Source organism: Danio rerio, chromosome 25 (genome assembly GCF_049306965.1).
Source record: "Danio rerio strain Tuebingen ecotype United States chromosome 25, GRCz12tu, whole genome shotgun sequence".
Classification (NCBI taxonomy): Eukaryota; Metazoa; Chordata; class Actinopteri; order Cypriniformes; family Danionidae; genus Danio; species Danio rerio.
The window spans coordinates 27,002,112-27,146,290 of NC_133200.1; the positions used below are offsets into that span (position 1 = coordinate 27,002,112).

The window sequence follows — 144,179 nt, forward strand, 5'->3', positions numbered from 1 at the left end:
ATTCACACGTTTGCGTAACAAAGCAGGAGAGAGACAGATAGCACAGGTGAGCAGTATCTTCATATTTAGTCTGTCTAGACAGCCCTTACAAGTAAAGGCATTATCTACACACAATATGAATTCCCAATTAGAAAAACACTACAACTATAAAATACTATTCATAAAATTATACAAATAACAGGCTAATCCAAACGCCCAACACAAGCGAGCTGCGCACAAGACCAGCTAAGGTTGATGACGTATAATGCCTCCGCCACCGCCTGAAGTCCCATTTAGCAACTTGATAGCAACTGTCTTTTTAAAGAAGCATAACCAATTTAAAAACTCCAGAGTCTGATGTAACTGATGTGTTTAATGCTGTAGAACAAAACGTGAAAGTATCTTTTGAGTTTGTGTTTTCCACAAACCTTGTTTTTAGCGATTTTACTGAAACCCCATTCCAAAAAACCTATTGACTTTTATGACATGGGAACTGGAATTGCTAAAATGGTAACTAGCTTCTGGGTTTTTGCATGCAAATTGACGTCATAGTTCCTCCACTCTATGGCTGCTCAGTTGTTCAAATATGCATTTGCTGACAGACTATTTGACCTGCTTATCGGAATTATGGGAGATGTCGGCCCCACTCTATTTAATTGGATGAACATTTTTTAGTTTTATGCCTTACCCAAATTATTAAAATACCTATAAATACATTTAGATTGTTAACTTTAATCATTACTATTGGAATGTGAAAAGACTTTCAATCAGCACAACAACAAATGTTTCTGAAGACAATCACCTACTGCATCTTTAAGACCCCAAAAAAAAAATAAAATCAAATAAAATTTTACACAGAAATGAGTTCTAGTTTGGTTCCCAGGCCTGACAGGAATTGAGAACCAGGAAATGAAACCACACTTTTCATCTTTAATACCCAGCAGAGTTTCTGTTGGGCAAGGCACCTAACTCCTAATTCATCCATGGTCTCACTTTTCGCTTGTGTGCGCGAAACTTGAATGTTTCAAAAGCAGAGGACAAGTTTTGAGAATGGGTAGCCATACTTGACAATTCTCGCTTCAACTAAGCACAGGTATACCCTTGTCCTTAAATCGGGTATTGGTACTTTTGATAGTGTGGGCGGGTTTCAAGTCCTGCTGGAAAACCAAACCACATCTCCCTCACAATGCTGGTCAGCAACCTGGGCTTCCATATTACTTCAGCAGTGCCACAAACTGATCACCTCCTTGCCATGTCACATTGCTGAAGTAATTTATGCAAAATGAGCTCCAACCAAGTATTGAGGGCTGTACATGTTATTAACCTTCAGTATTCCAACATTTTTCTGTTAAATATGAGAGAGGAGAGTGTAGTAAGTGTAAATGAGTGTAATGAATCTATAAAAAATAAGATATGAGTTTTAAATTGAATTACTGAAAACTACTTTTTAATGATATTCTATTTATTGAGATGAAAAACACATCTTTGTGAAATATGTAGAAAACAAACAGACATTTACATTATAAATATATGTAATAATTTTGACCATGGGAGCCACCATGATTTTCGACAATGTACTCTGGTTGCTTCCCTTCTGCCACTCACTCTTTGGCACTACTGTGCAACTTTTGCTTAAAATTTTGAGTAAAAGAGAAGTTGTTTTTCATTACTTCTTATCCATCCCAAGTTGGTTTGTTTATTGATGTCTTTAGCCCTGGATAGTTCATAACTGGAGAAAACAGGACACTTTCTGTCTGTGGCTTATTCCTGTTAAACATGAAATTCACTGTACATTTGTTTTTATTTTCCTGTTGGTTTCCTGTTAACCTACAATTCTGGCTACACTTTTTAACCTCTGACCCCAACAATTTAAACTTCTATTTATTTAATTTTTTTAAACCAAAAACTTGTGTATAGAAATTTAAGCCATGCTTGATTTCTTAAATAGCCCAAGAAATAACTAAGGTGATACTATACACACACACACACACACACACACACACACACACACACACACACACACACACACACACACACACACACTACCGGTCAAAATTCTTCAATGATTCTTGATCTTCAAAATCCAGTCAATGATTCTTGTATGTTTTGAAATAAGCTTCTACTGACCAAGGCTCCATTTATTTAATCAAAAATACAGAACACATTGTAAAATTGTGAAATGTTATTGCACTGTAAAATAACTGTTTAAAAGTAGTTTATCATTTAATTTAATCATTTACTCCAGTGATTTTAATGATGAATTTTTAGCTACATTACTCCAGTCTTCAGAGTCACATGATCCTTCAGAAATCATTCTAATATTAATTATTATAATAATTATAAAAATAATAATAATTATTATTATTATTATTATAAATTGTAATAGTAATAAAAGCAGTATTGACTGGAATGATTTTTACAATTTTACAGTTTTTACAATTTTAATAAATATTAAACAATTTAAGATTTTAAAAAAATCTAAATGCTAACTTGATGAACAAAATCATTTTCTTTAAAAAAACATGAAAAAAAAAAACTGACCCCAAACATTTGACCGGTAGTCTATATGAATATACAGTGTTGAGTAAGTTACTTTAAAAACGTAATAGATTACAATAGTAAAAAGTAAATAGATTAGTAATGGATTACTTCATGTAAAAAGAAATCAGATTACTATAATTACTTTACTTTGAAATTACTTCTAAAACATATCAAATATATTTATAAAAATACAGAATAAACTGCAGCTCTTTCAGTAATTTAATATTCAATAAAAACATTACAGTGTTGATCACAGCAGCTTGACATATTCAAAACATAAAGAGTTCACCCAAAACTTAAAATTCTCATCTCTTCTACCAAACCTGTTTGTCTTTTTTTTTATTTTATTTTTTAACACAAAAGAAGAAAACTGGATACCTGTAATCATTGACATCCATAGTATGAAAAAGCTGCAGTGTTTGATTGTCCTGATTTTGTCTGAGGTAATTAGTCTACAGAAATATATATTCTATACAAAGCCTGAAGTTGATCCGTCAATTCTTGCCGCGTAACTCGTGGTTTTCAACTGGTTGAACTTGGGAAATGTGAACGCACACGATATGCGATCCCAATGCGATCCAGCGTGCAAAAGATTAGATATGTGAACAGCATAAGCAGCTACACTTCTCTTCATATTCAGAAGACATCTTAACTCCCGATCCTGCACAAAAGTCAATGTCAAAATGTCCTCCTTGGTGATAAGTATTGTCCAAATTTCACAGAAATATTTATGTTTTATGCTCAATGCGGGGAGTGAGGGGATTCTGTCTGACAGCACCTGCAGTGAAGAAGAATTGAAATAATATTCTCAGCAATGCAACCTGAAGGTACATCTACAAAATTACAGTACAAATCAAAATGCTAAACTGTGTGGTGAATATAAATGCATGTAATCTATTACATTTTTAAACAATTTGCAACAATTTTTTACAAACAATTGCAATAAATTGTTAATGATTATCTCAGTTAACTTTAAAATTTGTTTAAATTTTTCTGCAAATCTAAAGTGTTCCAGTTTTGTGAACATTAACCCAAGCACTGGTTACAAGGTCATTATTGTTGCACAGTGTAGTAGCATACATTGACCTGTATCCGGTGGGGACGCTGTCCTGCGGGATGCTAGGCACTTGTGGCAGGAGACTACCTTGTAATAAAAGCAGTACTAGTTCAGCTCATGATTGTTTTATTATATAGAACACAAACATGGTGTCAGAAGTGCACTAAATCCTGAAAATATCCATGAACAGCATTCCAGCACCCGAGGGCATGCGGATGTCCGGGGATATATCAAAGAATTGGGACATATTCAGAGCGGAATACGAGGACCATGAGCTAGCAAAAGGATTAATTGAGAAACCCAGCGAGGTGAGAGCAGCAGCACTACACAGCCTTTTGGGCAACGAATGTCGGCACTTCTACAATAATAATATCGTGTTGACGGAGGAACAAGCTAAAGATCCGAAGGCCATACTCGATGCTCTGGGGGCCTACTTCAAGCCTGCAAAAAAACGTGATCTACGAGAGATACATGTTTGGGTGCTGCAAACAAGAAGTGGATGAGCCTTGTTACGTTTCACGTATGTTTTGTAGTATTTTTTGTTGTTTTCTGCTTGTTCGCTCTTCTCTCTCTCTCTCTCTCTCTCTCTCTCTCTTGTTGTGGTCCTATCCTGTTTCAGGTGTGCTACCATTGGTCGGGTGAGCTGTCATTCACCTTCGTCACTAAATCGGCGCGCCAATAAGGATCGGGTCCGCGCAGTATAAAACCGGTGCTCTTGCGCTGTTCTTGATGTCTTTGGCCTGCCAATCTCCTCACTTGTGCCGGCCGGACTGTTTGTTTGTTTGTTCCGCTTGATTTGTTTGCGAGTGCTGTTTTCTAGTTTTCTCCCTGTTTATCCTGATTTATCAGTTAAACCTGTGCTGCTCTTGTTAATGTATAGTGAGATTTTGAACGATCTTTATGAGAATTGGATTACCTGAGATCCTGTTTTGCTAATGGCTAACAGTGTGTACTTTACGAGAATTCTAGCATTTCGAGCAGCTTAGTAAAATTTTGTATTAGTTAGTTTTTGGAGTTGTTGCCACATGTGTAATTATGTTTGGGAGTTATGAAGTTTAGTTAAGCTACGTGCTGAAGATTACAGTTTTGTTTCTGCATTTTTCTTTGTTCAGTCAGTTTAGTGGGTTGGGGTTTAGTTAGTTCGTTTTGTTATATTTATTTCTTTGTTTTGGCAACATTCCTATTTTTCTTTATTTAATTAAATTATTTAAAATTACATTTATCTTCCATCTTATATTCATTGTTTGACATTATCCATTAATAAATACTTACTTTTTGTTTCCCTTATCAAGCGTATGCGTCTTCTCCTCATTCACCCAGCATCAATAGACTCACTGATTGTTACGTATCATCCCTTTAATTATTTAACATCATAAACACGTAACAAGCCTATTGACAGTTTTCTCACAAAGCTGCGGGAACGAGCATCAACCTGCGACTAAAAAAAGAGCTCAAAGACAAAATGATTCATGATAGACTTGTCTTGGGCATTACTAATGAGAACACCAGGCGGCGCCTATTGCATAACCGTGAGCTGACCTTGTCACAAAGCGTGGAAATATGCCGATTAGCAGAAGTGACGGAGCAACGTGTTGAAACAATTGACAGCTCAATCACTGACAGTGTGAACGTCGCAGTAGCACAGAGAATGAAACGCAAGGACGGTGAAAATAACGAGCAAGCATTCCGTAATGCATTTTGCAAGTATTGTGGGGTAGGTCACACGAAAGGCAAAGACCTGTGGCCCGTGTATAGGAAGACCTGTCGATCATGCGGCGTATTAAATCACTTCGCCAAAGTGTGTAGGGCACGACAGAGAGCCTACAGTTCAGGCAGAGTCAACGTAGTAACGGATGATGCTCGAGACGAGCAAGCGGCATACCCTGAGGGTCGGCTTTTCATTGCAGAGGAATGCGTTGACACTGTAAAGTGTCCAGGTCCAAAATGGTTTGTGAACTTAACAATTAATAAACAAAAGCAGGCCTGTCAGCTAGATACAGGTGCTACTTGTAACGTTATGAGCAGAATAATCAAAGAGAAACTTGACTATAAATGCCCCTTGTAGCCGAGCATGACAAAACTGAGATTATATCCGGGTGCGACAATGCTTTCTCTGGGACAATTCCACACAGAATGCACGGTAAAAGGCACCAAACACAAGTTGATTTTCGAGATAGTAGAAGCCAATCAGGATCCACTACTTTCGGGTGACACATGCCAGCGGCTAGGGCTCATGAAACTCACCATCCCAGAGGAGCTTCACAAAATTGTTGATTGCCCAGATATACCCCTCACAAAGCAACAGCTGATTTGCAGTTAGAAGGAAGTGTTTAATAACCCAGTCTGTGCCGGGTGAGGTTCGATTCGTGCTGGACAACAGTGTGTCGCCAGTGCAATGCGCGCCACGGAACGTACCGATGGCCTTAAAAGCCAGAGTTAAAGAGCAACTTGACAAGCACATGAGGGAGGGACACATAACATCGGTCACCGAACCCACTCCATGGATCAGCAACATGGTAGTTATAGTGAAGCCTGACAAATTGAGAATTTGCATAGATCCAAAACAGCTGAACCAAGAACTGCAGAGATCTCATTACCACATGCTGACATTCGAGGACATTCTGTACAAATTACCTAAAGCACGTCTGTTTACGCTGGTGGACGTTGGGATGCCTTTTTACACTGCAGACTGGACAATAACAGCAGTTTAACGACAACTTCCTGGACGCCATGGGGGCGTATGAGATGGTGCAAACTGCCTTTCGGCGTCTCGGTGGTGCACGAGATCTATCAACGCAAGCAACATAAACTGCTAATGGGACTCCGAGGCATAGAGCCCATTGCGGATGACATTCTGGTTGTTGGCTGCGGTGACTCGGACGCAGAAGCCGAGTCGGATCATGACAAAAATCTCCGCGCACTAATGGAACCCTGCAGAGCCGTGAAGCTCCGACTGAGCGAGAAAAAACTTCAACTCAAACTGAAAGCAGTGCATTTCCACGGGCACATATTATCAGCCGAAGGCTTACGCATTGACCCGGAAAAAACGAAAGCGGTCCTGGCAATGCCGACGGCTCAGGATGTGAAGGCTGTTCAACGGTTCATTGGCTTTGTAACATATCTGGCCAAATTTCTCCCACGGCTCTCAGATCTGTGTGAGCCTCTGCGCAGACTGCTGGACAAAGGCGTGGCGTGGCACTGGTTACCCAAACATGACGAAGCTGTCCAAGAGATAAAATGTATGGTTTCTGACATTGATAAGCCAGTGACAATCCAAAGCGACGCCTTTTGCCTCGCGGGCACTCACTAGTACAGAGCAGAACTATGCCCAAATCACAAAGGAATGCCTGAGCATAGTATTCACATGTCAAAGGTTTCATCACTACCTTTATGGCAGGGAGTCAATCACGGCTGAGACCGACCATAAGCCCCTCACAACAATTTGTAAAAAATCCCTCCTAAGTGCGCCCAAACGTCTCCAAAGCATGATGTTGCAACTACAAAACTATAACCTGAATGTCGTGTACAAGCCCGGCCCTGAGATGTACATAAGTGACACGCTGAGCAGAGCGGCGCTTCACAAACAGGTGTCCAACGAACCCGGACTAGTGTTACAGACGGTGAATGCCACGGACAGCTACGAGGCCGCGTTTACAATTGTAGAAAGCGCTTCACCTCAACGTGACTGACGCCAGCCTTCATAAAATTGTTAAAGAGACAAAATCGGACGGCACATTGCAGGAGCTGGCAAATATAGTGTTAGCTAGCTGGCCGAAGCGCAAAGAGGATGTGCCGCTCTCAGTGCGCGAGTACTGGGCATTGAGAGATGAACTGAAAATTCAGAATGGCATACTGTTCAGAGGTCAGTGCGTTATTATACCTAAAGCACTGAGAGCCGAAATGTTGACTCGCATTCACGCAACTCATATTGGAGGTGAGGCCTGTTACAGACTGGCGAAGGAAACACTGTTCTGGCCGAATATGAGGAGGGACATAAAGGATTATGTGACAAACTACGCTGCATGTAACGAGTATGCACACAGGCAACAAAATGAAAACAATGATGTCTCACGAGATCCCGGTCCGCCCCTGGCAAATTGTGAGTATGGACCTGTATGCGTACAGTGGTAAAGACTTTCTTATCATTGTGGACCACTACTCGGATTACTGGGAAATCGATCAGTTACCAGACTTGACAGCAGACATGGTCATCACGCGTTGCAAAGTTCAATTTGCACGTCACAGGCAGCCGGATCAAGTAATCACTGATAACGGACCGCAATTTGATTGTGAATCTTTCAGATGTTTTGCGAGACAGTGGGAGTTCGCTCGTGTAACATCCTCACCTCAGCACCCACAGTCTATTGGAAAGGCTGAGTCAGCAGTGAAGATCGTAAAATCCATATGTAAGAGAGCAAAACTCGATGGGTCAGACCCATTGCTTGCAATTCTACACTGGCGAAACACACCGACAGAGGGATTAGACAGCAGTCCCGTGCAACAACTCATGTCCTGTAGACTTAGGACTGGACTTCTGATGGCAAACAGTCTGCTTATTCCAAGCGTGGTGAAGGGAGTTTCAGAGAAACTAAGATGGAAACGGAGCATGTCTAAATTCTAGTACGACTTAAGAGCCGAAGACCTCCCAGAGCTTAATGTTGGCGAATACATCAGAATGAAACACCTACCTGGAGACCACACGGGCCAGTGGCGGAGAGGCCAATGTTTAGGAAAGGTGAATCCACGATCTTATGTAGTTGATGTTAAGGGCACATGGTACAGGCGCAACCGCGTGGATTTGCGAAGAGCCGAGCGTTTTGACCTGTTTATTCATTAAGAGGCAGAATCAAAGGAGAACGGCCAGGGCACTACCGGCGGCAGTGAAATAATAATCACAAGAGGGGAGAACACATCAGATATTATAGACTGTGAACCAGAGCAAGCTCAGGACCAAAGACTGATAGTGACCAACAAACTGTCACCACAGGGAGCTACACTCGCAGCGGCCGTCAGTGACGACCACCACAGAGACTTAATCTGTGAGTTCTACTTGGCTATTAGGCTAGCATCAAAGGAGAGTCAAAAAAAACATTTAAAGTTTTTCGTTAGTTGGTGTTTGATAACCTACTGTTTCTGTCAAGTTTTAGTGTTTGTGGCTCTCTGTGAAGTTAAGCGACTCTCTAAAGTGTAACATAACTGGTAACATATATTGTAACATGCATTCTGGAGATAAACATTCCATTTACCATTCCATGAAAACGGTCTGGGTTCAATCTCCAGGACAATAAAATCACTTGGTGACGAAAAGTCTGGCTTAGAAATCCCTGGTGACATGTTAACAAGTCTGGGAGACTTCACAGAACCACTCTCTGCCGACTTCAAAAGAACATGACAGATAAGATAAGAGAAGAAAAAAAAACATCTTTAGTCAACGTTCTGCTCACAGACAAGACATTCCTCAACAATTAAACAAAGACATTTAGAACCCAAATCTCTTGTTTAATTACATTTATCTTTTGTAATGTGTACAATCCCTGATATAGACTATACACATTAGTACTTTCAGGCCTCTTTAAAAGCATCAATAATGTAAGGATATGGGAATTATGTTGATATACTTTTAATGTTGATGTACTTGTAGAGCGTTTGGTGTCAATAGAATGCCTTGGACATTTTACAACACATGATGCATAGTGCATGATAATAACAGGCACTGCCTGCATTTTTTTAATGCCCTGAATTAAAAACCGTCCTTAGGCTGCGGGAGGACCCAAAATTTGCATATGAACAGCCTAGAGACAAAGAGAGGTTTCGCGCTCAAACTTTGTCCTGAAATCATTGGTCGAGAATGCTGAACGGGTCGTCACGTGACCCGCAGGTATAACTCTTTCTGCCCCCCAACATCTGAGAAGAAGCAGAAAAAAAAACCTCGGGTAAACTTCTCCGCAGAGAACCTTCTTCTGTCCTCGTTTCTTTGTTTTCCGACTTTTAAACTCAGTTTAATCTCGCGCCTCGTGGGACCATTCAACTTGGACCAAGCTGAACAGGACACGCAAACTCCTACTGAATCTCTGATGTCCCCCGCACATCAACCAAAGCTCGCAAGACACGAGAGAGAGAGTAAATGCAAGTATATTTTTCATATGCGTTTTATGCTCTGCCCCTTTTTAAGGTGTTATGATCAACTGGTGATTCTCGTTATGTGTGGTTGAACTGAGCGAAATTGTCATTCTGTATCTAATTTCTGTATTTCCTCGCTTTTCTGTCTCTTTCGGTTTTGTTATATGTTCCATATATCCGTTTATAGCCTATCTAGAATTAGTATACGTTTGTCTGTTATATGTTATGCCCATATATTCCTATACTCAGTTTAAGTTTGTTTGATATGTGTTAGATTAGTCAATAAACCTTATTATAATCGCATTGGATTGTTTTTGTTTGCCTCACAGAAAAAGGTCACTGAAATGATAGATCCTTTGCTACCGGCTGCTATTTAAGTTAATCAAAACTTATGAATGATTAAGCTACCTCACAAGGAGTAGTAAGAATTCCCTTTCTAAATAAATATATCCGTACGGAGTCCGCTCGGACGAGCGGCGAGGTCTGGGTATATTTATTTGGTCAAATTAATAAGTTAATGCAGAATATTAATGATTAACAATAATTCGTTATTGTTGATAATTAGTATTCATAAGAGTCCGCTCGGCCGAGCAGCGGGATCAGATACAATTATCTATTTGTTTAACCCAATTGACCAAAGGTTAAACCTGAATGTTAATATTTAATAATAACTCATTGTTATTGATTATTAATATTTATAAACTGAGCTATATTCGCTACAAAAGAAAGGAAGATGTTACACAGTGTAATAGCATACATTGACCTGTATCCGGTGGGGACGCTGTCCTGCCGGATGCTAGGCACTTGTGACAGGAGACTACCATGTAATAAAAGCAGTTCTAGTTCAGCTCATGTCTGTTTTATTGTATAGAACACAAACAATTATCTTCTGGCTTGCACTTAACCAAATTTTTCAATTTTTAATTTTTCCCATCTTCCTAAACACTTATGTGGCATTGCCTTTGTGTTTCGCATTAGCACTGTTATAGCTGAATGTGTAATAAAGTTCACATAGTTCCAAAACTTTATGAGTTTCTTTCCACAGCTACTCAAAAGAAAGCTGTAAACCTGTAAACAATTACTTACACAGTAGGAAAAACAAATACTACTAAAGTCAGTTGTCACAGGTTTCCTGGTTTCTTCAAAAAACATTATTTTGTGTTCAACAGAAGAAATAAATTAAATAAATAAAGGAAGATTAATTAATGACAACTACATTTTTGTGTGAACTATTCTTTTAACTGTTGAAACGATCAAAACAGAGCTAACATAGGTTAATCTTTGAAAACCAAACTACTGACACATGCAATAATATTATTTTTACATTTATATTTGAGCAGCTTAATAAATTTTAAACTTTTCACTCTAATTTCTTTAGGATCAACACTGTATTTGTGTTTGCTTTAAATCTATTGTATAAATTTGATATAAATTAACTGTGGTCAAAGTGACAATTGCAGAGATTACATCGTGCCATTATCACATCACTATGATTAAATGTTTTCATTTTTGTTGTCCAGTGTGATATTCATCAGAGTAATAGTCTCTTCTTCTTTTTAACTGAACCCAGAAGAGCTGAAAACTGTCTCTGTTACAGCGCCACGCTGGTCAAACTGGGTTATTGAAGTCCGTTGCATTACATTTAATTATATCAAATGACCATTAGACAACAAAAATTAATTAATTCATAAATGTTTGTTATTGAGTTTTGGCTCTATATTGTACAGAGTAGTTATATCTATATTGTTAGTCCATTTTACAATTATAAGACACTTTTTCTATTGGCTTCGTTATCATGTTAGGCCTAATGGGACTGCTTTTATTTTAAATAAATTTATTATAAATATTTCAAACCAAACTGAAACGTGATTTGCTATTCATCTATAATAAATTAACCATATGGTCATTGAAAATTGGCAATAACTTTAATCCTAACATTAATTTAAACAGCAAACTGTTGGAGCGCTAACATTACAAAAACACCCCCTTCAAAGAGGAAAATACAATACAACTCGACGCATTTTTTAATTAAATGGATAACTAATCACTCAATGAGTTCTAACTTTTACATATACTGATTAATATTTAAGTAAATCACTTTAAATGGCAAATTATCACTTACCTGAAGCAAATGACAGGCGGGAAGCATGTTAAGCTCGCAGTGTAGACTTGTCAACTAAAGTGTGGTGTGGCAGATGTTTTCTAACAATACACCTGTGTTCAGTTTCACGTGTTTTCCAAATGCAATCCCAAAGTCAAACAGAAGTTGATGTTTATCGATGTCAGCCATAGCTGAGCCTTCCTAGGCTCTTATGTGTTTTTTGTTAACTGGCCCACATACTGAAAAAGGAGCTGTGAACCAGAAGAAAATTCCCGCCTATTCTGAACGTTTGGCAAAACATACATAGTAATAATCTGGCCCATATCTGTTCAACCATGCCATACCTCAGCCACATGTGCCAGCTATCACCCACATTTTGCCCAAATGTTCTTGCTATCAGGGATGCTAATTCATTATTTAATCAGTGCTAACAACATCCTAATCACTGTTAGAAACATGCTAATAACATGCTAATTCATACTTGTTGCATGTTAATTCATGTTAACAACATGTTAATACTAGAATTAGGATAGCAACATGCTAATCAACATTAGAAGCATGCTAATTCATGCTAGAAACATGCTAACAATTTATGCTAAAACAGGCTAATTCATGCTAGAAACATGTTAACAACATGATAATGTTAGATGCTATAGTTTGTGTTGGAATCATGTTAACAACACGCTAATTCATACTAGAACAGGGCTGCCAACTCTCATGCATTCGGCGTGAGAGTCACGCAATTGACAGTATTATTACGTTCTCACACCACACATCCATTTTCTCACACAGTAAAATCATCACTGTGAAATATTTTTTTCGTTATATAAAGATGTTATTGTGCAACCAAACCAACACTGGTGAAAGCAATATAATTAAAAATAAGCTGACTCATGAACGCAGAAAACATACACCTCTCGCACCGCTTCTGCTTGACGCTAATGCGCTGCTCGCATTCCCACTCCTAGTATAAATCCCGGTTTTAAACATGCATGCTGAAAAAAATATGCGCTGCTCATACGTTGGTGCAACAGGTGTTGTCCCAAGAAATGCACCCCTGTTATAAAATGCACATAGACTTTCATTGGGATTCTCATTCTACATAAAAACGTAAGGCCATGATTGATTAAAACGTAATTTAATTATTATTCTAATGGATAACCAAAAACAAGTTAAACGCATTTCTGTAATCTTCTGTAAGGGATGGATTCACTCTCATTAGTATCATAACAAAAGTTTATTAATATGATTATAATCTTATTTTGACTAAGTATGGCTCCTAATAGATTTTTTTGTATGAAGCAGAAAGGATGGATGAAGGCAAGGAGTTTAGACTTGAACCTAATTCTCAACTATGTGTTCTATACAATTTCATTCTAATGCAATTAATATTCATTCATTCATTTTCCTTCAGCCTAGTCTCGATTTCAGAGGTCGCCACAGTGGAATGAACCACCAACTGTTCCGGCATACGTTTTACACTGCAGAAGCATTTTTATTTTTACTGAAAAAATTCCAGTATGTTTATTAAAAGTCATGTGATTTTGTTATAAGATATTATGTGATGATAAAAATGTGTGTAAATGGACAAACCAGTCGGCTGAGCACATTGTAAAACAACTTAAATATTGTTTTGGTCAATCTAAAATGGTGTAACCATTTCAGCATTAGTGTTATTATACTGTATACCATATTAATAATTACCTCCAGCAATATTAAGAGCATCTGCGCTCTGCGTCTCATGCCTTCAAATGCCAGCAAGTGTTTATAAAGTGTTTATAACAGATGCCCTTCTAGGCACAACCCAGTACTGGGAAACATCCATACACACTCATTTACACTCACACACACACTCGTGCACTAAGGCCAATTTAGTTAATCCCCCTATAGCTCATGTATTTGGACTGTGCGGGAAACTGGGGCACCCAGAGGAAACCCATGCCATCACAGGGAGAACATGCAAACTCCACACAGAAACAACCAGCTGAGACTCAAAACAATGACCTTCTTGCTGTGAGGCGACAGTGCTAACCACTGAGCCACCATGCTGTCCTGAAATTAATATATTTATACAAAAGATTTATTAAATGATCTTAACAAATCTTTCCCAGAGATGGGTTGCGGCTGGAAGGGCATCCGCTGCGTGAAAACTTGCTGGATAAGTTTGCGGTTCATTCCGCTGTGGCGACCCCGGATTAATAAAGGGACTAAACCGACAAGAAAATGAATGAATGAATGGATCTTAACAAATCAATTCAGCTGTGTCTTTACATTGTTTTCCAGTTACATTTAGAGAAGTTTTTCTTTTATTTAGAATAGAATAATTGTATAATAATATTACTATTATTTATAAAAAGTATTTATTAAATTAGTATATTTATGATTTGTATATACACATATAAATTGGGGCGTGGCTTGGTGTGAGGGCGTAGCTTGTGGCATAGGGTGGGGCAAAAAAATCTCACTCCGAGCTAAAACCAAAAGTTAGCAGCCCTGTACTAGAAACATGCCAATCCATTCCATGCTAGAATCATGATACCAAACATGTTAATCAATGTTAGAAACATGCTAACAACATGCTAATTTGTGATAGAATCATGCTAATTCGTGATAGAATCATGCTATTGTATTGTCCAGTAACTTTAATTTTTTTTCAAACAACCTCACTTGAAAAAGGCTTAACCAACAGACACATGAGATCAACTTAGCTTTTTAGTGGCTTGCTTCAGTCTTTAGTAGGCCTTTCTAGTTAAAGAATGGCAGAGTAGAGTAGATTGGATCAGAAAGACATTAAAAATAGAATGGTCAGTATAAAGTAAAGGGAAAAACAGGAGAGGAGAGACCATCTCTCTATGAAAATATTAATGGAAACAATATAATAAAATTGGGACTGGACATGATCTGAAAAAACACAATTGAATGCTGTATAGCTAACAAGGAATTACACTTAATGTGGTTGATTGAAACAGGACACATTTCCAGAATTTGAAAGCAAGGGCATGACATAAAACACCAGAAGATGGCAGTAATGCAACAAAAAGGATGCAAGCTGCCGGTAAAATCCAAAGAAGAAGAAGGGGACAACGCAGATTTCTAGGTAAAATCTGGCAACCCTCGATACTCGTACATACATCGGGTAGCTGATCTGAGTTGGTAGCTGCCGGGTAACACAGGATGGCTAACGCATGGAGGTCAACGGTAAGGACTAACTTAAATTATTTTATAGACTTTAGACTATAGCAGGCTGTGCGGATTCAAGCGTATACTTAACGCTGAAACCCTTAAGTTACGCTGCAAAAAAAGCAAAAAACGGCCTTGTATAGCATGAACTTCACATCAGTCATGTTTTCTTGTGTTTAACGGCTCAAACTTGTGTACATTCAGGTAGTAAAACTGAGGTTGCGATCATTTTTTTTTTTTAAATTCTCTTCAAATTAACGTTATAAATTCTCGATAGAGGCGGGATGCGGAAGAAGCGCATCTCAGCCTTTATTCAGTTAGCTTTTAACTCGTTATCTAAATGTTGCAGTCATTACAAACAGTAAATCTTACTTGGACATTGAAATAGTCCGCATTGAATAGTCTTTTAAGACTCTTTCTTCAACTGCGAAACAGTCTTTAGCTCCAGTTAATTGCCTAACTAACGTTGAACAACCGGGCGGTGTTGAAGGTCACCTCGACATTTTAGCTTTGTGAATGTAGTAACAAACACCGGACTAGTGTCTAGATCAAGACGTTTTGTTTTGTACTTGTCGTTTTTTAAAGTTCTTTTAGGACATGAAATATTGTAAAAGACAATTACATTAACGTTAGATGATGCAAATAAACTTGTACCTTACTTTGGTGTTTTCGATGTAACAGTTAATGCTTTCTGATAGCTTATTTAAATAATAGTGTAAAATAAAGTTGGGGTATAATGTTAATATGAGATGGAAGATCTCCAAGCTAGCAAATCAGAATTCATACTAGACGTTTTCTTATCAAATGTCAGATAATTTGATAACTTTGAAACTCCAAGTTTTATATAAGTCTTTTAAATATCAAAATGTAGTTTTTTAATGACTAATATTGATGTTATGGAATGTATAAACATATATTTCATGTATAAACAGTATTGTTTCATATTAGTAGGGCCAGACAGAATCTGTGGACTTTTTTGCTATTTCTGCACAGAATTTTATTAAAAAAATTGTGGATTTATGCAGAATGATTTTGGCAGTATTATAACAATACATTTTATTTGAAATAAAAAAGAACACCCTTTTTACTTTTATTTAATGTTTACAATGAAAATCCAATGAGATCCACTTATTTGGCAAACAAAGCATGTCATATAATATCTCTACAAGACCGAAAATATTATTTTTCAAATTGTATTTTATATAAATCATATGAACACATTCATTTTCTTGTCGGCTTAGTCCCTTTATTAATCTGCAGTTGCCACAACGGAATGAACTGCCAACTTATCCAGCATGTTTTTACGCAGTGGATGCCCTTCCAACACACACACTCACACACTCACACACACACACACACACACACACACTCACTCACTCACTCACACACTCACACACTCACACACTCACTCACTCACTCACTCACTCACACTCACTCACTCACTCACTCACTCACTCACTCATACACTACGGACAATTTAGCCTACCCAATTCACCTGTACTGCATGTCTTTGGACTGTGGGGGAAACCGGAGCACCCGGAAGAAACCACACGATCGCAGGGAGAACATGCAAACTCCCCACAGTAATGTCAACTGAGCCGAGGTTCGAACCAGCGACCTTCTTGCTGTGAGGCGACAGCACTACCTACTGTGCAACTGCTTCGCCTGAACACATTCATATCAGCCAATAATATAATTAAAAGTTATTTAAAAATGGAATAAATGTAACTTCACACACATTTACACAAGAAAATAAATAAACTCAATGATGGGCTGAAAATCTGCAGAAATCTGCGGATTTCTGCATGTGCAGATTCAACGTGGCCCTATATATTAGCCTTCATAACACATTCCGTAGCATGGGGATTCAAGTTTATACAATTCTCATAAACAAATCTAAATGTATATTAGGAGTCAGATGGTTCACAAAACTGTTGGTTTGGTTTGGACAGTGTCATGGTTTTGTGGTCACAGTTTTTGGTTTGACTAATGAAAAAGAAGAGGAAAAAGTCCCCTATTGTAACATAGAAGGCATCACAGTGACGCAGTGGGTAGCACGGTCGCTGATTCGAGCCTCGGCTGAGTCAGTTGGCATTTCTTTGTGGAGTTTGCATTTTCTCCCCATGTTTACGTGGGTTTCCTCCGGGTGCTCTGGTTTCCCCCACAAGTCCTAAGACATTCGGTAAAGGGGAATTGGGTAAGCTAAATTGTTCGTAGTGTATGTGTGTGAATGAGTGTGTTTGGATGACTCCCAGTGATGGGTTGCAGCTGAAAGGGCATCCATTGAGTAAAACATAAGCTGGATAAGTTGGTGGTTCATTCCGCTGTGGTGACCCCAGATTAATAAAGGGACTAAGCCGAAAAGAAAATGAATGTAACAGAAATACAATTTTGAAACACAATATAGGGCTGCACGATTCTGGCTAAAATGTGAATCATGATTTTTTTTTGCTTAAAATCGAGATCACGATTCTTTCTCACGATTCTTTAGATGTAAAATAAAAGTTAATATGAGTAGGCTATTTTTAATTTTCAAACACATCATCATTTTGGAATTATAAGGTTCTATCTGCGTTCTAAATCATTTTGAGATTTTGAGCTTCAAAGTTTTAGCAATCTATATAGCAAACAGTAAGTGTGCAAAAAAAATTGTAAGTCTTAAAATGTAAACAATAAGTTGTCATTTAATAAGAATATGTCAATAACTAAATTTTGACAAATATCAGATAGAACCTTATAATTCTAAAGTGATGATATTGTAAAACAACACTAATAATATTAGGCCTATGTGTTGCTCTACTGTTGCTTAAAATGCTAAATTTTGTATAGTCATTATGGTGGACTTGAACAGAGTTTCTATATGTCCTGTTTCTTAATTCACAGTAAAATGATGACATCAGAATACAACTATTCATAATTATAAAGTTGAAATATTATGTTTAAGACATGTGCTTGTCATTGTCATTAACAGCATTATTAGACCTAGGCTTGGGCGGTATTACGGTATTATGGTATACCGCGGGATCTAAAAATAGCAACGGTGTCAGTTTCAATACCGTTATACCGTCATAAAATATTAAATATCCTTTATTTAATGCCTACAAAAACGTATGTGTGATTGTCATCACGGGACAGTGTGGAGGAGAGAGGGAGAGGAAGGGGGAGAGGGAGGGAGAGAAGGGGGAGGGGGAGAGGTGACGTGACGAGTCGCGCTTCAAAGTGTCCTGCAGTTTGGGAGTTTCGACTGAACAGAAGGGAGACGTGGTTAATATGAACGAGAGGTCTGCATTAGAGCTAAAGATCTTTGACCGAACCCGGCGAGACCCGAAAAAATCCAAATCCCTGCATTAAAATCCATCCCTGCAAAGGTGAAACAAATGATGACGAAGTAGTAAAAAAAGAGAATTTTGACGGAGGTCAAGTCAGTCACTAGCTCAGAAGGAGCGGTTATTCCAGCCGCAGGTATTTCGCGGTCGCTCATACACTGCGTATTACGGTAGAGCCCTAAACCGCAAGCTGACAGGTAAAAAGAAGAGGCCATTCGCTAAAGTGAAACTGCTGTCATGCAAAATTAAATGCATGTTCCTGACTGGTAGAAGATGAACAAACAATCCTACCAAAAACTTGCAAAATCAGCCGGATCAGAACTCTGCATCTCGACCTGTAGCCGCAGGAAAGGGTGTTCAGTGCTGCTGGACGCAGCATGAGTGAGAGACTGCGCTAAAGCCAGTGGATTTAATAATGTTCCTCCACAAACACACGTAGCCTAATCTTGGTGCGTAAATGGTTTTTGAATTATAAATAAATATTAATTAAACCATATAATCATAATGTAGACAGAGTATACAGGCTAATGGTGGCATTATTCTTTTATTCAGCTTCACCGCCGCCTTAATGCCAGATTGTGAAGAGAAGTGGAGAAACACATCTTGCACAGCCTTTATCTTAATTTCGTTATTGCCAAAATACCCATCATCATTTAGAGTTTATTTAATTTGATTTGTTAAGCAAGATTTATTTTCATTGGTGTGTAGGCTAATTTAAAGGCTAAGTGCATGTACCTAGACCTATAGAGTGCTGAGATGTTACGATGTTACAGCTGTAGGACTTATTTTATTTCTTTGTTCAAACTTTCAAGTGGCCTATAGTCTACGCTTGTTACGAATAAATGATGTTAAAACATATAAATGACTCATTCTTGAAAAAAATGCATTAGAGCTGTGTGCATGAGCACATTTTAATGTAGGCTGTGAACGGGTTTGGGCTGTATAAAGCTGTCAATCAAAATGTACCTGTCGGACTCGGGACCTATCGGGTATAACTGCTGTTCCGCGGGAGCCGGCCAGATTTCTTACGGTGTGGGAGTAAATTTCTGAATAAATCGCGGGAGAGATGTGTGTGTGTGTGTGTAAAAGGGAGAGAGAGAGAGAGAGAGAGAGAGAGAGAGAGAGAGAGAGAGAGAGAGAGAGAGAGAGAGAGAGGGGTGCTGTGCGTCGCTTTGCGCTCTCTCTCTCTCTCTCTCTCTCTCTCTCTCTCTCTCTCTCTCTCTCTCTCTCTCTCTCTCTCTCTCTCTCTCTCTCTCTCTCTCTCTCTCTCTCTCTCTCTCTCTCTCTCTCTCTCTCTCTCTCTCTCTCTCTCTCTCTCTCTCTCTCTCTCTCTCTCTCTCTCTCTCTGACCGCGAGCCTAAGGTCGCATAGAATGTATTCAGTTTCTGAATGGTTTAGGCTTAAGCCAACAGTTTGGTGACGCTGTCTGAGCCTTACGTCATAATTTTTTTTATTACGCCGGTAATACCGGATACCGGGGTAAAATATGGAGGCAGTTTGACGGTATCAAAATTTGGATACCGCCCAAGCCTAATTAGACCATTTGTTTTCACTGGTAAAATCAGACATTTTTGCAATATAATTAACATTATAAGCTAGAGTAGCTATACTGACACCAAAAGACAGGGGTCACCAAACTTGTTCCTGGAGGGCCGGTGTCCTGCAGATTTTAGCTTCAACTAGGGCTGGGTGATTTTTTTTCGATTAATTCGATTTTACGTTTTTAGACGATTTAATTTTGAATCAAATCAAGAAATCGCGATTTTTAAAAAATGTATATCTAATACATTATAATGGCACCAATGTGCTTTGGTTCTCTCTCTGTATGAAGCAGGAAGCACACCAGAAGCGCCTTTCCGCGACACTCAGCACAGCACTACGCAGCGCCATGGATTTTAGAATTCTAAACAGGTTTCTATACACACACCGGCGCCGCCCAGCTACGATTCACAAAGCAGTTCATATTTCTATCAGCCCCGTCAGCCCCGGCCAGAGCTCCATCTTATTAATTTCATGTTAAATATCATGCGAATGTGCGCGTTTGGTGTGTGATAGTTTGAACTGTCATGTGCGCGCTGTGTCGTGACACTTCTGCTGTGCAACCTGCTTGACTGCCTGTTAAAGCGTGAAGTCATGTAGGATTTTACTTGTTTTTTTTTTACACAAGAGGGGCACTGAAAATGTCCTGGCAGATGCTCAATCTAGGGCCTTTGACTCTGGGGTGTAAAAACAACATTTTAAGTATTTACAACCCACTGGTTGTAAATTTGGTGAAGGGGGTGTTGCATATAAATTATGTAAAAGAAAAATATATGTATGCACTTTATATATGTATGTGGTCTCAAATGTGGTACACTGCCACCCTGTGGGGGGGTTTGTTGTTGCTTTTGTTTCTCGCTCTCTCTCTCTCTCTCTCTCTCTCTCTCTCTCTCTCTCTCTCTCTCTCTCTAAGGCCCCGTTTACACTAGTGCGTTTTAGTTTTAAAACGGCGTTGTAGAATGAAAACGATCCGCGGCCACACTCGCGTTTTACCCAGCGTTTCTGAACTGCTCTCCGTCCACACCAAAACGCTGAAAACGCACATCACGTGACCACACACACACTCTCGGGTAAGTGCTCCAGCATTTCTACCCAGATGAGAGCTCTGCTAGTCGGACAGCTCATCAAGCATCTCCCGCTGGATCTAATCTCACTATATTTGCTAAACGTGATATTTCATTCATGTTGTTGTCTTTATCTAACGACATAGGCCAATTCCCTGACTTTGGTCATTGGAATCTATTAAGTTACTTGTTCACGGGTAACATGTTTTGGTTAAGCGCAAAGATAAATTAATGATAATCCAGGTACATTGACTGATCGCTTGCCTTTATTTCCTACAATGTATAACTGTATGTTATACTTTTATAATTATCGATTATTAAAACTGATATTCAGCAAAAGAGAGGGTGCGTTTCGTATTTTCACTGAAATTGAAAGGAGGCAGTTGTTATAGGCTCCGTTTTGTTATAAATATCCACACAGTGAAGATGACGCTCATATATACAGCACGACGCCTCAACATGTCTGCTGTCTGTTAAGTTGCTAATATTAAAAAGAAAATAGGCAGTTCCTTAAATCCCAAGAACCAAATCCCAATTCCTTAAAAACCATAATTCCTTAAAGTTTAAATTTTATTGTTGAGAAAGTGAAACAACGTAGCCAAGGTGATGTGAATGAAGTTATAAAGTACACTGTTCCCTTTGAAGATTTACCCGTGTCCTCTGTATGTTTTCCATATCAAACTGAGAAGGGGGAGACTGCAGCCTTGATCAAACTTGCGAAGTCTTAACTTACAAGAAGAGGATGCGAGACTGAACTGTGTGTGGGCTACTTAATATTGAGGAAAAGCCCCAATCAGATAGGCGAACGTTTGCAGCCCCGCCTCCGTTTTCAGATGTCTCCGTCTTTCCCCATCCACACTGAGACGGAGCAGCAGCGTTTTAGAATGAAAACGGCCTTTCCAGCGTTTTCAAAAAGCTCCGTTTTCGGCACTCGAGAACTCCGGCGTAGTGTGGACGGATGGCGTAACCGTAGCAAAACTTATGCGTTTTCAAACTAAAATGCACTAGTGTAAACGGGGCCTAAGATCCCTCATCCCAGAGCGTGAATCTCGCAATTACCGCTCATGGTCTTTCGTTCGGCTGAGGACTCTGTGCAAGTACCCTGTGTGCGCGTTTAATGCCCCAGCCATAGTATGGAGTTGGAATATCTAGTAGATGAGGTAACATCTCTGCAAAATAAGCCTCCATGTCTTTCCCTGCCTTTCACTGCCCTCAGGTATTCCAATAAGTCTCAGGTTATTCTGCCTGCTTCTGTCTTCCATATCTGTAAGTTTTTTTTTTTCCTGAAGAATCTCTAATTTGGCCTCTCGGGCGGGGTGGTCGTATTGAAACTCTCTCTCGTTAGTCTCCAGGAAATCCACTCTTGTTTCAAAGTTGCTTATTTTTTCCATTAGCGGGGATAGTTTACCTTCCATAGATGTAGTGGCTTTGCAAATCTCCTTTAAGCTTTGCATTTCCTCAGCCATTTGTTTCAATATTTTAAAGAGCCCATATTATACATGAAATAGGGTCATATCTTGGTTGTAAGGGTCTCCAACAACAGTCTAATATGCATGCAAGGTCAAAAATCACTTTCATGGTCTCATAATCTGCATTTATTTTTACCTAATTATCCCAGCAACTCCTGTATGAATAGTCCAGTGATTCATTTGTTCCCAAACCTCTCCTTAACGCGAAGCTAATCTGCCCTGATTGGACCAATGACAGCCTGTTGCGATTGGTTGACTGCCTTCAGTCAGAGAGTAAAATGCACAACAGATAATCAGCAATATAAAAGTAATCACAGTTCATACACGCTCGATAATGTAGGCGTGGATTTTAGCTGCCAGTGGGTCAATGTAAATACAGTTGATGGACTTGAAAATTCAGACGATTAACTATTTTATTGAGCAAAAACTGTCGAGGAGATATCCAAGCTTGTCTCACTCTGCTCTTTTCACAGACACAAACACACACACACACACACATTGCCATCGTCGGCGCACACAAACACAAAAACACACACAGACCTCCGGGCGACAACACGCACACACACAAACACACACACATACCTCCGGACGACAGCGCACGCACACACACACACTACCCTCGTCCACGGAGCTGCGTAAACAAAGCAGCACGCGTCGCGTGACTTTGCACGCGATAAGAGAATATAGCCAGTTAACCTGATACAGTACACACGGTTACAAGTAATAAATCACAACTAAATACATTTGCAAGCTAGAGTTAACGAGGCAACAACTTTAATCGCTTGTACTTACACTTGAGAAATGGAGGAAGAAACCCATCCTGACGTCCATCAGTAAGTTACTCTTTACTGATCCTTCCTTTAACAAACGCCGATGATGTATTCTTTGTAGCATGTAGTTTGCAGAAGTTTCCAGCAGTTTCCAACTGCTTGGTTATTATGCTGAGGTTTCATCTTTGGATAGAGGCTCGATAATATCTATCTGCAGTGTGACTTCAATCGACCGGCATGTTTGTGTGTGTGTGTTTGTGGGTGTGTGTGTGTGTGTGTGTCTGCGTTACTGCGTCAGAGGGCGGGGCCTCAGGTTTGAAATCTCCCGGGTTTGCGCGTGCACGTGAATAACTTGGTTTCATTCGTACGTCATGGCGAAACACCTAATGACTCGGTATCAAGGCGACTCGTTTGAAGCACTATGAGTCGACTCTTTTATAGATGAATCAACCGTTTTAAACACTGTACTCTTACCGATTTAAGCCTTAGCTGGATACTTCACTTCACTTAGAGCTGTGTTACACACTACATGATGAAAGGGAATTTTCAAAAACCCATAATATGGGCTCTTTAAATATACTCGGGATGTCCTCTGCGACATTGCCTTTGGCTGCGGGTTGCGCTGTCATCTCCGGTGCCATTTTGGCCTGTATCGCCACCTCTCAGAGCCTTTTTAATGCTCGATTATACCGATTTTGGTCTACAAGACATTTTTCCTGTACCTTAAACTCTTCCCAACTTCTTAGAGAGTAAAATCTGTCGAGTAAGCCACTGCAGGATTATCATAAAGGATAAATAAATTGTGCTGCTACGAGCGGTGTTAAACTATGCTGCCATCCACTTCAACCGCGTCAAGTGACTCCTGAGTTTTAGATTCTTTTGAACACGTATAGCTGCTGCTTTTTAATCAGACAACAATTCTGTGTTCATTCTTGCTGTCAATCGCGGGGAAAATGTTCAATGAAAAGCTTATGATAAAACGTGAGTTTCACTCAACTGCAGGCACAGATTTGCCCTCGGAGTCAGATTTTGTTTCAACACCTGATCATTGAGTTCAGATGACTTTATGACAAACACAGAGCAGAATATAAAGACAGAATGTGTGGCGAGTTGAGAGCCTGTATGCTGTATTCAGTGACTGGCACACCTAGGCTCTCCCCAGTTTATCTGAGAAGGCTGTCAGATTGATATGCGTGTGTGTGCGCGTGGGGGTGTGTGTGTATGTGATTTTGCGCAGTGACTGTTTTCAGGCACACACGTTATAATCAATATGAATATTCCGATCAAACTAAATACAATCTTACATCAACAACAAATGGCAAGTAACGCGTTGATAATAACAAATAATCATATTAGATTAATTCAGGGGTTTAATTCAGATTCAGGGGGTTTGGTGTGTGTGTGTATATGTTTGTGTGTGTGTGTGTGTGTGTGTGTGTGTGTGTGTGTGTGTGTGTGTGTGTGTGTGTGTGTGTGTGTGTGTGTGTGTGTGTGTGTGTGTGTGTGAAGCAGAGAGGAGAGACAAAAAGGGAGCGTTTTTTGAAGAGACTGTTTTCAGGGATTTTTCCCTCTTTGGTGACTTATTTTAATGTACCACACAGAGATTAATAAATAATTTGCACCAAGTTACATATCCTCGCTTATTCACCGGCTGCAACTAAAAGAGAAGGGAGTTAACCCCGAAGCTAATGTTGTTCGGCCCTGGAGTAAAAAGTGAATCTCCCCTGCTATCTCTAACACAGCAAAGAGACAGAGCAGGAAAGGTTTACACATGTAATATTTTTTTCCTGAGGCGATTTGAAGCAAAATACACAATGAAACTCAATCAAACATATCTACAATGATAAGGAACATGGTTACTTACTAAGGTATTAACACACAGTAATTCCACATGGAGAAAGGACGGACTTTGAAGGAATAAACAGAGTGAAGAGTGCACGGTGTGCACGAGCCGCGAGACAGACAGGTCTGTACAATTATATAATTTATCGGCTTAAAGATTAGGGGTGTAACGATACACAAAAGGCACGGTTCGGTTCGGTTCACGGTTTTGGAGCCATGGTACGGTTCGGTTTCTTTTTGCTGTGGGGTTAGGGTTGATGTCATGTTAACAGCAATGCTAAGGGACAATTCACTTAATAACAAGAACATCTTAACTTTTTCTTTATTAACTTTGTCATCGCATTTTTAGTACAGTCAGGATACCTGAGTAAACAACTAGAATTAAATAAATACCTCCAATATAGACTAGTCAGAAAAAAAAAAACTATTCTCTTTAGTGCAGCCACCTTAACTAAGTAAACTAAAATTAAATAAATAACTGCAGTGTAGATTAGTGAAAGATCTTTTTCAAAAACACCATAATATCCACATTCTTCGTTGAGAGGCTTGATCTCTGTGCAGACACAGGCGCTCATTTTTAATTATATGGTTTCATTTAGATAGATAGGTTTCCGTTTAAATTAATGAACAACATACATATACTGGGTTTGTAAAGTGTTTTTTCATGACATATTCACCAGTAAAATACATTGCTTTTGTGTCTGAAACTAATGTTAGGGTTGTAGCTGGCTGTATGTTTGCCTCCCGATCTCTCACTCTCTCTCCCGCTCCCTCTATGCCGGTCATTTATGTACTGTAGGTCCGCCTTCATGACAGCTGATGCCTGTCATTTATGTAGGTCCGCCTTTTTGACAGCTGATTGGTCAGGAGACCGATCTATCATCATTTGGCGACGCAGCGCGGGAATGTAAAAAGCATGTCAGGAAGAGCGGGAGAGAGAGCGCTTTTCCTTTGATCTCGTTTTTCGTGTATTTTTCTGACATGATTATGATTTTCGTTGTATTTGCTTAACTTTCGTTTGGGTAAAATTATTTTGCATTACTTTTGCCCACTTTAAGAAATTTTGTGAGGTTTGTAAATTTTTATTTCAATTGATTTGTATATTATTTTTTAGCTCCGCTCCTTCCCGACAATATAGCTGCATCTCCTCAAGTTCAGTCTTAGTGTAAGGTGGATAGGGAAAATGTCATACGATTTCCATTTTGCAAACACGTAGAAAATGTATTGTTAAAGACATCAGGTAAGAGGTGAAGGTCATCTTTGTTTATTTTATTCAGTATATGGAAGAATTCGGCACACGGCGCTGAAGACCTTTTTTTTCTTTTCATCAGTTTTAGCAAGGTTAGAATTGTTTTATTATATTTATTTCTTTTGTTTGTCTTCACTATCACCCCCTTGCTCGAGTTTAACTAATTTTTGTTTGATACTTTTGTTTGAATTTGTTACTTTATTATATTATTTTTATTAGTGTAAATATTTCTCTTTTTTTGTATATTTGGGCATTATTCTGGTTTTACTTTTGTACAATAAATCACTTTTGTTGGCAGTTCTGTTGCTTACACCCTCACATTGTGAAATTACCCCACTTTTTAAATGTTTTTCCTTACAAGTAAGTTTCGTGAAACAGTTGAGACAGACAGGCGTGCGCTTTGTCTACGACACGAATTCTATTCCGGTACTCAACTGGAAAACCAAAATGTTTCCACACAGATTACTTAAATGTGTCTGGGGGATCTGCAATCTCAGTACTATGTGAAGCAGCCATCCTGCGTCCAGTAGTAACGAGTGTGATGCTTACTCAAGTCACATGACATAACATGCACTAAAATACTAAATTTAGAATATAATATTTAGAACATTCTCATTACTAAAACAATTTAATCAAATATTATAATAAAGATGTGTTTAAATTGGTTCAATTAGTTAGAGACAAGTGACGTCAACCTCAACAATGGGCAGCAGGGGGCGTGAGAGTACCGCGGTACGCCACGAGAGTTTCGCAATACGTATCGTGGTTGGTGTATCGCGATATTTCGGTTCGGTTTTAATATTGTTACACCCCTATTAAAGATATTGGCCTAATTTAGACATCAGATCGATAACGCTAATCTTAAAAATAGCAATTTTCGGCAGATAATGATATGGCCACCGTTATATCGTGCATCCCTATTTTTTTTTTTCTCAAAAACAAAACTCTACTGAGAAAGAAGTGTCATCACAATTATTCAGCGTTTTAACCCCCTAATACTTAATGTGTCACCTGACAAACATGATGCGTCACCACGGAAACATTAATGGTGAATGTTCTAAAAAACTCCCGGGCAAGATAGAATATTTTAAACTCACCAGTAAAAGGGTAAAAATAAATAAATAATCAACAGTTAAATCGATTATTACAGTAATCGTTAGTTGCAGCTTCGCTTGGGCAGTATCCAAATTTTGAAACTGTCAAACCTCCTCCATATTTTACCCCGGCATCCGGTATCACTGTGCATAATAAACAAAAAAAAAAATATGACGTAAGTCTCAAACAGCGTCACCAAACTGTTCTCTTGTGCCTAAACCATTCAGAAACTGAATACTTTTATGCAACCTTAGGTTCGCGGTCACCTGTTTGTCTTATTTGTATTCTTCTGCTCGGGATACTCCTCTCATTCGCATACAGACACACACACACACACACACACACACACACACACACACACACACACACACAGAGCGAGAGAGAGAGCCATGTGTCGGACAACACCTCTCTCTCTCTCTCTCTCTTCTCTCACTCTCTTCTCTCTCTTCTCTCACTTATTCTCACACACACATAGAGAGAAAGCATTGCTCGCTCACTTTCAAATAACACCAGAGTTACTGACCGCTTCCACGATTTATTCAGAAATTTACTCCCGCACAGCAAGAAATCTGGTCGGCTCCCACGGTACTGCAGCGTGAACGCAGAGAGCTGTAATCGAGCCATAAAAATTACGCCCGATGGGGCCCGAGCCCGACAGGTACATTTTGATTGACAGCTTTTTAAAAGCCGAACCCGTTTACAGGCCGACATTATACAAATGTGCTCATGCACGCAGCTCTTTTACCTTTTTACAAGAATGAGTCATTTATATGTTTTTACATAATTTATTCGTAACAAACATAGACTCTATGACACTTGGAAGTCAAAACAAAGAAATAAAATAAGTCCTCTTTAACATTGTAACATCTCAGCACTCTAAATAGGCCTGGGCACATACACTTAGCCTTTAAATTGGCTACCACACCAATGAAAATAAGTCTTGCTTAACAAATAAAATTAAAATAAATTCTAAATGATGACGGGTATTTTGGCAATAACGAAATTAAGATAAAGGCTGTGCAAAATTTGTTTCGCCCCTTCTCTTCACAATCTGGCCTTAAGGTGACGCTGAAGCTGAATATTAAAAGAATAATGCCACCATTAGCCTGTATACTCTGTCTACATTATGGTTTTATGGTTTAATTAATATTCATTTATAATTTTAAAAACCCTTTACTCACCAAGATTAGGCTATGTGTTTTTGTGGAGGAACATTATTGAATCCACTGGCTTTAGCGCAGTCTTGCGCTCAGAATGACAGCAGTATCAATGTAGAGAGTCACCGTCTTTTTACCTGTCAGCTTGCGGTTAAGCACTCTACCGTAATGCAGGAATAAATTTTAATGCAGGGATTTGGATTTTTTTCGAGACTCGCCGGGTTCAGGCAAAGATCTTCAGCTCTAATTCAGACCTCTAGTTCATATTTACCACATCTCCCTTCTCGTTCAGTCGAAACTGGAAATACTGCCAATATGCAGGTCACTTTGGAGCGCGACTCGTTACCTCACCTCTCTCCCTCTCTCTTTCCCCCTCTCTCTCACATCCACACTGTCCAGTGATGACATACGTTTTTTTAGGCATAAAAAAGGATATTTCATATTTTATGATGGTATAACGGTATTGAAACTGACACGTTGCTATTTTTAGATCTCGCGGTATACCATAATACCGTAATACAGCCCAAGTCTAGTTGCAGCCCTACTCGACACCAACTTGAAGATCTGATTGACCAGGGGCCTTTTTCAGTAAGAAGGTTTTTAAAGAACTCAGAGTTTAAACTTGAACTCAGAGTTTTTAATCTCTTGGTAAAGCAACTCGAGAGTTTTCGGTTTTAGAATAGCTAATCTGAGTTAGGTCAATCAACTTTGAGTAGACCAACTTATAGTTAAGAGTACACACTGTGACTATAAAAAGGCATTACCAATGGAGCGCAGAGACATCTTAAAAAAGAGATCACCATTTCTTTCTCCAGCTGAACTTGATGTTATCATGTTATAACAAATATGTGTATATTTAAAAAGAAGCAACCATCAATGAAACGGAGACAGCCTGGGAAAACAGCTGCTCAAGTTAATGCGTAATTTTACATTTAAGTATAATAAAATAAGTAATGTAATGTGACATATTTAAAAAAAAAATCCAAACTTTTATACGTTTATCAGTTTTAATAGATTTAACAGTGCACCTACGTGTCTGCTTTTTTATTAAACAAGTGATAGAGGTTGATACAACATTTAGAAGGTAAGCAGTACTAAAAACAATTTTTAGAAAGAATAATAATCCCATTAATCTAGTAACAGTAGCTACATGTTGAAGGTCAGTGAATTTAAGCTAATTATTTATTAAAAAAGGAAAAGCCATTCTCGTACAGGACTTTGTTCTGTGTGTGACTAAAATGTTGTCAATATCTATGCTTTCATCCAAATATATTACATAAATTTATGTGCAAAACTGGAATATTGCATAAAAGATGCGAATAAAGCAACGTTTCCATCCTACGAGTCAAAGAGAACAAAATCGTCACTTCCTGATTAACTGGCGCCAAATATCAACAGTAAAAACAGTTTTTTTTCTGTGGTAGAAGAAGCTGAATCAATTATTTCTTTATTTAATAAATGTACTTGCCCCTCAGAAGACAATGCTGACACACAATGAACACGTGGGGGCATTTGAAGCCATGAGACGCGGAGACTCTTGACACGCTCCAGACACTCGGAAGTAGTTATATACACTAATACTGAATCAGTTAAGACATTTTAGAATGACTAAAACAACATTTAAGTTTGACTAACGTTTGACGAGTCTCAATAAGATGACGAAAAGTAAGCAGTTTTACCTTCATATTCGCTACTAAGTGTACAATCACACTATTGCGTATGTATTAAACATAACTGATAGTTTAAATAAAATGTTTTATTTAATTCAAGTAGCCCACTTTCTAGGGTTCAAAATGTATACAGATTTGACATTTTCCCCTCATACTTCTGTCGGAATGGGTACGAAGCTGGCATTGAGTTTAATTTGAAATGGTGTTGAAAAGATATAAAGTTTTAGTTATCATATGCATACCCTATTAATGTGACGATATATATTGCAGCCCTAGTAGGAACTGGTTCATGCAATTTTTTAAATTGTCTCTACAGGTTTCCTGTATAATGGGAGCTATCAAGACTCAGACCCCACAGCCCAGAGTCTTCTCCAGAGGGGTAAGTTAAAATGAATACTCACCAAGATGTTACTGCTTTTTACTTAAACTTGCATACTTCACATAAGTAACTATATGGCTGACACATAAAATGAATCAGTGGTATTAATGTAGTATTTTTAAAGCTAATATAATATTATAAGTTATTTCTGGACTCTTACCTAAGCAACACCCTGTTATTATTTTTACAAATAGCATGGTAATTGTTGTGTATTCTTTCAAGTCAATTAGATTTTTTTACTGTGACAATACAGTTTTTTTTGTAAAGAGTCTAATTTTGCAAATCCCTTATGTTGATAAGCTGAGTCTAACCATTTTTGTCCATTTAGCTGATCTCCAAGTCTGACAGGAAAACTTTTAGCTTAGGTTAGCATGGATCATTGAATCCATCCGTGTGTGTGTGTGTGTGTGTGTGTGTGTGTGTGTGTGTGTGTGTGTGTGTGTGTGTGTGTGTGTGTGTGTGTGTGTGTGTGTGTGTGTGTGTGTGTGTGTGTGTGTGTGTGTGTGTGTGTGTGTGTGTGTGTGTGTGTGTGTGTGTATAAGTATAGGGGTCTAAAAATTGAGAGGGGCTAGTTTAACTGTGTGTATATGAATGTGTATGTATGTATGTATGTGTGTGTGTATATATGTATGTATATATACCATGATCTTTGTGAAAGGTTACACCCCTTATATATATATATATATATATATATATATATATATATATATATATATATATATATATATATATATATATATATATATATAAATATATATATATATATAAATATATATAAATATATATATATATATATATATATATATATATATATATATATATATATATATATATATATATATATATATAAATATATATATATATATATAAATATATATAAATATATATATATATATATATATATATATATATATATATATATATATATATATATATATATATATAAATATATAAATATATATATATATATATATATATATATAAATATATAAATATATAAAATATATATATATATATATATATATATATATATATATATATATATATATAAATATATAAATATATATATATAAATATATATATATAAATATAAATATATATAAATATAAATATATATATATAAATATATATATATATATAAATATATATATATATATATATATATATATATATATATATATATATATATATATATATATATATATATATATATATATATATATATATATATTAGGGGTGTAGCCTTTCACAAAGATCATGGTTCGATTTGATACAACACAGTGGTGTCACGGTTCGGTATGTTTTCGATACAGCAAAAAAAGAAAAAAGCCAGAGGATTTCTCTGATTTAAATTTTTTTATGTATTAGAACTAACATCATTAAAGTATTATCTCGTTTTTTTCTTTTACTTTAAACAGTGATTGAGGTATACTTCTGAGGTTTCTGCTTAGCAGCAAATAAAACAAATCTTTCTTCATACTCAACACCAAAAAGCTTTCTATAAAAAATAAATGTAATATTGTAGTAGTTAAACAAATAAAAAGAAAAAATTTAGTTTATATTTAGAAATCGGTTTCAATCTATTTTTAAGTATTGTTTTTATTTTCAGAAAGATGAGTGTCCTTTTCTTCAGACAGCAAAGACCTGCCTGATTTGACTGTCACCTGCGATTTCAGTGGATCTGACAGTAGAAATTATCAGACTGAAATGGGCTTATGAAGGAATAACATAACGGGGCTCAATTACATTTAATATTTTGTTTAAACCCGAAATTTCCACTACCGATTAAGGTCTCTCATATCCACAGCTATAAATGTACCGATCGCCTCTGTGATTTGTTTTGAACAAAAGCCATTAGAATCAACAGCAAATCAGCCAGCAGAGTATTAATAATGTACTTTTATTGATAATTTTTGTAAATTGTATGACTTATACCTGTTAAGTTTCATGCCATTCCACTATAATGCAGTTAAGTATTAACGTATGTTTGTGTGTGCTTGTGCGTGCGTGTGTGTGGGGGAAACTGTATTTCTAATGGCGGACACGTGAACACTGTAAATTCTAACATGTTCAGTTTACTTAAAAAAAGTTTGGAAACCGATTGCCTTATTTTTGTAATATAAACTTACAAGGAAATCTTAAGTTAAGTTTAATTATTGCCTTGAAGTAAGAAAGCTAAAACTTATAAAGTAAACTAACTGTTAAAAATCAAGTAAGTTTAATAGAAAATTCTAGTTAACATACTTGTCATTATTTAGTAACCTTACTTAGGGTTTTATAGTAAGATTACTTTATTAACTCTATTTAACTAATACTGTTCTACCATGTTCAGTTAACATCTTGAATGCTAGTAGTCTCAACATTGCTTTAATCCAACATTTTAAGTAATGTCAACTAAAGAAACTACGTGCAATCGGTTTCCACATTTTCTTCAATTAAACTGAACATAAAATATGTAGTTCAACTTACAAGTAATGACATTATACAGGTCTTAAATGTAAACATTTTATTTGACAAAAATAGCAGAATTTCACAATACACTTGTGATATTTTAGTATCACAATACACTTGTACACAATACAGTTTTGTAAAAACCTGTTGTAAAGTGCTGTAATATACTGTAAATAGCAATACAGACAAAAAATATAATAAACATGTTCAACCCTAAAACACAAGTTTTCTAAAATGTTTAAAAATCTATCAAAAAAACTTTAAATACTTGACACTTGGAAAAAAGATTATTGTATTTAAACATGAATTTAAACGTGAATTAGTGTAATTAAACATGCCATTGCACCAGCGCTCTAAACATGGCAGCATATAGACACTCACAGAGGAACAGATATTTAGCTTTAAAGCTGATTTGTTAGACTGTGTAGTTTAGATTGTCCTACAGAAAATATCACATTAGTGTGGTCAAAAGTATTGAGTTTGGCATCAATCAATACTGAAATATTAAAAATATCCATTACTCACCAGCATTTGAGTGCTACTGAGCTCGTTCTTAAACACCATTAATTGGCCACTGTTCACATGCTCAACAGAAATGACTTTGATTGGCTGTGACTGTCATAGGTTTACCATTTTTCACTGAGTCCAAACAAAGTTACACAGACACTGAAGCGTTTCAAAGCCATGTCGATCAGCTGATCTGTTTAGAAGCGAACATATGAGCTACCTGCTGATGGATCGACTGATCGACAGTGCTTTAAAATTATCCAGTGTCTTTGTATCTTTGCACTTGGTGAACAGTGGTGAAGAGTGGTAAAAACAATGACCTTCATAACCAATCAGTTATGTCTGCTGAGCATGTGAACACAATGGCCGATCAGTTCTTGCAAAGTTAGTGGGAAATGGATGGACTTTTTTTTTTATTTCAGTACTGATTGGTACCAAACTCAATACTTTTGACAACCCTATAAATCACAATACACTTTTTTGGTAAAAAAAAAAAAAAAAAGTGTTTTAAACACCAAAATGCTGCAGTCCTAAATGTAACACTGCAAACAGCAACATGTTAAAAAGCAACACTTTGTAATTAAACATGCCATTATACCTGAACCTTTAAACATAAAGCACAGCAGTATATAGGCACTCGCAGATAAAAACACATTAAGCTCACCCTCCCAGCAAAAGCAACACACGTTGAACAAATTCAAAAGCATTGCTCAAAGTCTTTGGGTAGTCCGAATTCAGTGTGTAAATCAAAGCAAAAAAAGAGACATACTGCATGTGGCAAAGTCCATAACCACTTTTCCTTCCAGTATAAAGGCCCACATTGCATCCATAATGCGGTTCTTTAGACATCTTCACACATGACAGGCAGCAGGCCTACATCTTCTGCACTGAAGTCCGACTCTACAATTACATCCTATGAATAGAGAAAGAAAAATAAGTAAAGTTTGATATTCTAAATGGCACTAATAAAGCCTGTAGTGGCCAAGAGACCAAAAGCAGAGGTGAAAAAAATTACAATTCCTTGTGCTTAATTTGGTAACACTTCAGTAGGGACCAATTACCCTATTAACTAGTTGCTTATTAGCATGACTATTTGTGTGTTCATACATTTTACATTCAAATGCTTCTTATAAGAAGGCCTTGCTATGGTGCTCCTTCTCCAATGTAGACCAACACGATGGATTTGCCTGTACTGCTTCTACTAGGCTTGTCATGATAGTGGAATTTGGTACCAACCCATATAGAAATTTTAAAAACATCCATTTCCTGCTAACATTTGAGCATTGTTGAGTGTCATTTCTGTTAAGCATGTGAACAGAATGGCAAAACAGTGCTGTTTAAAAATGTGCTCAACAGTGCTTAAAATGTTAGCAGGAAATTTGCTGCTTAAAATTGCAGCAGAGATTGGTACCAAATTCCAGTATCTTGACAACCCTAGCTCCTACTCCTACATATACCAAATGATGTTTGCTCCAACCTTAAAACATAACACTATTCTAAAGGAACAATCAATTTTTGAAATTAAAGAAACACTGTAATGTAATAACAAACTGCAATAAAAGTACTTTTAAAACATTTTCAAGAAATTAAATGCAAATGTGTGAGAGACCATAATCAATATAAATATTTTGTGGGGAAAGCTTAATAAATTGGGAACCAATTCATGAATGCATTTGGTTTTGCTAGATTAAAGCAGTCAGTCAAGTTTGCATTATTTAGCACACTGATTTCCAATTTATTAATAACTATTTATTTTAGACAAAATTGATGTTTTAATATGGCTTTTGGAGCAAGGGTGCAGCCATCTACGATCCCACAGCAGGTGACTTCACAGGGTTGGTTATAATACGGAGCATCTTTTGACTTTGTGGCTTTTAACACTATCTTTTTACATCTTAATCCAGCAGGTTCTTTCAACGGAAATTATATTTCTCTCAACATATTACATAGCTATTACACTTATTAAGAATTTTTTTTTTCAAGCTAATCTTCCTCCTTTTCAAAACAAGTGTGTTTAAAAATTAAAGAAATGCATTCATTACTTCACTGGCCTATGAAGCTAACTGACCCTATGATGGCACAAGCTGCTGTATTAGCAACATGGCAATGCTCTTGCTCCAAAGGCCATAATATAACATCCCTCTTACTTTCAAATACTTACATTAAATGCATTTGTTTTATTTTTATAAAATTAAAAATTTATATTAATAAGTGAAGTAAACTGGAATGACTGCTTCATTTCCAGTCTAAGAAAGCAGAAACAATAATATACTACTTACAAAACACATCCTGAAAATTTCTTTAGACTCATCCCTCTAAAGGACTGAAAGACCCCGTAGAACTGCTGTGCGGACAAGCATTACATCAGATGACTGTGAAAAAGTAAAGACAGGTAGACATGCATTATAGCCCAATGTAAACATCAAATGCAATTTATTGCAATCAAATGCAAATTATGATTCAAAGATGATATCACAAAAATACCTTTGAATAAACATGTTGCAAAATCTCTTCTAGTTTTCTTCTGCAATTTTCTCCTGCTTTTTTTTTTTTTAATTTCAATTAAACGAGCAGTGTGTGTCCAATGCAGCGTAGAACTTGCATCTCACATTTCTTCCTGATATTCGATTGAATTCTGCAAAGATCCAATCAAAAACATTAATAGTCATTATTAACATTCAAAAACACAAATTCACAAAATCACACAAAGTTTTGAAAAGAAAACAAACCTTCTGCAGCACTTGTATCAGCTGGTGTTTCCTCTATGACTTCCTTCTGGATGTCACTGTTGTGCACAAAAACGTAAAGTGTTATTGACATGGCTAAGCGAAATTCTAAAACAAAAAACAGAAATCAGAAACACATGCAATGATACAATGCAATGCCATTGAGCAACAGATGTTACACTTTAACATGACATAATTAAATGCTCTTGAATAATAAAAGCTGCCAAATACTCCTGGCGCCTGTCATCAAAAGCATGAGCTATATTTGTCTCAATTGAAGTCTTTAAAAGGACACTGAACTTTCTGACAAGGATTGCACAGTTTACCAGTACTATGGTAGTATCGTGATACTATGGCTCCAAGATACTGCCGGTCCCACTGTAGTTTGTAAATGGTAATATTGTCATTAACAGTCTGCCTACAATACAAAATGCTGCATGTGAAAAAGTTACTAAAATGCTGACACGATTTAGCAACAATAAATCATTGTATTTTAATAGTCTATGGAGCCTTCTAAGGTTGTAAAACTGTAGAATTTGCGCTTTTTATAGTAGCCTATTGCATATTTTCTGATGGTTCATTTCAAATCGGAATTCATTTTTTTTTGTTCCTGTCAATATGATATAATACGTACAACAACCGTGACAATCTATTAAAAAGAATGACTCATGAAGTGAAATTTTGAATTACTTTGGATTCTTATCCTATAATAAGTGTGAAAAAAGATGAAAAACCCAAAATAGCAACAGGAAACAATTTTGACCACCTCATATAGCCTAGGTTTGTTGGAAAAAATGCTCTTTTCTTTATGTATCTTTATTTTAATGTATTTTTTGCTGGGATGAATACATTTTAGGTGAAGAAATGTGCAAATACTTTTTTCAACAATAAGGGAATTATTTAAATTAGGCCAAGTAGGCATATAATAACATACACAATATAGTATTTCTGACATTTTTCTTTATTTCATGGATTTAAGTTATGAATTACAGTATTGCAATACTACTTGGTATCACCATACTTCAGCTGGTATAGTATTGTAACATAAATTAATGGTATCACAACAACCCTATTTCTAACTAGTACTCAGATGATTATTCAAATGAACAAAATATTCTGACTATTCTTGATCATGCAGTTTTTTGCTGAGAACTTTGTTAAATGTACTTTTAATGCATTAAACGATTTAAAAGTGCCCTGACACTCAGTATGGAGACAAGGTAAGGTTACTGGAACAATTCATGAATATGTTCTATGTCTTGTGCGGTAGTGTTTAAAAAGTTTTTCTTTGATGTGTAAGTGCAAAACTTACATTTCCACTGCATATCAGCTCACAAACTGGTAGTCTGAAATAAAAAATAAATAAAGGGTATAATGATATTACAAACCAAATATGCCACTCACAATACTCTAAGGGTGTGCTACATTTCAAACAACACTGTAATTGTTCAAATTTATTTGCCCTAAATTGTCAAAATTGAAACCTTCTTTAAAAGTGCAAACTAACAGGTTTGGCAAAGCCTGTTTCTTTGCAAAAAGTTTGCTTATAACAAAAGTTTGTTGATGCCTTTGTGTGATATTGAGCAAACAAAGCGATGTATCTGTGCTTGGTTGTACAAGTTATACCACTTTATCACTAACGTAACGTTAACGTTAGTTATCCATCACACATATTCAGTCGCGTCTGGTCAGATTTATTTGTCATTACAGCAATACAAAACACTCAATAACATAACAGCAACACTGGAATAATCCTTCAAAACGGCATAAAGTACAGACAAATAGCATATAAAACAAATAATGAGTTAATTAAATCTCTCTCGCATTTTCATAAGTTTAACCTTAAGTTTCATAGGGATTGTTAGCATAAGCACTCTTTAGCATCATGTGTAAATATGTATCTGCCTCATACAGTGACACAAATCAATCGCATTGAAATCCTAAATTACTTACGACACTCACGGGTCCATTTTGAGCTGAAACTGCTTTATAATGTTCTAAAAGTCCCGGCGGGTTAAAACTGCTGCTGCCCCGGCCATCATGGAGAAAAAAAAAAGACTGGTCTGGTCATGAGCCGCTCGCCGACGCCGGACCGAACCACAGCTGATCTCCTCACCTGCTTCCTGCCGGTTACCTCTTAAAAGTTAATCTTAAAAAAAAAACACGCATATTTTCGTCACAACAAGCGCCACGAAAGTTCAGCGATAACTACTGTATTTGTAATGTGGCCAAATAGGTTTCGTTTTCTTTTTTTAAAATGAAGACCTACAGCTGTGTGTTAACGTTAACTTACATCTATTTGAATGGATCATTGCGCGCGCTCTTGCTCTCTCAGTGCATGATCATTTAAAATGGGGCGGCCCGCTCTTTTAGAGCATAACGCCAACATTACAAATTACTACCAACTTTACAAATTATTAATAGTTATTAAAAAGGACTAACTTAAGCAGCTGAAAATAGCTTATCTAGTAAAGTAGACAGTATTGCAAATAAGTGCAGTTGTCAAAACGTTTAGTCACAAAATCATAGGCTATTAATTCGTTAACAAAACAGCAAACAATTTCACAAAGTGCAGGAAATAAACAGATTACTGATACTATACAAATATAATCAAAGTAGTAATTAAAATGAAAAGTTTACCTTGATTTACAGCAGTACATCTTCTCAATATGAAATCCTGTCCTTCGATGGTGGTGCTGGGTGGCGGTTGGTTGTGACTCAGGATGGGGGATGGGAAATCACCACCCAGTACGCATGCGTAACAGCATGGCTTAGCCATTATAAGCAATTTTACTCAAATTACATTAGTTATGGGAACTTTTTACCTTACTATGTCAGCAACACTAATGCATTTCTAGTGTCTAATGCGAATCGTTTGGATTGTAATGCGTACCGAATCAAAAGTCTAGTACCAAACGGTTCAATACAAATATGTGGATCGTTACCACCTTTATATATATATATATATATATATATATATATATATATATATATATATATATATATATATATATATATATATATATATTAGTGCTGTCAATCGATTAAAAAAATTAATTAATCGCACTTTTAAAAAAAGATTAATCACGATTAATTTAACTCTCATTTAAAAGACTGAAACTTGTCATTTTTTCTATTCAAATCTAAAATAATGTAAACGCAAGACAAATACTATTTAAATTCAAAGTATAATTCATTATTAGAATTTTTGTAACACAGATTTCTTCATGTAAACAACATACACACAATAGACCATCAAGATCCTGGCTTGACAGCCATATTCATTACAGAAATAAAAACACAGGCATGTTAATGCCATTTGAATTTCAAAACGATCAATGGCAATAAAGAAAACATTGATTTCCATGTTGGATTCTAAGTGGACTGCAAAAAAAAAGAGCCAAAATACAGGTATTACAGATATTGAAAATTATAATAATAATAATAATTAAGTATTGAATACAAACAACTGTACTCATTGCAGGGCTGGACTGGGACAAAAAAAAAAAATCGGCCCTGGCATTTTGGGCCAGAGCGGCCCACTACATCAATCAAAATGCTCCCCATCTGTGCATTCCCGTGAATATGTTTACCAACTCCCAATCTATAAAAGCACAAAAGCCATATATAGGAAATAACAAAAGTTGAGAAATTAAAAACTTATTTTTATTTATTTATTATTATAATAAAATTATAATCCACACTGGAAATGCATGTACCTGCGTGTTTTGAGGGAGCCAAATAAATAATGAACATGACAAAAACTGCCTGTTGATGCGCACAGTTAATTTTGATTAATAAAATAATAAAAGCAATGTATCAGAGACCCTAAAAAAAATTTTTTTTTAACTCAATGAAACATCAAACGTAGCTGAAAGATTTTACATTGTCAATCAAATGAACTTAAACAATTAAAAAATGCAACAAATATTTGTTTGGTCACGAACTACAAAACTAAATGTAAAAAAAAAAGTTGCTTAAGTTGCACACTAGTTTGGTCATGTATAAGTATCATTATAACCATATTGTATAAATATTGTCACTATAAGCCTACGTCATGCTGACGATCAAAAACATGTGTTTGTCTTCTGATTAAAAAAGTATATTAATATGGACAAATAGGTAACTAGATAGACATGAATGTATTGATCTGTGCCCCCCTGCATGCTGCAGAGTGCAGACGCTAAAGGCAAAAAAGCCTGCTCTCCGGTCTCCGCTTCTGCTATCCCGCGCGTAAGAAATCCCGGCGTGACTCAACTATTTTGACAAATACACACCTACGTTACACAGAGCCCAACATGAAAGTTTGTGATAGGGTCAGCCCAATGTCAATAAAGAAAAGAACCAATGGGCTGCAGATTATGTCACATAGCCGCTTTGTCCAGAAAAGAAACATCTTATTTTCAGAACGTGACCACTTACAGGAGCGTGAAGGCTCGTCAATCACTTAGGGAGAAAAACATGACAGTCTGCTAAGTGTTTTATGGGCCGATCAGATCATAAGAAGATGATCAGCCTGGCCCTAAAAGTATGTCGACCCAGCAGGAAACTGCCCGGTCTGCCCTTGGCCACAACAGGAACAAAAAACCTCCCAAAAAACCCAACTGCGTTAATTGGGTTTTATATTTATATTAGGGCTGTGCAATTAACTGAAAATCCGGTTTCCATTTCTAGTTTTGGCTTCTAATGATTATGTAAAACCATTAATTGAGATATATGATTATTCCATAATATACCGCCCTCTTTCCAGTTGTACACATTTGTTGCTCTGCAAAGCTCAGTTCCATGTGAAAATGACTAAAAGCATGTACTGTGATGTAACTTTTAAAGCATCATTCATATTTTTAATAGCATGAACGAGTACGTGTGTGTGCGTGCGTGCGTGTGCATGCGCGTGTGTATATATAAGGGGCTTGTGACTCGTGCGCTATGTGTGTGTATGTGTGTGTGTGTGTGTGTGTGTATATGTGTGTATATATGTGTATGTATGTGTGTGTGTGTGTGTGTGTGTGTGTATATATATATATATATATATATATATATATATATATATATATATATATATATATATATATATATATATATATATATATATATATATATATATATATATATATATATATATATATAGGGATGCACCGATATGGATTTTTTGGCCGATACCGATAAATCTTGTGGCACAGATTCATCCTATTTGGCGTTTTAGATTCTTTTGAACATGAAGCTGCTGCTTGTCAATCAGACAACGCTTCTGCTCTTGTTCTTGCTGTCAATTGCGGGGGAAATGATCGATGAAAAGTTTATGATAAACCGCTGAGTTTTACTCAACTGTAGAGGCAGAGTTGCCATCAGAGTCAGATTTTCATACAAAACCTGCATTTTGCTGACTTTATGGCTAACAGAGCTGAATATAAAGACAGAATGAGCGGCTGGTCGAGAACTTCTATGACTGGATTCACCTCTCCCCCGTGCCACAGTATGTGTGTGCGCGCGATGACAGCCCGCGCGCTTGTCATAATCAATATGAATATTCCGATAAAACTGAATACATCTTACATCAACAACATGACAAGCAACGCGTTGATAATAACAAATAATCAGATTACAAACAACTGTTATTTTTCCACGTGTTGTAAAATGTGCGGGTCCAGCTGCAGTTTGGGTGTGTGTGTGAAGCAAGAGGGAGTGGGAGAGGAGCGATTTTTGGGCAATGAGATAACTGACTAAAAGAGAAGGCAATTTACCACGAAACTAATATTATTCGGCCCTGGAGTAATAAGATCCCCTGCTATCTCTACACAACAAAGAGACAGAGCAGGAAAGGTTTACACATGTAATATTTTCCCTGAGGCGATTTAAAGCAAAATACACAATGACACTCAATCAAACACATGTACAATGATAAGGAACATGGTTACTTACTGACTTATTAGCGCACAGCAATACCACATGAAGAAATGACAGACTTTGAAGGAATAAACAGTGTGGGAGAGATCATTATAGTTCAGTGGGCAAGTCTGAACAAGTTCCGCCCATGCGTGCGCGGCACGCAGGTCTGTACAATTACGTAATTTATCTGCTTAAAGATATCGGCCGAATTTAGGCATCGGATCGATAACGATAATCCTAAAAATAGCATTTATCGGCCAATACCGATATGGCCACCGATATATCGTGCATCCCTAATATATATAGATATAGAACTGGACGATATGGCAAAAAAAAAATATCACGATAATTTTTTCATATCAGTCGATATCGATATTTATCTCGATAAATGTAAAATCTTTATATCTATCAAATATATAAGATTTTCAGCATGCCAATGGCTTTGTGGAGCTGATTTAACACATTTAGTGAAATGTTTTAGCTGTCTGACAACATAAATAATAAAATAATAAACAAAAGAACAATCTTTATTCAGCATTTACTGTTCAAGTTTTCAACAACCAAAGACATTACCTACAAGTTATTGAATATTATTGTTCAACATCAGAAAAAAACCCCGGTTTGGAACCATGCGAGTTAAAGGTCACATAATTTTTCAGTTTTGGATGAACTCTCCTTTTAATAGTGAGTATGGTGAATTTAGAGTGAAATATACTTTAATGTATTTATCTATTAATTGTTGATAACGCTTTTATTGATAGACCTTATCGATGACTGATTAAGTATGGACATGTAAAGGTTTAGTTATGCTTTGCGCTGTGAGACGCATCCACGCATGACATCATCAAGTGTGTGCAGTTTACCTATGCTGTCACCCTCTTGACATTCCATATTGCGGGATGCATAAACCCTTGTTATGCGCATATCTCCGATATATCCTCGCGTGTTTTAACCAAATTTGTCTGACAGACTAGTACGAATAGCAGACTCTCAATTTACAAATCGTGCATCACAACGAAAACGTGGGGAGCCAGTTGGGGAGCCTCTCTATTTACACATCGAGCTTCTGAGCTCCATCTGAGTTTATTCTTCCGATGTAACCCAAGAAATCTATCATTGCTGCGAAAAGACTGTCCAGTTCATGCTGCTCAGACCGCGCTTAGTTAATGAAATTAACTTAAAATGAAACCATAAAAATTGTTTGATGGACTGTTTTGGCGCTAAAGCATATAGCGGGCTTGTGTTAAAGCGCTTCACCTCAGATGTTATTCGTTCCTCTTGTTTATGCTGTAGATAACTGACCAACAAAATATACATCAAAATTAAGTTACACATTATACAAAATGAAATTCGTTACAACAAGATACATTTTCAAGGAAATATGTTTATATTTATTTAGTTCGTGTCCGCCTTAAACAACTGCGGGTGGATGATGCTTCGCTGTGTAAAAAAAGGATTTAATTAATGATCCATTGCTGTTGTAAACGTCTGTCATATATTTGCTGCATTTTTAATATGTCATTTTTTTTTAAAGATTTATGTTTTGAGCATCTGATATCTCCTCTGTGATTATGTCCTTTAAATATGTAGCCTAAAGGCTGATTCTTGTACCGTCGATGAGAGACAATAGTAGTATTACAGATTTCAAAACAAATATTTTAATATTAAACTGACGTGCACCTCTCAAAAAATGTAACTACACGTCGCAACGACGCGTAGCGTAAGCTCTGTGATTGGTCGGCTTGGTAGCGCTGACGAGTCTGGGCGGGACCGAGAGCCGCGCGAATGGCGCGAGCGATTGTTTACAAGTGTGGAGTCCCGTGAAGGAGCTCCGGATGGAAAGTTTTGTTTACTTCATAGTTAAAGTTGTTGCACGTCCGCCGGTTCCTGCCTCAAAATGAGCGCGTTTGAGCCACTTGTACATCCCGGAAGTGTTCAGGAAAAGCAATAAAGCAGAGAAGAAACTCCACACAAAGGAACATTTACACCTCACTGCCAACTAGCCTTTCGGAAGTGTTAATGCAGACCGACAGAGACAGCGCGCAGAAGTATAAATCAGGCTTAAGGGTGGTCTTGTTTTACATGATGAAACAGGTCGTGGTGTTGCCTGCTTTTCATGACACGATTCGTCTGCTCAGTTTGCGGTGCACGTTGCTCTGTTTTGTGTCGGATAGCGAAAAACTAAGTAGCTCATGAAGTCTAGTGACGTTTCTTGTCAACAGTGTCTGTGATTCTAACCTTTTTTACCTTATTTCTTTCTTACTCATTTAAGTGCAACTAACACTGTATGGCTGTAAACTTGTACGGCGTGCGGCATCTGGAAGGGCAGGCTGCAAAATGCTTGCGCAACGTTACGCATAGTTCGATAATTGCTCGATAATATTTTCGCACTGTCATTATCATTTTATCGAAAAAATTAATATCATGATAATTATCTATATCGAATTATCGCCCAGCCACTTATTTTTTTTAAGTGTGGTTGTATATTCACTGCTGAGAGTCCAAACACTGAATAGCAAATCCATCCATGCGCAGCTCTACGGGTCTTAAACCATGCAAGCTTGTGGCGATTGACGGCGGCGAGGGAAAAAAAGCCACGTAGGCTATAATCAACTCCTTTTTTCTTAACACAAACTCCCAGCTAGTCAGCCAGTTATGGCGGAGGCATTTTTAAAAATGGCCAGATACAGAAGAGAAAGTGATTAATGGAGGACATTGACGAGAAATGGTTTGATAACAAGTTAAGATCGCGCTGCTCCACAGTGTAGAAACCTGCTTTCCGAGAAATGTGGGCGGCAGAACAAAGAAGCAAGAAATGTTTGTCTGATTTGTACATGCAATAAAGTTATATTGCGCCGGTAAGAACAAGCCCTAAATTAAAGTCTAGAAAGAGAAGAGTTATTAATTTTAATCAATAGTAATTAATATTAGTTAATATTAATGATCACAAACACATACTGCGTTGTATAATAAACGCCTTGACAATATCGTGATTTTTTTTTTTCTTTTTTCTGAAGAACAGATAATCAATGTTATCGCTGTCTCCCCAGCCAGGTTTTCATCTTTTTTTTTTTTTTTTATCTTCTCTTTACAAACAATAAAGTATCAGCGCCAGACCAGTGGTTTAAATTATATTTACTCCTTATTTATTTTCGTTTTATTTAAAAAAAACTGTTTGAAGAACAAAATGTTTAAAGTGTTGTATTGCATATATATTTTTAAAGATTATCATTCAGGCTACTTTCAGCGTAAATGAAAGGTTTGATTTGGCAAATCCCCTTTACTAGAGCACTATACCCATTTCATTTATGACACTGTAAACTTGACTTGGCAGGCTGACCATCTTTAAACTCAAAAGGCATTTTTAAGTGTCCTAACTTGAGACTGCTTCTGCATAATGAGATGTTTCTTACAACTGATAGCAGTGTCAAAATGAAAGCAAACATTAAAAAGGGTTTTGCATTTTATCAATTGTATAGGTTATTAGTTTTAGTAATAATGATTATAATAAATTATAATATTAATTATAGTGTAGACTACTGTACGGTGTCCAACAAAACATTTTGATTAGGTTACTCTAATAGACCTAATCCCTAACTGAAAAACAGATGCGAAAGGCATTTGCGTCTCTGCTAAAATTAATTTAACGACATTTCTTTAGCGTTTTTTTCCCTTTAGAGAGAGTTGTATTTAAAGAATTAGTTAACTAAAAAATGAATGTCCAGTTCTTTCGCGTGTAAGTTTAGGGCGCCTCCGTGTGCGCGTTTTAAAGGCCACTGCCGCACCCTGACCTGACGCGGGGACCAGATCTTTGCGCTATTGCATTTTCTTTGAAATATCTAAATTATTTTCCGAAAGTAGTAGGAAAAACAGAATTGTTAGTAAAAAAAAAGACAGAAAGAACTTTTACTTTTGAGTGAACTGTAACAAATTATTTTATTTTGATAACCCCCCCACATATTATTATTATTATTTTTTTTTTTTTGTAGATTCAAACTGTAACATTAATTCCTGGAGATGGAATTGGTCCAGAGATCTCCACTGCAGTAATGAAGATATTTGAAGCAGCAAAGGTAAGCTTCTGTTGTTTGTTTTACTGTTCTTAAATATGGCCTAGGCTGCAGGATTTAACAATTGATTGTTTTTTGTTTGTACATTTGAGCTGTTTTCAGTCTTGCATTAGGTAGTAAATTTGCCATGTTTTTAAAAATTCACCAAGATCTTGTGTATTTGTCAACATTTTTCTCATCCAGACCCCAATTCAATGGGAAGAGAGAAATGTGACTGCTATCAAGGGACCTGGAGGCAGGTGGATGATACCTCCTGAGGCAAAAGAATCGATGGACAAAAACAAAATTGGGTTAAAAGGTAAATCAGCAACTTTACATTAATGAGATGTTTGCAATATTTATGGAATTAACATGTTAAAAATATTATATTCCAGGACCCCTGAAAACACCAATTGCTGCTGGCCACCCATCCATGAACCTGCTGCTTAGGAAGACCTTTGACCTGTATGCCAATGTGCGTCCTTGCGTGTCCATTGAGGGCTATAAAACACCTTACACTGATGTGGATCTAGTCACCATCAGAGAAAACACAGAAGGAGAGTACAGTGGGATTGAACATGTGGTATGTATTCTTTAAATCAGTTACTTTTAAAATTATTATACCAATAACACAAATGGGCAAGTCGCTTTTATTCTTTTGATTCAGAGCCTTTGCTGTAAAACATGTTAACTCATTGCATTTAAAATGATTTCTATTACTTATTAAAGGTGCTTAATGTAAGTTTTTGACACTTCTAAAGCATAAAAATACCATAATATGTTTGATGAAACACATTAAGTAATCTGAGCATTTTAGATGTTACTGCCCCACTCAAGCCCCATATAAAAAATGCAAATCCACTTTATGGCAAAAATTAAACACTTCTCTGCTCTGTATCGGTGAGCTGCAAAATCTGCCAAGGCTTTTTTTCTGATCTAACTGTGAAAAATCATTGTACACCTAAAGTCTTGTTCTCAGTTATACATTCTGTTGTTAATCCCTGTTCAATGCCTTTTGCTTCAGATGCTCTATGTGAAAGCTTTCTAAAACATTTCAGTAACAAAATCTCTATTTTAAGGCCAAAACTCATTAAAATTAGCCATTCCCATTGATCCCCCTCCTCCCACTCTGCATCTAGTCTATTGGGATGCTTTCGATCTCATCTCTCTGCAATAACTAAAAACGTAATTGTCAATATTAAACTTTCTTTCTGTTCCAATGATATCATCAACCCCAAATTGCTAAAATAAAAATAATTGACACTGTCGGTCCAGGCTTGGCATCCTTTTTTTCAAAAAAAGTGCCTCTTCAACTGGCTCTTTTCCAACTGAACTTAAAATGGCCACTTCACTTCTCATAAAGCCTTCACTAGATACCTCTATTGATCTCTCTTACCATTCTGCACTTAAGTTTTTAGAAAAATTGTATTTGAATAATTGCACTCTTTCTTTTTTTTTACATACTAACTCTTATCACTGAAATATTTCAGTTTTGGTTGCAAATGGCTCATAGCACTGAAACGGCCCTTTTCAGAGTACTTATAGATTTCCTTCTAGCCACCGACTCTGGCGTTTCTTTGGTCCTGTTTTTTTTTTTTAGATTTGTCAGCAGCATTTGACACTGTTGATTTGATACCCTTTTCTATCTGGTAGAATTTTTTTTTGTTAAATTAGGCAACTTCTCATCCTTGTTTGCTGATCTCACTTGTGACCTCTCTCAAGGCTCAATATTAGTTCCCTCACTTATTTCATTATACAGTATATGCTTTTGCTTTGGGGCTATTCTAAGAAGTCATGCGGCTCTATTTTGACGGTCCAAGCGCAGAGTGCAATACGCAGGGTGCAAATGCTTTCAGGGCGTGTCAGAATGCATTTTTGCTAATTTAAGGACAGGAAAATCCGCTTTGCGCCTTGGCGCATGGTCTAAAAGGGTAGAGTTTATTTTATTAATGAGCAACGCCTCAAAATGACTCTTCCGCCAAGCTGAAACTAGCAAAAGACTATTGCGCCATTGCGCCGGGTGTATGATAGGGCCCATGGAGTGTCTTTTCATTTCTATGCTGATGACACGCAGATTTACTTGCCTATTAAGAGGTATGACCCTCTCATTCTTAGTACCTTACTAAGGTGCTTAGAAGAGATTAAAATCTGGCTATCCCACAATTTTTTTTACATTAATTGATGATATGAAAGGGGTGATTGTTTTCAGCCATACTGATAGCGTTCAGGCCACATGCCTAGATCTGGGCTGATTATCTGCCTTCAGATCACCCGTGTGCAATGAATTAAATAAACTAAATTAGCCGTAGTGTATGTTTGCGACTGAGTGTATGGATTAAGGATGTAAGGGCATTTGCCTTATAAAACATATGCTCTACACATATTTACCCTGCCCAATTCACATGTAAGTGCTATGTATTTGGACTTGTGGGGGAAACCGGAGCACCTAGAGGAAACCCACGCAAACGCATGGAAAACATGCAAACTCCACACAGAAACGACAACTGACCCAGCCGAGGCTCGAACCAGAGACCTTTTTGCTGTGAGGCAAACGTGCTTCCCACTGCGCCACCAGACAGGCCCAATCCCAATTCTACCCCTAAGCCATTCCCCTTACCCCTACTCTTTGTTTTGCGCATTCCCATGAAGGTGTATGGGTTTCCCAATTCTCTTTAACTTGAAAGCATAGGGCTAAGGGAAAGGGGTGAATAGCCTTTCGAACTGAGATTTTTCAGCACTACACTCAAAACCAAGGGGTAGGAAAGTTTTCCAGAATACACCAGTCACAACAGCAGGATAGCTGCACTTGGAATTAAGAAGATCCACAAATTAGCTTTTTTTTTATCATTATTACAAATTTTTACAACCAACAAGCATATGTTTTAATATATCCATAACCGCGTTTGTGTTTTACTGTCATGCTTTAAAAAATTGCTATAATAAAAATATATATATATTATAATCCATAATAATAACTCTTGTATAGCAGTCCCACAACATTCTGCCACTCGATGACGCTCTAATACCCTGACAGAAACTTATAGGGGCTGGGAATGGGCTTTTTACAGTGTCTGCTATAGTTTTAATGTTTTTATGTTAATTGTTTTTGGTGTGACATAGATGAATATGGTCACTGTGTAAATGCGCAGTAGAGTTATGATCTTATTGCCACATTAGATCGTTATCATAACATAATATATTCAGTGATTTCTTGAAGATAAATACTAAAAAATAAAGCAACTGGAATAGTTAAAGTAGTCACAATCCTTGATCTCGAAGCATGATATCGCGATAACATGTGCAGGTGATATAGTGCTGTTTCCATTTCTTAAGAGTAAGAAGCCCTTCCCCTTCACACTCGATTTTAAGGGCCAAGGTGAAAGGGGTAGGGGTACAAAAATAGAATTGGGATTGGGCCTTAGAGAGTCTTCTTTAGTTTGTATTACTTACTTTTTTATTTGGTTTTTTGTTTAAAAATGACAATTTAGTCATTGCAGAAAATATTTTATTTTGTACATAAAAGTGGCATTTGAGAGAAAATGAAAGAGCTCTTGTACACCTTAAAGGGCATCTATGGTGAAAAATCTACTTTTCAAGCTGTTTGGACAGACGTGTGTAGGTATAGTGTATAGAGCGTCATATTGGGGTGATATAAACACAACTTTTTTAAATTTAACATCATAAAAACGGTGGACCAAATGGAGCGGTTTTCAGAGCGACCTTGACGTAGAACACAGAACTTGACGTAGGAGTGCGGTCCCCCCACCCACCAATATTGATTGACAGGCGCAACACCATATCCTCAGCTTGTTGATTCACGTCCGCCATTTACAGCGTGTGAGTCAAAGCGATGTCACCAAAGGAACACCCTTGCTTTATTTTTAGATGGAAGGCTCATTGGGCTCAACACAAGATCAGCATTCACTTAATGATTGCAATAATCGGAATTATTGGTTGTAACTTAGTTTGTTTGTAAGTAGGTTTGCAAACTAGTGTACTTTTCAATGCGTCTATCTTAAACTTCAGCAGTTTGCATTTCTCGCGATCACAGAAGCTCCCTGTGAGTGTGATCTTAACCAGGTGCAGCTGGAAAGTGTGAGCCCCTTTGCTTCACCTAAATGTCCCTCCAATGGAAATTAAATAACAAACTTGCCTGCAGGTGGCACACCAGAAGCGTTGCTCAGCGACGTGCAGCGCCATGCATTTTAGAATTCTAAACATATGTTTCTATCAGGGTACACACAACGGCGATTTAAGTCGGCGGCTGTCCGCGGCACCGAGCAATGATTCGGGAAACTTAATTTTTCTGCCATTCCACCGAGCACCATCTGAATAGTTTCATTTTAACCCTCTGGGGTTTGAGGGTGTTTTGGGGCTCTGGAGAAGTTTGGACATGCACTGACATTTGTGTTGTTTTCAGTATCTTAAAAACATATAAATGGCTAAAGTGTGATAACACTGTAAACAGCACAAGTTGGGCTGCAATAATACCTGAACAGAATGTTTGTATGTGTTTGTGTTTTTGAGAAAGAAACGTTTATGCGTGGTGAGTGAAAAACTAAACATTTTAAGTCATTGAAACAAGGCCGTGAAACACACATAGAACGTTTGTGCACAAGACTTTTGAGAACTGGATCTTGTGGCCTAGTGATATTGCTTCAAAATGATGTGAGAATAATCTTGTTCACTTGCTCACAGAAAACAATAAAATGAATTAATTTCTTAGTCACTTTCTGTGTGAAATTGGTTTATGCGAGAAGGCTTGAACTATGCAGTGAGTCACACCTGAGAAAACAAAGACCTGCATAATGAGCCATCAGACAGGTATGTGACTAAAAGGGAAGAGTTTAAAGAAGGAATCAAAAAAAAATTTATTTACTTTTTTGTTTGCAGTTTATTTAAAATATATTAATCACACAAAATAACTGGAGACAGGCACGTGCACACATAGGGCTCAACCTGTGCAGTGCACATGCCCTTTTTAGTCATGGATAGAAAGTGCCCTTCCAAAATGATCAAAAGTGCCCCCGCAATGCGGCACACTCTTCCAAAAATTTATCCTGAAAATGCCCTTTGGATGGTCTCTGCACGGGCCTGACTGGAGATACACTTGTGAGAATCAGTGCACTCTATAAAACTCTGCAGACTTTACAAACTAACATATAGCAAATCTACTGAAAAAGTTATTTGTAAATGAATAATTTCATTGCAAAACGAGATATATACATTTTGAGAAATGTTGGTAATGACATTACCATTATTATGACATTATTATTTAAGACATCAACAGTCAAGTTTATTCACATTTATTCTAATTTTTATACAATAAACTATTACTTGAGCTCAGTGAAGTCCAGAAACATAATATTCTTCAAATCCAGGATCTTTTTTTATTTAACTTTGTCCATAAATAGATCATAAATAAGAAAAAAAAAACATACCAAAATCCAACATATTTATCTTAACATTGTCATAATACATCATAAATATATGGAATAATATATACAAAGACTGAATAATAATACTGAGATTCTGAGTTAGTAACTCAGTAACTCAAATAACTGTGAGCAAAAGAAAGCAGGTAAAAACACACCATGTGCGATAATGAAACCTTTTAAACAGTTGCGCGCATCACAAAAGCTTTAGGCGCAAGTTATCATCCTCTCATTCGGTATTTACAGAAATGCTTTAAAGAGTAAACTTACAAGAGACACTAAGAAACGTAGCCTTGCAGATGAGCGCAGGGAAAAAAAGGCAGTATTTCACTGTAACCCCTGGCCTTCTTCTTGACATCAGTGGCAAACTGAGCAAACTCGGAGCACTTCTTACGTACTTTAACTCTCTTTGCCACTGGTCCTTTACCACTGTTGTTTTCACATTTGGAAATTTACATATGAACAGCGTGCTTACTGAGAAGCGGGATTGTGTTAGCTGTAATGAGGCGATATAGGAGAATCAGTACCAGTCCTTACTTTTATACGGATTACATAAAAAGAGATTATTTGTTTTCGACTTTAATTGGTTAATGCAGAAGTAGACTTATCAAGCTTTATATAGATATCATAAATCATCATATTTGTTGAATATTTGCTGAGTTTAACTGCGTTTTAGTGACGTGTTTTTTTGACCACAGTCTGCACACGTCTTCAGACGCTTGTAATAACAATGCCTCTTGGGCATGGTCGCATTAAAACTAATGAGATCAGACTGAGAAACTAGACATAGCGTTGGTTTCATACTGATTACTTTATCAAGCAATGTTTGTTTTCGACATGAATAGCTGCGTTTAAAAGCAGGTAAGAGGTAAAACACCTCTTAGCGTTTTGTTATCGCGGAGTTTGAGCCCATTTTACTGACCCGTTTCTAAAAGCAGTTCACGGAGAGAGAAAAGACAGAATGCCTACACTGTTTGTTTTCCTTATTTTGCAAAAGCACACACGTTTGTTGTTGTTGTGAGTGTACACAGCAAAAAGTAGACACTAAACAGATTCGATTGATGTATTGATCTTATCTTTACGATCAAAACTGAAAGAGTAATTTAAGTTCATTTTAGCAGTTTCACAACACCACAGGTCAAAACTCATATTCGCGGTCTTCGACCCCAGAGGGTTAAATAACATGTGAATGTCCATGTCTGGTGTTTCATGTCGCGCCTCTAAACAGGTCATCCGGTGCCTCAGTCAAAGTTAATTCAGTGTGCGTGGTTATTAGTCTCGGCGTACAAGCTCGGAACTTAAAACTAGCACACAGTTGGCTGTAAAACTATACAAAGACACAAATGATTGTGTACTCTCTTCTTGGTCTGTGCCAGAGTCGTACATGTACGGCTGAATGCTGATCCTCTCACTCATGCTGCTGCTTCTCTCTGTCTGCCTGTCTGTTGCCAAGAGCAGGTGAGCTCTTGGCTCCTCCCCCTTGTTACGTTGGGCGGGAATTTGAAACTAATTTTAATGTGAAGCAACATCCCTAAAACAGCGAGCTGTGTACACGCCCCCAAAATAACACTTTTGAACACATTATAATAAAAAAAAATGTGAACTGTGTTGAACTGAACCTGAACTGGCACACTCTAAAGAACCATAATATTAATATTAAATCATAAAAAAGGGTAAACTATGTGCCCTTTTTTGTCTCAATTTTGTAAAAAAAATGTGACTAAATTGTGAATCGTGAGAGTAGAATCATGAATCGTATCGAATTGTGAGTCAGGTGAATCTTTTCATCCTTAGTGCACTCCACTCCAAGGAAATGATAAGGTGTAGAACTATAGATTTAATGTTTAATTTCAAATTATTGTAGGGATTATCTACAGTTTTAACCCAAAGAATGACCAGCCTGTCAGATGAAGAAGAGCCTTAGTCAGAGATTCAAATAGATAAATAAACTTACTTAAGATAGTTTGCTGTTTCATCAGCAGAAGCCAGCTTCAACACGCAATCAGTCTCTAGACCACTCTGCTTACAATCACAAATCAATAACAAATGTACTCTCACATAACGTCATTACTGCGTCATGCATATAGGTGTTCTAACCTGATAGGTTAAAACACAGATAGACTAGGAAAATGTTCTAGTGGGTGCATATGTACAATTCTGAACAATATCTTAAGCATATAAAAGTCAGACATTCACTAGACTGTTTAGAGCTGACTCCAGATCTGTGAAATGGATCCACAATCAAATAGAGCTAGGGTTGGGCCAATAGACTATGCCCATCGTCCGTTGCCGATGGCCAATAGACAACACGATGCCTCAGCCCCATCCCGGTGCAAACCTGCTCGTGAAAAAACACACTTAGGGCCTGTTTACACTAATACATTGTGGGGAGGGGGCGTGGCCGAGAGCTGTGGGAACGGAGTGAGGCCACCACGTAAGTGGATACACCTGCGGTGTGCACCTGCTTTGGATCCCACGGAAGGAGCTCTGTATGATAAAGGATGAACGATGGCAGAGGAAGCCGAGAGAGGACCGGGCCCGGACATATTTTACTTTTGCTTTCAGTTTGACGGCAGTCTCCGTGAGGAGCTGCCGTCCGTTTGTTTTGGTTTAGACGGCAGCCTCCGTGAGGAGCTGTCGTCACGGTTATTAATAACCCGGCGGCCAAAGGGCCGTAAAATTCATTACAGTGGTGCCGAAACCAGGGAGAAGGAGGGACGCGTTGTCCAGATGCCCTCGCCGCTGAGAGAGGGGGCGAGTGTTCGGGAGTTAACCCGAGTGGGGGAGAAACCCGTTCGTCTGCTCAGAGTGCCGGGGCGGCCTGAGGCTGGCGAGGAAAGGATCTGCCTGCTGACGTCTCCCAGCATGGGGAGGAACAGGGGACGCGGGGCTCACCACCGGAGGGGAAAGTGCTGAAGGGAGCCATCCCACAGAACCCGGGGGAGTTGCCGCGATCTGCCATGATGCCAGAGCCTGCATCCGTCCACCGAAGCGGGAGCGGAGCAGGAGACCAGAGATGCCGCCAGCCAGCCAGGAGAACCGCCGCCGGACGCCAGAAGACGGACGGGTGGATAGATTCCTCCACAGGGCTCCCAGCACGTCGTCGCATCTCTCAGCTGGTGTAGGACCGAGTGGCAGCGTGTCTGGAGAACTGAACCCCAATTTATTTTCTTTTTTTTCTTTTTCCTCTCTCCCCTTTCTCGGTCTACTTTCTTTCCTCTTTTTTTTTTCCATCTCCTTTTCTCTCGGCCCGTCTCATATAGGTCTCGCGGGTGCTGTGGAGCCAAACCCCCCCCCTGAGTATGCACAGCCACGGGGTGCCCCCGGCCTGTGATGGGAGATGGGGGTATGTGGCGAGGGCGCGTGGCCGAGAGCCGTGGGAACGGAGTGAGGCCACCGCGTAAGTGGATACACCTGCGGTGCGCACCTGCTTCGGATCCCACGGAAGGAGCTCTGGACGATAAAGGAGGAACGATGGCAGAGGAAGCCAAGAGAGGACCGGGCCCGGACATATTTTACTTTTGCTTTCAGTTTGATTCTCGGTTCTCTGCCTTCTTCTTCCCGGCGGCCAAAGGGCCATAAAATTCATTACATACATCTTAGTATAAAAATGCCATTTTAAAATGAGAATGATCCACATCCACATCGTGTTCTACCTAGCATTTCTAAACAGCCCTCCTTCTACTGAAAACGCACATCACGAGACCACACACACACACACAGCCACACACACTGTCATGCGCTTGTCTGAGCTCCAGAGAGCAGTGCACATCAGACTGTTAATCAAGGTTAAACATACTAGTTGTTAAACGTGATATTTAATTAATCTTGTCTCTATCTAACGACTCTTCGGTCTTTTGAATCGATCAGGTAACGTGTCACAGCATCAGTACACTACTTCAGTTTAAATTTTAGTGAAAACCTCAGATACTGTTGGTTGTGCACCTTGTTTACCGACCAACCTCCTGCGGAAAAATTGATTGGCAGGTGGTAATTTGTGTGCAACTTATTCTTTATTTATGATTTGTTTATGGGTAAAACAACGACCATGCGGGTCAGGTAGTTGAAAAGGTAGACTACAACTAATTAATTTGCTATAAATTAATGAATTATTCATAAATAATTAATTTACCTCCGCCTATGATGACGATGCCATCGTCCATCGCGATGTTTCACATTAGACACCGTACAATGCCAAATTGGTCGACATCGCCCTACCCTAAATAGAACACACACTTAAAGTACAATCTGTTTCTTAACCAAGGCGGAGTGTACTCTCAGCTGTCTTTATCAAAACTGGTTAAAAACCGGGATATTTTACGTTCAGGCAGTTATATCCTTACTACCCAAATCTATCTTGATTAACAAGTAGAATTACTTTAAAATAATTTACTGTAACAATAGCAAAATCACTTTAGACATTTTAGATAGTAACTCATAGAAATAACAATAGTTCCACTTGAGGTCTCTGTGACCTCTGACCTAGTTTGGTGGCTCCTGAAAATAGTTACAAAGAGACAGGCAAATGCACTGAACATTCTTATATTAAGCAATGTGTTAACTTTATTCATTATTCAATAATCATCTTTAATAAAAAATAATGAGAAACAGGATGATGATTAAAGGATAAACGTTGATCCATGCTGAGATGGATTGGAAGGCAGAAATCCAAATCTTTCACTATATATTTGTTTTATTTTCAAGATCTGTGGTACACTGTTTGCTGCTGCTTTCAGTATGGCAATACATGTCACTTAAAATGATATTCAAACTCACATTGGTAGTGCATTATTTAAAACTAAATAATGCACATAATCAGTATTTAAAGTAATCATTTCATTGAAGTTTATGCTCCTTTTCAGTTGCGAAAAATAGAAAAGTTCCTAAAATAGTAATGTCAGGTGACCTCAGATCAAAGAACTCATTTTACATGTAAAAGATCATTTTTGTCATGGTTAGACTCTATTAGTCAGACACACTCCATTTGATGTCATCAATCTAGCAACCTGAGAACTCATCGAAGGGGCCAGCTGAAAAAGTGTTTTGAATTTGGAGTACAATACCTACTTTAGCCTCTGGGTGTCAATCTTGCAAACTGCACCTTTAATGCAAAAATCAAATTTAATTTTAGAAGTATTCTTGAGATTTGGTGTACACGTTTTTTCTTTCTTTTTATTTTTTACCCAAGTATATCAACATATCAAGATCATGGGATTCACTCTCTTTTTTCCTGCAACTGTATGTCTATTTATCTTTCTTTAGACCTTTAGGTTCAGTATAGAACAATACTGTAGCATTTGACATTGGGGGCAAAGCAGCATATTGGCTCGCTTCACATATGTCAGATCTAGTGTTAATTTCATCTAACAGTGTGTTAACCAGTTTTTTTATACAGTGGTAGCAGAAATTCAGTGGGGACAGCTAATATTTCAGTGCACTATAGGTAGGTGTTATACAGCTCCTCTGATTTAGATCTCCCTCGTCCCAAACCCTAGTGTGTGAAGAAATATGAATTTACTTTTTGGTCATTTAAATCCCATTCATTTAATCTTCCTTTTGTGTGTTCATGTTGTTCTACATGTAGACCTATAGAAGTCCACCATATGAAACTTGCTGTGCAAAAAGTAAAACGAGTTTCCACACTGCACAGCAGTCTTTTTTTTTTTTTTTTTTACATCTTGCCTTTATGTGTGTACTAACATAAGTCTGTTTAATAATAGTAATGATCATAAACCTGATACAATCTAACTGATTTTGATATAGCAAACTGGTTGTCACGTCGGTATTTTAATTGCACTGCTTTTGTTTTTGCTGTGAATCAGATCGTGGATGGAGTTGTTCAGAGTATTAAACTAATCACAGAGGAGGCCAGCAGACGCATTGCTGAGTATGCATTTGAGTATGCCAGGAATAACCAAAGAACCAGTGTCACTGCTGTTCACAAAGCCAACATCATGTAAGTGTGTCATCACAAATCACATCCTTAATAATATGATGTTAATATTATTAACATTATTAAATATATAATGTCATATTTTTAATATGATTCAAAAGTAAGGGTTAGGTTTTATTAGTTTAAATTAAATGTTATTTAATGTAATGTTATTATTTGAACCAAGTCAACATTTACAAATATAGTAATACAGTAAACATTGTGAAGTATTGTTGAAAATTAAAATAAAATGAATGCATAAAATCTCATTTACAATCATGTCGTGTCATGTCATGATTATAAAGGTTTCATAACAGTGTTATGAACACCCCTTCAAGTACTGCAAACTACTTTAACATTACAAAATCAAAATGTACTTGAAAATTGTTTTTAATCTGCTCATTTGCTTTTTGAGAAACATTTATTTTTAGATAGTTTAGATCCCTAATAGAAACAGTTTGCTTATTTTAGTAAGAAATATATTTTTAGTTATTTAATAAATATAGCATTCAAATAAGTGATTTCTTCTAGGCGGATGTCAGATGGTCTGTTTTTGCGGAAGTGCAGAGAGGTTGCAGAAAATTTTAAGGATGTGAAATTCACTGAGATGTATCTGGATACAGTGTGTCTCAATGTAAGTATAGATTTCTTTCATTTCTAATTTTTTAGAACTTTTTAACACTTTTAGTGTCTGTAGCAGTCAAGCATTGTTGTGTCATCTGTAGTAAATCCACTCCGAAGGCCAAACTCCTAAACTCCAAGTAGCCACAAAGATTATTATTTTGCTTTTTCATCTAAAATTGGTAAAGAAGGGCATTGGATATGATGCTCGATAAACTCATTCATAAGAAGATGCTTGCACGGATGCTGCTGCTGTTTCAGTATGTCAATAGATGTCATGTTAATGGCATGGTATTCAAACTCACATTGGTAGCATTTAACGTTGAGTAAAGCGCTTAATCGGTACCTGAGGGGATCATTGTCACAGAAGTTTATGCCATTTTACAGTCACAAGAAAAAAGAAACCGTTTCAATTTTCAAGTGATGGTTAGAACAAAAAAATGTAACCATTTTGTATTGTTTAATTTTGCTAACCTTTCATTATGCTTAGGATTAAAACAATCAATAAATTAAGCTGCTGTAAAAAAATGTACACAGAGCCCAACATGGAAGTTTGTGATTGGGTCAGCCCTATGTCAATAAAGAAAAGAACCAATGGGCTGCAGATTATGTCACATGGCCGCTCTGTCCGGACGCTGGTCAAACTAACCTCCATGAACTATCTTTATATTATTTATATAAATAAATAAGCAGAGTCTGAGAGTTTTAGTTTTTTGACAGTTTATTTCACATTTCTTGTTTGTAAAGGCCAAATACAAATAAAAAGTGAACATAAATTTTTTGTATTGGTATTTATTTTAAAAAACAAAGTTACAAGTGCCTGGAGGTATATAGACTTTGCATATTCAGTTTGCAGACATGTGTACTTTAGGTACAGACATCTATAGTGTGTGTTCTTGGCAGTTTTTTCCTATGTTTTTAATATTGTCTATATCGATATCGGAATTATATTGTATCGATCAAAATTAAGAAATCTATAGTGATATAAATTTTTGCCATATCGTCCAGCCCTGGGACCAAGTGGTTAAACAATAAGTGATATGAGAAATGAGTGATGATCGATGTTTTTTTTTTTTGTGATGAGATGTCATGTGAGGCTGCCCTAACCTATCTGACCCGGGTGCAAACCTTTTTACCTGTTACAAAATTATAGTTTTAAATCTATCAAAACACCAAGGTACTTGTACTTAGAACATCTTGTAATGTTTCCCTTGATACCAATACATCTGGTACTTCCCTTAACCTATTGTTCTTAGAAAAAAACATACACACTGTTTTAGAGATGTTCAACTGTAATCCGCACTGTTCTAACCAGGTTAAACTATGTACTAGCAATTCTGTGAGTTTGTTTGTAACTTGCAACACATTCCTCCTTTGAATAAATATAACAGTGTCATCTGCATACATTTGTATATTAGTATAAGGACAAATGGATGGAAAATCAGTATTATATAAAGTAAAAAGTAAAGGGCCCAAAATGGATCCCTGCGGAACACCTGTGGATATACCTAATGGGGCAGATTTGTAATTCTGTATATTAACACACTGTGTGTGACCAGACAGGTATGATTCTATCCATTTTAAAGTTTGTGGGGAGAAGTTACAACCTACTAATTTGCACATGAGAATTCTATAGCTGCGTCCCAAATGGCACACTATACACTATGCACTCATGCACTATGTACTTATGCACTTACACACTCAACAGGATAGTATATGTATGTAGTTGTGTCCCAAATGGCACACTAATGTTTTTTTACCAAGCAGAAATTCAAACCGTTTCCCTGATGACGTTTGATGGTTGCCAAATCAGTGAAATAAACAACAGAATTATCAAATAATACCTGCCATGAGTATTGCCGCATTCACCATCGGGAGGCGCTATAATCAGTCTCGTAGGAGAATTTTGCTTTCACCATCTAAAATAAATAAAGTTATTCAACATGTGCGTCCGATAGCTCCGCCCCTTCCGCTACGTAAGCAAACCTGCGTTCGTTGAGTGCGTGAAGTGTCCATCGTTACACACTTCATTTTAGCGGCTGAATGAGTGCATCATCCGGGTAATTAAAGTGCACTTATTATTTTTAGAGTTTTCAGTGTGAACACACTACTTACACTATTTATACTACAAAATGGCGTAGAATACTGCATAAGTATGCGATTTGGGATGCAGCTCAAGATTTACAGTATCAAAGGCCTTCCTGAAGTCAAGAAATACAGCCCGAACGACCCCCCCATTATCTATTAAAGACTTTACTTTTTCTGTGAAGTAGAAATTTGCCATCTCATTTGAGTAGTTTGCTCTGAAGCCAAACTGCAATGGATCTAAAGTAAAAGAACTATTATTTAAGTAATGTGTGAGGCTATCAATTATGCACTTAGCCAAAAATTTTACTTAATTTTATATTAATTATAATCAAAATAAAAGTAATAGCTAAGACACTTAAATTGAACTCAACTACCATTAAGCTCCACGTACAGGGAAATGAATATAACAAGAAATATTACAATACTCAACATCAACATGGCAAATTAAATTTAAACCATATGTTATTTGAAAAAATTACACTTTTGAGTAATCAATGTGGCTATAATTGTTTTTTATGCAAAATAAAAATAAAAACAATTTTTGAAAATTTTTCAAAAATGCTTTATTTAGAGCAGATCAGAAATATGATGCAAATGACATTAAAACTCAAAATGAGGAATAAAGAAAGACATCTGGACTCCAATTGGTCACCAAGCAGACAGGTGCAGGAGACACATAGACTGTGCAGGAAGAAGCCAGATGGACCGGAGCAGTAGAGACCTCAGTACAGCTGTCAGGACTTAAACAGGCAGAAAGAGAGACCTCTGTAATCCAGTCAGGAGCCAAACAGGCAGCAGCAGAAAAGTCCTCAGTACAGCTGTCGGGATTCAAACTTGCAGAATCAAGAGAGTCCTCAGTACAGCAGTCGGCACTCAAGCTGGCAGCAGCAGAAAAGTCCTCAGTCCAGCTGTCGGGACTCAAACTTGCAGAATCAAGAGAGTCCTCAGTACAGCAGTCGGGACTCAAACTGGCAGAATCAAGAGATTCCTCAGTACAGCAGTCTGGACTTAAACTGTCAGCAGCAGGAGAGTCCTCAGTACAGCAGTCGGGACTCAAACTGGCAGCAGCAGGAGAGTCCTTTGTACAGCAGTCGGGACTCAAACTGGCAGCAGCAGGAGAGAACTCAGTACAGCAGTCGAGACTCGGATACACGGCAGTAAAGGAGTAAAACAGGCAGCGGGAGAGACCTCGGTACTGCTGTCAGGACATAAACAGGCAGCAGGAGAGACCTCAGTACTGCTGTCAGGACTCAAACAGGCAGCTGTAAGAGACGGGGCAGCACTGTTGTCAGGAGCCAAACAGGTAGCAGGAGAGACCTCAGAACTGTGGTCAGACGAGGCCTTGTTGTATTTTTTAACACCTCTTAGATGAGAAAAGGTCCATCTCCAAAATTTTCTCTTCTTTTTAGAGGAACGCTCCTTTCCTCTTCCTTTTTGACGATCCACATCTCTCTCTAGATGTAAATCGTTTTCCACTTTGTTTGTGGAAGATTGTGGTGGTGTACAATGATGATAATAGTCCACACTGCCACAATCATTTCTTGATGGTTTACAACATGAACTGAGCTGACCCATATTTGAATTGTCAGAGCTACAGAATAAACAAACCGACAAGAGTTGCAGTAACATACAGTATGATGTCACATATAGACCAATTACCAACCTACGTCACACATGACGTCATACGGGTCCCCGGTTGCAGAAAACAGACAGGCTGCAATGGGAAAGATATCGTGTTTTGCGGTAGGATGCCGAATTCGAGTCCAAAAATAGAAAACTTAACTTTTACCATACACCACACACTGCTTTAATACCGACTGCAGACGTCTTTGGCTAAATGGGAGCTGAATGAAGTAAGGAGCTAATTAGAAATGCTGGACTCTGCAGTTCTCATGTCATATCAGGTCAGTTCACGCTTTGCTGAATCAGACACATCACTCGTTTTTGGTTGCAGAAATGATTTCAGCAAAAACAGTTACATGTGGTTAATTAATCTGCGGACACTGAATGCTAACAATGAAACGTGAAGGTTACGTTTATTAAGGTAAACTTAGCTTTATATTCACACATTCATTTACTGAGAACTTGTGACACATTCCCTATATTGTTTACCATGGCACTTTGACTATTCGGTCTGAAATAACCTGCTAGTGTGACTTGAAAACAACATTAGCACTGTTTATTTGACTGAAAATGTTGTACTTTGATAGTCATTGGCTGTTGCTAATATGATTTCGCTATTTAGAGTTTGCAAATAATATTTTTATGAAATTATATTATTAAGGAGAAAGTCTGAATGTGCGAATATAAAACCAACTTTAGGGTGAAGTTCACTGTCAGAATGCAGTCGTTTTGCGTGTTGGTGATTAATTACCCAGGCCTTGTATAACGTTAGCTCCGTCTTTTTTCCTTGTCTTTGGCTAGGCGGAATCTTGGTGTTTAGCTCTTGAATCTGGTCATGATGGAGCAATATTTATTGCACATGACCACAAAGAACAACATTGTTGGCATCCAAAGACTTGTAGACCTTTAACTTCTCTCTTGTAAAATCACTCGGAGCTTCATTGAGATTGTATATTTCGGGCTGGATGCTTGGTCACTTCGTCTTATCCAATATTCATTGGGAGGGTGCTATCACAAATGGAGCTGTCAGATGAACGCCGCTCACTTTAACGTTAATTTTGCTGAATCACTGTGCTTTTCACTGGGTGACTAGCTGTTATAATATGCTGTAAGCATTATGTAAATAATATATATAATATGCAAGTAATATATCCTATTTCTAAAACAACAACAAACTCTGCACCGCATCAGGGGCCTGTTTCAGAAAGCAGGTTAAATGAAAACTCAGAGTATTTTAACCCTGAAATGAGAGAAACTCTGGGTTTTCCGTTTCAAAATGGCAGGTTTGTTAAACTAAAGAAATCAGGGTAAGTCAAGCCTGTTTCTGAAAGAGAGGTAACTTTAACTCAGAGTCAGTTACTGTGGTAACTTACTCTGTGAATCTAACCTGGTCCGGAGCAGGTTTTATTCTCTAAACTCAGAGTTTCTGTCGGCCTCCTCCCCCTTTTTAAAGATGAAGCGTATTTCTCGCCTTAGCCTTACGTCTCCGCACACCTATTTTAGAGCTCATTTTGGAGATGTGCATAAAAACGATTGATGGCAACGTCATGATTCACATAACTTTTGAAAATACGCATAATATAACATGTGCATAACTGAGTAGGTTAAACTTTTATTTCATAAGAAAAGATGCGCATAAACTACGAAGTACACTTAATAAATTACAGTATGTACATTAAAAAAAGGTTTGTTGGAGATGTTGATGAAAATGTGTGTGAATGACCAACCAGCAACCAACCAATGGACAAACCAGCAGACTGAGCACACTGCAGAACATCTTAAATGTTGTTTTAGTCATTCTAAAATGCCTTTACTGTTTCAGTATTAGTGTATATTATTAACTACCTCCGAGCGTCTGGAGCGTGTCAAGAGTCTCCGTGTCTCATGGCTTTAAACGCTCCCACGTGTTCATTGTTTGTCAATTGTCTTCTGAGGCGCAAGTATAAAATAAAAAATTATTGATGCAGCTTATTCTACCGCAGTAAATTCTGTTTTTACTGTTGATATTTGGCACAAGTTAATCAGGAAGTGACGAGTGTGTTCTCTTTGACTCTTTGGATAAAAACGCTGCTTTATCTTTTAGGCGTTATTCCAGTTTTGCACAAATTTATGTAATAGCCTGTATTTTGATGGAAACACAGCTATTGCCTACATTTTTGTCACACACAGAACAAAGTCACGTACGAGGCTTGTCCTTTTTCCATAAATATTAAGCTTAACCTTCGAAATGTACTGTTACTAGATTAATGGGATTATTATTCTGTCTAAATAATTTTTAGCACTGCTTACCGTCTTAATGTTATATCAACCTCTATCACTTGATCAATAAAAAGGCAGACACAAGTGCACAGTTAAATCTATTAAAACTGATAAAGGTGTATAAAAGTTTAGAAAAAAGTATAAACATCACACATTACATTACTTATTTTATTATACTTAAATGTTTAAATACTTTAAAAAAAAAAATTCTGCATTAACTTGAGCAGCTGTTTTCCCAGGCTAACTGTCTCTGTTTCTCTGATGTTTGCTTCTTTTTAAAAATATACACTCATATTTGCTATAACTTTGCTTGAGCAAATCAAGTTCAGCTGGAGAAAGAAATGGTGATCTCTTTTTTTAAGATGTTCCCATAGTCACTCGTAATATCTGCGCTTCATTGATAATGCCTTTTATAGTCACGGTGTGCACGCTTAACTCTGAGTTGGTCTACTCAAAGTTGATTGACCTAACTCAAATCCGCTATTCTGAAACCGAAAACTCAGAGTTTTTAATCTCTCGGTAAATCAACTCAGAGTTCAAGTTTAAACTGCGAGTTGTTTGAACCTCCTTACTGAAACAGGCCCCTGGTGTCATTCCCTCGCTGTAAATGCTGGGGCTCCCGGTTGCTTTCTGCCACCTCCCTGCGCGCGCATCCTGAATGTTTACAAACATGGTAATTGGTCTATAGAACTCGCAAATAGAAGCCGGCATTCTGTGGCTTCTGGTTTCTATGGTTATCAATTCCATTGTGTCCTATTGGCCCATTTCACCAGGTTTAAATGTCATTAAATTCGCAGGTACTTTACTTTTGACAAAAAATAAAGTAATTTATATTAATAGTAGTTATTTATATAAACACTTATTATTGTTTAGAATATGAGAGGACTGATTAAGGGTTAATATCTTGGTTAAATTTAAACTATGGCTAGTATACAACAATTTAAGTGCAGTAACAATATTGTTTTGTTTGTTTTATACATTATATTTAATGTATTAGAAAGTGTAATGTGCAATATTTTTGTTTTCTGGAGTAAAAATTGTTAGTTTTTACAATGATTTCCCAAAGACACACTAAAATGTCATCAAGTTTAACAACAGTGTGTATTTCAGAAAAATCTTGTCAAGCATATTTACACAAACCATTTGATGACATAATAAATAAATAATATACTCGTTTTGGAGCCCCAAATCAAAATATAGAGCAATGTTGTAATATGTAACCCTGGACCACGAAACCAGTTGCAAGTCAAACGGGTATATTAAAAAATAATAGATTTTTATATTATGCCAAAAATCATTAGTATGTTAAATAAAGATCATATTGCATAAAGAGATTTTGTTATTTTCCAACTGTAAAATGTCCTGAAACAAGTTTGGTTTCTATGTAAAGTTCAGGATTTCCCCTTTCATAACCATCAATTCTTCATAATGTCACTACAGTGGTAAGCCAAAAGATAGCCTTATATGAATCTTTCTTGCATCAACAAAACTGAATTCATATTAGTAACGGCCAATTACATCCCCTCTGACTGGCGATTTGAGACTTCACATGCACAGAATTCTCTGTTGACTCTGTTGAAGTAAAGTAGTATGGACTCAAAAATGCACTTGGGTAAAAAGTATCCATTTCTACTACCTGATTTAGTATAGTGCTAGTAACCAGACTTTACATCATATTGATGCATTTATACAAAACTATTTTTTGCATTAGGCTATATCCATTTCATCATCTTCAAACAGCAGCTCTCATACACATCCCAGTATTTCAGTGTTTGCTTGTTTGTTCAGAGTATTGTGGATATTATATTTCATCAATATTTCATCAATGTTAATGATATTCATATACTTGTTTTATACAAAAGGCAACATAGGTGCAATTATAACCTCCAAAACTTTACATGGTCTTTTTTTCATGCGATTATTAACTGATCATTTGCATTATACATTTATTGATAAATCTCTTAAGTACAATTACTTTCAATGTTCTAAAGCAGTGGTTCTTAAACTTTTTTTCATCAAGTACCACCTCTGAAAAAAAAAATCTCTCCAAGAGCCACCATAATGCGCAGTATTGAAATACAGTAGCGCAGTAGACCAGTTTAAGCTACAGCTCTCCACAGTTCAAAAACATGGCAGATTAATTACTATTATTCAGAATATTTATTAATGTCAGACACTTTAAACGTTATAAATAGTCTGAACGTTAGGACTTTACTGTGCTTAAATGTAAGCAAACAAACAAACAAACAAACTAATAACATGAACATTTTAGTTAAAATGTGCTTTTAAAAGTAAAAAATGGTAGGTTACTGTTCTTAAAGTAAAAAGAAATTGCTGTACTTAAATGTAAAGTATTAACATATAGTAGTCTATTCATCAACACCTGAAAATGTTGCCTGAACCTCACAAGTATATGCAATATATCCTCATATTCATATAACATTTTTGATAAATTTTGAAATAGCATGTACATATGACTTATTTGATTCCTCCGAGCACCACTAGAAGGAAGCTCGCGTTCCACAGTTTGAGAACCGCTGTTCTAGAACATCGGAAAGTCCTAATACTGAAGAACAAATCCATCGATACACAGATATATGTACAATTAATTAGCATACTTTTTTTCTCTAAATTGCATTTAGCCGATGTTTAAAAGTTTAAAAATCTAACAAGTCTAGCAAAATTTTGACAGACTATAGCTATTCTAATTTAATTTAGACATCGTATAATAATTTAAAACTAATATTTGTTTTTGTTATCAATGTAGTCTAATAAATATATAAAATGTGGTTCTGTCTCATCTAAATAAATATTTATGATCAAGTTTTAATCATTCTCAGTGGCAACCTACCAGTAAACACTGGATCATTTGTTAATTGTTAAAAGGTATTTGAAGTAATAAAGTTACCCTAAATTAAACTTATTTTTGAGAACTTAGCTTGGTTTATTTTTTTCTTCTCTAGATGGTGCAAGATCCCTCTCAGTTTGATGTCCTCGTAATGCCTAACCTTTATGGTGACATCTTGAGGTGAGTTTGTGTAAATTGTTTGCGATTGAGATCGAATTCTCGCCTAAAGTATTGGTATTGTGTGAAAAAATATTACGTGCAAAAGTGAAAAATAAACACGGAATAAGAAACAACGCTTGTGTGCTCATATTTAAATGTTTTGTTTAAATACCAGTCTTCTGCAGTCTTTTCACCTTTGCCCTTGTTTCCGCATTCTGTGCTTGTATTTTGCTTGATCACTTCAATGCCACTTGTGGCTGCTCAATGTGTGCTTTTGTTTCCAAGGAGTTTCAGATAATATAGACACCTGCCAGTGATCAGAGGGGATTCATGTAAATATTATACACTGGAATCACAGACGGGTGTGTGAAGATGCAGAGTTTCACATTATTATTATTATTATTATTATTATTATTATTATTATGTATATTGTAACCAACTTCAGACACATTCTGTTGATCTCGCCGTCATAAATGTATAATTTTTTTAAAGAAGATTCTCAAAATAACAACCAGAGGTCTGCGTATAATACTAGTAGATTGACGCTGCTATCACAGACAAAAACAGTATACAGTAAAGTATACATGTTTTTTATGAATATAAGCTCTCTCTCTCTCTCTCTCTCTCTCTCTCTCTCTCTCTCTTCCTCTCTCTCTCTCTAATATATATATATATATATATATATATATATATATATATATATATATATATATATATATATATATTAGATTTTATATAGGAAAAACCTTCTCATTTCGGGAATCCCTTGTTTCTCTTTTAACATTGGTCAGTTTGCAGAGCAAAAGGTGCATACAAGAATAGCTGAATTAACAGAACCTGAGGTAGCCCCTATTTTTTTCCACTTACAAAAGAAAAAAAAAACTGACCTAGGCTACATATCTGACCTATCTGATCACAAAGTGCATAAAACAAAATAGTGCACAGTAGTAGGCTATTAGAAATAACATTGTTTCCTTTTAAAACAAAATAAACAACTTGCAAACATTTAACCCAGGAACGTCTCAAAGTACAGGTAATAAAAAGTGCACACTTGTTTAACTATAACAACACTGAGGGAACATATTCTAAGGGTGCTTTCACACCTGTGAATAGATTCAGTTGTTCCAAAAACAGAGATTACAAATGTTACATTGTTGCTCTTTGCTCTTGGAGCGGTTAGCTTTCACACTGCTAATCGGACCAAAAGAGCTAAAACAAGTCACGTGCGAGTAAACTCTCCTCACATTGGTCAGAGTGTCAAGGTTTATTTTGCAGCGTCCCACTCAGCTGTCAGGAGGGGTGGTGGTTTGACATGGTGCACGTGACGTGTCTGAAGAGTGGGGAGAGATGCGGTGGGGAGGGGTGAGAAGGGTGCGCGACGATACCTATTTGAGGACCGGGAGGAAGACGCGAGATTACCGGGAGATCATCACTTGTTTGCGGGCATCCGGAGACTCAGGAAACTTCCAGCCCTACTCATAATTTTCTCTTCATATAGCCGTATGCCTATTACATATCCATAAAACACAGTGATATAACCACGCTCGGATCGGATCGCTTTCTCACTGCAATCGAACCGCTCCAGGGTTTGTTTCAATCGAGCCGAGACCACCTCACTCAGGCGGTCTCGGAGCAATTACTATTTGCCCTGTTCACATATGCCAAACGAACTGCGCCAACAGGGCAAACGAGACAGGTTCCAAAACAAAAGTGTAGGTGTGAAAGCACCCTAAATCACCATGTGTGATTGGGCATTTCTGTTACGCATCCCACATTATATTGATGTATTGTAGGCTAGTTACCCTGCTGATTTAGCGGGAGAAGTGACATTTTTGTTTTGAACGAGAACAGTGCCTTTAGGTTTGTAAGTTGTCAATGCAATTCAAAGGCATTGGTGGAGCGTATGGTCAATCAGGGAGCAACGAGAGTTGCTTTTTATGGAGTTCATGTGTGAAAATTTTGGCTCACATATATATGTTGATTCAAGCATACCGAACATGTCGATCGCTACTTACTTAATGTTAGGGAACTGATGTGGGTTAACATCAGTCCAAAACATTGGTTACAGATGACTGCATGTCAACAAGTTCTAGTGTGAATTTCCCCTTGTCAATGGAAGGGACCAGTTTCTTAGCTCTGGCGGATAAGTCCCCTTCTATTGCAACAGTGAACGGGTCTCTGACAAAAACGGCCAACTCCGTAGGGAGCTCAAGTCCATCCAGTCAACCAGCAAAGTTATTTTTTAACATCGCAATGAAATCACATCCATGAAAAAAACAAGTATTTGTCTGTCCAGGCAGGGTTAAACTTACGATTTCCATTGCCAATTTTACGTTTCAGTGTTGAGAAAGACATAATGATAGTAAGTAACCTCAGCTACTACCGGCACGCTCTGCATTGTTTGCGTGTTGCCGGCTAAGTAATTATGTAGTAATGCACTTTTTTGGTTGGTACCATAGACATAATAAATACTTAATATTTATATTGATATACTATATATTTGAATTAATATATATTTTTATATTAAATTATATTAAATATCAATTTATGAATAATTATATTAATTTAATATCTATGTGCGGAAACATGGGCTGGGCCACTCGGAGGTTGATTCTGGGCAGCATGTGGCGTGTGGGCCGCTAACTGAATAGCCCTGCCTTAAGGTAATCAAAAGTCGCTGCTCATAAAAGCGGAGTATTGGTTTCCATGTAAAGGTACTCAGTGAAAGTGCCAGATGATGTTGCAAGCTGTCAAAGACAGGCCATTTCTCTGCCTTTAAGTTGCTTCCATGAGCCCTCAAATGTTTTATTAAGTTTGATGTGTGTCCCCCCTACACACAACTTTTGTAAAGCGTCTGCTTCATGTTGCTGTGTCAGAATCCTTGCTTGTAAAATACAGCCATAATTTTGAACGCTTAGTTTAAGCAAATTTGATGAACGCGATCATGCGCTCAACGGGTTCGCTGTACTGCGCACGTTGTCTGTGTGTCTGTGTGTCTGTGTCTGTGTCTGTGTCTGTGTCTGTGTGTGTGTGTGTGTGTGTGTGTGTGTGTGTGTGTGTGTGTGTGTGTGTGTGTGTGTGTGTGTGTGTGTGTGTGTGTGTGTGGCTGCGTCCCAAATGGCACTCTATGCACTCATGCACTATGCACTTACACACTCAACAGGGTATAGTATATGTATGTAGTGTCGTCCCAAATGGCACACTAATGTTTTTTACTAAGCGGAAATTCAAACCGTTTCCCTGATGACTTTTGACGGTTGCCAAATCATTGAAGTAAACGACCAAATTATCAAACAATACCTGCCGTGAGTGTTGCCGCAATCACCATCGGTAGGCGCTATAATCACTCTCGTAGAAGAATTTTGCTTTCACCATCCGAAATACATAAAGTTATTCAACATGTGCGTCCGATCGCTCCGCCCCTTCCGCTACGTAAGCAAACCTGCGGTCGTTGAGTGCGTGAAGTGTCCATCGTTACACACTTCATTTTACCGGCTGAATGAGTGCATCATGCGGGAACTAAAGTGCACTTATTATTTTTAGAGTTTTCAGTGTGAACGCACTACTTACACTATTTATACTACAAAATGGCGTAGAATAGTGCATAAGTATGCGATTTGGGACTCAGCTTGTGTGTTTGTAGCCCACTTAGAATCCAACATGGAAATAATTTTTGTTTGTTATTGGCATTGATTGTTTTGAAATTGAAATGGCACTTACATGCCTGTGTTTTTATTTCTGTAATAAATATGGCGTTTCGTGATTGATCATGATTAATTACGTTAATTACGTTTCGTGATTAATCATGAATAATTACAAAAAAGTGTGATTAATTACTTGATTTTTTAAATTATTTGACAGCCATAATGTATATAATAATTTACACCGACAGGTGTCTGAAGTTACAATATATACTATAATGCAGTGGTTCCCAACCTTTTTCTTATATACTGTATGTGTGTGTTTGTGTAATATTAATATATAATATGTATAGAAAATATAAATTAATCACTTTTAACTTGTCTTGGCCTTCAATAAAACCAAAATTTAGGTAGGCTTTGTCATACTGTTTAATCTTTTTCTTTGCCTTTGAAGAATCACTGCATTTACATTTCTCTGCCGATTTTGTTTTAATTTGCCTTTACGACACATTGACAAGCACATTTCGTGAGTGAGCAAAATATTAACAATTATTTAAAGTTATTTATTTTAATTATTTTTACTATTATGTTGGAATTTACATATATAATAGTAGGGCTGCTCGATTTTGGAAAAAATCATAATCAAGATTATTTTGGTCATAATTGTAATCATGATTATTCAAAACGATTATGAGTTAAAGTCAAAATTATTAGCGCTCCTGAGATTTTTTTTTTTTATATATATATATATAAATATTTCCCAAATTATGTTTAACAGAACAAGGAATTTTAACAGTATTTCCTATAATATTTTTTCTTCTAGGCTTTTTTGTTTTATTTTAGCTAGAATAAAAGCAGGTTTAAATATTTTGAAACCAATTTAAGATCAATATTATTAGCCCCCTTAAGCAATAAATATTTTGATTGTCTGCAGAAGAAACTACTGTTATACAATGACTTGCCTTATTACCCTAATTAAGCCTTTGAACTGCACTTTAATCTGAATGCTTGTATTTTAAAAAAATATCTAGTAAAATATTATGTACCGTCATCATAGCAAAGATAAAAGAAATCAGTAATTAGAAATGAGATATTAAAACTATTATGTTCAGAAATAATAATTTAAAAAAAACTTCTTTCAATGAAACAGAAATTGGGAGGAAAAGGATTGCTAATATTCAGGAGGGCTAATAATTCTGACTTCAAGTGTATATATGCAGTTATTTTCCACCCTGCAAAGGAAAGAGAAATAAATACAATAGATTATAAATATTAAACAAACTGTGCTTTAAGCATCTTCACTGTAAGAAAAACACTTTAGCTACAGCAGTGCTTCAGTCAAGACTAGTGAGGGATTTTCTCGTTGTTTGATTAATAATCATAAAAACAGGCGGCAGTAGGAATATTTCTCGCTGTCTCTTTGGTTTCTCTTTCACGTGTCTTTTGATCCTCAACTCGTTTGTTTATCACACAAATGAGGGTTAATATAAATAATTACTAAACACCGCATTTTTGACACCTATTTGACCATTAAAGCGCTTAAATGACTTTAGATGTCTGCGCTCCTCTGCTCGTCTCAGTGTGCGAATGAGAGCAAATGCTGACCGGCTGCATGCTTCTGACTAAGTGTGTGTGTTGCACGCGCTCTTTCGCGCTTTTAAGAGCAACCCGTGTACAACTGGAAAGGTGGCGGTATATGATGCAATAATCATTAATGCTTTTTTATAATAGTTTGAAATCGAATTAATAATCGATTAATTGTACAGCCCTATATAATAGTGGACCATTTTTATGCCTTTTTCTACCTCAATGCTTATCCTCTCCCGCGTCCCCCGCGGACCCCAGGTTGGGAACCACTGCTATAATGGACATGGGTCTGATGTTACAGTTTATATGTATAATATCTACACCTGTTCGTGTTTCCAGGGAGCTTGTATCAATATAAACACTGTAACTTCAGACACCTGTCCATCTACTGGCTGTCATAATATATATGGAATATATTTTATGTATATATGGAATCTTTATATGAATCCCCTGTGATCCCTGTCAAACTCAAGTAAGGCTTCGATGTTCTGCTTGAGTAGATATTAGAAATAGTTGCGTATACTTCTCTACATGTCCAAATATTTTTTTGCTATGCATAGATCATAGACCTCTTAAGGCTGATTTATACTTCTGCTTCGAGTGATTGGCACAACCCCCGGCACCTGCCTTTCGCATGGTTGTGTATTTATACTTCTGCATGCTGTTTGTGTTGCTCTGCAAAAACACTTTCGAAAAGATAGCTGGCAGTAGATTTTTATGTTCCTCTGTTTTAAGTTTCTTTGCGGGAGTTTTGTTTTTTCTGAATGCCACAAGTTTCTAAAACTCACTGGCGGACATGCAACAATTTTAATCATTGGGGAAAAAACACAAAAGAAGCCTTGCTCTAGAGCTAGGCTCTAGAGGACTCGACATTTGGAAACAATTGCTTGCTTGTGGCTCACAGCACCGCCCAAGCTCGTCACCAGTACCAAACTAACCAATTAGTTACATGAACATCAGTTACATTAGTTACAATTATTAGTTGCATTTTTTTGAGGGGTGCATGTCAGCCATGGCGAGGGCTATATGACCGTGCGAAGGCTGCACTGGACCATACACTTGCACTTGACACAGAACTATATATCAGCATTTAGTAACACTGCTGTGAAATAGACCATTCACATATTGCGTGTTTTGCGTACACAAATTCGTTATTTTCAATGAAGGCACACGGTTGGCTTACGCGTGCATATTGGGAGCATTACCTGGTTCAGCAATACATCAGCCTTCCACACCACAGATGTTGACTCTTTTGGCACCAAGTTCACCTGTGCTGAACTCATCATACCTGTTTATGCAGGCCATTTGTCTCATCATACCCGTTTATGCAGGCCATTTGTCAAACTCTATTTAGGCGCGCTGTATTATGAATCGAGCTGTAGGGTGATTTTAGAAATCGTGCATGTTCAAATCGCGATTTCGATATGATTTTAATTAAATGCACAGCCTTAGGGGTCAATATTATCTGAAACGCTTGGAAACACTGAACACCCCCAGCCACACTGAGCAGCCACGAGCATTAGTGACATCAACTTTCCCTTCATATTATTGGCTAATGGAGCAACTATCAATCTCGACTAGTGGACCAAAGATGACGCTGAAGCCTGCCTGTGATTTCAAATAAAATACCATCTTTTGGAAATATAAGCACAGAATGTTGGAACGAGTTAAGGTGAAAAGACCATAAGCACACAAAACATTCAAATATGAGTGGAAAAAATTATTTTGTTTGAACACGTTTTCATTTTTGATTCACCCTCATTATCTTTCAGTATGTGACTTTGTTGTTTCTTATTCTGCGTTTTTTTTTTTTTTTGGTTTTTTTTTGCATGTTATAATTTTACACTCAATGTACATTTTTTTTTTTTATTTACATACAATATTTTTTGATTCGCAACAGTGTTACTTTAGACAGGACTTTGATCCCATACATGATATAATTATCTCATAAATGCATCTTTTGCCATCTTTCGATTTTGTTTTTCAGTGATCTGTGTGCTGGATTGATTGGCGGTCTTGGAGTCACTCCCAGTGGGAACATTGGAGCCAATGGCGTTGCCATATTTGAATCTGTATGCTTCTGATGCTGGGGCTGATGCAATAACTTCAGCTATATAAAACATCATTATATTAATAATAATAATTCATTAATGATTAATTAATAATTTTGATCCTTTTTTTTTTACATGTAAGGTACATGGAACGGCGCCTGATATTGCAGGCAAAGACATGGCAAACCCCACTGCCCTTTTGCTTAGTGCCGTCATGATGCTGCGCCACATGGGACTGCATGGTCATGCAAAAAAGATTGAGACTGCTTGCTTTGACACCATACGAGATAAAAAGGTAGAACCAGTCATTGAAATATAAATGTAAACATTAAAGATGCTATAGAAATCAGAGTTAAATATTAAAAATGCCATTTTTTGGGACCAATATCAGGGATGTAGAAAAATAGATAATAATATATAGGCCAATATTTATATATGCATATTTTAGAACAGAACCATTCAAAAGACATTCATGTGTCCAAACTTTTGACTAGTACTATATACAGAAACATATATATATATATATATATATATATATATATATATATATATATATATATATATATATATGTGGGATTTCGAGTAAGCAATTTTTCATACATCAGATTTTTTTAATGTGCGTACGCACATTTACAGCTTTTTCCCGTACACAATGTTTTAGTATTAATTCAACGCAAATCTTTGTATATGAGGCCCCAGGTGTTTAGGGCAAAAACTCAAACATCAAATGATGTGGTATGGAGTGTAAAACATCATTGGGCTCTCCTTACTGACAGAAAAGGTTGGCAGGTTGCCTGTAGCAATCAATGGCTCGTGCTCTGCTGGACAATATAATTACACCATTTCAACCATTTTATCTGTTATGTTTTGTGAAATATGTTTAAAAAATGATTATGTTGGCGACATAATCGACAAATTTGCCGATATCAATTCATTGGCGAGAGGTTAATATCGGTCGTATATAATCGAACCGTATATGTCGGCCGATACAATCGAAAAAAACAATATATTGGTCAGGCTCTTCATAGAATTCACTGATAAATTGTTTTGATTTTTTATCTCTGATATCACCATAGATGGTACGTGGCTTAGGTAGATGTAGACATTTCTCAAAAACTGAAAAAGCACAAGAAAATGGACCTAGCTTGTAATTAAACTTAGGCCGTACTCACACTAGGTACAGTTCCCTCGAACCGGGCCAAAGCATGCTTGTCCCCCCTCCCGTCTCCCCCGATGGCACGCTTACGTCATCGCTGCTAGGCTGTTCAGTGAGAAGCACTCTCTCACTCAGCAGCACAGTGGAGATTTCTCTAGTTATATCGTTTCAGTCGTTTGATATGCCGTCAAATATTTCGCCAAACAGTCCTTAGGGATGCGGGGACACATAGTCAGATATTTCGCCGAACAGATCCGCCACTTTTGGCGCTCATAAACAATCATAAAGCCCTCGTGCTGCAGGAAAGAGGAGGTCTGCTGAAGGCGCGCAGCTGTCGTGAAGTGAGGAGTTTGCGTCTTTAATAAACTACGGCAGTTTGCGTTCACTGAACGGTAAGAATGATTAATAAATCCATATGAAACAGTCCCTTAAAAGTCACGTCTCGCTTTCAGTTTCGGGCTTTGGCTCATTTTGCACTCACACACAAGCGTACCGCGCCAAAGCCCAAGTGAACCGCGCTCAGGCACACCTCTTTCAACCGGGCCAGGGCCGGCCAAGTGAACCGTGCTTAAGCCCGATTCAGCGCACTCACACTTCTCAAATGATCCGGGAAATGGGCCTGGGCACGGTACGGATGGCATAGTGTGAGTAGGCCCATCATAGGTGATCTGCCAAAATCCTATCCGGTTAGCATATTATCTTTGTACGGTGGGGAGGGACTGTGATTCAAAGCCACATCTCCTGAAATCGCGAACATGCAAACCACATCACAACAGCAGCCAACCTATTAGTTCATGTCATTTGCCAGTTAAAAATGTTGTTAGTGTTTGGCCGGTGGCCTTGCAGAAGTTACATTTATTACTGAGCCACACTCACATGCTATTGCAGAGCGAATATTTAGAATAGCATGGTAAACACCATAGGAAGGCTATCATTGTTCAAAAATGAATCAATGTGAATATAAAAGCACTGTAGCTCATTAAAGCAGGTTAGGCGGAATAGCGCAATTTACTGATGTTTTGTTGTCAAACTAAATAAGAATATACATTATCGATGCTGTTAAAGGTCCCTTATAAAACTGAAAATAGTTCAATCTTTCGCCAGGAGATTTCAGTGGCCTGTGCAAATCATAGATATAAAATATAGGTGCATGTAAGCCATTCACAACACAACACAATCTAACATACGCTTAGCCTGACTAAAATAGTTTTAAAACAGAACATTACCTAACAGTAATACTTCAGGTATGGTGTCGTCCTTCCTCCAGCATGCAAAAGTAATTCCAATATTGATTCTGGATTTACAAAAGTTTCAATTCAGCATTTGATTTCACCGTGTCTGTGATTGTCTCGTGTGTGCAGCACGTGTCGGGAACGTGCAGCGCTCATGCAGGCAGTCAAGCGCGAATGGCGGATCTGCATGAAAAGAGATGCACAGAAGTCCAAATCTTAATTGGATGAAAGTTTTTAGTTTTATACCTTATCCAGAATATAAAAATACATTTAAACACATTTAGATCATTTACTTTTATCATTACTATTGAACTGTTAAGAGACTTTCAACCAGCACAACAAAAAATGTTTCTGAAGACAATCACCTACTGCACCTTTAATAGAAATAGACTATGAACAAAAATGTATAATCTTTGCCATGTTTTGTGCCTGTTGCGTTAATAAATTATTATTATTAAGTATGCACCGATCCCGATACTTAGATATGATATTGGCTTGATACTGCATATATGCTGTAGGCAAGTTTCAGGTATGTAAAGAAGGTGTAAAAAGCAAAACATTCGTTTTTTTTTTTCGTTTTTTTTTTTGGTTGTTAGTGGAGGAGCCAGAGAGGGAATTGCAGATTAGTAAGGAAAGTGGAGACTAAATAGTTGAGTTTTTAGTCATTTTTTTGAAGACAACGAGAGACTCTGCCGTTCTGATGCAGTTAGGGAGTTCATTCCACTTTCTTCCTTCTTTGGCATGGAACCACGAGGCGACGTTCATTTACAGAACGCAAGTTTCTGGAGGGCATAGGGCATCTGCAGAAGTGAGAGCAGATAAGGAACAGCGCAGCCAGAAATCGCTTTGTATGCAAACATCAGAGCTTTGAATTTGATGCGAGCTGCAACTGGCAACCAGTGCAAACAGATGAGAAGCGGAGTGACTTGTGCTCTTTTAGGTCCATTAAAGGCCACTCGTGCTGTTGCGATCTGGAGCATCTAAAGAGGTTTGATAGAGTTAGCTGGGAGCCTGGCTAGTAGAGAGTTGCAATAGTCCAGTCTGGAGAGAACAAGAGCTTGAACAAGTAGTTGAGCTGCATTTTCAGATAGGAATGGTCGGACCTTTCTGATGTTGTAGAGTGCGAATCTGCACAATCGAGCAGTTCTAGAGATGGGGTCCGAGAAGTTTAGTCGGTCATCAATCCAAGGCTTTTTTATATTTTTGGAAAAGGTAACCATTTTGGATACAGTAATGGTTGCCCCATCCATCTGGATTGAAAAGTTATGATGTAGAGTTGGGTTGGCAGAAACTTCAAGCATTTCTATTTTCATGAGGTTAAGCTGAAGATTATGATATTTCATCCAGTGTGAAATGTCTGACAGGCATGCTGAGAAACCGAGGGATCATCGGGGTGAAAAGAGAACTGTAGCTGGGTATCATCAGCATAGTAGTGGTAGGAAAATCCACGTTTCTGGATCACTGATCTTAAAGATGTTGTGTAGATGGAGAAGAGAAGTGGCCCAAGAACAGAGCCCTGTGGTATCCCAGTGTTTAGATACTGTAGGTTGGACACCTCTCTCCTCCAAGACACCCTGAACGACCTGTTAGAGAGGTAAGATCTGAACCACTGAATAACCGTGCCTGCAATGCCTTGTGACCCAAGCATAGATAGTAGGATCTGGTGGTTTACAATGTCAAAAGCAGCTGACAAATCCAGCAAGATCTAGATCAGATTGCATTTGGAATAGAGGAGTAGAGAGAGGGTTATTACATGCTCTACACCCACAAAGTAGGCCTACCTAAAATGTTTAATTAAAAAAGCCTCAATTATACATTGGACAGAACCTCAACGCACTTATTTCTTTCATTTAAGCTGCTGTTTTGCAAATGTCTGCAGATATCGGAGCTCTGTGTGCTCTATGCATGCATGCAGCCAGCACATGAATGAAAGCGCTTGAGTTTAGATTACAAAATGAAAACACTGACTGAATCCTTTTTAAGAACCGGCTGTTTGTCCAATCATTTTTTTTTTCTTCTGTTTAATAAAAATATCAGGCTACCTCAAATAGATTGCTCCACGGCAAATATGCATTTAATTAATGCTCTGCTGTTAGTATTATATCACAAAATCTCTGTCAACGTTTTAATTAAAAGTTATTGGTTTAAAGATTCTCTTTAAAAGTTTAAAAGTTCTCTTTTTTTGTCACTAGGAAACAACTGAATCAGCTGAGCTGTATTGTGGGCAAGTGTTCCTGTCAATGTTGTTATAATTGTAATATTTAAAAGCATTATGATATTCAAGATTTGAAAAGTCATACAGCTTTAAAACACTTTAAACAGCGAACACAAGTCTTCATCATCAAAAGCTCACCGTAGTCGTCTTGACAACACAAACACTGCTGTCACCTCAAAGGAAACCCTGCTTCTGCTTTCATTTGATTTAAAGAATGAAAAACAGCAGCTAGGGTAACATGCTTTTTCCTCTGGAGTAAACGATTCAACCATTTAATAAACCATTCAAAAGATGCACCTCTCAGTCTCAACACAAAAAGCTTGTTCGCTGTGATCGGCCCCTTATGCAGCCAAACTTTAAAAATGTATAAAGCAATATTTTTAAATCGTTTAACTGATACCAGTAATCGGTTACAAACGCACCCTTTCGGTTAATGGTTAATCGATTATTTTGAGCATCCCTACTTGGGGAAAAAAAAGGCACAGTATCGGTATCAGATTGGTATTGATCGATACTCAGACTTTTAGTATCGAGATCGGATCGGTTCCAAAAAATGGTATCGGTGCATCCCTAATTATTATTACATTTATTTTTTTTACAGTATTTTTTTTTCAGTATGATTATGTATTTCTAATTGAAATGGAATAATCAGCACTGGGTTTTATGCTTGTGCTCCTTTCAACATTTACTCACTGCAAACTAGCGGTTGGAGGAGGGTGGCTAAGAATATTTCTGTGGTCTTTTGCTCAAACAAGATTTATGTGTTTGAGGCTCATGTCATTTTCATGCACTGAACTGTTATTATTTTAACCATGCCTAGGTATATCGGAATAACATTCTATAGCACCTTTAATTTGGCTTACATTATGAAGGCATATGTTTCTCTTACATATGTTACCCAATTTTATATGTTCCAGGTTTTGACCAAAGATCTTGGTGGAAACTCGAAGTGCTCAGAGTTTACAGCTGACATCTGCCGAAGAGTGCAGGACATGGAATAAGGCTTTTCTAATATGTGCATTTAAATATCATGCCTAAATAACTGACAGTAAAAAGGAATATTAAAAATGACTCTTCCTACCATTCTGCTGTTCTAATAAGTGTCTGCATTTTTGTTTCTGCCAGTCCATTATGTCTTATTTTGTCGTTGTTGTTGTTGTTTTTTGGTGACTATTTGTGTGCTGTTTTAATTTGTCATAAAGGAACTAAATAATAAATTTATGATTATATAAACCATATTTATTGATCAGAGAATTCATCAATTGCATTTAACTAAGCAAAGAGGTAACAGCCTCCTATTAGATAATTACTGCATGGATGATTGTTTCAATTAATAACAAATTATTTGAATCTTACAAATGCAGAGAGAAGCTTCTCATTTGTTAAGCCCAGCTAACACTGCGACTTATTTTTAATAATCCAAAATGATTGTATCATGTCAGACTGCATGAACATGGCTTCCATATCACACCCAGCTGCCATAATGTAGTGGTGGGCAAAGTGAGGCTTCATGAAACACTGAGCAAATTTGAGTCTAAGCAAATGTGTCGAAGCTTCGAAACGTTGCGAAAACAGTGACACCTAGTGGTCATTTTTTTATGTATTGCACTGGAACAGCTTCAGCTAAGAACCAGTTATGTAAATTGAGGTATTAAACCGTACGTTGTAGAGTTGAACCTTCAAGAGATATAGTGGAGTGGTGAGAGTTCCTTGCTAAAATACATGGATAGTGGGTTTGAAGCCAGGCTGATACGGCTATTTTGAAATGCTTAATATCAGTTTGAAATGCTTTGTTCTTGTATCATTTTGTTTTAACATCGTAATAAATACTTTGTGAATAAATATCTTGTTTTGGTCATAAAAAAGGGTGGTTGCTAGATTAAATTTTATTATGGCGATGCAGTGTGGTGTTCCGGTTTCCCCCACAGTCCAAAGACATGCAGTACAGGTGAATTGGGTAGGCTAAATTGTCCGTAGTGTATGAGTGTGTATGGATGTTTTCCAGAGATGGGTTGATGTGTTTGCTGAGTAAAACATGTGTTGAATAAATTGGTGGTTCATTCTGCTGTGGTGACCCTGGAATAATAAAGGGACTAAGCTAAAAAGAAAATGAATGTATTTTATTTACATCAACCCAAACCCTAAACCCAACCATCATTGTACTGTAAAAATATTAATTATTGTTTTACAGTGTTACAAAAATTATGCTAAATTGATGGCATTTCCGCAGCTGTATTCTATCTAAACTACACCATAAAACAGTAACATTATTAAAATATATAAAATCATAATTTCAGAGCATTTGTACAAGTCGGGATTCGAACCCAAAAGCCATTTGAAGCACAGTAACAACGTGCTTGCACAGTCCACTAGGCTCTATGGTACAAGGGCTTTTTTGACCCTGTCAGTCAAACGCAGATTCGCCAGGTCTTGAAACCCTTCTGAAATGATCGATGCTTTGATTCGCTTTAGTCACTTGACCCGGTGTTTCGAAACACTTACTGTGTCACGTGACCTGAGCATTTCGGATGCTTCGGTGCAGTGTTTCGAAGCACGCGCTTCGGGATATTGACACTGTGTTGAAACATCAGTTTCACGTCAACCATCCCTACCATAATGTCAAACTGAAAGACAATGAACATGCCTCAAACACAGAAGAAAATTCATCTGGAGTTTCACGTCATCCATCCGTGACACTTTCATTATACTGTGTTCTGAAATGATTCCTTACAGCTTAACATAAATGATCTGTAGCAGCAATGTTGCACTCAGCATGCCTCGATAATAAAACTAGCAAGAAAAAAAGTGTTGATAATTCTCTCCGGTTGTTTAAAGTTGTTGCACAGATTGAAATTTTTGGACACTGTCTAAACTTTACTAGAAGGAAAATCTGATTGCAACAGCCACTAAGTGGCTGTCTATCAAGAATTTACTACAAATTAAGAACTGTCCAGCACATTATTAAAAACGGTTCATCATTCCAGAGTGATGGGTAAATCAGTGTAAGAAGATAAGTAGATGGTGTAGTAAATGGAGGATGTCGGACATCGTTATTTAACCATTGTTTATACCAATTTCCCATCTCTAAAGGACCAGTGTTGTGCAAGTTACTTCCAAACTGTAATTCATTACAGATCACTTATTACTGTTATTTAAATGTTATCCCTTACCTTACAATATTACTTTCTCAGAATTGTAATATGTTACATTACTCATATTACTTTTTAGTTACTTTCACCAAAATAACTACAGAATTAGAACTTAACATTATAAAATTCTATAATGTTCTATAATGAGCATTTTACATCCAGTAGAAAGTGATTTGATGTAGCAGAATGACTGTGACCTCTCCAGGCTACTTACAATATAGTATATAATTGGCAATGTGAAGGCTCAAGACGATCCAAGAAAGGATGACAGCCAGAATTACAAATGATCTGTTAAAAGTATGGTAGAGGTAAAGTGATTATCTGGCAATATCTGTGAATGGCTTGGCTATATTCATATTAGACAGAACAGGCCGATATGTAAACTCCAATGCCATGACAAAATACAGATTTAACCAAAATACTATAATAACCAAAATACTAAAATAGACTTATCATTTTTAATCTAATAAACCATAACATTGTTGGCTGTATATTATATGATGAGATATTTTAAATAAAAAAAGCATTTAGACAAAAATAAAAACTAACGCAAGCAGAAATGTAACTAATAGAAAAACTTGATAAGGTATTATAGCCTACTGTATTATTCACTCTTCAAATAAATCTCATTATCAATCACATTTTTTTTATGGCAACTAAAATAAAGTGAACTAGTGTCTGTTGTCTTCCACATTGTTGATGAGATTGTGGAGGACATTTTCCCTGCCATCATCTTCATTTTGAAAAGAAGCTGTTCCACAGTATGGAAGCATATGAGTAGCATAATTCAAATCAAAATGTAATATGCAAAATGGCAATGCAATATGTTAAATGGCAATGTATTTCTGTATTTAAATTTGCATTTTCCAAGACATATGAGAATGTTTGGTGAAGAATGAAAATGTAAATTAAATTACATTGTTTGCATTTCTCATTTCAAACACTGTTTTAATATGTAAATTGTATCCACATTTTAAAGCTTCATAAGTAGCAAAATTAAATTGAAAATGCTATACACAAACTGAATTAGATGTGAATAAAGAACAAGCAGAAACTTTGGCAAAATGATCATTTAAATGTTATTTGTCCTAAATGCATTTACACTCACGTCTAGGAAACGCAGGATTACATTTTCAGCATAACAGCATGGGATGTGTGTAGCAAAATTAATTTTGAAATGTAATACGCAAAACGATAATGCAATATGTAAATGGCAGTGTATTTCTGTATTTCAGTTAGCATTTTCCAAGACATATGTGCAATGTTTGCTGCAAAATGAAAATGAAAAAAACATAATGCATTTTCATTTAAAACACCGCGACGAATGAAAGCCGATTTGAAATTGAAAATGCATTCTGGCCTGGCCACGCCCACAGACGGCCGACGTTGCTGCAAGGCGGGTTTTAGGTTATGTCGTCACAGCTGCAGCGAGGACTATTTGGGACATTTGGCAGCATAAACATGGCGAAGTCTGTTCCTCAGCGGCTTCGTGAAGCTGCACGAGCCCTCGAGCGTGTACTGGGAAATACTTTAGAAAACCAATCACCTCCTAGCTCAGTAAACTTGGCCTTAGGTTTGATATTCGCGCACGCAGTTTTAGGGATCATCTGCGATTTACATCAACAGAACCAAAACGTACAGTAACGCAAAGCAGAAAAAAAATTCTAGAAGATTCCAATAAATGGTTAGAGGCCAGACTGATTTAATACAGGTAGCAAAGCTACTATACCTCTAACTTAATGGTACATACAATGCAGAAATAGGCAATAGCTCTTGTCATAAGCATACAGTACACATCAGCTAAAGCCCCTTTAGGTTCTGTCGATGTAATTTGCAGATGATCCCTAAAACTGTGTGCGCGAATATCAAACCTTAAGCCAAGTTTATTGAGCTAGGAGGTGATTGGTTTTCTTAAGTATTTCCCAGTACACCCTCGAGGGCTCGTGCAGCTTCACGAAGCCGCTGAGGAACAGACTTCGCCATGTTTATGCTGCCAAATGTCCGAAATAGTCCTCGCTGCAGCTGTGCATAACCTAAAACCCGCCTTGCAGCAACGGCGGCCGTCTGTGGGTGTGGCCAGGCCAGAATGCATTTTCAATTTCAAATCGGCTTTCATTCGTCGCGGTGTGTTAAATGAAAATGCATTATGTTTTTTTATTTTCATTTTCATTTTGCAGCAAACATTGCACATATGTCTTGAAAAATTCATACACGCTCGATAGTGTAGGCGTGGATTTTAGCTGCCAGTGGGTCAATGTAAATACAGACTATGGACTTGAAAATTCAGACGACTAACTATTTTATTGAGCAAAAACTCCAATAACAGTTGAGGAGATCTCCTAGCTTCTCACTCTGCTCTTTTCACAGACACACACACATATTGCACACACACACACACACGCGCGCGCACTTAACCCTGCTCCGGACGACAACGCGCGTGCGCGCACACACACACACACACACACACACACACACACACACACACCTCCGGACGACAGCGCGCGCACACGCACACACAGATACACACACACTACTCTTCGTCCACGGAGCTCCGGTAACAAAGCAGCACGCGTCGCGTTTTTAACGTGACTTTGCACGCGATAAGAGAATATAGCCAGTTAACCTGATACAGTACACGCGGTTACAAGTAACAAATCACAACTAAATACATTTGCAAGCTGGAGTCAACGAGGCAACTTTAATCGCACGTACTTACACTTGAGAAATGGAGGAAGAAAAATCCATCCTGACGTCCAGCAGTAAGTTACTCTTTACTGATCCTTCCTTTAACAAACGCTGATGAAGTATTCTTTGTAGCATGTAGTTTCCAGAAGTTTCCAGTAGTTTCCAACTGCTTGGCTATAATGCTGAGGTTTCATCTTTGGGTAGAGACTCAATATATCCATCTGCAGTGTGACTTCAATCGACCGGCATGTTTGTGTGTGTGTGTGTGTGTGTGTTTGTGTGTGTGTGTGTGTGTGTCTGGGTTTCTGCGTCAGAGGGCTGGGCCTCAGGTTTGAAATCTCCCGGGTTTGCGCGTGCACGTGAATAACTTGGTTTCGTTCGTACGTCATGGCGAAACACCTAATGAATCGGTATCAAGGTGACTCGTTTGAAGCACTATGAGTCGACTCTTTTATAGATGAATCAACAGTTTTAAACACTGTACACTAACATATTTAAGCCTTAGCTGGATACTTTACTTCACTTAGAGCTGTGTTACACACTACATGGAGGTGAATTTTCAAAAACCCATAATATGGGCTCTTTAAGCATTCATTGTAAATACTATAGCCTAAAACATAGGCAGTATACCTTACACTCAAAAACACTAGTATTTATTATAGAATTTATCTTAACCTGTAAGTAAATAGTGTAGCAATATATAAACCATATAAACATTCTTGGGATAACAATTAAATAGGAAGATCTCTGGAGAGCAACAGAACGAAAGGAAGAGGAAACACACGGCATAGATTGTGAGTCTGCATCATCTGACGGAGCGAGAGCAGGTCGTTAGCACGTGAGCAGCCCAGCCAGTGTTGAGTTAACGCGAGGAGTTTTGTCCACTGAGGAAACCGGCACGTTCACTCGCTCGTATAACATGAATAAGCTTACGAAAGAATAATCCATGAAGAATCCATGGGGGTGGGTGGCCACAGAGGTCTACTTTCTCCAGACAAATATGTTCAGATCTAGACTTTAAACTTTGCTTTCCACTTCTATAACCACCTCATCTGGAACCACCACACTCACTTAGAAATCGTAAGTAAGACCAAACTCTGACCATTGCAAGCTTTTTTAAATCTATTAAAATATAACAAATATGTCTTTAGATGATAATTCAGCTGTGCTCAAAACAGAAGATCAAAATTCTCTCTGGTGTGTTGATTTCACAAAAGGGCTGAATTATTATAGAGAAGACAACTTAACAATTTGTTGTCTAAATTTTTTCAGGTGACTACATCTTGACCAAATGGTAACAATTGTAGAATGGGGGGTGTGGTGCACAGAGAATATCTCATCAATGATGTGGAAACTGCATTAACATAGAGAGAACAGCTGTGTCAACAGCCAAGGAGCGCCTTCATTAACGTCTAAAGGCAACATCTAAGTGAAGTTTATTCATAAACTAATTTCGAGAGGATCACGTGCTTATGATTGACATTGCTGGCCCCTTGTCAAGCTACTGTACGAACCACCAATCAGACTATTCCTTACCCAGTATAAATAACCAAACATCTTACCTTTAGTCATCTTCATCTTGAAGAAAAGCCAATCGCTGTATCTTTCAAGCAGAAATCACAGAGGAGAATATCTTTAACTGCACGGCTCCTTTCGCTTCCCCTACTCGACATTCAGCGCATTACCACTCATCAGAGTAGACCAACAAGTCCGTGGCTTCAAACACAGGGCCGCTGGCCTTCACACAACGCCGCCGCTCTCCCAAAGCCTTGGACTAGCCCCCATCGGAGCGCGCAAGCCTCCAGGCATCGCCCCGGATCCAGCAGTCGCCGGTTCGACTGATCAAGTGCCCATCATTAGCTGTATTCCACCGTACACATCTGATACAGCGGTCGATAATGCTCCGCTTGTGGCAGGTATAACTTTGGGCTATTCAGCCTGTTTTGTCGCACTACCGGCGTTGCCAGGTAAAGATCCCGCACATTAATAAGTTACCAATCACACGCGCACTGCTTTTGCTTTAGTCATGTTCAACCGTGGCGTCACAAGGCAGACCAAACATTCAAACGACGATCAATACGCTGCACGTAGACCATTCCCATAGCTGACAGCCTTACTATAGTGTCAAGCAGTCATATACGGACAAACGTAAGCCGTAAGCAGTACTTCATGCCAAAGCCTTGTTCCACCCAGCTCAAGATGTCATTTTGACATCGTTTTTTGGGCTAAATCAAGTCGGCCCATCATAGACTTCATTTAGCCCAAATGTCGATGTCGAAAAGTGGTCTGTATTTGGTTTGTCGGATTTGGTCCAAACATAGACCAAATATCAACGTGGTTGTTTTGCCCGTCATAGACCAAATATCGATGTGGTTGTTTTGCCTGTCGGATTTGGTCCAAACATAGACCAAATACAGGGCTCGAAATTTACTTTTTTACTTGGTTGCACCGGTGCTCCCAACTTCAAATATTTAGGAGCACCAGAAAAAATTTAGGAGCACCCGCCAAAACTGAATGAGCACCGCTGCAAATTGCTTTTTAAAGGATTTATTGTATTTTAAAACAACATCAATAGGACTGACAAAAAACAGAAACAACTATCTAACTAATGCTGCGAAGACATTGATATTTGTGTGCAATAATTCCAAAATGAATGTCTAATAATTAGGCTATAGAATATTAGTGATGATGAAAATGACAATAATAATAACAATGAATTACATTTCTCATTATGATACTGCCTTGAATGTGCATGAATGTAGGTTATCTGCTATAAAAAGTCTGTTACTTTATGAAAAATAATTGTATAGTTTGCATCAAACAAAAATGAAGCATTGCAGTAAGAAATATTTATTTTGTACTGCTGTTTTTATATGCATGTCAATTTAATAATTAATATTTCTGCTACAAAACAAACAAAAGATTATAATAAATCATTGAATTCAATGATGAAAGCTGCAAAGCAGTCATCAGTAAATAAAAAAAATTATAATATACACCTCAAAAAAGAATAGACAAAAGAAAGAAAGTGAAGTCTCACTTCTATCACTCTTTAAAAGTTTTGGTTTCAGTTTGTGTCAATTTAAATGTTCAGTCTGAGATGATCTTCATTTTTCTGTGTTTGTGGAAAAGCTGGCGAGTCAGCCGACCCAATTTATGAGCAGGCAGCGCAAGATTCTTGCGAATACCACTGGCGCAATACCGCTCTTTGTTATGAGCCGCAGTTTCAGTGTAAACTTAGTAAAGGCGAGCTTCTTTGGCGATAATATGTACAGTATTAGATTGGACTTTTAGCGGACATTTGCGCTGAACACGCAGTGAATGCGACGCATGGAGATTCGGGCGCCTTCTCCAAGAAGCGCATACTCGATTGATCTCAGCTGGTGGATCATTATTCACCACGTGACGTGTCATGATCGCTCTCATCTGCACCTTAATTTTAGGTGGGGTTTGCAAACCTGTGTGCTTTAAGATTTTACTCTTCAGCCGCTTGCATTTCCCGTGGTCATAAAAGCTCCTTCCCTGTCATCTGACAGCGGAATAGCTTGAGTGATTGACAGCTAATATGAACCAATATAGCGGCAGGGAAGAGCAATTCAGCACGTTTTTACAAAAAATCAAAACAGGTCGCACTACAACCATTATCAGCAGTCGCACTAATGCGCCCAAATATATTATGAGGTCGCATAGATTAATTTTCGGGCGCATATGCGACCAAAATGGTCGCAATTTCGAGCCCTGAAATATCTACGTGGTCTTTGTTTTGTCCGTCGGAATAGGTCCAAACATAGACAAAATATTGACATGGTCTTTGTTTTGCCCGTTGGATTTGGTCCACATTCAGCCCAGTATCAGACTTGAACATATGGTTAAAAACAATTACATAAGTTCCTCACAAAATGTTTTACATCTATTGCTTTCTTTCCAGTCCAATGAAGAGTGCAAAATATATTTATATAGATACTGTAGCAGTTTAGTGCCATTACATTTAAATAATCCCAAACAAGTTACGACGTTACTGCTGTTAACTCCTGTATTTTACCTTCTGCTTCATGCACTGATGCAAATACTTTTCATGTAAGTCGATTTATAATAAAGCAAAAGATTGTAACAAATAATGTAAATTAAGATTTAAAGTCCATCAATGTAAAAAAAATTATTAAATAAAATAGGGTAGAAAAAAACTAAATCGTAATACACTTTATAATGCCATTTTCTTTTATTATTTAATCTATTCATCTTGTTATTAATAAATCATAAATTTACTATAATCCTTTTTGCTGTAACAATAGGCTAAACAGGATGCTCATCAATACATATATTTTTACAAATTAATTAATGGGTTAAATTATTTAAAAAATTATTAATTTCTACATAAATATAAAAACCACTAACTTCATTCCTTCTTACCTCGGGGGAGTTTTTTCATATTGCCCACTCACCGGAAAACAACAATACAACATTTTTTGTGATGCGTTTTATAGCTGAGAAAGCATAGCTATGTGACCGTGTATTTAAAAACATGGTTTTAGCAAGCCAGGCTCATTTACAATTAATATATTGAAATGAATAATGTAAATAAAGTATTGCCTTGCTTTGCTTTGATCTTTTCTCTTACTCGCATTGCTGTGTGTCCCTGACCTGTGTGAACAATATCGAGAGGTCAGTGAAACTGAACCCATTGCAATATGACTCGAAATCAGTGTAAAGTGCTGACGTGTTGTCCTTTTCCTGTTCAAATATGCCAAATTATCATATGTGATCTCCTCAACTGACAAGGGAAAAACGTCAAAAACATACTAGATGCTTTAAACTGTTCACTGTTAGCGGTAGTGCAATGCAAAATTGAAAATTTAGGATTCAATAATGAATTTTGAATAAGTATACATGTATGTAAATACAAGATGTTTTAGAAAGCAGGTTGATGCTGTTGTAAAAAAAATGAATAAGTGAAAAAAGAAGAGAATCCAGTCCAGGAGACTCGGAACAAGCAGAATTCCTTTATTGAGACGTGTTGTTTTATCTGCAGTCATACAGCATCTTTAAGGTGTCCATGTGTCTGCACGAGCCTACTAGAGGTCCGCAGTCTGCAAGTTCTTTCACAAGTCTCTCACAAGTCTCACACAAGTCTGATTTAAGACAAAGATTTCATGGCTATATTGTGTTCTTAGGAGGAGGGGATGCAAAACATGCAAATTAATAGTTGTGGTCGGCAGGGTAAACTGCTTTTTTAGGCCTGATCTCATCATGTTCTGGAGACAGAAACCGCCTGACCAGTTGATCGAGAAGAGAAAACAATAGACAGCCAATGCTGTGAAACTGACAATTTGCATTACTTTGGCTTAGCCTGTAATCAGAAAGACAAAAGGTTAATGTCCCTCCTAGCTGGGATGTTAATGAAATGATATAATTAAAAACCAAAGAATATAACTTTATAGTTATACGTAGATTATTGTTCATTTAGAATTAGATGATATAAATTTATATTTCCACAGTTCCCCCTTTGAGAGTTATTTAAAAACGCTCACAAAAATATAAATTTATAAGCCTTCCTGAATCTATTAAATGGCTTCTGTTTGATAACAGAAGCCCCATCTTCCAGTCATGTAACTTGGAAAAAGTTACAGGCACATTTAACTTATTCTGTGTCATTTCAATATCTACATAGATGTAAGTGTAGATTTCTAAACTGTTCACACGTTTATGACAATCAGTTGTAATGTCACAAATCCTACATGATGACACAAAAAATAATGTAGTTAAACTGCAGATCTTCTGAAGGTCCATAGCTTGTGAATAGTGTTCAGTCTTTGGTGAGTTATGTTTCTTGTGGTTCTTCTCCAGCAGAGTTGATCTGATGACTTCCTGTCATTCATGGATCTTCGTAGTGATGCTCTGGATCAGAGTGTTTCTTCAGAAGATGCAGTGTTTATGTGTTTACCTGCACACAAGAAAACAAGGAAACAGCAGACCAGTAGTATTCATGCATAGACTTGTATGATCATAGTTCGTGTGTCTAGTTATTCAGGTGATCGTATAGTGTTGTGTATTTTCTGTCTCCTAATCTTGAAGTTATGACACCTATAAAACAGTGAGGTGAGGATAAATGGGGTGCGGCCCCTGAAGCCTGTTGCTTTCAGTTCTGCCCTGGGCTCCTCACTGGTTTGTGTGTCCTGTTCTGTCCCTGAGTGTGGTGGGGAAAACCTTAAAATGTGAGACACAAACTATCATTCAATAAATATCAGTCCTATCAGACATCATAACATTAAATGGGTAGTGATTGGAAAATGTGTTAAACACATTCAAGGCTGTAAGTGGACTTAAGCAGAGTTCCCCAATACAAAGGAAGAAGTTACCTTTGTGTCTTTTTACAAAGAGTCTTTCATCTTAATTGTAATGAACTGGGACAATAAGCACTCACAGCCAAAAAATGGTTAGCATCTTTGTGGACAACTCAATGGATTTAGTGATGAGGAGAGGGGTATGTTGAGAGCATTTAGCAAACTGTTTAGAAGTTGATTTACCCTGTTCATCTCTTTAAAATTCTTTTTATTCTTTCTACACTCCCTCATCCAATGTCCTTTTTTACCACATTAATGACAACAGATATTTTTCCTAAGACATTTGTGATTTGATGTCTTTTCTGTGTTGACCTTAGTGGCGGCTGCTTCAATTCTGACTCTGTCTTTGATATGAGAGTCTCTTTTCCACAAAGCTAAACTGTTCAGATTATTTCTGAGAGTGGTGGAAGACCAGGTGATATTAAGAAATGGCAAAGCTTGTCTGTATTCAGTTGCAAGGCCATCTGACCTGATGCGGACTAGGGGTCCCTTATCATTTAGCACACTGTCAGAATTATCAGCTAATCCACTGTAAGTTATGGTGGATTGACAAAATCTCTCAGTGAATTCATTCACAGATTCATCTTTCCTTTGCACTCAACAAGTCACTTTTAACCAGTCGATCTTTGGGCCAACAATGTTCTTTGGAGCTTTCAAAACACCCTCTATCAAATCATCCTTACTGGCATGTTGTAATTTAGAGGTCACAGTGTGCTCAAAACTGTTGAATTCAGATTCAGTGAGAATTTGAGACATTAGCTGGGTGACTTCTGTTAATGACATGTCATAAAGACGCATTTTGCTGATTAGTGCTCTGCTAAACTCTGAAACATTTGTGCGTGCTAATGGTAAGCCTTGAGACAGTCTGTCTATTTCTTTAGGTCTTAGTGTTCTGGAAACTGTTTGAATTTGAACAACAGAAGTGTTGTGTGAACTCTAAGTTCTCTTAGATCTTCTGGCACCACAAACCTCCACTGAACCTATGAGCAAATCACTATCTGATTGGATGGAAATGTCTGTTTCAGAGACAATTTGTAAGTCAGGATGTTTATTATCAGGCCGACTAACCTCCTCAATGTCAGTTTTTGATTTCTTGAGGTTCTGTTGTTTTGTTAATGAGGTTATCTTAGCATGAAGCTCTTGGATCTGTTTTTCTAATTCTGATTTAGCTTGAGCTTGTTGTTTAGCTCGAGATAAACTGAATTCTCTGTAGCAGCAGATAATGCCTTTTACATTGTTTTTGCGAATGCATGCATCAAGCACTTTCTTGCATTCATCTAATGTCCAAACATTATCTGGGTCAATGCTAAATTTCTTTGTCAAATTTAGTCTGACTGACTCTGTAATTGAGTCTATGTGCTGTCGTAGCAGCGATTTGAAATCCTGATCTGACAATAAAGGAGTTGTTAAACTACCTTTTTCAGTTGTAGTGATCAGTCTTGTATTCTGTCTGAACATTTTGTGAGCTTATTATCACAAAGTAAAAATACTAAAACTTTTCAGATGAAAGTGTAGTAATTTCTTCTCTGGCGAAACAGAGGGTAACAATATTAGCACATGTTTCTAAAACTTCCTGCCTGAACAAGAGATAACATTAATTAGCTTGTATAGCTAAACTTTTCCTTCTCTGGTGGAACAGAGGTTAAACAAAATAAAAGAAAAGAAAATAGCGCATAGGGCTTAACTTCTCTGAAAAGAGGATAACTTTTTTAAAGAAAATAGCACGTAAGGCTTTACTTCTCTGTCTGAACAGAGGATAAACTGTTACTTCTCTATTGAAATAGAGCAGGGCCAGCCCAAGCCTTCAGGGGGCCCTAAGCAGGATTTTATTTTGGGGCCCCTTTGGTGCAAACAATATGACAAATTATCGTCAATCCTTGATAATTTGCACACTATAAATTTAAAACACACATTATCGATTTTATTCACTGTAGCTGTGTTGCTTACATCATAAAATATATGTTTTAAGACAATTCTAAATATTATTCTGCAGAAACAACTTTCTATTGATCCAACTTTTTATATGACTACTTGCCACAAATCTAAATAATTAGACACAAAACATTAATATGTGCTGACAGAAACAAAAGCAGCTGGATGTAGCCAATAACATACTGATTTTTATTATTATTCAAGACGCTGCCAAACAGTCAAACATAGTGACAATAAAGATACTTTTTTATAAATTGGATATAAATGTTAATACTAAAAAAAAATCATATTGTATTTTGTTGTTCTAATAACTTAAAACATATATTTAAATTAAAATCAAACTAAATCAGGAAGCATTTTCAGTTTTCAGAAATAATTCTAAATTAAGTGATTTTTTTTTTTGTAAAACAAATTAATCTGCCAATGAGATAAGTAAAACAATCTTATTTAAAACCTAAAACAATCTCTTTTTTTATTTACCCTAATTGGCAGATTATTGCGCTTTTTTAATGAAAAATTCACATCATTTTGACTAAAAATATGTCTAAAAAATGTTTATTGGTTTAAGAATTTTTAGATATTTGGACTAAAAATCACACAAAAACTATAAGAAAGAAAATAATTTTTGCAGTGTATTTACCAACTGTCAATTGTATAAATCAGAAGCTTATTTTTTAATTACCAAGTTCATAAAAAAGCATTTTGCTGCTGTTCCGGGCACTGCTGCTTCAATTATGATATCAATGATTCTGCGATATATTGATAGATCACAAGAAAACCAGCCACAATATATCACAATTTTGGTAAATGAAGGGGGAAAATGCATCGAAAATTTATGATGAATTTCTTTTATAAACACGCATTTATAGAACTGCAACAATGTCAAACAAGTGCACATCTGTCAAACGAGCTTAAAAATGCTGATGTGCAGAGAGGAGTTTGTGACTGAGGAGAGCACAGCATTTAGTGGAATATGCATTTAAGAAAAAAAAACTGCTAAAATAGTAATTTATTGCTTTCTAATTTTCTGTAAACTTAAAACACTTATTACAACTTGACCAATTAATTTTATGTAAACATGGAAATATTTTATGCTTAGCCCTGGTTTATTTTTAATTAAAAAAAATGTATCCCCACAATTTTTTCAACTGATCAGAATGCTCTGAGAGGTGTGAGCACAGACTCCTCTGAGCACGTATGTTTTCAGCAGTGGAGAACATTAGTAATTTACTCATCTATTTAAGTTTTTTAATTCCCCTAACATTTTTTTTTTTGCCAAAATACCATCTACAAGACTTTGACAAGGTCTGTAAGAGTCAAATAAACGCAAGGCCTTTCTAATTAAATGTTTATGTCCTATTGATATATAATTTGGCGGAGTTAAAAAGTTTGAGCACATAGGAAGTTGCACTGGCCGCGGGCACGCGCGAGCGATATAGCGAAGTGAAAGCGCGTCTGTTAGAAAGAAACTAGTGGCAAATTCGGGGGAGCTGGATGTCTGAAACACACAAATACATTGGCCCAGCTTGGACAGAAGAAAGTGTCTGTATGCCTGAGATATTCACCATTGCAATCATCTGTCTTTCAGTTTGTTTACATAACGCTGGGGTATGTCCGATGATCCGCCATTACGGGAAGCGCCACCTGGTGGCGGCTGGGTGTACTGTAGCTAAAGCGGTTATCTGTTGTCGGGGTTGAAAACTGATTAATTAAATCAGATCTTTTGTAAATTTAGGTAAATATCTTGGCGCCTGAGTATGTATCGCGTCATAAATAACACTATAAATGGGCATATAATTTGTCCCACCACTAATCCACAACTTGACAAACTAAAACGAAAGTCACACAATAATTTTAAGCACTCTTGGGGGCCCCCTGGTGGCCACGGGGCCCTAAGCAGCCGCTTAGTTCGCTTATGCCTTGGGCCGGCTCTGAAATAGAGGATAACTTTTTGTTAAACAAAACCTGTTTGTTAAAAAAAAAGCTGTTTGTTAACTTGATGGAGCAGAGAATAACCATGTGTATAGACTGGTCTGTATGGTTCTTTTGATAGAGTGAAACTCACAAAATTGAGGTTGAGCTGAAAAGATTCAGTCTGGAGTGATCTGATCTTTGTATTCAGGTAGCTTCAATGTTCATCAGGGTTGCAGTCAGTTGGGAATTTATGACGTCCGCTGAGTGACTTCAAATTGCTGTTGAGCTGAAGATTCCGTCTGAAGAAGTTTCCTTAATCTTGAAGGTTCAAGTTGAATTTCAGGTAGATTTCAGTCTTTTGAGAAAAAGTCAATAAGTCAATTCAGTCAATAAGTGAAAAAAGAAGAGAACCCAGTCCAGGAGACTCTTTCACAAGTCTCTCACAAGTCTCACACAAGTCTGATTTAAGACAAAGATTTCATGGCTATATTGTGTTCTTAGGAGGAGGGGATATGGCTAAACAAAGCATGCAAATTAAGAGTTGTGGTCGGCAGGGTAAACTGCTTTTTCAGGCCTGATCTCATCATGTTCTGGAGACAGAAACCGCCTGACCAGTTGATCGAAAAGAGAAAACAATAGACACCCCATGCTGTGAAACTGACAATTTGCATTACTTTGGCTTAGCCTGTAATCAGAAAGACAAAAGGTTAATGTCCCTCCTAGCTGGGATGTTAATGAAATGATATAATTAAAAACCAAAGAATATAACTTTTCAGTAATACGTAGATTATTGTTCATTTAGAATTAGATGATATAAATTTATATTTCCACAATGCACACACATATGCATAGAGCGCTATGATAATGCTAAACGCCATGTATGTCGATTAAAACGCGTTATATGCGAATTAAACTCTGTCTGAACAATGTTTTTAATAGGCTATAAATTATCATGTATTTTTCTACCACCAACAAGTAGGATAATATGCTAAGATTTGCTTTTCAAAAATTTGTTCATATTATAAAAAATACTGATGTCCACATTGGCTCTGGTGCATTAAATAATAATTAATAATAACAATAAGATTTTTTATCACAAAATGTAGAAAATGGTATCGAATGTTGATATTTATTGAAGGTATCATTTCAGTGTTTAAAATTCCAGCATTGTAAAAATCTAGTTACAATTATTGTAAACATTATTGTATGCATTGAAAGCAATATGGGGAATTCTATTGCATATATGTTTGACATTTAAAATTAAATTAAATTAGAATTAAAGCTCTTTAAAACAGCAATTGTTTCCAGTATTTTATTGAAAGTATATTTAGTTTTTAAAATTCAGCTTTTGCCAGTCATAAATTATTAAATGTTTTATTTAAGGAATAAAAGTTTTTTATATTGTTTGTAAACTTACAATATGGATGAATTTAGTAATGTGTAAAATTAACAATAAATCATAGCAAGAAAACTCCTTATGGATAATTACTAAATTGTAACTGCAATTGTAATTGGCAGTAACAATTTACAATTTTACATTTTTTTAGCCAAACATTCTACTTGCTATAAATGCTAAGATCACGTGACACTGAAATCGGGATTAAAATATTTTTTAATTGTCCAATATGTGATTTTTATTAGCAGTATTATTATTATTATATGCATATTTATATTTGTTTTAATAAAAAAATTTTTTTTTGATTTGTCCACCTCAGGTTTTGGACCATATGGGGCACAGCATGTGCATTTGGATATATTCAGTTTTTTGAACACACTTAGTTATTGTTCATTTATTCGTTTGCTGGTAATTAGACTGAATTTAGAAATAGTTTGGGAGCAAGTCTTTGCGCTTAACAAACAAAATTAATTATGTAGGCTAATGGATGTCTGTGCGCACAACACCATTTCCTTATCCACGAAAAAAAAAAACGTGTTGATGTTTAATTAAATTTGTTTAAATTCAGCTTATATAAATTGTTTTGCAACAATTTGCAATGAACCATTTTTTTCTGCGTAGAGCTAGATTACAAACCCCCCATGTGAAGAAAGCTTGGATGTAGTGGTTTTTATATTTATGTAGTAAATAATTATTTTTGTAACACTTCAATACTTTAATTTTTTTCAAGATATTTGTGTATTGTCCATCATGTGCATTAAGCAATTTACGCATTTTGAAGTCGCATAGGCGCAATGCGCTGGACTTTATAGAGCAGCTTTTGGCTTTCTTTTTTGTTGTTTATTTCAGTTTCTCAAAATAGCAACGCGCCTTGAATGCGCCCTTGAGTCCACAAAGTGAGCACATGGATTTGCGCCAAACGGCGCCTTGCCTTTTTGGGTGTATGATAGGGCCCTTTAAGCCAATAGTTACAGGTACCCGGCTTTAAACAGAATTATGCTTCAATGTATAAGCACGTTGTCATGTGAAATGGCTGTGTCAAGCTGTTGAGAAAAAAAATAAACTCATTAATACATTTCATAAATTAAATCTTGTATAGATTTTCTTTGTTTATTTAATGTTCGTGATATTCGGGTAAATATCACTATAAAGTGCCCTTCGTTGTTCCCATCACAATCATGAAATAATTTTGGCAATTTTGTGTAATAATACTATTCTGGTTGGATACAAGTAATGTATAAGTACTTTAATACACTTTTGTACAATAATAACTGCATTTAAGTTGGTTTATTTTATTCCACTTTCTTCTAATGCATCACTGCCCTTCTTTTGTGTCCCTCATGCTGGACAGCAGACATCAACCAAGTCTAATAATGATTAAAAAAAAACACATAATCAAACAAATTTCCACTTTCCTTTATTGTTGCCATTAGTTAATATTAAATAAAAAAGGTTTTTGCCATTTTATTTGTATTTTTTCAAAAATAAAATTCAATTTCATATCCGTCCCTGAACTTAATGTCCACCCTGTCATTATGGGTCACTTGGCCCTTTAATTACTAATATGATGCAATCAGTGACATCATCACCAGAAGGTTGACATATTTGAACTGAGATCAGACCAACAGCATCAAGAAGAGTAAGTACTTCGTCTTATTTTTCATGTTTATCATCATTATATGTTCATTGTTTGATGTGGTCACGCATAACATGTCCACCCTGTTGGCGTAAACATCTGAAAAGTAAATATTTTTTCGTCAAATGTTGAGGTATATGTCAATATACTTCAAAGTCACCTTCAAGTTAGCTTGTTATGCTAGCTAGTGTCCCACCATGAGCTTAATAAAAGCAAATTAGCTAAAATGGTGGACATTAACCGCTGAGATGGGTAACATAAGACTACGTATCACATTTAATAAAAATTTAGAAACAATAAAACTGATTGTGAAAACATATTTTACTGTATTTAATGTGTGCTAATAAAAAACTTTTTTTTGAGAAGTATGGGACTTAATGGAGCTGAGATACCAAGGCGTTACAGAGAGCGTCGAGATGCAGATCCAGACAGAGGAAAGCAGTATCTTGAGGGAGAGAGAGCCAGGTGGAAAAGAGACGGACAGACTGGAAAGAAGAAGAGTGTCAGTGAAATAAGTGAGCGTGAGAGGAGAGAAAAGAGAAAGAGATGGAGGGAGGCAAAAAGAAAAGCCAGAGCAAAGGCCAGGAGGAATGCTTTGCCTGCGTCAGATACACCACCCATCTCTCCTGAAGCTCTGCATGAACCAGGGCCATCCAGGTTGGAATCTTTAGTAGACATTTAGGGATATACTTAAGCTGGTTAAATGTATTTTGAGATATTACTTGTACGTAGACCATGTCTTGACTGAGTCTCTCCCCAGTCAACAAATTTCCTTTGGCCCTGATCTGGCCCAAATCAACAGCTAGGATGTGGCCCAGATCAGTTAGTGTTCCCCGCCCCAGAACTGGCCCACATCTTTGTAGCCAAAAATGAACGAAAGTAGCGCCACAACTCCGCCAAGCTTGAGCCAAGTAATACATTTTTTATGTGGCCCAGATTTGGGCCTTGTATTTAAGATTAGTAAGGCTGAGTTCTGTTACACCCTTATGTGGCCCACTTGTGGCAGACCACATTTATTAACTGAGTAAATCACACAACAAAAAATTACAATCAAATTTTTAATAATTATTAGATAAATATCATATATTTGATGCAAAGATAATATAATGCACACAAATACATGTAAATGTACATTTAAGTTTTTATATATATATATATATATATATATATATATATATATATGTATGTATGTATGTATGTATGTATGTATGTATATATATATATATATATATATATATATATATATATATATATATATATATGTATATGTATGTATATGTATGTATGTATATATATATATATATATATATATATATATATATATATATATATATATATATATGTATATGTATGTATATGTATGTATGTATATATATATATATATATATATATATATATATATATATATATATATATATATATATATATATATATATATATATATACACATATATACACACTACCGGTCAAAGCATGGAGTCAGTCTGATTCTTATGATTAAAATAAGCTGCTCCTGCTCACCGAGGCTCCATTTATTTCATCAAAAATACAGAACACATTGTAAAATTGTGAAATGTTATTGCATTGTAAAGTAACTGTTCAAAAGGAGTTTATCATTTGTTTATCATATACACTGGGGTAATAATTTCATTTGAAACTGCATACAAGAAGAAAGCAGTTATTTACAATTTTAATAAATATTTAACAATTTAAGTTTTTTTTTTTACTACATTTAAATGCCGACTTGATGAACAGGAACATTTTCTTAAAAAAAAAAAAAAAACTGACCCCAAACATTTGACCGGTAGTGTATATAAATATACACTGTTGGGTAAATTACTTAAATAACTAATAGATTACAGTAGTAAAAAGTAAATAGATTAGTAATGGATAACTTAATGTAAAAAGAAATCAGATTACTAATTACTTCACTTTGAAATTACTTCTTAAACATATAAAATATACCTATAAAAATACAGAATAAACTGCAGCTCTTACAGTAATTTAACATTCATTGAAAAACATTACAATGGGTTGATTACAGCAGCTTGATATATTCAAGACTTAAAGAGTTTGCTCAAAACTTAAAATTCTCTCATCATTCACTTCTTCCAAATCTGTTAGTCTTTTTTCTTTTGAAAACAAAAGAAGACATTTAGAAGAAAACTGGATACCTGTAACCACTGACATCCATGGTATGAAAAAGCATTGCAGTGTTTGAGTGTTGAGTTTGTCTGAGGTAATTAGACTATAAAAATATAAATTCTAAACAAAGCCTGAAGCTGATCCATCAGTTCTTGCCGCGTGACTTGTGCTTTTCAACTGCGTGAACTTGGGAAATGTGAACACACACAATATGCGATCCAGCACGCAAAAGAAGAGATATGTGAAGGTATAAGCAGCTACACTTTCTTCATATTCAGAAGACACCTTCACTCATACACAAAAGTCCAATTTATTCTGTTTAGTGTGAGTTGGGCCGCCTTGTTTCTGGGTGCCAGGGTCCTCCTTGGTGACGAGTATTGTCCTACAATGCTTTCTGTTCAAGTGCTTGAACAAGTTGCTGGTCGAGTCAACAGTAGTGGAAAGTTCTTTAGAGACTGGACATACTGTAAATTTAATTCCACAGAAATATTTCTGTTTTACGCTCAATGAGGGGAGTGAGGGGATTCTGTCTGACAGCACCTGCAGTGAAGTAGAATTAAAATAATATGATCAGCAATGCAACCTGAAGGTACATCTGCAAAATTACAATACAAATCATAATGCTGAACTGTGTGGTGAAACTAAATACGTGCTATCTATTACATTTTAAATATTTATTCAAATGTTATATATTTTCTATTATATATTATTCAAACAATTGTAATAAATTGTAGGTTATTCTCTCAGTTAAGTTAAATTTTTTTCTGCAAATCTAAAGTGTTCCAGTTTTGTGACCATTAACCCAAGCACTAATTGGTAGGTCATTATTTTCTGGCTTGCACTTGACTTAATATTTTTATTTTTCCCATTATCCTAAACACTTATGTGGCATTGCCTTTGTGTTTCAGCACTGTTTTGTGTTAGCAATGTTTTAGCTTAATATGTAATTAAGTTCACAGTTCCAAACCTTTATGAGTTTCTTTCCTCAGCTAAACACAAAAGATGATATTTTAAAGAAAGCTGTAACCATTGGTCTTACATAGTAGGAAAAACAAACACTACTGAAGTCAATTGTCACAGTTTTCCAAGTTTCTTTAAATATATTATTTTTGTTCAACATAAGAAATAAATTAAACAAATGAGGGAATAGTAATTGACAACAAAATTTTTGTGTGAACTATCCTTTTAACTGTTAAAACGTTCAAAACAGAGCTAACATAGGTTAATCTTTAAAACCAAACTACTGACACATGCTATAATATTATTTTTACATTTATGTTTGAGCAGCTTAATGACTTCTAAACTTTTACTAAACTTTTATTTATTTAGGATTAATACTGTAATTATGTTTGCTTTAAATCTATTGTATAACATTATTATAAATGTGCGTACTGTGGTCGAAGTGACGATTACAGAGATTACATTGTGCCATACATCGTAATCACATCACTATGATTAAGTGCTGTCATTTTACAGCACCACACTGGTCAAACGGGTTATTGAAGTCAGTTACATTACATTTAATGATATCAAATGACGATTAGACAACAAAAAGTTGTTGATTTATAAATGTTTGTTGTTGAGTTTCGGCTCTATATTGTACAAAATCCTTATACCTCTATTGTTAGTCCATTTTACAATTATAAGACACTTTTTCTATTGGCTTCCACTTTCACGTTAGGCCTCATGTGATTGAATTTATTTTAAACCTTACTAACGTTAAGGCATGCACTAAATTCCAGGTGTTTCATTACCACAACGTAAAATGGGCGTGGCTTGGTCGGTGTTTGGGAAACTCCCCCTTAAAAAAAAACAATACTGAGAGGTCACCAATCATGCGCAGTACAGGTTCTTTTTTTGCGCGGTCATTTCAAACAGGATGATTTTGGATAAAGAACCTAACGCGGTGGATAACTAATTTAAAAAAAAAACAATCATACAGGTTATTTTTATATTTTAAAGATTTCATTAGCAAAAACAGCTGACCTCGTTTTACTCCGTTTTACTGTCTCTGGGCTTTTATACTTCCATGGTAAGCCAAATAATAATGGCTGTGGTAAGATTAACTGTGTTTTTGTAGTCAAAAATATGGTGTTCAGTAGGGATGTAACAGTATTGTAAATACCGTCATACCGCAATATTAATTTTTTTCGATATTACCAAAGTCGCATGACTCGGTAAAACTATAGGTCTTCTAAGAAAATTTGCTCAGGCGAATGAAGCGAACGGGAGGTAGCGAAAACTACAATTCCCATCAGCCCATGCTTGACCATCATCCCTTGCGGTCTGTTGTCGCTACAGATCCAGTAATGCGGAAATGGAGTGTGCTGCTAGAAGCGGGGATGAAAAAGAGCTGAAAAACTCTAAAGCGGGTGTTGTCGCCGCGCGCGTACTGAATAGCGGTGTTGTCGCGCGAGTTCTTATCAGCTGTGTTGTCGCGCGCGTACTGAATAGCGGTGTTGTCGCGCGAGTTCTTATCAGCTGTGTTGTCGCGCGCGTACTAAATAGCGGTGTTGTCGCGCGAGTTCTTATCAGCTGTGTTGTCGCGCGCGTACTGAATATCGGTGTTGTCGCGCGAGTTCTTATCAGCTGTGTTGTCGCGCACGTACTGAATAGCGGTGTTGTCAGCACACTGTTCAGATTGATGCAGACATGAGACCTCTATCTTACTCATGGTTTGTCCTCTCAAGTGGGGGAAAGACAATGCACAACGTTACCCACTGCTGTCAACCTGGGTCAAGTCATATCATATCTCTCTTGTCCCAGAAACCTCAGTCCCAAATGAGAGGTTTTTTTTTCTGTTGCAGGGGACATTGTAAATGCCCAGAGATACCAGCTTTTACCAGATTATATTTATATGATAGTTTTCCTTTAAACCCATCTCTATCTAAGTGAGTGAGTGATTAAATGTTGAATGTGATGAGTTTTCAACAATACTAAATTGAAACTTTATTTTTTTTACATGGTTTAATATTTTTTTGTTATTAAAATTGAAGTTCCTGTTTCAAAGCTTACAGATAGATGGCTAATTTGTATGTCATTCACACTTTTGGCACTTTTTTGGAGTATTTTCATAAGTTTTGTTTTTTCCTGTAAATGATTCAATAAATACCGTACCGTGACATTCATACCGAGGTATTGCCGTACCGTGAAATTCTGATACCGTTACATCCCTAGTGTTCAGTCATGTTTAAACAAATAAATACCACATTTTTCTGTGGTTAATTTTTCTTTTTCGATCTTAGTTTATTTATTTTCTATTTTTATTTAAAGTCATCATACACAAAACCCCTGGAATCAGGACAGGTATCTGATGTTAATGTATATAAAAGTGATCATACACAAAACCCCTGGGATCAGGACAGGTATCTGATGTTAACTAATATAAAAGTGATCATACATGAAACACCTGGGATCAGGACAGGTATCTGATGTTACTGTATATAATATAAAAGGGATCATACATGAAACCCCTGGGATCAGGACAGGTATCTGATGTTAATGTATATAAAAGTGATCATACATGAAACCCCTGAGATCAGGACAGGTATCTGATGTTAACTAATATAAAAGTGATCATACATGAAACACCTGGGATCAAGACAGGTATCTGATGTTACTGTATATAATATAAAAGGGATCATACATGAAACCCCTGGGATCAGGAGAGGTATCTGATGTTAATGTATATAAAAGTGATCATACATGAAACCCCTGAGATCAGGACAGGTATCTGATGTTAACTAATATAAAATGGATCATACATGAAACCCCTGGGATCAGGACAGGTATCTGATGTTAATGTATAGAAAAGTGATCATACATGAAACCCCTGGGATCAGGACAGGTATCTGATGTTAACTAAAATAAAAGTGATCATACATGATGAAACCCCTGGGATCAGGACAGGTATCTGATGTTAATGTATATAAAAGTGATCATACATGAAACACCTGGGATCAGGACAGGTATCTGATGTTCCCCTTCGGTTGGGGAACTTCAGTGCCATAAGTGGATGAAATCCACGATGGGAGGATTCGAATCAGAAGCCGCTTGTCTGGAGAGTATTGAACGGGCCAATGAATGAAATTAATTGGCAGCGTAAGCTTGCGCAGGTGTGCGGCATCTGCAATTATCTCAGCATATAAGCACACCTGAAGCTAGCAAACGCCATCCTTTTCGCTTCAGATCCTTTCTGAGTGAGTCGATGAGGGTTCCTCTTGCTGTTCAGCACTTTAGAGCGAACGAGTGTGTCTCCCGGTCCAGAGTGGGTCTTCGCGGTGGCAGACGGTCGAGCTGGGTTTCTCCCTTGCCTGCGGTTCTTTGGGTCCGGTCCTCCAGAGCGGTGCGTATTGTTGCAAACTTTCCTAAAAGAGTAACACAGTCGTGCAGCACGTCCTTTTCAGGATGGCGCTCCGACTGTGCGTTTCTGGATACGGGGGTTTCCTGGCTCCGGATGATGGACACGATCACTGCATTGCATGTTTGGGGGTCCAGCATGTTAATGCGGTGCTCGCGGGTGGTTCATGTCATCATTGCGATGCCATGACCGTTGCACAGCTAAGATCACGGCTAACTTTCGCAAGAGAGCGAGCCACCCCAGTTGCCTCCTGTTCTAAAAAAGCAGCGGGCGCTCGGGCAGATCTGAGGGTTTCAGCGGGAGATAATCCGCCGCCCATGGGCTCGCGAACTTCTCGCTCCTCACGGCGCTCCATCCAAGCTTCGGGTAGTGGGAGTGATCCGTCTAACCAGATGGTAGCTCTCACACTCGCTGACACCGGAGATCAGATGTCCTCCGCGGCATCGGAGGGTGGGCTTTCACTGTCCGACGAAGATCCGGACCCGCTCGCCCCCTCCGGGCAGGTGAGCGCTGTCAAATCGGATCCTGAAGCGGACATGTTAGCCGTGCTTTCCCGGGCTGCTTCGGCCGTGGGGTTGGAGATGGTTTATCCCCCAGCTCCGCGGCCGGACCGACTAGATGGGTGCTATGTAGAGGACCAGAAGGCGAAGCCTTCGAAGCCTCTCGTCCCCTTCTTCCCGGAAGTGCACAGTAGGCTCACGCAGTCTTGGAGGGCACCTTTCTCTGCCCGTGCTGCGTGTACCTCCGCCCTCACCGCCCTTGACGGCGGAGCTGCCAGGGGGTATGAGGCGATCCCGTCAGTGGAGCGCGCTATCGCGGTCAATCTTTGTCCGCGCGGCGCCTCTATGTGGCGGGGTTTGCCCCGCCTCCCGTCCAAAGCCTGTAGGTTGTCTGCCTCCCTCGGAGCCAGAGCTTATAAGGCTGCGGGCCAGGCTGCTTCTGCTTTGCACGCGATGGCCACCTACCAGCGCTACCAAGCGCAGGCGCTGGCCGAGCTGCACGAGGGCGGGTCCAACCCAAGCTTATTACATGAGCTGCGCACCGCGACCGACTATGCTCTTCGGACTACTAAGTCCGCCGCGTGTGCGCTGGGGAGGACGATGTCCACACTTGTGGTTCAGGAACGCCACCTCTGGCTAAACCTGGCCGATATGTGCGATGTTGACAAAGTTCGCTTTCTTGACTCGCCCATATCCCAGGCTGGCCGTCGGTGAATTCACCCAGGAATTCAAGGCGGTGAAAGAGCAGTCGGATGCGATGGGCAATGTCATCTATCGGCGTGGCCGTAAGCCCGCTCCGCCCGCCGAGCCATCCACCTCCGCTGTTCCTCGCCAAGGGCGCCCGCCAACGAGTGCTGCCCCGCCCCCGCCTGTGCCTCCGGCCAAGCGGGCGTGGCGTACACCTCGAAAGCATGCAGCCCCTCCTGCCCAGGGCGCCGTTAAGTCCGGTAAACGGACCGCGAAGCGTCCCTGAGACAGGCCATCCGGAGAAGAGGAAACTTGCTCTTTCCCCGCTGGAGGGCGGGGCCCCGATAACAACGGTACTTTTCAGTGCCACCAAAACATCAGTAAAAGAGCACTTTTTCCCTTCCCCGGATGTGACTGCACGAGTTCTGCCAGTCCGGGACGCGCTGCCTTCCAGCTCGCAGACTCTACGTGCTTCGCCAGTGGCTCACGAGCGCTGGGGGGACGGTCTCCTTTCCCTCAGCCCTCCAGCCCCGTCTCCGGAGTCAGGGTGCGGAGCCAAAGCGAATCGCTCTCCTCCAGCTCTTCCGCGGGACCCTCGTGCTTCCCGGATCAGCACACCCACTCCGCGCTGCCCCACCGCTGGTACGTCAGCGATTGTAGCGATGACTCCATTAGCGAGGGCTCTGCCTGCCTGGTTAGCGCGGGCCAGCCCCTCGCGGTGGCACATACGCACAATCAGACTCGGTTACGCGATTCAGTTCGCGAAACGGCCCCCCAAGTTTACGGGCGTGTATTTCTCCAGGGTCAACCCCCTGTCCGCCCCTGTCTTGCGAGAGGAGATTGCTGCCCTCCTGGCGAAGGGTGCAATCGAGCCGGTTCCTCCAGCCGAGATGGAAAGTGGGTTTTACAGCCCATACTTCATCGTACCCAAAAAGAGCGGTGGGTCACGGCCAATCCTAGATCTGCGCGTTTTGAACCGCTGTCTGCACAGGCTGCCGTTCAGAATGCTCACGCAGAGGCGCATTCTCCAATGCGTTCGTCCTCAGGATTGGTTTGCAGCCATAGACCTGAAGGGCGCATATTTCCATGTCTCCATTCTTCCACGCCACCGCCAATTTCTGCGGTTTGCGTTCGAGGGTCGAGCGTGGCAGTACAAGGTCCTCCCCTTCGGGCTCTCTCTGTCTCGGCGGGTCTTTACCAAACTCGCGGAGGGTGCCCTAGCGCGCCTTCGGCTCGCGGGCATTCGCATACTCAATTATCTCGACGACTGGCTGATTTTAGCCCACTCGCGGGAGCAATTGATTATGCACAGGGACAAGGTGCTTCGGCATCTCCGCCTACTGGGGCTTCAGGTCAACCGAGAAAAGAGCAAACTCGCCCCCGTGCAGAGGATTTCTTTTCTCGGGATGGAGCTGGACTCGATCACCATGGTAGCGCACCTCTCCGAGGAACGCGCTCGCCTGTTGCTGAACTGTCTGAGGGAGCTCGACAGCAAACTAGTGGTCCCACTGAAGTTCTTTCAGAGGCTCCTGGGGTATATGGCATCCGCAGCCGCCGTCACGCCGCTCGGGTTGCTCCATATGAGACCACTTCAGCACTAGCTTCACGATCGGGTCCCCAGACGCGCATGGCACGCGGGCACACACCGGGTCTCGGTTACTGCGCTGTGTCGCCGGCCCCTTAGCCCTTGGAACGACCCCTCGTTCCTACAGGCCGGTGTGCCTCTAGGACAGGCGTCCAGCCATGTTGTTGTTTCAACAGATGCTTCCAACACGGGTTGGGGGGCCGTTTGTCGCGGGCATGCGGCTGCGGGCCTGTGGAAGGGTGCCCAGCTGCATTGGCATATCAATCGCCTAGAGCTGTTGGCAGTGTTCCTCGCTCTCCACCGCTTTTTACCGGTGCTGGAGCGGCAACACGTGCTGGTCAGGACGGACAGTATGGCGGCGGCGGCGTATATCAACCGCATGGGGGGTATGCGCTCTCGCCGCATGTCTCAGCTCGCCCGCCGTCTGCTCCTCTGGAGTCACCCGCGGCTGAAATCGCTGCGCGCCATTCACGTTCCAGGCACGCTCAATCGTGCAGCCGATGCGCTCTCACGACAGCTGTTACGCCCTGGAGAATGGAGACTCCACCCCGAGTCTATTCAGCTGATATGGGCGCGATTCGGGGAGGCCCAGATCGATCTGTTGCTTCCCCCGAGAACGCTTACTGCCAGTTGTTTTTTTCCCTGACCGAGGGCTCTCTCGGCACGGATGCACTGGCCCACAGCTGGCCTCGGGGCATGCGCAAATATGCGTTTCCCCCAGTGAGCCTGCTCGCGCAGTTTCTGTGCAAGGTCAGGGAGGACGAGGAACAGGTTCTGCTAGTTGCGCCCCTTTGGCCCAACCGGACCTGGATATCAGAGCTCTCACCCCTCGCGACGGCCCTCCCTAACACGGAGGTACGTGTGCCTTTTTATCTGTCAGTAAAGTTCCCCGTCAGGTGAGCCCTGCAGATTTCTCCGTGGCCCCCAGCACTGACTCAGCGGAGGAGTCACTTGCTGGCCCACTACGTTGTAGGTCTGCCCGCTGGTCAGCCCGCGTTTTGGGTATAGGTGCCTGCTATGCGTGATCCCCACTAGGCGATCCCATATGCTTATTCCGCCACGGTTAAGTCCCCCCCCTGGGCGGACCCGTGTCTTCCCTCTCCGCTAACCACTCTTTTGCTATGAGTACTCCCCCTTTTTAGGGCTAGTCCATATGTAAATTCTGCCATCTATCCCCCCCTTGGGTAACGGATGGCCTCCGCAGCGTCCTCCCTATCGGGATTGCACGCTTCCCAACGTACGGTCTTATTTCCTAGAATTATCTAGATGCTCACGACTTCCCAAAAAATATATCTAAATCCGTAAAACTTCTGTTGAAGTAGGATAAATTAGGGCCAGGGACACGTTGGAGGACCGCGCCTCCCATGATGTGGGTGCGTCACGCTTGCTTGACTATCTCCTCATCGGGGGCGTTGGTAAGGTGCAGTCATTATGGCGCTTTCCATACTTCTCCCATCATGGATTTCATCCACTTATGGCACTGAAGTTCCCCAACCGAAGGGGAACGTTCGAGGTTACAGAAGTAACCCTTCGTTCCCCGAGGAGGGGAACGGAAGTGCCATACTCCGTCGCCATAATGACTGTCCCTTAGCTGTTTGAAAGTCTCTTCAGCTTAAAAGGATGGCGTTTGCTAGCTTCAGGTGTGCTTATATGCTGAGATAATTGCAGATGCCGCACACCTGCGCAAGCTTACGCTGCCAATTAATTTCATTCATTGGCCCGTTCAATACTCTCCAGACAAGCGGCTTCTGATCCGAATCCTCCTATCGTGGATTTCATCCACTTATGGCACTTCCGTTCCCCTCCTCGGGGAACGAAGGGTTACTTCTGTAACCTCGAACGTTACTGTATATAATATAAAAGTGATCATACATGAAACCCCTAAGATCAGGACAGGTATACGATGTTACTGTATATAAAAGTGATTATACATGGTACACCTGGGATCAGGACAGGTATCTGATGTTACTGTCTATAATATAAAAGTGATTATACATGAAATCCCTGAGATCAGGACAGGCATCTGATGTTACTGTATATAATATAAAAGTGATCATACGTGAAACCCCTGAGATCAGGACAGGTATCTGATGTTACTGTATATAATATAAAAGTGATCATACGTGAAAGCCCTGAGATCAGGACAGGTATCTGATGTTACTGTATATAATATAAAAGTGATCATACATGAAACACCTGGGATCATGACAGGTATCTGATGTTAACTAATATATAAAAGTCATCATACATGAAACCCCTGAGATCGGGACAGGTATCTGATGTTAATCTATATAAAAGTGATCATACATGAAACACCTGGGATCAGGACAGCTATCTGATGTTAATGTATATAAAAGTGATCATACATGAAACACCTGGGATCAGGACAGGTATCTGATGTTACTGTATATAATATAAAAGTGATCATACATGAAACCCCTAAGATCAGGATAGGTATCTGATGTTACTGTATATAATATAAAAGTGATCATACATGAAACCCCTGAGATCAGGACAGGTATCTGATGTTACTGTCTATAATATAAAAGTGATCATACATGAAACCCCTGAGATCAGGACAGGTATCTGATGTTACTGTATATAATATAAAAGTGATCATACATGAAACCCCTGAGATCAGGACAGGTATCTGATGTTACTGTATATAATATAAAAGTGATCATACATGAAACCCCTGAGATCAGGACAGGTATCTGATGTTACTGTATATAATATAAAAGTGATCATACATGAAACCCCTGAGATCAGGACAGGTATCTGATGTTACTGTATATAATATAAAAGTGATAATACATGAAACACCTGGGATCAGGACAGGTATCTGATGTTAATGTATATAAAAGTGATCATACATGAAACCCCTGAGATCAGGACAGGTATCTGATGTTAACTAATATAAAAGTGATCATACATGAAACCCCTGAGATCGGGACAGGTATCTGATGTTACTGTATATAATATAAAAGTGATCATACATGAAACACCTGGGATCAGGACAGGTATCTGATGTTAATGTATATAAAAGTGATCATACAAGAAACCCCTGGGATCAGGACAGGTCTCTGATGTTAATGTATATAAAAGTGATCATACATGAAACCCCTGAGATCAGGACAGGTATCTGATGTTAACTAATATAAAAGTCATTATACATGAAACCCCTGAGATCAGGAGAGGTATCTGATGTTAACTAATATAAAAGTCATCATACATGAAACCCCTGAGATCGGGACAGGTATCTGATCTTACTGTATATAATATAAAAGTGATCATACATGAAACACCTGGGATCAGGACAGGTATCTGATGTTAATGTATATAAAAGTGATCATACATGAAACCCCTGAGATCAGGACAGGTATCTGATGTTAACTAATATAAAAGTCATCATACATGAAACCCCTGAGATCAGGACAGGTATCTGATGTTAACTAATATAAAAGTCATCATAAATGAAACCCCTGAGATCAGGACAGGTATCTGATGTTACTGTCTATAATATAAAAGTGATCATACATGAAACCCCTGGGATCAGGACAGGTATCTGATGTTAACTAATATAAAAGTGATCATACATGATACCCCTGAGATCAGGACAGGCATCTGATGTTACTGTATATAATATAAAAGTGATCATACATGAAACACCTGGGATCAGGACAGGTATCTGATGTTAATGTATATAAAAGTGATCATACATGAAACCCCTGAGATCAGGACAGGTATCTGATGTTACTGTATATAATATAAAAGTGATCATACATGAAACCCCTGGGATCAGGACCGGTATCTGATGTTACTGTATATGATATATAAAGTATTTGACACAAAAGTCCTGGGATCAGGACAGGTATCTTAAGTCATAACAGTATTAATGTAATCTGAGATGTATCTTAAGTTAATTTGTTTAATATAACATACACTGACTTCACATGGAACACCTGCGATCAGGACAGCTATTTTGTACTGCATATAAAAGGCATTGGACACGAAACCCCTGCGATTACGTACAGGTATCTGATTCAAACGACTGCTTTCACAATCTGCGCATGATCCGTGACCTATGCAAATTCACAGATAGGCCACGCTCACCCGATGACGTAATAGTGGTTACGCTGTACTGAAACCCCTGGAAAAAAGTGCCTGCCCTAACGTTAAACCACACTGAAACATGACTGAACATTTCCACAAACTGATATTTATCTATAATACATAAACCGTATTTTTTGGTCATTGGAAATTGGCATAACTTTAATGCTATTGTGAATTTAAACCGCAAACTGTTAGAGCACTATTACATAAACACCACATTTAAAAGAAAAATACTATTTAACTTGACACATTTCTTAATTAAATGAATAACTAATCACTCAATGAGTCCTAACTTTTACATATAATGATGAATATATAAGTAAATCATTTTAAATGCCAAATTATCACTTACCTGAAGCAAATGACAGGCAAGAAGCATGTAAAGCTTGCAGGGTAGACTTGGCAACTGAAGTGTGGTGTGGCAGATGTCTGCTAACGATACACCTGTGTTCAGTTTCATGTGTTATCCAAATGCAATCCCAAAGTCAGCCAGAAGTTGATGTTAACCGATCGGTGTCAGCCATAGCTGAGACTTACAAGGCTCTTATGTGTTTTTTGTTATCTGGCCCACATACTGCAAAAGGAGTTGTGAACCTGAAGAACATTCCGGGCTTTTCTGAATGTTTGGCAAAACATATATGGCAATAATCTGGCCCATATCTGTTCAGCCATGCCATACCTCAGCCACATATGCCCATGTCATATACATTACAGATATATTTTTTAAATAACCTACTATAAATGAAAAGAATTAACGTATGCTTTTTGTTTTCACAAGCTGTGGAGGCCTAATATAAATTCCACTTTTAAATAATAGGTCACCAATAGCTTTCGCTTGAGGCTGTGTTCAAAATTACATCAATGCTTTCAAAGTGCACTGCGAAGGGAGCACAACTGTTAACATGAAGATCGCTAAAACTAAACAGTAAAAATAGTTAGAAAGCAAATTACACCTAAGAGAGATGATCTTAATGCTTTTTTATTTTTAATCATTCGAAGTTTAAATGTTAGAGTGTTCTAAATGAATAGGGCATAGAGGAGATAAGTGGGAATATACCACAGCCAGAAACTACGTTTCAAACTACAGCTGCAGAGCGCTCAAGTTTGCGGCGCAAAGAATGTTTGTTGGAGCGACGGATTTGGGAAATGGCAAATCAACAAACTATGCTTGTAATGACTGAACTTGCGACGTTGTCATTCTTTCTGAGGGGGCAATGCCCCCCTTTGACCCCTGTAGCGCCGGGCCTGATACTCGGCTTTTATGCCTAAATCAAAAAAGCACTAAATATTTTATAGATTTAAAAATTACACTGATTAATAATAACTATATATTACACTAAATTCTTAATTTTTATTAAAACAAAAGTGATCAATGCCGCGCCACTGACAAGCCAACAGCAGAGAAACATAGCAACCATCGCGGCACCCACAGTGATCACTTTTTCCGAAGTTCGGCTGTTCTTTTTGCACTTAATTATTATGCGTTTAATGTTAAGAAAATCAATAATAAATAGGCCTAAAAGAGTGTATCCTGTGCGTGTGAAAACATTAAGTGAACATGCAGTGTTTGTGGAAAACATCTTTGTTGAGAGGTAAGGGCACTAAACTCGTGGTTCCATCCCAAAGAGGGAAGAAATCACTTTCGCGAACACTCACGCTTAATCTGCCCAGTTGGTGGAATGAACTCCCTAACTGCATCAGAACAGCAGAGTCACTCGCTACTTTCAAGAAACGACTAAAAACTCAACTATTTAGTCTCCACTTCAATTCCTAATCTGCAATTGCCTCTCTGAATATCACACTAACTGTAACAAAAAAAAAAAAAAATACTAATACTACTAATACTTCCCTTCTTAGACTTTACAGACCTGAAACTTGCCTATAGCACTTATTCATTGTTGCTCTTAGTTGTGTAAATTGCTTCCTTGTCCTCATTTGTAAGTCGCTTTGGATAAAAGCGTCTTCTAAATGACTAAATGTAAATGTAAACTTAAATTAAAACTTAAATTAACCTGTAAATTTTCACAGGGAGATAAAGTACTTGTACTGCTACCCACTTCCAGCTCTAAATTACTCGCCAAGTGGCAAGGGCCGTTTGTGGTCACACAACGAGTCAGTGATCTCGATTACGAGGTGGTTCGTTCGGACAGGGCTGACTCGCGTCAGGTTTATCACGTCAATCTGCTTAAGCAGTGGAGGGAGCCGGAGGACAAGGCGCTGGCTATGTTTGTTACTAACGAGGATGACCTGGGGCCGGAGAGCTCTGGCAGGGAACGGCCAGGTCGTAATAATCTGATTCAGCACCATATCGAGACCGAACCGGGCGTGGTCGTTAGGACCCGGCCGTATCGCCTACCTGAACACAAGAAAAAAGTGATTCAGGAAGAATTGAGTAATATGTTGAAAATGGGGGTAGTAGAAGAATCCCACAGCGACTGGGCCAGCCTGATTGTCTTAGTACCTAAGACGGACGGCTCGGTATGGTTCTGTGTGGATTATCGCAAGGTGAATGCTGTGTCGAAATTCGACACTTGCGAGAGGGGGTGGGGGTGGGGGGGAGGGGGTTGGCTGCAGGCCGGACGGGTCTCCGGCCTTAGGCGGGCGGTGGGGGTATGTGGGGAGGTAAGCATGATCAAAACCCAATAAGGTTGGAGAGCATGCTCAGAGCCCAGTGGCTAATCAGAAATAATAAATAACACCTGTTTATTCTAGTGACTGGGCCAGGGAGACACCCTTCTTAAGGAGAACGGGAGGAACAGTCGGGAGAGAGAGCTGAGCGATAAGCAGCACCCCTTTATGCTGAGCGCAACACAGCACATTATCACAAACCATTAATAAAAAATTGTCATTTACCTCAACACCGACCCTGTCTTCTTCTTTCCACCCTAAGAACCTTGTTACAATCTTTTTTCCACAACTTTGGGAACTTTGCTGAGTTAACGCAAAAAAACGTAAAAATATATTTTGCTTCCATACAGTTTTTTTCTCCAACCCATTTTTTATTAAGGCAAAATGGCTAATTACATGATTTACAACAGAGAGTCGGCTGATTTGACTGTTTACACCAGTTAATAAGATGTTTTATTGACCGGATTGCAGGTCATTTATAGATAAAATTATAATGCATAGGATCAGGAAATTACCTCGTGAAAAAGAGATCATGCAAAATGTTTTTTTTTTTTTTAACATAGAATTAATGTATACATTTAAACTTTATTATAATTTACATTTAAAATGTACTATTATTTTTAGAGCGTATTAACACGAATGGCAGGTGTTCTTGATCGAAATGCAGCAAAACTATATGTTGAATGCTGAGCTTGTGAGTCAAGCTGAGGGTACGGAGTGACTTTTTGAGCATGTTGTTGAGTGATGCTTGGCTATCCTGCTGACAATTGGCAACTTTGTAAGATCAAAATTAGAAATGCATGTTACTTTGTATAAACGTATCCATGTATTGTATGCTGTAAGTCTACCAGCGTGAAAAACAGGTAGTAATAGAAACTTTTTATTATGTGTTTGTACTACAAAAGTGCAGTCAGTAGGCTACTTCAACTTTTACCAGAGTCGTTTTAAGCATCAGTATCACTTCTTGAGTAGATGTGTGTACTTTTGCCATCTCTGTCAACTTCTTAAAAATAAATAATAATACATTAAAAAGTATGGTTAAATCAACTGTAATGTGTCCTTGTACAAAAACGTGTGTATCATACAGTCAAAATAGCATTTATTATTTGATTGTCACGTTAATTTAAAAACAAGACTTACTTTAAAAATAACACATCAGAAAACAGACTGTGACCATAAGGATGTGCACTATATCAACTAAAACAGAGTTTTTCTTTGTTAATGTGACATTTAAATAATAAATGCTATTTTGACTGCATGATACACACGTTTTTGACTTTTGATGTTTGAGGTTTCCTCTGTATGAGTGTGAATGAGTGCGTAAGGATGTTTCCCAGAGATGAGTTGCAGCTGAAAGGGCATCCGCTTGGTAAATGCTGGATATGTTGGAGGTTCAAGGGACTAAGCAGAAAGGAGAATGAATGAATGAGTGAATGAATGCATGCATGCATGAATGAATGAATGAATAATAATTCATTTTTCATCCTTACACATTCATTCACACTATTATAATATAATACAATACAACACAATATAATATAATATAATTAATATAATATAATACAATACAGTGAAATATAAATAATATAATACAATACAATACAATAAAATATTAAATAATTAATAGAATACAATATAATATAATGTAATTAATATAATATAATTGCATACTCTGGGTTCATGCTTGGAATTTACCTAAAATTACATTTATTTTTTAAAATATAAAATAAACAGGCAGTGTTTATGGAACACCAGTTTTGCAAAAGATTCAGGGAACTTTGCGAGGTAAAGCTAAAACAAAAAATATGTATATATTTTCCTCCGACTCAGCATTTTCTCCATATGTTTGAAAGTGTTTGGTGACGTGATATATTCGCTATCATGTTTTTTTAATTTTTATTATTATTATTATTTTTCCTCCGACAGTTTTTTTTTAGCTTTTGGGTTACCTTGCAAAGTTACCTTGCAAAACAATTGTTGCTTTTCAATTCATGTTTTAACTTATGATGATGCAGGCTGGTTTATAAAGGCAAAAGGCTAATTACATGATTACATTACAACAGAGTCAGCGATGTAATCATGATTGATGCTGTCCTGTTTACACCGGTGAAAAAGATGTGTTTATTCAATCGAATTGCGGGTATAGATCATATTATAATGCAAAGGTCAGGAAATTTTCACATGAAGATCATGCAAAAAATAATTTTTTTGAATGAAAGTATAATGTACACTTAAAACATACTTAAAACATATGAGAGCTTTTTTTTTTCTTTTGTCATTGCAACTGCAGTCAAAATGTGGGACAAAACGGCCACAGACCACATAATTTACAGGGCCGTGGGAGACCCCCTAAAACATGCACCTGGACAGTGTGGTGGTGGCAGACGCACAGCTGAAAAAAGCTAAGCTGATGCTTTTTTGTTGTTGTTCATGTTTATTTGACCAATAAATATTTTGTTGTTACTTTTGTCTGTTGTCCTATTTTGAGAGCAAATAATATAGTACTATTTAAAACAAAATATTGAATATATGAATAAAGTAAAATTACTCTAAAACGTTTAGAAGATTGCTTTATAAAAGTCTCTCACAAACTGGAAGTAGTCTTTTACCTTTTCATTTACAATCAAATTTAGACCTAAAAATGACGTCTTTAACAATGTCTTTTCAATGACATAAAAAAGACGTCTTTTCACCTTTCACTTTTCAACCAAATTTAGATCTAACAGTTAAAGATGACGTCTTTTTTAAAGACGTCTTTTCGATGACATGAAAAAGACGTCTTTTCACCTTACACTTTCCACCTGTTTTTCCACATTGTTTGGACGTCTGACAATGTTGTCTTTTCAACGTCTATTTGACGAGATTTTGCTGGGTGGGCATGCACTCCAATTTCTAATTTAGACATCCTTCAGCGCTTCCGATGAACTCTTTCCATTAGAAACCATCATATTTGATCTGAATACTTTATAAACCAGTTCACTGACTGATGTTTCATTTAAGTATACACTATGCATCAGTCTAATTAAACTACACAATGACTATATGGCAAGCCATGTTTACATTAATCTAAATCCGCTCCGTATGGCAAGCCCTGTTTGCATGTATACACTTAACTAAAACAATTTAGCATTAGATATTATATGCTGTCATGTATTATACAGCATTTATATATCCAATAGCTACTTGCTATTCGATTAGTCATTAGTATGCTCACACAGAATCTGAACACACGGAATTCTGCTCATCTGACATATGTTAGTAACGTGATTCCTCGTATGCTACAGTTGGCAACAGCGATTTGCCACGCGATGATCAGCTTAATGCTATTACATGCTTGAAACACTTGCTAAGTACTGGGTTTGACCAACATGTAAACAAGGCTCATTAGTTAACAATCCAGGGAACCCCAGCAACCGCCTAGGAACCACTCAGAACACCCTAGCAATCACCTAGCAACACCTTAGCATCAATGCGCTTCATGCCAACTGCCTTAGAGCCCCAGTGCCGTCACGCTGGCTCTCTCAAGCCAATATCAAATCTGTCAAGAACTTAGGTTCCAGTTATTATCATCACACATATTATTTAATCTATTCCATAATAGGGACTTTATGAAATCTATAAACCTCCACCTCCACTAGAATATTACTGTCGGCTGAAACCACTAACTGAACATACTGCCATTGTTACAGCTATTGGTTGCTGCTCGATTTTCTCAAAGAAGCCATGCCCCCAGCTGCACTGCCCGCAGACTCTGCCTCCAATAACCCTGGACCACCCTCTCCCCCTTCAACAATCAATCTTCAGGACCTTATTAAGTTGATCTCAGCATCCATGGCAGATCTATGCATCCTAGGAGCTTGCTTGCGAGGTAATACAGAGGGAGGGCGACTTAAAGACGGAAATCAAAACACTTTGCCAACTCCTTATGTATATACAGACACTCTGACAGCTGGCCCCGAAGTGGAGTCCCACCCTACTCCTGCCATGACCCTACTACTGACATGGTCGCAAACCACCCAACTACTACCTCTGGGAAACCTCCATCGCCCCCAAATACCCTCTGACCATATTCCACAGCATGGAACGCTTCCAAAGACCATCACACATTTTTAAAGCACCTGTTTAACCGTTTTTTTCCTACCCTCCACCACCCCCATTCATTTCTAATCTCCACACCACAAAATTTCCAAGTCAGTTCTAATAATACCTACCCTCTGGTGCCCTGGGATGACTGAAACTTCCAAATCCCACAAGCCTTTACGCAGACAATGCTAATCATCTCATAACATGATGCCGATTTCAAAGCACCTAAAGGTCGTCCTCTGCCTTTAGGTTTTCCACAAACCACCTTTTCAGCCATTCATCTAGAATCAGAGCATTATCTATGCAGCCCATTGGGCTTTCCCACCAATACAGATTCATGGCATCAGTCTCAGCCATTACTACATCAACACTGTCCAAAAGACCCTCACCAGAAACCACTCACCCATTGGTAGCCAAAGGAATCAGCATGCCTAATGCAGAGCATTACCCATGCTCCTCCCTCCCTGTCCCCCTAGAACGGACTTGGCTCTACTTCTCCCCTCAGCAAAGCACCACTCTGACCTGCTCCTCGCTCCAAATTGAACAAACTCTGCTTATTCCCCTTTTCTTTTCTTTTAGCTTTCATCCTAGCATGCACTACTCTGTGTCGCTAACTCCTTCGAGAGTGACACCCCAAGTGCCGACTCCAGCAGGAGCCATGCCCACTCCAGCCACCCCTTCACCTTTAACTCCCACTGCAAATTCACCACCACCCTCTCTTTTTCCCTCCTCTCACAGGATCCTGGCTCCCGCAGCTCTGACTCCAGCTGGAGTTACCTTTAGCTTCGACTCCCACAGGAGTCAACCACTGCCCTCCTGGCCAATAGCTTAACCTTTCTTTCTTCTAGCGTCGAGTCTCTCCGCCCCTACCTTTCCTTCCAGTGTCGAGTGCTCCGCTCCCTCCGAGCGTTCGAGTCTCTCCAACCCCCTTTCTGTCTCAGCGTCGAGTGCTCCGCTCCCTCTTAGCGTCGAGTCTCTCTGCCCCACTTTTACTTCTGCCTCCCAGCGACCGCCCCCTCCTTTATTTTCCTTTCAGCGTTAAACTCTCAGCTACCCTCCTCTTCCTTCTAGCACATAACTTGCTTCTCTATATTCCTTCCGCATAGGCCCTCACCCACCTGCTCCGACCTCCGCAGGGGTCATCCCCGAGCAGGAGTCCTAGACCCTTCCCACAGGAGTCCCCACCGCCCACCCCCTTTCCCGACTTTGGCTGGAACTTGGCCCAGCAGCTCTGACCCCGAGCTTCGACTCCCGCAGGAGTCAAGTGCTCTACTGTCTTCTAGCATCGAGTCTCTCTGCCCCTACCCTTCTTTTTGGTGTCAAGTGCTCCGCTCCCTTCGAGCGTCCCAGTCTTTCCTCCCCCCCTCCCCCTGTCCCAGCGTCGAGTGCTCCGCTCCCTCTTAGCGTCGAGTCTCTCTGCCCCACTTTATTCCTGTACCTCAGTGTCGAGTGCTCTGCTCTCTCCAGCGTCGAGTCTCTCCACCTCCCGTAGATTTTCCTTTCCTTTTCACCGCCAAGTCTCTCCGCTACCTCCTCTTCCTTCTAGCATACACCTGGCTCCTCTATGTTCCTTCCGCATAGGCCCTCACTCACCAGTTTTGACTCCCGCTGGAGTTACCGCTGAGCACGACCCTGACCCCGGCCCCTCCCCGCAGGAGTCACTATTGCCCCCTCCGGCTCCTGACTCTGGCAGGAAAAAATCTGGCCCAGCAGCTCTGACCCCGAGCTTCGACTCCTGCGGACTCAATCACCGCCCACTCCCCGCCCCTTAGATTTTTCCTTCCTTCCAGCGTCAAGTGCTCTGCTACCTTCTAGCGTCGAGTCTCTCCACCTTTTCCCTTCCTTCTGGTGTCGAGTGCTCCGCTTCCTCCGAGCGTTCGAGTCTCTCCGCCCCCCTTTGTCTCAGCGTCGAGTGCTCTCTCCGCCCCACTTTTCCCTCTGCCCTGCGGCGTCGAGTGCTACGCTTCCTCTAAGTGTTGAAGTCTCTCCGCCCCCTCCCTTTTTCTATTCTTTTTAGTAGTGAATTCTTTCCACTACTACCTCTAGCTCTACCCCTATATCTTCCTTCCGCTTAGGCCATTACTCCTCAGCTCCAACTCCCACTAGAGTCTCCCGAGCTCCCTTGCCCAGACTCCCACGGAGTCTATGCTTACCCACACTCCCGCAGGAGCCCCTCTCTTTTTCCTATCCTTCCCTAATTATATATTCAGCAGCTGGATATAGCATTGGTATCAGCGCCTCTGGGGGGGTTCTTCAATACGCAGCTGCTGTCTCGAGCAAAAAGCATCTTGGGGGGTTCTAGAGATCTACCCAAGCTCAAACTCCCCTCTCGCCCTGCAGTGGGAGGGAGCTCCGGGCTCGAGGATCTTTTGAGCTCGGGGCTCTCTCCCGGGACAGCAGGCCAAACTAGCTTATTACCAATCATCAGCTAAGTGTGAACTCTTGAAGTGAAGTTTATTCATAAACTAATTTCTAGAGGATCACATGCTTATGATTGACACGGCTGGCACCGAGACAAGCTAATGTACGAACCACCAATCAGACTATTCCTAACCCAGTATAAATAACCAAACATCTTACCTCTAGTCATCTTCGTCTTGAAGAATCTCCCCTTCCACCCTTTCTGCTCCTCTTTTCTACAGGGCAGCACGGCGGCCCAGTGGCTAGCACTGCGGCCTCACAGCAAAAAATGCCTCAGAATGTATCCACTCTGAATGTATCCACCCAACCGGAAAGCATTTCGTGTGGAGTTCATGTTCTCCCCATACTTGCATGGGTTTTCCCCGGGTCCTCCGGTTTCCTCCCACACTCCCAAAAACATGAGACTTAAATAAATTGACTAAACCAAATTAGCACCAATTTGCTAATTTCAATTCTGTCAGCAACACATCACCATAGCAATCCTTATGCAGCAGGAAAGGGGGGTGGGGTGGAGAGAGCTCAAACTCCCCTCTGAAGGGACAGTATCCTGCATAGCTTAGATCAAACTTGCTTCACCACACCTGCCTGGAAGTTTCTAGTATGCCTAGAAAGAGCTCTTGATTAGCTGGTTCAGGTGTGCTTAATTGGGGTTGTAGCTAAAATATGTAGGACACCGGGCCTCCAGGACAGAGTTTGGATAACCCCGTTCTATGTCCTTATAATCTTACAAATTGTATACTTATTCATTTATTTTCCTTCGGCTTGGTCTCTTTATTTATCAGAGGTTGCCATAGAAGAATGAATCGCCAGCTTATCCAGCATATGTTTCACACAGCGGATGCCCTGCCAGCTGCAACCCAGTACTAAGAAAAACCAATTCACTCACATACATTACGACCAATTTTCACCTATACTGAATGTCTTTTGACTGTGGGGGAGGTCGGAGCACCTGGAGGAAACCCACTCAAACACGGGGAGAGCATGCTAATTCAGAAATGCCAACTGACCCAGTCAGGATTCGAACCAACAACCATGGGAATTTTAAATGGGATTTTTGTCTCCCCCATGTTTGTGACCAACATGGTAACAATACCCCCTTTTCTCCTTCTTCAAACCTAAATGTTGCAGAGAGAAGACTATTAATCTTCATAGAGCTTTAGCCTATCAATGACGCAGATGGTCGAAAAGTGTTAATGCCATTTGTTTTGCGCTTTGCCACTTTCTATACAGACAAGTTTAAGATTTGTGTTTTTAACCTCAAAGTGCAGTGTTCTCTGTAATTGATGCTCTGCTCTGTTTCCGTTGACATCATCAGTTGCCATTTATGGAATTTTTTGACATGTAAGCCTTGTCGATGCAAGAGATCAGCTAATTTTCATTAATAATCATTAACAGTTATCAACATGATAATTGTTTAATTTCATTTTAAATTAATAACTTTTTTCAATTTATCTTAATTTCTATGGTGCTTTTACATTGTAGATTGTGTCAAAGCAGCTCAATGTAGTAAATTGAAGTTTAGTTCAGTTTTGTTTAGTTTAAATTTCACTGCTGAAAGTCCAAACACTGAAGAGCACATCCATTGATGTGCAGCTCCACAAGACACAACATAAGCATCAATTATTTTTTTCTTCTATTTTTCCTTTTTTAAAAGTAGCAATTTAGCCTACACAGAACATCATAGTTTTACAAAGAGACCTAAGCATTTTTTATAAGTGAATAACATAGAGGGCCTACAAGAATATTCACTTAAACAACACATTATAAAAAAATGAGAAAAATAACCTCCATGACTCTATAATTGCTTTGACTCAAAGATGACAACACAGACAACATATCATTTTGTATATATAGACTAAACAATTTTGTCTACGTCTAATTTTGTCTTCATTTTCAGACAAAATATGAAATAATATATACATTAAAAAAGTATTATTTCTTTTATTGACCATAAAAAAAATAATATATGATTAAAAGAATGAATAAAAATAAAACTAACCATGAAAAATAAGTCCACAACAAACAACAAAGCTTTATTCAAACTTGTTCTAAAATCATATGGAACTGCATGTTCTGCTGCATCTCCACACAGCGGGGCTGGTTCTTAAGATGATCAGCAGCTTTTCATCTGTGTTTGTACTTATTATCAGCAACATCACTGCTGCAGTCTGACTAAAGCGTGGTTGAGACGTGAAGCTGTCCATGCCTGAGACACCGATTCTGAAGAAGAAAAGACCACAGCAACATCTGTCAGGGTCTTCTCCACAGCACTACAGCATCTCCAACATCATCTCCCTCATCATCTCCAGCACACTGCTGCGCTTCTTCATCCAATGCACACGGCACCAGTCTGAGGACATTTCAGATCATACAAAATAAAGAAGTCCTTTTTACAGACTAATGTCATTTTGTGTTCGAAAAAAATAAAAAATAAAAATAAATTCCTCATCACCTATACAAATGAACAGATAAAACAAATGAATTATGGTTTATAAATATTATATGTAACATTAACTAATGTAAACAGTGTCAACAACAGCAATTCTACATCAGCACAAACAGATCACTCACTCAAGTGTTTACTGTTGTCATTCGCTGATCTGCAACACTACTCATTAATTTATATCAGACATTTAATAATCGTCTTTTTGTTTATGTCAGGGTTTTTCAAAGTCTAAGACAGTGGGCCTCCCTTTTGACACAACTTATCCATTCGCGCCCCCCTCCTCCCAAACACGCACACACGCAAGCACGCACTTGGATGCCTCGGATCCCACGGAAGGAGCTCTGGATCATAAAAGGAGGTATGAGGGTCACGAATTCACAGCTATGGCCTTCTGGGTAAAAAAGGTTTTCTTATTATTTTTTTTTGCTTTGTTTAATTAAAACGTTTAAATATAATAAAAAATACATATAATAATTAAACTTAATAATTATATTTTTATTATATTATATTTTTTCCCGCGCCTCCCCTGACATGCTCTGGGCGCCCCCCAGGGGAGGCGCGCCTCACACTTTGAAAACCCCTGAATTATGTAAATTCACGTTTGAAGCGTAAAGTTCCTACATAATTATGTTTTAGAGCAAAATAAAACAAACATAACATTACTATAAATTATCTTTACTCTTTCAGCAACTCTACACTTTACAGTACATTAACATTAGCTCAACATATGCGATTTAACTTTTCTTTGCTTTCCAATAACATACGTTTCAAAGGGTCCACGCCCGTTTTTCCTCAATATTATGACGTATCCTCTTCTCCTGCTTATTCTTCTCTGTGCCAAATGCTTTCTTATAGCCTCCTGGGATAGATAAGTAACCATCTGAGAACACTCCGGAGTCATTATGTTGTAGAGGAGTATGCACATATCTAGGCAAAATGAGTATATGTACGGCCAAATCTCGCGAAGATTGAGGAAATTCTCGCCTACTCTTTTTTTGAACTGGGGATTTAAACATACTCAATCGCTCGACTAATGCTTTTCCTACACCTAATAGTAGAGAAGTATGCGGTTTCAAACGCAGCCTCTCTCTCCATTGATAAAGCTCTGTGAACAAATATTTTTCCTCAACTTCGGGCAAGATGGCGCACTGAGAAGCAGCGATTGCTACAAGCGCTCGCTTTAGTCCCACGTTTGTTTGATTTGACTAGTTAAAGTTCACTCTCACTTGTTATATTTGTCAGTCAATTGTACCAAATCCATTTAGAAAATGATTAAAGTGGAGGAACACTGTTACGCAATGGACGTAACTGCAGGTGCGAGCAAAAGAGGGCGAAGTACTGATTCTGATCCTCCAAAACAATGGAAACCGTAGAAATGCAAAAAAACAAAAAGCCAACAGAGAACGAGCAAAGTGAAGTGTCCAATTCGTCTATTCTGGAGGCCAATAAAACACTCTGAAACGAAGTAGAGGATCAATATGAGGAACTAAGCATGCATCTGAAACGACACAGTGTTATGATTGCTACCGTTGCCAAATCCATCCAAAAAAATGCACAGGACCTAAAAGAATGTAGACAAAATCAAGGTGATGGAAAAACAAATCGAAACACTCACGGAAGTCAACAACAACTTGAAAGCTCGCATGTTGAACGAGGAAAGGTACAAAAGAAAGTGGTGTCTTCGAATAAAAGGTCTCAAAGAGAATATTACTGAGCGTATAAGAGAGGATGTGATTGAACTTCTCAGCAAAATAACACCTGAGTATGCTGGTTCTATGACGGAGGCTGTGGATGTTGTGCATCAGGTGGGAAGGAATGAGCCCAACCGTCCCAGGGAGGTGATTATTGTTTTTACATGCAGGATGGTTCGAGATGAAGTATGGAAAAGAACTAAGATGTCTGAGGTATGCAGAGAAGCAAGCATTCGCTTTGCAGAGGATTTAACTAAAGAAGACAGACTTTTAAGATGTGAACTGTGGCCTAAATCAAACAAGCTAAGGCCAAGCAGCTGGGTTTAGAGGCCCTTATGAATACATCGAGGGAAAACGCATTCAAGTGGTGCTCACTGCAGAGCCATTTGGGCAGAGCTGAGCTCCAGCGAGGGGGAGCTTGAGCTCTCGCTCCTCCTTTCTTGCACTTCTTCTTCCAGTGATGTCACTGGGGGTAGGTTTAGGGGTGGGGTTGGTGTACGGATTAAAACAGCTTATAGGAGGAGGAGCAAGAGCTCAATGCTTCCCCTCGCTAAAGCTCAGCTCTGCTCAAATTGCTCTGCAGCGAGCAGTGTCTCAACGCATTTGCTAAAAGGGTACTGAATGTTGCGCGTTAAAACAAGGTGACATGGACTGATAAAGAAACAGGACTTCTTTTTTTTAATCACCAGATTTAAATTTGAGTCGGTGTTGCAGAGAGTGAATTAGTAGAACAAAACAATGCTCAGCTTTTGTAGACGACATCCCATGTCAGGTCTGAAATTGAAGTATGCTGATGATGCCTTATGCACTCTCTGGAATTTAAGGTAATTGCTACATTTAATGTTGTACTTGAGGGCTTGTTTTGGGGGGAATGTATAGAACCAGATGCAGTCATGAATCCCCGTGTGGCCTAATAATGGGTGTGTTGCAGACTCAATTTATGTATGTGCTGGAGACCATGAAGCTGTCTACAAAAGGATGGAGCTCTTATGCCGCATTGATATGAAATGTGAACTAAAATATTTTGATGTGTGGATTACATACAAGTCATTGCAAATACATAAACAGTGGGGCATTTGTACAGAGTGACCAGCACAAAAAAAGTTAACTAGGAAATTATTGTCTTATTTTAATGCATCTTGTTCTAACTTTAGGTTCCTCTTATTTACAGGTATCCCTCACATGAGTATGTGTATCTGATGAGAACTCTGTTGATGAGCTTTCCATTTCTGGGGAAGAACCTTTGACTGGATTTATTAGCTCAGTTGAACTTTTCTGGGTGATTCTGGTGTCATATTAAACCGAATTAGATGGGTTAGCTATATATATTCTGTTTCACATGCTATAACTGCGCATTCACAATTTAGCACCAGTCCACAACCAAAAAAAAAAAAACAAAAAAAAAAACAACAACACACCATTTATTTCACAGAATCAAATGCAAATCAGGTTTAAGCATTTCTTCAGTTGATTAGCTCACCTTGATTAACCTTCTAGTAAGATTGGAAACTTTTTGGCTTTGCAAGTTTGAACCTTACAAAGGCATGAAGTTTTACTGTTTTATTTTTGGTTAAATGCACCTGTGCTGATAAGAATTAAAGTAACAAATGTTTACAGGGATTTCAACATCATGTAATGACAGCGTTTAATCAATGGGCACATATTGTAGATCTAAAGAATTGATTAATCTGTGAATGTGCAAATCTGATTTGTATCAGCAGTATTGGCTTTGGCAATTACCTTTCTCTCTGATACTGCTGTTTTTCTTTGAAGTCAACTTTTGTTGTTTTTATGTTTTCTAATTTATTGTCTTTTTGTATAAATTTTTTTGATATTGCGCTTTAAGGTGTATTGTTGAGTAGTATTTTGTAATTTCATTGTAAATTCTGTTTTCACTTATTAATTTTTACAGTTTTATGTTTAATTGTAATTAATATGAATTGTAATGAAAACTAAAGTGTTAATTAATTGTGAACCATGAATGTATTACATATTTTAAAATGTGAAAAAAATAGAATGTATATATATTTTATGTATATGTATTTATTATGTATAATTTGACTGACTTGTACAATATAATTTGTTTTACCAATAAATATTAAATCTTTGTTTCTGGATTTTCTTTATTGTCTGTATTTGGGTCATGAACATAGACGGTTCAACAAAGATTCAAGCTTTTAGAGGTCTTTAAAGGTTCTTTGCAGTACTAAAAAAGGTTTTTTATAGCACCAAAAAAAAAAAAAAAAAAAAAAAAACAAACGTTCTTCAAGGAACCATTTGATGAAAGGTTCTTTAAAGAACCAAAAAAGGTTCTTCTATGGAATTGCTGTGAAACCCCCGTTTTGGTTCTTTGTGGTACCTTTTTTTTTTCTAAGAGTGTACCATATGTATACTTTGTATGAAGTCTTACTGACATATTTTGGACAAATGGGGCATTAACATATTATAAAGCGCTATAAGGTCCCATTTCTAATAAGTAGAAAATATTCTAATAAGTAGAATTAATACTTTTTCCAAAGACACATGAAGACCTCATTTGTAATAATTACACACATACTAGTGTTTTTATAATGACATGCCTATCCACCACCTATTATGAAGGAATTGAACATGTCATAAGTGAAACAAGCAGATCAGAATTGATTCAGTGGCCCTTACAGCAGTCAAATCAAATTTAGATTTCGTTTTAAAAGTGAAATAGTTAGAATGTAGTATTTTTATTTTTGATATATTTGTGCTATTTTTTTTATTCTTCACATTGAGAAAACAAATCATTTAAATGTTAAGTGCTCTGAGAGATAGAAAGAAAAAAAGAAAGAAAGAAAGAAGCAAAAAAAAAGAAAGAAAGAAAGAGTGCATATTAGGACTGCTCCATGTCTAGAATTGCTTAGTATTGAATAGATCAATATCCTTCATTTTAGTCAAATTTATACTTGGGGCAAAGAGTTCAAATAATGGAGCATTTAAAATAACTAAGAGTTTATTCAAACTTTTTCTGCAATAACACATTGTCCACTAGAGGGAAACACTTCTCAGTTTTCAGTACAACTCAGTTTCAGTTTTTATAATGCAGCTTCTGTAAATAACTAAACAAAATCTTAGAAAACTGAAGTAACAAACTTGTTTTACACAATTCTTTTGCTCATTGCTATGTATTATATTATAAGAAACAATATTTTTTCAAACTGACGTAGTGTAGGCCTATGCATTTTGCGTTCTGATTGGTCGAATCGCTATGGGGATGCTGGGAAGTTATAGAATATCTGTTTTCGGGGAATCATTACACAAAGTGGAAACATATTTCATTATTGTTAAAATTATGTAATTTGCGTTACACTAATGTAATAAATGTAGATGGTTGCAGTATTTAAATATTTACAAATTGTCAATGCATATATTTTGAGCCACACTCATCAATTGTCGACTCTGTCATGCCTCGACGAAGTGTTCAGTAAGTAGAGATTCTGTGAAATATGTTACTGATATTTTAGTACAGCCTTTATTGATGTTTGTTAAAATCAAACTGTGTCGTTGTAATATTACCTTGCTTATAATTTTTTTATTTCATTTATATTACTCCCCAGTACTTACTCATTTTCAACTTTTGGAAAGGTAAGATAACATTTATTGTAACATCATATTCATTTCATGTAGTAAATATGTGTCCTTTCAAGTTTTTTCAGTCCATTAAAACTTTAGCATTTTTACATTGTGTGCACACAGGGCCATTGCCTTCAGCTCACACTAAGGCTGTTTCTCAATTCCAAGAACGCAGAGAACGGACTTGTGTTCTTGTGGAGACCGGTCTTGCCAGGTGTCCTCGGAAGAACAGACTCAGGAGACCGCGAGGGCAGAGAACGCGTCCTTTGAGAATTGAGATGCTGCGTTCTTCCTGATGGTCCCATGACCTTCACGTGTTTTAAATGGTAAATTATTTAAACATTACAGCATTCAAACAACAATTTATTGTTTTTCCCCTTTTCAAAATATATACTTTGCATAAAAACATTATAAATATATGTTGCACAACATAAATAAAACAGAATTTAATACGAATTTCAGCAAACAAACACCCTTAATGTGTTTATTCCTTAAGATGTCCATGGTAATGTTTACTGTCACCGTTTCATTTAGGGAAACTTCTGAGGTAAATAAGTCATATCTATGAACTTTAATAATAAATCTAAATAAAATGCAACGCTTCCCACCTTCAGTCGCAATGACTTCTGGGACTTCCAGAGCAAGTTCGGTGCTCGAGTCTGCATCGGTGCGTCCTCGATATCAAGAACATATCCGGGAAGTTTCACGCGTCCTCCGTACTTGCGGTCTTGAGTATTGGAACTGAACTTAGGCAGCTGAATATGACGTTTCACGAGAACACGAGGACGCAAGACCGCTGAAGAATGCATATTGAGAAACAGCCTAAGTGAAGTTTCTCAAACTAATTTCGAGAGGAGCACGTGATATGATTGTGCACTGCTGGCCACTCATCCATAATCAGTAATAATCGTGAATAACAGCATGAATAGACTGCTTTAAACGAAGAACTCACCTCTCAGCCTCCCGCTGGTCAGCAGATCCATAACATTCTGACAGCTGAAGTAGTTTGAATCAAAATGACCAGGCAATCTAATCCATAAACATTAGTCCACAACACTTTCATACATTGATATACATCCATGGAAAGGTACACTGATATGCAAACCAGCTGCTGGAGAGAGTGGAGCCATTCTTTTAGGCATAAACACCGTAGTGATCTGATCTACAAAATGGCCGCCGACCTTTGCACTCCAAACTCTGACTGTTACTTCTTCTTCTTCTTTTTCAATTTAATGGTGGTTGACAAACAACAAAATGGTGTTTTTCCGCCACCAACTGGTATGGAATGTGGATCATTATGATTTAACCCCCACCTACCGCTTTCTTTCATTAAATCCTCCCCCATAAATGAGAATTTTTAAGACATTTCAATAAAAAGGTAAAACATTTATTTCCTGAGTTATTTTGAAGGATGTCATCTAATTTGAATTGAACTTTTATTTCTCCTAAATTCTTACTAAGTTCTCTCCTTTCATCTTCATATTTCATGCAGTGTAATAAAACATGTTCAACTGTCTCCTCTAGTCCACAAAACTCACATTGTCCTGTACCATGTTTACCCATTTTAAAAAGTGTACTATTTAATTTTGTGCGCCCAAATCTCATCCTTGATATTATTATCTCCTCTCTCCTGTTTTTTCCTACACTTCTCATTTCTCCTACTTTCTTATGAATTTTGTAAAACCATCGGCCCTTTTTTTCATTGTCCCATTGTCTTTGCCACCTTTCTTTCATTCTTTTCTCAATAATACTCTTGACTTCATTTTACTTATACTTACATTGTAGCTGCACTGGTCTAAATAAAATGATAGCCACGCTTCATACTGATGTCTTTGCTCTTTATTTGTTTCTCTCTCTTTGCAGTAGACACCGTGAAAACTACAAGAAATAGAACATATAACATTTAAAATATGCACTTCTCAGTGTCTTTTCCACAGTCTCTCACTTAAATGTGCGCTGAATGCATATGAACATGTGCGACAACTATGAATCCAGTAACATCAGTCTTTACACACAACATCATTCATGTAAAGTCACATAATACAACTATTTGCGATTATTACTGTGTGCGTTACCCTAGCTCCTGCTTTCCAGCCATGCTCTTCCAATAAAAAGAGGTGCAACAGTCCAGTTCTCAAAAAACAAACTTTAATTTGGTTGATGGATGTAGAACTTCCAAGCATTTATAATTGGTGTGCTGATAGGTGGGTTTGTGTGTATGTGTGGTTTCCTATAAATGAAGAAAATACAAATTACCACACATTGATAATTACTGAAACTAATCATGTACATTTCAAACATATATGTGACATTTAAATGATATAAATTGTGTAACACAACAGAAATCAACATGACGCTGTTATAATAAGCATACATTGCTTATAATGGCATCATTAATGTGTTTTATAGTCACAATAATCACCAATTAACTCACAAATCAAGGACTGTTCGTTGCAGTTGAAAAGTGCATTCAAACAACATATTGGAGTTAACTTGAACATTTGTATTGGTAAGCTTAAGTGAGCTCACAATGAATGCCTTTGAGGCAGAAAACTGCTTAGTCATCCTCATAGTAATATGATGTAAGGAGAGTCTTTCCAAGCTAAATATTGATAATAAGTCTAACATTAAGCTTTAAAGATTACTTACTTGTCAATAACGCACACAATAAGCACAAATTATAGCAAACACCAAGAACAATCTTCACTCCGTCTCGAACACGCGTGATTTACAACAGTGTGACTAACTGAACGCTAACTAGATGAAGTGGTTATAGACCACACCCCGTGAGTTATTTCCAGTCCTATACTGCCATCTGTTGGTGCAGTTGTGTAACTCTGAGTACTTTGTACAGCTGCCCCACAAATATGTTTGTTATATTTGTAAATAAGCAAAGTACTCTTCTTTGTCTTTAGGAACTGTCGTCATTATCTGTCAGTTCAGGCAGCACAACCAATTTGGCAACAGGGCGTGTATAGGTATGGTCGTTGATGGTTACCTCTGCTGTGCGTACATTATCATCATCACTTTTCATGATTCTCGTAACGCGACCCACTGGCCATAAGGCTCTGGGTAGTTGAGGGTCAACCACCATAACCACTTGTCCTGTTGTGAGATTTGGAGGAGAGCTTTGCCATTTGTTACGAAGTTGCATACTGGGCAGGTACTTTCTTATGAACTGACTCCAAAAGTGATCTGCTATCACCTGGCTGTGTAGATATCGCCTCTGTCACAATAGATCACTTGGTCCATATACAGCTTGTGGAAGGGAGGCATCCCGCCGCCCCATGAGCAACAAGTTAGGTGTAACTGGATCAGGGTCTGAGACATCTGATGACACATATCCTAATGGTTTCGAGTTCATAATACCCTCAACTTCAATCAGTACAGTCCTCAGTACTTCTTCCGGAAGGATGGTGTCCTTTAGGACTACTTGCAAGGAAGCCTTGATAGATTTGATCTCTCTCTCCCATGCTCCCCCAAAGTGGGGGGCATGTGGTGGGTTAAATTTGAAGTCTATCTTCTGCTTAGCAAGCTGTTCTTGTAACTCAGGCGTAAGAGAAGCAAAGGCTTCTTGTAACTCTCTCTCTCCCCCACGGAAGTTGGTGCCTTGATCACTGAGGAGTTCATAAGGCTTGCCTCATCTTGCTACGAATCTTCTAAGCGCTAGCAAAAAGGAATCAGTGTCCATATTACAGAGGAGATCTAAGTGTACACACCTTGTCGTCTGGCATTTAAACACTATGCCCCAACGTTTCTCATGCCGTCTTCCAATTTTTACATGGTAAGGACCGAAACAGTCAACTCCTGTGGACCAGAAGGGGGGTTTAAACAAACGCAAACTTGCAGAGGGCAAATCCGCCATTTTTGGCACAGTGGGCATCTGACGCCATTTGACACATTCCCTACAGTTCCGTTGATGCTTTTTGACAGCTTGTCTACCCCTTAGAACCCAGTAAGTTCTCCTCAATTCAGAGAAAACTCTGTCAGGTCCAGCATGTAGAAGTCGGTGATCAAAGTCTTTAATTAGTAACTGTGTCACTGGATGACTAGGATCAAGCACTATTGGGTGGATTTCATCCAACCCTAGTGTTTCTGCCTTGCGAAGTTGACCCCTAACACGTATCACTCCCAGAGAATGGTCATATACTGGAGAGAGAGTTCTTAATCGACTACTGGTTAGAACTGGTTTCTGCTGTTGTAAGACTTTGAGTTCTTCAGGGAAGCTGTCGGTTTGTGCCCGACGAAGGAGTGCAATTTCAGTTTGACGATGTGCATCGGCAGACATAGATGGTGCAGCGGCACCATTAATTCCTTTATATTCAGCCTCTACTAAGTCTTCCCATGACGTATGTTCAGATAGATTGAGCATTGCATTATCAACAACTGAGAGTGTGCCACAGATCTTGGTATTTCGCAATTCATCCTGTTCTATAAGATTCAGGGATGGACGTACTGGCCATTGATCTGGAGACCGAAGCAAGAAGGAAGGCCCATCTCTTCATCTGCATGGGACACACAATTCTAACAGCTTCCTTCCTCTAGTTATATCATCAGCAGGATTGTTGTGAGAATCAACATATCTCCAGTTGTCTGTTTCTACAAGATCTTGAATTTCAGAGATTCGGGTCCCCACAAACACTTTATACTGGCAGGACTCTGACTCTGGACTCAGGACTCTGGCAGGTCTGACCACAGTATTGTTTGTCTGACACTGAGACTAAGTTCTGTCTGTAGCACTCGAGCTAGTTGGGCTCCTGTCAGTGCTGCACAAAGTTCTAACCTAGGCATTGAAAGCTGCTTCTTTGGTGCAACTCTAGACCTAGCCATGACAAATGACACGTGGATGTGCCCTTGTTCATCTTCCACTCTGAGGTAGGCCACTGACCCATAGGCTTCCTCTGATGCATCACAAAAAATGTGAAGATCAACAGCTGCAGAGAGAGAGCTGACATTTCTAGGGAAGTAGCATCTGGGAAGAGTTACTTCTTGTAGATGGATTAATTCATCTTCCCAGTTTTGCCACAGAGAAAGAAGATTGCCTTCAATAGGAGTATCCCATCCTCTATCTTTCTTCCAGAGAGCCTGAATAAGAACTTTGGCCCGGGTGGTGTATGGGATTATAAATCCAATAGGGTCATATTGGCTAGCAAGTACCCTATATACATTTCTCATAGTGGGTGCTTTCTCAGATATGTCTCGCTGCTGATACCCGATGGTATCAGAGTCACAGTGCCATTTTAACCCAAGAGTTGATTCTTGAGGATCACCTTTGTCCTCTGTCAGCCAAAGTTCACAATCCTGAGATCTTGCTTCAGTTGGAAGGTGAGTTATAACATCTGGGACATTGCTTGCCCATTGTCGTATTTCAAAACCTCCTGCCGCAAGAAAGGCTCAAAGCTTATTAGGGAATTCCTTGGCTTGATTTGTAGTATGAAAGGATTGGAGGCAATTGTCCACATAGAAAGAATGCAGTACAGACTCCATCACATCTTCATTACCAACTTTATGGTCTCTGACATACCGTTGGAGAGCATAGATCGCACAGCATGGACTGCATGTCGTTCCAAACGGTAAGACTCGCCACTCATATATGTCTGGACTACGCTCTCTTTCCATATTCCTCCACAGAAAGCGAAGTAGGGGCTGATCTTCAGGGAGAAGCCTCACCTGATGAAACATGGCTTTGATGTCTCCGCTAATTGCCACTGCATGCTCTCTGAACCGTAGAAGTACACCCAGTAAAGATGGACCCAGTGTAGGTCAAGGCAACAGATTGTCATTCAGACAGGCTTGCTGATAGCGGTATGAACAGTTAAAAACTACTCTGGCCTTTCTGTCATGATATACCATATGGTGTGGTATATACCAAGACTCTGGGGTTTTGTTGGCATCATCAGCTGTAATTTTCACTGCATATCCAGCATTCTCTAACCTGTTTATTTCCGCATTATATGCTGTCGCTTGGTCAGGTTTCTGGCTCAATCTGCGCTCTGTAGATCTAAGGAGAGCCATTACAGCGGTTGCGGAGGCCTGCAGTTGTACAGTATCTTTTCTACGGAGCAGAGGCGTTGCATAACGGTTTATGCCATCTACTAAGACACGCACTGATTTTTTTTCCAGTGTTTCCATGGCTCTCTGATCTTGTTTGGAACGGGTCACATCCCTGGCACTCTGAAATGGCAATGTATCTAGCTGCCACAGTTTTTCAACATGCTGATGTAAAGCTTGTGCAGGGGAAAGAAACGTTGTGTGCAAGCAGGAGCTCTCCTGGTTTGGGTGCTGCAGGAAGGTTGTAGGACCTTGAACTGTCCATCCTAGGAGTATCTGTATTGCAATAGGAGTACCTGAGGGGCCTAAATGAACAGGACTAACAGGCGTTATCAAATGTGGATGATCCGATCCAATGAGAATCATAGGCAGGACATCCCGAAATGCCTTCAACGGGAGCCGTTTTAGATGTCCATACTTCCTTTTCAAGGTGTCTGCTGGGCATGACTGTGGAGCCAGGTTTAATTCACTTGCTGAGAAGGCCTGTACAATTTGGAACTTAACTTTGGGATTCGAAAGAGCTGACACTTCAAAGGATACAGCAGTGCCCTGAATCTGGACCACATCCTGTCTTATTGTTCTCAGTGTTAAGACTTCCTCTGTCCCTTTCAGACCAAGGTGCTTCACTGCAGCTTCCAGTATCACTGTCTTTTCTGAGCCGTCATCTAATACAGCAAATGTATTCAGTGTCAATTTTCCATTATGAAGTTGAATGGGGACCACCTTTAACATGACTCTTCCTGAATGGCTTGCATTATCCATGTAGATGGTGCGGGGTGATGTATTGAGTGTGAGAACACTGGATGGTTTGGTAACGGCAATGTCGTGTAAAATATCCAGATGTTGTCCACCACAGCTAGAACAAGGTTTCTTCAGGGTGCACTTGTCAGGTTTATGTCCACGACCACACCTCCAACATCTCTCTTTTTCATTTATCCAGTTAGCTCTTTCAAACTGAGTCAGTTTGGCAAATTCAGTACAACCACTGAGGTAATGGTCCTGATTACTACAATATGGGCAGAATGGCTTAAACCTTTCTCTTCTTTTTGTGATGACTGGGACTGAAGCACAAAAAGGAATACTCTTGGTTTGTGGAGCAGATTTAAATTGCTCCTTATTACCGATGAGAATGGTAGTAGTTTTAGACCTTTGAGGTCTAGGTTGTCTTGGTTCCCTCCGTGAGGGCTCAATGTGTTATGGCTCTGAAACCCGGCGGGAGATTTGTATAGCTTGAGACTTTTTCTCGAGCCACTGAGCCAAGTCAGGTAGAGTATATGTGCGTGAAGTGCCACTCATGAGAATTCCTTTGTTAAGACAATGTTCAATGAAGGAATCTCGGTAACTGACTGATAACGTAGTAAGTAATGTGTCTACATGAGAACCACATTGTAGTTCAGCACTGGCATAACCATCTAGTGTGCTCAGCATACCCACCAGTGTGTTCACTGAAGCAGCAAAGTCTTCAAATGCTTGAGCATCGCCTAATTTTACTGTTGGTGCATTAAGGATTTCCTTAAGCTCACTTTGGACCAGCTGTCTGGGTTGTCCATAGCGTTGTTGTAGGGCTTGCATGGAATGAGTATAGGGCATTGAGCTGTTCACAAAGCGCTTTGCTACTTGATAGGCAGTAGGTAGTTTCAGAAGGTCAAGAAAAACTTGATACTTATAATCTTCTGTCAAATGAGAGTGAGGGCCAAGTATGCTGTCAAGTCCCTTTTTGAGTATGATAAAGTCACTTTCCTTTCCAGAAGAGAAGGGTAATAGCTTAGGTTTCGGTATGCCATAAGATGCAGTGATAGCCATTTCCATCAAACCTGGCGTAGTGGGCTGATTATGATAGGTACTCAGAGCTGATGTTTGCATTGAAGCTTGATAGCCATGAGCTTGGGGTGGAACATACTGGGGTATGAAGTAAGATGGTTGTGGTGGTGGAGCTTGGATGAATGATCTCTGAGGTGGTGGTGAATAGTATGGAATTTGCACATCCGGTTGACTGAATTGCATGACTGCAGGTTGATGTACTTGCTGCAAGGGAGTGCGTAGTCCATATGGGTTGCTCTGTGGCCCCAATAATGACTGTGCTGCATGAAACTGGGATTGTGGTTGAAGCGCAGCCTGAGAAGGCATCTGTGGCATTGAGCATGACTTGGAAATCTGTCTTAGTGGTACAGCTGTGGGTTGCCCTGGCACAAACATGGGCACAGATGCTGGGCGAGAGAGCTCCATTGATGGTAATACAGGAAAAAACCCTGGATTTGTCTGATTGTCTACTCTTTGAGCTAACTGTGAAGCGGTCTGGCTCAATTCAGGTGGCTTATCAGGGTTAGGGCGATGTAGGACTGACATTTGGGAAGAAGTTAATGCACCTTCAGAGTAACAATCAGGACTGAAATGCAAGGGAGAGGGATTTTCATGAGGTAAAGAAGAACTCCTCTGACATGAACCACGTCTCGCACTGTCCATTTGTACCTGGATGTCTCTCATTTCACCAGCCAGTCTCTTAAATCGTGTCTCTAGCTGCTGCCATCCTGACTCATTATCCCTGCTTACACTGATAGCGGGTGTCGAGGTTGTACGCATCACTTGATGGTTGTGAAAGATGTCCGTTCTGCTTTGGTTAGATTCCATCAATACTGGGGGGATGTTCTGAAATTGTGGATAACTATACACCAAATCCTCCAGATAGGCCGGTGCCCTTCTGATACGGGCAGGCCGAGGACCTGGTAGTGGTTGTTCATCACAATAGTCTTTAGATGTTGCCATGGCACAGTCAGCAAGCTCCGGCTCGAAGGACCATATCTGCGATTATTACTGTGTGCGTTACCCTTGCTCCTGCTTTCCAGCCATGCTCTTCCATTAAAAAGAGGTGCAACAGTCCAGTTCTCAAAAAACAAACTTTAATCTGGTTGATGGATGTAGAACTTCCAAGCATTTATAATTGGTGTGCTGATAGGTGGGTTTGTGTGTATGTGTGGTTTCCTATAAATGAAGAAAATACAAATTAATACACATTGATAATTACTGAAACTAATCATGTACATTTCAAACATATATGTGACATTTAAATGATATAAATTGTGTAACACAACAGAAATCAACATGATGACGCTGTTATAATAAGCATACATTGCTTATAATGGAATCATTAATGTGTTTTATAGTCACAATAATCACCAATTAACTCACAAATCAAGTACTGTTTGTTGCAGTTGAAAAGTGCATTCAAACAACATATTGGAGTTAACTTGAACATTTGTATTGGTAAGCTTAAGTGGGCTCACAATGAATGCCTTTGAGGCAGAAAACTGCTTAGTCATCCTCATAGTAATATGATGTAAGGAGAGTCTTTCCAAGCTAAATATTGATAATAAGTCTAACATTAAGCTTTAAAGATTACTTACTTGTCAATAACGCACACAATAAGCACAAATTATAGCAAACACCAAGAACAATCTTCACTCCGTCTCGAACACGCGTGATTTACAACAGTGTGACTAACTGAACGCTAACTAGATGAAGTGGTTATAGACCACACACCGTGAGTTATTTCCAGTCCTATACTGCCATCTGTTGGTGCAGTTGTGTAACTCTGAGTACTTTGTACAACAACGCTATACACAAAATGTAACAGAATTAAATATAAATTACTGTGTGCGCCCTCTTAAACCATGCAGATTAATGAACTCTCTCTCTGCCACCATGTCAGTTTTCACCCATAATGCAATGGTCCCGCACTTCACGTAACTCAAAACATGTGATCTGTATTCTCCAATAGCAACTCTTTCCTTTACAAACAAATAACTTCTAACTATTACAAGGGTGCACATTCTCTGCTTTGCATTATATTACATATTATGATTTTATAATATAAATTAACATACACATTATACCAAATTAATTGAGTATATAACAAAAACACAAATATAAACAACTTCTGAGAAATATGTGTCCTTGACATTTACACTCCCACCAAATTACTGTAATTTATGATGAACTTTACATAAATGTTTGAATAAATTGCGGAATTTCACAAACTAAAGATAAGAACCATATCTCTCTGACTTTTGGTTTAAGACTACTAGTTAAACTTGTGATCTAGAAAATCTAGATTAGACGTCAATTCAGATTTACTTTTTCTTTACAAGTACCACTAGTTTATGAATGGGACGTTCAAGAATTGATGGATTTGTCATTCGTTGATCCTTTTCCCCTAACTTTCTATTTCCTATTTGAATTTTGGCTTTTCGCACCAGTCCGTCTTCATCTGCACAAACATCAATGACTCTTCCGAGTCTCCATTAATTTCGAGGAAGCTCTTCCTCTTTGACAATGACAACATCTCCAATCATTAGGTTTCATCTTGGAGAGTGCCACCGTTGTCTAAGGGTGATGTTTGCCAGGTATTCAGTCCTCCATCTACTCCAAAATTGCTGCGTCAGATATTGTACTCTTCGCCACCTTTTCCTCGCATACAGGTCTTCTGGTGCAAATTTCCCAGGTGGAGGCAAAGGGACTGAGGATTTCATGGTGAGTAAATGGTTTGGGGTAAGCGGCTCTAGCCCCTTGGGATCACTTAAGGTATTTGTGGTGAGTGGGCGGCTATTTACGATTGACATGGCTTCATAAAAGAAAGTTCTCAATGAAGCATCATCCAGTCTTCCTGCACTCTGGAGAAGAACAGAGTTTAGAACACTTCTAATCGTCCTGATCTGCCTTTCCTAAACTCCTCCCATGTGACTGGCATCAGGTACGTTCAAAATGAAGTCACATTGCTTTTAGGATAGGTAAGCAGTCAATCTCTCTTTGTCCAAATCTTTCAAAGCCTTTGTCAGCTAATTTTTCGCCCCAACAAAGTTTGTCCCTTGATCCGATCTGATTTCTCTTACAGCTCCACGGATTGCTATGAAGCATCGCAAGGCATTTATAAAGGCATCTGTGGTGAGATCTTCCAGCATGTGGAAGATGTGGATTGCTCTTGAAGAGAAACAGGTGAATATGAGACCGTATCTCTTAAGCTCTTTCCGTCCTTGCTTACAGAGAAACGGGCCAAAGCAATCCATCCCACTGTATGAGAATGGTGGAGATGGTTCTACATGGTTAGCAGGAAGATCTGCCAACATCTGTGTCTCTGTTGGCCTGCGTACTCTTCTGCATATGGCACACTGTTTAATGTGGTTCGCCACAACTTTGCTGCCACCGACAACCCAGTAACCATTAGCTCTCATTTCATTAAGGGTCTGTCCTCTGCCTTGGTGCTAAGTTTTTTCATGACAGTAATTGACGATGAGACGGGTGACCACACTATCTCTTGGAAGGACTGCTGGGTGTTTTGAATCAAAAGGTAAGGAAGCTTTCTTCAATCGCCCTCCCAGCCTAATAACACCATCTTGCAGCACTGGGTCAAGTGGGAACAACGGATGACTATGTGGCAACTTATTATGCCTCAGTATTTGCATTTCATCTTTGAAGGCATCTCTTTGAGCCAATTTTATGAGCATGATGCTTGCATTCCTCATGTCTTCAACATCTATGGGTTTAGCTGTCCTGTCTCTAGCTAGTTGCTTGATACGAGCAACAACTTTCATTGCAGTGTGCCATTTCGAAAATCGACTAAACCTCTCCAGAAAGCGATCATCTTCATTTGCTACATCTGTTTGTAGCACTTGTGTTGTCCTGATTTCGGGATCACCAACCAGAAGCTCGGGAGTTGTGTTTGTGGTGACAATTTCTCTTTCCCAGAAAAATGCAGGTCCCTTGAGCCAATTTGAAGTGATCAGCTCTGACACTTTGAGGCCCCTGGACGCGTGATCTGCAGGATTTTGTTCGGTGTTTATCTAGTGCCACTGCGCAGGGTTAGTCATCTCTCTAATTCTTTGGACTCGATTTGCTACGAAAACATGAAATCTACGGGCTTCATTGATAATGTAGCCTAAGACTACTTTTGAATCGGTCCAAAAATATCCTTTGTCAATTTTGAGCTCCAGCTACTCCTTCAACATGCTACTGACTGCTGAAGAGATCACTGCAGCTGTTAACTCAAGCCTAGGTATAGTCACGATTTTGGTGGGTGCGACCCTTGCTTTGCCAATGACAAAGGAACAGTGCACTTTATCTTCACTCAGCATCCGGATATATGAGCACTGACCATAGCCATGGCTACTCGCATCTGAAAAGTGATGGAGTTCGATCCTCTGAACTGTTCCCAGATGTTCAGGAGCAAAACATCTTGCAAACTGGAGATTGTGCAGGTTGTTCAATTCATTTAGCCAGCTACTCCATTGCGGCATTAACTCTTTGAGGACTGGGTCATCCCATTCAATGCCTTTTTGGCACATTTCCTGCATTACTTTCTTTCCTAATAGAAGGAAAAGAGCCAGAAAGCTTAACGGATCAAACACTGGTGCGATGGTTGAGAGGATTCCTCGCCTTGTTGCTGGTTTCTCATTCAGGGCTACTTTAAATGAGAATGTGTCATTAACTACACCACTTTACTCCTAACACAGTCTGATCTGGAAGTTCATTCGAACCAAGCTCCACTTCCTGAGCTCCACTGGCTTGTTCACTGATAGGGATAGACTCCATTACCTTTTGATTGTTCGAAATGAACTTGTGTAGACGCAATTTTCCCTTTGCACACACATTTCGGACTTCTTCGACCAGTTTTATAGCTGTGTCAACATTTTCTACACTAATGAGCCCATCATCAACGTAGAAATTACTTTTGATGAAACTGGCTGCTGCAGGATACTCTCTTTCACTTTTCCATGCAAGATACTTCATTCCATAATTTGCGCAGCCAGGAGAGGATGCTGCTCCGAAAAGGTGGACTTTCATCCGATACTCTTTTGGCTCTGATCTTGTATCGCCATTTTCCCACCACAGGAATCGTAAGTAATCTCTGTCCTCCTGGCTTACATGGAACCTATGAAACATCCTTTCCACATCACAGATAATTGTGATCGGATACTTGCGGAACCTGCAGAGTACTCCTGTTAACCCATTAGTCAGATCTGGTCCTGTTAGCAAGTAATCATTCAATGCGGTGCCACCATATTTGGCGGAGCAGTCAAACACAAATCTGATCTTCTGTGGTTTTCTTGGGCGATATACCCCCTGGTGAGGAATATACCAGACATTTCCTTTCTTGGGTTGGTGATCAGCTCTTTCTCCATCACCATCCTTGATGACACCTTCCATGAATTTAACATAACCATTCTTGAACTTGGCGTCTTTTTCGAATCTTCCTTTTAGACGCTTCAGTCGCAACAATGCCAGCTGCTTATTTTCAGGTAACTGTGGGCGTGTCTTAAAGGGGAGAGGCATTTCAAGGTGTCCCTCTGAGTTCTGATTAATCTTCTCATTTAAAAGTTGCGTGAACTGTATATCATCTTGTGATATGCTCTTTTCCCCTGGACTTGTATCTCTAAAGTCTGATTCAAGGGCTCTGATGACTGATGTAGGTGTCAGTATTGGGAGTTCCTTAACAGCAACACGATGTCACAGGCCTGTAACTTCAGTAGACTTTGCAATCAGCTGTAAACTGCCAACTATGCTCCAACCCAAGTCGGTCCGAATGGCAAACGGTTCTTCATCACCTCCTGTGATGACTTGGCGTGGTGCCAAAGCTCTTGAGCAATCATAACCTATCAAGAGTCCGACCTTACAGTTTAGCAGCGTTGGAATTTCCTGATCAAATTTTATTCAAATGACTCCATCTTCTTGCGGTTTCAGGAGTAGGAATATGAGAAAGTTCAAGTGGAATGAATTCTCTGGTACAGGCAGGTGGCAAACTGATTAGGCCATGGGAGGTAAACCCCCTAACTCTAAACCCACAAACTCTTTCACTTTGAACAATGGAATCTTTTCCCATCATTGTGGTAAGCTTTAACTTTACTGGCTCTGAAATTGCCCCCATCCTCTCGCATAACTCTTGATCCACAAAGGTGTTGCTGCTCTGCATATCTAAAAGAGCGTAAACTAAGGTCTCTCTATCAGGAGTGGAAGTTGAAGAAATCCATACAGGCACTATCATTGATGTACTCCCACCATCACCACTGTCTATGCAACAGGAAAGGGAAGATGTGTTTCGATCTGCTTGCATAGTGTGTGAAACTGTTACTGCTGAAAAAGGGCGGTCTTCGTGAAGTGGTGTTGGATGATGTTTCTTGCATATACTACAAGTAGTTTTGTTTCTGCAATCCTTTGAATTGTGTCCTCTCCTAAGACATCCAAAGCATAGGTTATTGTCTAATATGAACTTTCTCTTGTCCTCCACAGACTTACTGGTGAACGTTTGGCATTTGTGGATGGAGTGACTTTCTCCACAAAACCTGCAAGTGACTGAGTTTGAACATAAAGGCGCAGTGATGACTTTATTGGATCAATTTGCATCGACTGAGTTGCATACTCCAACACTGTATGATTTTGACAAAATTCTTGTCTTATCTGATGCTTTTACATTAGTTATGAATGCATTAGCCTTTGAGCGCATGACTTCTCTAGATGGTTTTTCTTCAGAGAGCTTCAGTGCGTGAAAGGATGTTACAGGGTTGCATGCTATTTCTGCTTCCTGTGCCATGAACTCAGCAAACTCCTTGAAAGTGGCATATTCCTCTAATTGTCTCAGCTGCATTGTCACATGACGATTCCAACGAGATGTCAGTCAATCAGGGAGTTTTTGTAGCATTTTTCGATTTTCTTTACAGTCGTTCAACACCTGTAATCCTTTTATGTGTGGCATAGCAATGCTGCATGCTGTCAGAAAATCACTGAATTGTCTCAATTTAACAGACTCTCTTGAACCAATCTTGGGCCAGTTATTCAGTTTTTCTCTAAACGCATACTGAATCACAAATGGATGGCCATATCGCGAATTCAGTGCTTCCCATGCTTGATCAAAGGCTTCATTGTCCATTCTATAGAAACTTCCTTCCAATACAGATTGTGCTTCACCACTGACATATTTCTGAAGGTAGAACAATTTATCTGCTGAATTTGTACGTCACTGTTCAATTAGTGCCTTGAAACTTGTTCTCCACTCTAAGAACTTAAGTGGATCCCCTGAGAAAACTGAGGGCTCAGGTGTAGGAAGTCTGCTGAGAACCATTGTGTTATGCAAGGCTTGTACAACTGCTGCTTCAGCACTTGTATGGCTTGTCTGTTTCTTGTTATCTGTTTTGCATGCTTGTTCTTCTTTAATTTTCTTAGAAGATGCTGGAGGACAATTGGCTACCTCAATGCTTGCTGCTCTACTTTCACTACAGGACTCACCTGAGTCAGCTTCAGAATATACCTTAAGCTTTGCAGCTATAATTTAAAGATCTCTCTCATTCTCCAGTCTTTTAAGTTCTAGCCTTTGAGTAGCAATAGCCTCCTCCATCTTCATCTCTGCTTGCTTTGCAGCTAACTGAGCGGCACACTCTGCTCTTTTTGCAGTGATGCTTTGTTGAGTTGATGAGCGGCTTGAATGGTGGCTACAAACAGACTTCGAATTTGTGTTTGAAAATATTGACTGAGCATACTCTTTGTCAAGCACCATGTGAATTCTCGCATTTTCTGCACAATCATCAAATTCCTCTTGCCCCACTTCACTCATGCGCACGTTCATAAGCCCCATTATATCTGATGTTACTGCTATACAGGAATCCATTATTCTTCTAACCCCAGTAGAAGGAACTGATTGAGATCTTATAAGCTCATACACAGTTTTTACTTGAGCTACCATTCCTTCTACACTATCCATCAAGTCACTAAAGTCTTGGTCAGAGCACTCACCCTTAAGTTTAGTACATGTGGCTTTAACTTGTTTT

At 38.5% G+C, this 144,179-nt stretch overlaps 1 protein-coding gene and 2 long non-coding RNA genes across 8 annotated transcripts; 2 read left to right on the top strand and 1 right to left on the bottom strand.

Annotated features, from left to right (window-relative positions):
• The first annotated feature begins 2,946 nt into the window (after nt 1-2,946).
• LOC141380976 (uncharacterized) lies at nt 2,947-4,864 on the top strand. Its single transcript, XR_012400430.1, has 2 exons — nt 2,947-3,347; nt 3,768-4,864. It is a non-coding gene; the product is annotated as an uncharacterized lncRNA (long non-coding RNA).
• Nucleotides 4,865-14,917: 10,053 nt separating this feature from the next.
• Nucleotides 14,918-80,849, top strand: idh3a (isocitrate dehydrogenase (NAD(+)) 3 catalytic subunit alpha). 4 transcript variants are annotated; one of them, XR_012399803.1, is made up of 13 exons: nt 14,918-14,996; nt 30,476-30,538; nt 46,101-46,184; nt 46,365-46,479; nt 46,556-46,747; nt 53,958-54,255; nt 55,127-57,038; nt 57,418-57,551; nt 58,059-58,161; nt 67,082-67,146; nt 74,341-74,425; nt 74,547-74,699; nt 79,925-80,849. XR_012399803.1 is itself a non-coding variant. In NM_200951.2 (11 exon segments), coding segments are annotated over 11 exon segments (1,098 nt in total). In that variant the 5' UTR covers nt 14,938-14,972; the 3' UTR covers nt 80,009-80,245.
• Nucleotides 34,013-38,908, bottom strand: LOC141380970 (uncharacterized). 3 transcript variants are annotated; one of them, XR_012400423.1, is made up of 7 exons: nt 38,863-38,908; nt 38,185-38,371; nt 37,535-37,568; nt 36,226-36,281; nt 35,981-36,131; nt 35,776-35,868; nt 34,013-34,409 (listed from the first exon to the last, which is right to left on the bottom strand). It is a non-coding gene; the product is annotated as an uncharacterized lncRNA (long non-coding RNA). The 3 variants fall into 3 exon arrangements; XR_012400422.1 differs by having other exon boundaries at nt 38,176-38,371; XR_012400421.1 differs by lacking the exon at nt 38,185-38,371.
• Nucleotides 80,850-144,179: the final 63,330 nt, after the last annotated feature.